The following is a 144,179-nucleotide window of genomic DNA, read 5'->3' on the forward strand; positions in this document are numbered from 1 at the left end:
AACCAGACTGTAGCCAAGTTTGTAGAGCATTTTCTTTTTTCTTTTTTTAAGATTTATTTATTATTATATGTAAGTACACTGTAGAGATTGATTGATTGATTGATTTTATATGAATAACTGTCTTCAGACACACCAGAAGAGGGAGTCAGATCTCAGATGGTTGTAAGTCACCATGTGGTTGCTGGGCTTTGAACTCAGGAGCTTCAGAAGGGTAAGTCAGTGCTCTTAACCGCTGAGTCATCTCTCCAGCCCCCTGTAGAGCATTTTTTTAACCAGTGATTGATAGGTGAAAGCCCAACCCACTGTGGGTTAGACACCCCCTGGGCTGGTATTCTATGAAAAAAACAGACTGAGAAAGCCATAAGGAGCAGGACAGTAAGCAGCAGTCCACCATGGCCTCTGCAGGAGCCTCTGCTCCCAGGCCCCTGCCCTGCTTGACCTCTTTTCTGAGTTCCCTCAGGGATAGACTGGTACTTGGAAACTAAGTGAAACAGACCTGTTACTGCCAAGTTATTTTTCTCCACGATGTTTTATCACAGCCACAATAAACCTAACTAAGACACTCTAACACATCCCCCTCCCAACCTCATCTCCTCTTATTCTTTCTAAAAAACATAACCGACTAACGCCAAAGTAGTACTGCCCATATATGCATGGGTGTGCAGCCAACCACTGGAGCGTGGACAACCAACCAGGAGCCACACACCCAGATAACAATGCATTTTGATACACAACAGCTATCAACTGTCAACAGCTTGTCAGATAGGAGTAGGGATAGACAATTTAGCTGGCTTGATCTTGTAGGTCTTTTGCAGACAATCACATCCACTGTGAGTCCATGCATACAATAGCTATGTCAGAGACAACAGCATCTCACAGCGTTCTTCCAGATCTGACTTTTCTTTCTGCCTCCTCTTCTCCAGTTTCTCTGGAGCCTTGGCAAGGATGGAGGGTGAAGAGGCTCCCATTTAATGCCACACCCTCCCAGGAACGCTCAGCACTTTGACCCACTATGTATCTCAGTGTTAACTGCTGCCCACTGTAAACCTAACTTTAGCCACCAAGCTTGAAGGAGAAGCACAGGTCTGTGGTTATAAATATAATATTTGCATAGCAGTTTGGCACCGTTGTGTTCCCCTCTGCCAGTTCTCCTTTGAATAACCATTTCCACTCTAGCTTTGACCCTGCCTTGGGTGACTTCTTCCCACTTTCTCTTCAGTGAGATGAGGTTTTTGGAATTTGCTTCCTGTTAATTAAGAGACATCTCGTCACCTGCTTCAGCTGCTCCTGAAGAAAGTCAGGGGTGGGGGGTGAGAGAGTTAACTGAAGGTCGAAGAGAGGTCGCTAGGGTTTGGAAGGCATTTTACGCAGTCACTGAAGGCTTGTTTCTTAGGATTTCTTCAGAGGTAAGCCTTCCCCATTTTCCACATTCTTTTGCAAGATGTGTCCCACTTTGTAGGAGAAAACAGACCTTGGTGGAGTTAAAACAGCTTAAGCATCCATCTTCTAGAGGAGAGCCAGATCCTAGAAGGACACAGAACCTTCAGGAATGCCAGGTCGTGCCTACCAGGAGGATTATGGACAGAGCTCAGAGGGAAGCCAGGCCAAGCCGGCAGCACCAAAGCAAGCATGAGAGCCAAGTGGGAAGCTGGGGTATCACCGTGGGCCAGAGGCCAGAGGGCAGCTCTATCAAGATGCCAGGAATGGAGCTTAAACAAGTGGAAAGCAGGAAGGACAAAATGGAAGTAGGGCAGAGAAAGTATGTCTGGGGGAGTGAAATGGGGTTTATTAAGATGAAACTGGCAGACTGCCATAGTCCTTCTATGCACATTTAGCACACTCCCTTAATATCCCGAAGCAAGGCCTTGAAGTGTCGGCTTCTCACCGGACTGCAGTGCGTGGCCCAGAGTATGCTGGGAAGACTCGTGAGAAGGCTTTACCCAAGCCAGGAGCAAGGCTGGGGCAGAAGTGCAATGCAAAGGCAATGAGAGAGCAAGGCCAAGGAAAGGCGTAGTCGGTGTAGCCGCGTCAGAGCTATCAAAGTCTCAGAGAAGCAGAAAGGGATCATGTCAGTGGCTTCCGGCAAAGACCAGGCACAGGGCAACTGGAGTTTCAAAAGTTTAAAAGCTAAATGTCTTGGAAGTGATATAGGAAGTAGAAATGAGCAATGCCAGCGTAGGCCCTTGAGGTGGAGCGTCCACAAGTGATGCGGGGAAAGCACATATCACCTTGATAGAAGAATATAATGTGCGACTACCCAGAGTAAGCTCATGAGCCCAAAAGAAGCAAGAGAAGGACTGTATGATGTATATACTTAGTTAGTTAGTTAGTTAGTTAGTTAGTTAGTTAGTTAGTATTTCCTCTAGGCCCTGCCCATCAGTTACCTAGCAACAGTCAGGTACAAGCCTGGCTCACTTATAAAAGGAGTCTCCATCTTCTCTCTTTCTCTCTCTCCCTCTCCCTCTCCTTCTTCCCCCCTCTCTCTCCCTCTTCCCCCTCTCTCTTCCCCTCTTTCCTCCTCTCTCCCCTCTCTCCCTCCCCCTTCTTCCCCCCTCCATTTTCTTCCTCTCTCCCCATGTGTTCGTGACCAGCCTCTTCCCTTCTTTCTCTCTCCTCTCTTTCTGCCCTTCTCTGTATCCTTTCTTTCTCTGCCTCTACTACCTTCCCCAGACCCTCTTCCCATATCCCAAATAATCTTCATTTTATACTAGACCTGTCGCAAGGCTGATCCCTCAGGGATGGGGTGGGGTATGTGGGATGCCTCAGCATGGGCCCGCTAAGGCCCCACCTCCCACTGCATCACACTGCCGCTTTATAAAACATATCATATAGTACAAATGTAGAACAATTCCAATTTTGTAGAGAAATTAAAAATATCCACAAAGGAAGTAATATAAGTCCTAAAGTAACCATAGTAACACATTAATAATCACTATCTTAAGTAGCAATGTGATGGGTTATTTTAGAATGCTCACCAATTTTCTAAGACAAGTCCCTATAATTTTAAACAGAAAATATAAGCATACTGGGCAACTACCCAAGGGGAAATAGAGAAGGGGTGGCATTCATTACACAAAGAGTTCTGCCTCCTTTGGGGATGCTTCATAGTCATATAGGGGGTGCACGTAAGGTCTACATGGTTTTCAATGCCTTTGGAACACAGTTGTTCCTGATCTTAGGAACTAGCCAGGCACATAGAACACAGAATTATACTTCTAAGTTTCTGAATTCTTCCTTCACTCTTGTCTTAATCATGTTGGTGTAGCAGTGTGTATATATTGTACACATGGCACAGTAAAGCCAAATACACACATGTAAGTATATGTTACTTCACCATGTTCAAGTATAGAAGTGAATTTATAGTAAACGTGATTGGTGCCATGGTGCGTTGACAAAGGAGCCTGGCAGAGCTTCTGCAGCGGCCCGCAAAACTTGTGTGAGTGTGGCAGAGGGTTGTAAAAGGAATGGGCAAGAGTCACTGCTTAACCACATGGATGCTTGGGATCACTGGAATGGTGGCAAAAGTGAACCCTGAAGATATTTAGTAGTGAAGGAAGGTAGATTCGTGATCTGGTCTTTCAATAACAGAGACATTCTTGCCTTGGTTAACAGGGCTGTGGATATACATGGGTGGGGATGGAGGACTCATGAGACCCTAAGGAAGTCAGGAAACACTTGACACTGCATTGTTTGCCCTCTCTGAGACATCACATCTTTTGACAACTTTTAGGGTTAGGGTTAGGGTTGGAAGCAGTGTGCATGATGGATGGAGTCTTTGAGTCACAACTGACAAGACTTCAGATCCTGGCTCTGCCAGTTACTAGGTGGCCTGGTCCAGACTGGCCCCAGTTTCCTCATGAGAACAATAGAATAGTAGAAACCTTTTACAACCTAGGCTTGCTAAAACCGTGATGCGTATAGAATGAATCTATTACCCTGGATGTTCCTTTCATCGTCATAGGAACCCAAACCACTTGTTTCAGGCTATTGTTCCCCAGACTCTTGCTTTTATCATCCCTAGAACCTCTAAGAGACACAGGCTCTCGTCTATGGTTGTACATCAAAAGCTTTTTCATATGGGCTACATGGCATCTATGTTCTCTAAGCAGGAAAATCGAAGAACGTTCTAGAATCTAACATCTCTGATCCATGCTTCTATTACTTCCCCCCTTCTCTAAGAAGAAAAGGGGTGCGGAATAAGTTATCACATCAATTCTGGGGTTCCCTCAGGTTCCCTCAGTTGTCATCAGGCATCTGATAAAATTCACAGCAGTACAGTGTGACATGCAATGTCATTAGTAATCCACCATCACTCGTGGTTTGTTTATTCATCCTCTCTAGATGTGTATCACAAGACTATGTCACATATGTCATAACTACAGTTGGAGACATTGTAAGGCTTGTTAAATGCCTTATGAATCATGAAAGGATGGGTTTCAGAGGAATGCAAACTGAGACTCTGAAAATTCCCAATTTTCAGGAGTATCCTCCACTCACTGAGTAGATTGTGTTCCAAAAGGTTGCTCAAAATCACGAGCTATCTAAAGATCAGTACTATTAAATATGTTATTAGGTACTGGTTAAGTGAAAATTGCATTTATGGAAAAGAAAATCCGTGTTAACCACTCACCCTCAAGGAATTCTGAACCCAGAGCTGGGATGAGGATATGATGGGGATGTATTTATGAAGAGATTCTAGAGTGTTCTCCTATGCCTATTTATATATGCAAAATATTTGTTCATGTATTTTTTCTAGAATGGATATATTAATGCTTGTTTGCACTTAGAGTATTTGGTAAATACCAAAATGTCATCGTGTAATTGAAGTGGGCCATTTCAAGTTTATAGAGTAAAATAGAACTAACAATATAGGGTATATTGGAAAAGCCCCATGGAAAAAGACAGGTAGCCTTGTCTAGAACAATAATCTATGCTATTAACTTGTACAACTTTGAGTAAGTAACTCATTCTTGTTGAGATAGGTTTCTTTTATATTGAATAAAGATGGTAACAATAGCTGATATTTCATGAGCTTCTTTGAAGATTAACTGAGATAATGTATGTTGTAAGACTTTGTACCCTAGAGTAAAAAAAAAAAAAAAAAAAAAACTAATACTTGTTGAATTTTATTGGGAACCAAATACTGTGATAGAATTTCTATCTTGGCTATTATAACATTTCTATTAACCAGCCACATACCCATTTCAGTGTCAGCAATACTATCCTCTGAGGAAGAAGTTATCACATCTCCCTCTGTTGCATACAAATTAAGAGTCTAGGACACCTCTTCAAGTTTAAGTGGAAACACATCAACTCCCTCCCCCTACAGAATACCAAAACCTACAGAGTGCCAGGTTTGTAAACTTCCTGCCTTCTGATTGATACGAACGTAGCAGGCGCTGTGTCCTGGCCCACACCCCAGAGTAGGAGGGCCCACACCCTGGCCCACTCACTGTGGCTCGTATTAGACAGAGGACATGCCCCATTTCCAGGGTTGGATCATGGCAACATCAAGCACAACTGGACTTAATGTCTCTACAAGGTAGGGAAGGGTGTTTCCAGGTAGACAGACACCTCAGATGCTTGTATTGTTAAAGTCCTAAAACTGACATTGTACTGCTCACGTTGACATGATAATGTACCCTAGCCTGAGCTGTTTAAACACAGAAACATGTCTTCTCATGACTCTGGAGGCTGGAAGTCTAAGATCCAGCTGGCATGGTTGCTTTCTTCTGAGGGTCCCAGATGGCTGCCTTCTCTGCTCGTTCTCTGGGGCCGCTCTCTCTGTGTCATGAGTTCTAATGTCCCTCTCTTATGGCAGCTGTTGAATTAAGACTGCACAAAGACCCCATTTTCACTAAAGTACTCTTAAAAGCCCTTCCTCCAGATAGACTATCATAGCATCCTGGGGTCCTCGAGGGTGAGATGGGATAGAACTTCAGCATATGACTTTTGGAGGGGTACAGCTCAGCTCATCGCACTTTCTTCATAAATAAGTGGTTACCCTCAAGTCCCCAAGCCCCTTGGCACCTTGAGCTCTGATTCATGAGTAAAACACCACTGTTGGCATCAATAACTTATTATGCCGACTTTTGGTGTTCAAGACATGTCTGTGGATGTTGAGACACCAGTCCCCTGTGAAACTCCTTTAGAGGGTCCTTTTAGAATACAGTGTCCTTTGACCCACATCTATACTTTTTTTTTGTTTTTAAGTCTTTAAGCACTTATCAGTCCACTCATTTTCTTAGATCTGGTTTCTTGGTAGATTTATCCTTTAGTTACTTTTCCTGAATGGAGAAGCCCCCTCTCCACTGTTTTTGTTTTTTAGTCACTACTCACAAGGAACTTAGTAAAAACCAATGTGACTTTTCTGTTCTAAACCAGATGAACTCCCAGGAGAGATCTTTAGATTCAAAGGCCCATGATATCTTGATGTCTGATTCAGGGCACCTCCTGCATGAGGCAGCTTGCTGTCTAGATGCTTGCTTTGCTATTCCATCTGCTCCCCACCCTGCATATGCCTGGCAGACGGTTTCAGTGAAGTTACCCAACAGCTGTTTCATCAGGCCTTTGGCTGGTAGGATGTCTAGTTATGTCTCTGACCTCATAGACTCATGTACTATGCAGCCCCAGACAAAACTCAGCACTGGGTCAAACATTCCACACTAAATACAGCACCAAGGACCACGAAGTTAAGGATGTCAGTCTGCCAGGGGGAAACCAGTCAGTTGTTTGCTTACCTTGAAATAAGAACCTCAGAATTTTAGTGTCTTTGAAATAGAAATTTTAAAATTATTAACTCATAATACTGTTCTCCCCCACTCCCCACCTCACTCCAGCCCTCAAAGTAGAATCTGACTATATCCTAGAATCGACTGCAGCTTTCCATGTGGCCTAGGCTAGCTTTGACCTCGGGATTCTCTTGCCTCCGACTCTAGAGACCTGGCATCACAGGTATGTGGCACCCTGCTCAACTCCTACATTTTCTTGTAACTTAAGTCCCACATTGCCAGCTGTGGAGATAACTTCAGAACAAAACGATCTAAACCCAGGCACCTTCACGGTAGAGTAATAATTGTGCTAAATAATTCTTCTATGTGATCAAATGTAATGTTCTCTTGCATTAACTCAAAAGCATTTTTGTAAATCAAACATTTTTCAACGTTTACGGGCAGTTACTTCCCAATCCTCTGGCAAGCAGAGAACAGGCTGTCACCCCTACATAAATATAAAGTTAGGAAGATAAACACTCATTAAAATCACTGGTAGCAGCATTGTTTCTCAGAAGGCTCAGCAATATTTGCTCAGTGAGGAGATAAAGAGATTGGCAATGTTTTCACTGGGCTTTACCTTTTCCTGCAGCTAGCCAGCCTGCCCTTAGATGGTGGGTAGTATGTGTGTGTGTGTGTGTGTGTGTGTGTGTGTGTGTGTGTGTGTGTGTGTTCCAGAATGCTGTAGGGGAACTTTCTGATCTATCAGCAAACCAAGCTTCTCATTGGTTTTGTGCTAAGCCACCCATTTCTAAGATTTTTTTTTTTTTGGTACTACTTAAAAAAAAAAATCTTTACTAATAGTTTCCTTCTAGGGAGTCTCACTGGGGAACAAACTACTCTTAAGGGTAGGCTCTGTGCCCAGTAGTAGATGCCAACAGAAAATGAACTCGATGGGGTCTTTGGAGGTTCCTTGTCTCATGATGTTGTGGCAGGGCTTCTCCTCCTCCTCTGTCTCTTTCTTCTTCTTTCTTTCTTTGGTTGTTGTTGGGTTTTGTTTTGCTTTGTTTTGCTTTGCTTTGCTTTGCTTTGTTTTGTTTTGTTTTGCTTTGTTTTGTTTTGTTTTGTTTTGTTTTGTTTTGAGACAGGGCTTCTCTTTGAAGCTCTGGTTGTCCTGGGACTCATTATATAGTCCAGGATGGCCTCAAACTCAGAGATGTGCCTCCCTCTGATTTCTAAGTGCTCTTTAAAAAAATATTGTTTTTCATTTTTATTTTATTACATATTCCCTCTCCCTCCTCCTCCTTTTCTCCCCCTCCCCCTTCCTTCTCCTCCACCTCCTTCTTTCCTCCTCCTTCTTCTCTCTTGTTACCCTGCATGTCCTTTGTATATCTATTATAACTTCCAGTTTGTTTTGTCTAATTCTGATGTGTTAAGTTTTGTTTTTATCTTATTTTATTATATCATTCCATAGAAGACTGTTTGTTTTCTAATAAGAGATGGAGAGAGGGTCGATCCAGATGGACTGTAGGTGGGGAGGAGCTGGTGGAAGGAGAGGGAGTGGGAAACTCTAATCTGGACAAAAATATATGAGAAAAAAGTCCATTTTCAATAGAAAGAAAAAATAAGCATTGTAATTTAAAAACTCATTTCTAACAAAGAAAAAAAAACATACGCTAAAATTAAGCAGACCCCAAGTCCATACAACATAATGAACTTACATACAGTTAGAATTAAATGCTAAGTCAGATATCCAAGTTACTAGGAATCAACTTGCGGAACAAGTTTTATCTTTAAGCATGTCACTATAGCCTACACATGTACATGTTAAACTATGAATGATTCAGGTGGGTGCTCTGTGATTGTATAATAGACTTACAGAGATGTTAAAGCCAGATCCAGTCAGTCGGTATTGAAGGCGCCCCGGTCTTGGTTGCAATCAACTTACTCCAGTTACTAACCTGTGATCTCTGCAGAACGGGGGCTTTCTTATAAAGTAATTGGAGGTGGAACATATGCAGTCTCATGGCCTCTGAGTCAGAAAACTGTGACATTCTGTTGTGGAAAAACAGGTGCCGTTTGACTGTCTTCCAAAGGATTTGTGAATAGATATCCAGGGTAGGGGTAGTTTGCTTTCTGAGCTGGCTAACATTTAGTGGAGTAGGTGAAAGGGAGACAATAGCTAGACAGTTTCACCTTTCTGCTTTAAGGAAGAAGGAAATCATTTCAGATTCTGGAGTTATTTATGGCTCTCTCAGATGGACTTGGCATGTGTTATTACACTGATGACTCCAGCCAGCATGAAAATATCAGCTATCACAGCAATATGATTCTCTTACCTGACTAAAATTGATCCTTCCCAAAGGAAAAACACTATTTTCTACAAAACATCTCACTGATTGGTTAATTCCAAGTCTTATTCCAGGATCCAGGGACACAGCAATGATCAGAGCAGGCAGAGATGCTTCTATCATGGAACAGAAGTTCCCAAACACACATCCTCGCATAATAGACGTGATGTATCAATTTTCCTCATCAGGCAGAAATTCCTTTGTAATCTTTTTTAAAAAAATTATTTCATGTGCATTGGTGTTTTGCCTGCATGTGTATCTGTGCAAGTGCTGAACCCCTGGAACTGGAGTTAGACAATTGTGAGCTGCTGTGTGGGCGAACTGAACCCCGGGCCCTCTGGATAAGAAGCCAGTGCTCTTAACTGAGGAGCCAACTCTGCAGCCCCAGAGATCCTTTCTTTATGGAGGAATTAATACTCAGCTGTAGAGTTCTCTCCTGGCATGAACAAGGTCTTAAGTTTGAGTCCTAGCAACACAAAAGAAATAAAACAAAAAAATTAAGCATCTGTTATTTGCTTTAGTTTTTTTATTCCTAAAATTGACTAATAATTGTATAAAGATTGTGACAACCGTAATTCACTAAATGGGAAGCAAAATTTATTTAGTGTCTAGCACAGCGCAAGGATGTTTGGTTAAAGGGATGACTGCAAAGGCTACAAAACTGCCTTTTTGTTTGTTTGTTTCTTTTGTTTTTATTTTTGTTTTAGGAGACAGGGTTTCTCTGTGTAGCTTTGGCCGTTCTGGAACTCACTCTGTAGACCAGGCTAGCCTGAACTCAGAGATCTGCCCGCTTCTACATTCTGAGCGCTGGGATTAAAGACGTGTACCACCACTCTGCCTTTTTTTGGTGGTACACACTCACACACACACACACACACACACACACACACACTGATGATTGGCTTTAACTCCTCATTGTCTGTCTCTGTCTCCCAAGCCCTAGGATTATGGCAGTACACCATTATAAATGGAATTAGACTTAAGCAAGAGCATAGATATTTATGTTACTGAAAGTTCTACAAAAAGAGCTGGAGAGATGGTTCAGAGGTTAAGAGCACTTCTTAATATACAAAGACCTAAGTTAGGTTCCCAGCACCCCTGGGTAGCAGCTCATAATTTATTGCTCCAGCTTCCAGGGGAATCTGATCCCCCCCCCCACACACACACACATGCACACCCTCACACGGACACACACACACACACACACACATAATTTAAATGTTTAAAAATCCCTAAGTTAGCCAGGCGGTGGTGGCGCACGCCTTTAATCCCAGTACTCAGGAGGCAGAGGCAGGTGGATTTCTGAGTTCGAGGCCAGCCTGGTCTACAAAGTGAGTTCCAGGACAGCCAGGGCTATACAGAGAAACCCAGTCTTGAAAAAAGAAAAAAAAAAAAAGTCTCTAAGTTTTACAAGAATGTGTATAACAGAAAAATAATGCTATAATCTAATTATAATGCTAATACCTTAGTCTATTCTAAAGTGAGTATATCTGAATCCTCTTAAAGTTTTTTTTTTTTTAATTTTATCACTCTTAGTCCGTTTCCTCTCCCCATGATGGCGCAGCATCTGTGAATGTTTGCAATGTCTTTCACATTCATTTCCAGCACGTGAGCTTGATTGATTCCTTGTTTCTCAGTTACAACCATCATGGAATCAAGATTAATAACCTGTTTGGTGAGTTTTGTCCACTTTGGAATCTGAAGCCTTTGTGTGCCCTGTGGCCTGTCAGGTTTTCTTCGTTCTTTCTAAATGCTCAAGTAGCGAGGCAGCAGCAGAATAGGGTGCCTGCTGGTTGGCTCACCCCTGCCTGCTTCTGTGATTTCTTCCTCTCTTCCAAGCATTTAATCATGGTTGAGGGGAAACCGGAAGTGGAGTTAAGGTTCCCTAATATCCCTGCCGTGCTTAGAGCAATGCCTGATGTATTATAAGTATTGGATAAATACTGGAGGAAAGAATAGAACCTAGATAGTCCTAGAAGAATTTTTATTTCTGCATCCTCTGATCATTTTTTCAACACTTCTCCAGAGACTACTTAGTGGGGACCCACAGTGCATCTACTTAATACAAGCACTTCTAAATAAATGTGACCACAAACCAAAACGAAGAGCCCATGTTCTTATCTCTGTCTTCCTTAATGCCAGGCTGACCTTGGCTTGTAATCCTACAGCCTCCACATCTCCAGCCTCTCTAGTGCTGGGACGTCAGGAAAACAACATCACAGCAGTAAGTAACTTGGCTTTAAGGTGGAGACAAGGAAGATTTCAGAGTGGAGTTGCTCTCCTTTATCACAAAAGAAACGAAGAGCAGATCAATGAGCAGAGTTATCCATATATACGCTGAAATTATAAATAGCAATCTGAGGGTCAATCTGATTTTTGTCTGTTTGTTTGCTTGCTTGCTTGTTTATTCCTGGCCTTCAAAGCCACGATCATGCATCACTTTAACCAGCAAACATTTATGTATTTTTACAGTATGAGTCAGGGCATCTTCTGGGACATTTTGGAGAATGTAATGCAGATATTGACCTTTACTGTTTAAGATGCTTTTTAAAACACAGTCACCTTTACAAGACACCAGATTTCTTATGGTCACTTTTTTGTCAGTTAATAATTGGACTTTATGGCCAGGCTGTGGTGGCACATGCCTTTAATCCCAGCACTTGGGAGGCGTAGGCAGGTGGAGTTCAAGGCCAGCCTGGTCTACAGAGTGAGTTACAGGACAACTAGAGCTACACAGAGAAACTCTGTCTGAAAGAAAAACAAGAAAAGCAAAGAGACAAATATATCTATTATGTATTTAGAAAGAAGATTAAAGAGGAACATGAAATTGAGTTTATCGAAGTGCCCTTTTGTGCTCATTATTATCAACATGTCAGGGTCACTATTCTGGAGGCCGTGGGACCTGGGAGAATGGGGTGGATAAATGAGCTGGACTAAAATCTCAGGCAATAGCTAACTTTATCTAGCGCATCAGACAGTTTATACTCTGAGGGTTAAGATGGAGACGCAGAGTAAAGCATACAATCACAAGGGCAAGCCGCATGTGGTAGACAAGACACACGTGGAAAAACATGTTTTCTTTCATAGAGGCATATAAACAATAAACAATAAACAATAGCCAGTTGCGATGAGTAATCTGAAGTGAACTCACTTCTATTCCATGCACTTAGGAGGAGAAAGAAGGCCTAATTCAAGAACAGTTCTGTTCTTTTTCATTGGTTGGTTTGGTTTTTGAAGATGGTGCTTCTCTATGTATCCCTGGTTGTCCTGGAATTCTCTACGTAGACCAGGCTGGCTTTGAACTCACAGAGATCTGCCTGCCTCTCCCTCCTGAGTGCTGGGATTAAAGGAGTGTACTACCAACACAGGATTCAACTCTTGTGTTTTTATAGAAACTGAGGTCATAAGACTCTCATCTTGGTTTCTTGGGAATTTTCTCAAAAGCATTCAATTCACCTTATATGACTCCATTCTTGGAGACTGTGTTCCTACAGACAGGAATTAGAGTCAACCGTACGATAAACCTCTGCGTGTACCTGTGGGACGTTATCTTGATTATGCTGACCGAAGTGGGGCAGCTTGCCCACTGTGGGTGGCCCTATTCCCTGGGCAAGGCATCACGGACTGTCTAAGAGTGGGGAAAGTGAGTTGAGGAGCCGCATCCATTCTCTGTTCCCCTCTTCTGACTGTGACTGTAAGTGACAAGCTGTTTCAAGTTCCTGCTGCTTTGCATTTTCTGAATTGTGAGCTAAATAAAGTAAACTTTCCTTAAGTTGCTTTGATCAGGGTATTTGATCACAGCAACAGGAAAAGCAGAGAAGACACGTTCTGTAAGTTTACCTGTTTGTCAATATCCAGGGAGAACTATGTCTCAGCATCAACAGCAGGAAAGACATTCTTGGTACAGGTAAGTGTAAGTTAAATGAGCAACAGTCTCTAACATTTCCCTCCCATATTTGATATATAACCTAACATCTAGCAACATGCTTTCTTGTTGCGTATCCCCACCAACCACGTTAATGGTCCTATTATCTGGAGCATTTGATGGTAAGAAGTATGTTGTATGATTAGAGGGATGGGTAGTTAATTAATACTTATCTAACACATCTATGTAGCCAGATACTGTGCATAATAGCTGATGTAATTAAGTAATTTCGTTTTCAGAAAATGACAGCTGAAGAAAGAAGAGTAGGAAAGTTTCAAAGTGAGAAAGGATGGAGGAGCAAGAAAGCCAATCAAACAAGCTCAAGACTAAAACCCTGACCGGAAAGTATTCACAGTACCCTCCTGAAAAATGGCAATTAAATCAGGACTGAGGAGTGGATCCCATATGGAGCTAAGAAAGAGTGCCAATTCCCTTGGTGGGTCCGATTGGCAACCAGTACCCTGGGACTTTGGGACCTTGGTCAGGTCAAGGCCCCTCTAAGAGGAATTGAGCACGCCTTGCCCCACCCGCACCTGTTATGGACCCGCCCCTTCAGCGGTGACCCCGCCTCCTAGGGCGCAGGCCAATGGGCTGGGCTCCAGAGGGCGGGCGGAGGAGGGCGTGAAGCGTGAGGCGTGGGGTGCGAGGCAGGGGGCGGGGCGTCGCGTCCGCGGCTGGCGCGGTCGTGGCGGTAGCTGCAGGGGCGGTGGCGGCGGCGGATCCTCGACCGGCGTCCTCAGGCCAGTCGTGGGGGATGGGGGCGGCGAGTTCCAGCCGGCTGACGGGGTGGCGGCCGTGAGCGTTAAGCGTCCGGGACGCGGGATGGAGCCCCACGGTGAGTTGAGGGGTGGCGGTTCGGGCTCCCGCCGTGCCTCGGGGCTGGCAGGCGCTTTGGGGGGTCGGGGGTCCGGGAGGCGCGGGGCGGTGGCGGTTGCGGGCAGGGCCCGGTACTCCGGACTTGAAATTCCCTCCACCCGTGAGAGTCAGGAGGCGACGAAGGGCTCTGAGGCGCGGGGAGGGACGTTGCGGACCCCGGTGCCCGTGCGGGGATCGGCGCCGTCGGTCCGTCCGGCAGCGGCTCGCGGGACTGACCGTCCTCCTCCAAGGTCTCGGCAGCGGGCGACCTGAAGCCCGGGGCCCTTTCCCAGCCACCTCTCCCGCCTGCCTGAGGCACTTGGGCTCCGAGAGCTTCCCCATCGCTTTTTCTTCCTCCGGTCTTCACGTCTGGGTTTCCTGCCGGGATGGCGTTAGGAAGTTTGGTGGGCGTTCTCACAAACTCCACTGTGACAGATGCAGAGGCTGGGGTACCGTGAGGAACTTTTCCGGCCCCGTCCTCACTTTTTCCTCTGGCATTTCTTGACCTGTTTGGCAGACACCCCCCTTCCCTCTGTTGCCCTGCCCCCCTTCCCAGGCGTTTCTGTCACTTTTCCTCCTTGCATTCCTTGGGCTCTGGTCGCCCTTTTTCCAGCTGTGGCCCTAGGGTAAACCGTGCGCTTTGCAGACTAGGAATTGATAAACTGAGAGATTACAGTTACCACCAGGGGAGCCTGTCCCTGAAAGTTTTATTGCTGAAAATGCCGCAGGACTTTGTCTTTGATGGAAACTGTTTCCACAAAACCAAGTTGCTCCAGGCTCCTGGTCTTGGAGCCTTTTTTTTGACAGTACCCCGAGTTTATCTCACTTTTTTTTTTTTTAAACCACTCTACGTCTGTGGCGATCAAGGATTGGGTTTCACACAGTGTTCTTTGGGGTCTTTAACATGTTCTGACACATAACATGTATCTTGAGGGGAGGGGAAATGTTATGCATTTTTCGAAAGTTCAAAGACCACAGTGGAGTTGGATCTGTTTACCTGTTTCTTTTCTCATTTGGGAATTCATGTTGCCGTCTCATTGAATTTGGGCAAAGGGTTACCTCTCTATGAAAAAGAGAATTCAGATTTAGATATGAAGGAATAGTTAAAAGGAATAAAACCCAACACAAGATTTAGGTCATTTTCTTCCGTGATTTCTTTAGGCAGTTTGCCAGAAGTGCCTACTTAGAAATGCTTCAAGTACTGTGCAAGTAAGGAGCCCTGACACTTAAGCCTCAATACCCATACAGAGCTTGTAGCTCTGGTCTCATGATTGGAGAAGCTTGAGAGTGAATGCCAGTAAGCTAGGCCCAGATAGAAAAGGTTTCAATCCCCAAATTAGCAGAAAGTGGAACTTCTGCTGAGAAGAAAACACTGGCACATATATATTGGCTGTTTAGTTCCATTTCTCTTAAAATAGAGCACAGATACCAGCATCTCTCCATTGTAAAGGCTGCTTTTACACAGAAAGCTTTGTGGAAGGGTTTTTTTTTTTTTTAAATCTTGTGACACTGAGAAAATACTCAGCATTCACTGAGAAAATTCAACGACATTCCATCATGCTAGATAGAGCCCTGTAGAACTTTTTCATTTATTGAGTAACAATAGACAATATGAAATAGAGCCCAAGGCATAAAGTTATGGATGCATTGAAAGAAAGAAGTATGTTGAATGTCCTATGGGAAAGTAGAGGGATGGTTAATTTTAGTGGAAAGAATGAACAGATTTCTTAGAAGAAGTATTTTCTGTGAGTTTGAAGACCCGGAGATTTGAGTTTTCAGTACATACAAAGTATTAGGACCCTTCTGGGCAGAATTGAAGGTTATCTCCACTACATACCAGGATGCCGCCGATCCAGTTCTGCTTTGGAGCATTCAGCGCTGTTTCCTTTGCTTGAGTAGGTTGTTGGTTTGTTTTTTCAATTTCCCACTCACCTCCTGTGTGATCACGAGTCACAAATATTTGTGGATAAAGAAACAAGGCCAGTCAGCAGATCATTCTGTTATAATAAAGATTTCAGTGGAGTATTAAGATTTTATTGTTTCTGTTTATTACTGGGATGATAAGGAAATGAGCCTGTTCCGAGTAGACATCGGGTGCAGCTACCTCCTTAGGTAATAAATAACCTTTCTCTTAAGACATGTCAGTGTGTCTTCTTGAGAAAGTTTTTAAATACCAGCCTCCCTTTTTGAGAGATAACGGACACTTAACATACTTTTGGGATGTTTATTTTATGTATATGTATGTGCCTGAGTGTGTGTTTGTGCACCACATGTGTGTGTGTGCAGGAGTCTGTGAAGGTTAAACAAGGTAACATATCGCCTGGAAGTGGAGTTACAGATGTGTGTGAGCCGCCATCTGGGACGCTGGGAACCAAACCCTGGTCCTCTTCAAGGGCAGTAAGTGCTCTTAACTGTTGAACCATCTCTTCAGCCCACTTAAAAGTACTAGGAAAAGGGTAAGCAGAGTTCCAGGAACTTTCAGACACACCATTATATAGGTTTGTTTACAGTTCACCTCTCAGGTTTTTGCTTAATGTGCTTGGTCCTGTGCATACCAGCTGGCTTCCAAAGGGAAACTGGGAAGCAGAGAATGAAAGGAAATATCAGAGTCAGACTGGTAGGGAGACTCATGAGATCCCCAAAATACCTGGTATAAACCAAAACAAAATAATTTTTAATATGGAAAATTTTCAAGCATGTATGAAAATAGACCAAATAATATAAAAAATTCCTCCATACCCAGCCTTAGCCTCCCAGTATATTGATTTATGACCATCCTTTCCTCCCAGTACCAGCGGTAGAACCTAGGACCTCAGGCATACTGGGCATGCTTTACTACTGAGCACTTCTAAGGTATATCTTTGATTTTGCTGAATTGCTAAATTGCTGAATTTATTATCCTGCAACTGAACTATCTAGGATTGTAGGCATGTATCACAAAGCCTGACCAGTCTTCTATTTTTTACCCCTCTTCATTCAATCCTTCATATTATTTGGACATAAACCATAGACATCATGTTATTTTATCCATAAATATTTAGCATATACTTTCAAAAAGAAAGATTATTAAATATAACGTCAACATTTTTCATAATTCAGTTTAGTGTTTAGTCAAATTATAGGTCATTTTTTAATAGCTTGAATCAAGGTACAGATAAGGTTTATATACTGTAATTGATACATACACTGATATGCATATATAATTAATTGACATATAATTTACATAAAATGGAATTTATGTTTCATATGTCAAAACTTTGAGTTTTGACAAATGATTTGTGCCCATGCTTCCATCATTCTAAAATGTATTTATGGTTATGCTAATCCTCAAGTTCTCAGGCAACCAGTTACACTGCTTTTTGCCACTAAATTCCAGCTTTCGTATCTCCAAAGTTTCATATAAATGTAATTACGTTAATATAACTAAATAGTTTTTCTGTATTTTTGACCCGGCTTTTTTGATTTGGTATGCTGCTTTAATTGTTTTTAGCTTCCTTTTTATGTGTGTGAGTGCCTTACCCGAGTATGTGCTTGTGTAGCACGGGCAGGCCTGGTGCCTGTAAAGGCCAGAAGAGGGTGCCAGAGTCCCTGGAACTGGAGGGATGATAGTTGAAAGCTGCCGTGTGGGGTCTGTGAACCCAACCCCAGAGCCTTACAAGAGCAGCAAGTGCTCTGAACCAAGGCCCTGTCTCCCAGGCCCTAGCATAATGCTTTTAAGATTCATTGAAGAGTTCTTGCTATGTCTCGGACACTTTTGTTAAGTGTAGGATTGCCCTTTAAGACTGTGGCACACTCTTTTGACTTGTCTATTGAGGGATATTGGCTGTTTGCAGTTTCTGAATACTTTGAAAATCCTTGTGAACAAGATTTGGGATGAATGCATGTTTTCATTTCTTTTGGATCTATAAATGGGAAAATTTAACTAAGAAGCTGCCAGATTGTTTCCTCTGATTTGTGTACCGTGTATAGCAGTACTATATTGCAGTTACTGCTGATCTACATGCTGAATAGCATGCAATATTTTGGTTTAGCTGAAATTTGAATTTCTTGTGGTTAGTATCTCGGTCTAGTTTTTTGGTTATCGGTCACTACTCCAAGTGTGTATTCCCACTGGGTGTCACCTTCTATAAAGTATTCCTTCATTAGTTATTGTGAGCTTACTTATTTTGTAAGAGTTCTTGATATAATTTAGATAAAACTCTTTGTTACTCCTCCCTCCCCCCATTTTAGCTTGTACTTTCTATTTTAAAAAGATCTTAGAAGAATATAAGTTAATTTTCATCCAGTTTGCCAAGGTGTTCTTTTCTGGTTCTTGCTTTTTGAGTATGTCTGAGAAATCATTGCCTGGGGTTTTTCCTATAGTTTCAAAAAGCATTTTGGAATTTTGGGGCACAGATGGTGAATATTTTAGGCTTGACAGCTATACTGACTCAACTGCTTAACACTGTTCCCGTGAAAAGAAATTTTATAAATAATACATAAACATGGTTGTAATCCTAAGAATAATCTTCAAAAAATAGACATCTGCTTCTTTTCTCCTAAATTTGAGGAAGTAGTGTTTTAGATTCTATGTTTATTTTGTTTTTTTTTTCTATGTAGGTTGCTATACTGTGGTTTAAGGTTGATACTCTTTTCATTGCATATGGGTATCAAGTACTTATCGAAAGAGCAGCTTTCCTTCTGTGAAAGCTCAGTTACTCCATATGTTTGGTTTTACTTTTGGAGTCTGTCCTGTTGGTATATATATCACTAGGCCAGAAATCACACTGTCTTGATTCTTGTACTTGAACAGTAGTAAATCTTGAGGTAAAACTGTCCTAAGTTCCCCAATTTCTTCTTAAAATTGTTTTGGTTTTTTCATATATTTAGCATTTTAATATAAAGTTTAAGCTCAGGCTGAGTGTAATTCCAGCACTTGTGAGGCAGAGGCAGGTGGAGCTCTGTGAATTTGAAGCCAGCCTGGTCTACATAATGAGTTCCAGGAAACCTAGAGATATTTAGTGAGACTCTGTCTCAAAAAAGGGGGAGGGGTGGTTAAGCTTAGAAATTTCTGCAAAATAGGTAGATAAATTTTTAAAAAAAAGGAGAAAGAAAGATTCACTGATTCTTTGAAACCATATAATTTGAGGTAGGAGAATTGTCATGAGTTCAAGGCCATCGTGGGCTACATAGTGAATGCTAGATTCTCTAGTTTCATTTCTGTTGCTCTAATAACAACCTTGACCAAAAGCAATTTAGGAGAGGAAAGAGTTTATTTGCATAAAATTCCAAGTAATGTCTAACATTGAGGGGAAATCAAGGCAGCTACTGAACACATCACGCCCATAGTCAAGAGCAGGAAAATGAATAGATCCTTGCTTGTTTCTGCCTGCCACTTTACTCTGGCTTTCCTCTGTCCTGGAGAGTACAGGCTTCCCTGCCCAGGGAATGGTGCTGCCTCAAAGAGCAGGGTCTTCCCAGAACAATTAACTGTCAAGACAGCCTTTTATAGAGTCGTCCATAGATGAGCCCCGATGAACCTGATGAAGATTTCTTGAAACTCTCTTCCCAGGTGATTTTAAGCCAATGCAAGTTGATCTTTAAAACTGAACTAGTGATAGACTACAAAAAGAAGGCTTTAAAAAAAAAAAAGATTTTGTCTTAATTCAGAAAGGTGTTATATTGTCATTTTAGCCAATTATTTGATTTCTTTGCAGTAGTGTTTTTGTTTTAAGATTTATTTTTAAGTGATTCATATGTGTGTTGTTTACATATACATGTCTGATGCTTGCAAAGGCCATAGAACATCAGGTCTCCTGGAGGTGGAGTTAGAAGCAGTTGTTAGCCACCGGATGTGGGTGCTAGGAACCAAACTCAGGTGTCTGCCAGAATGCTACTCTGTTTCTTCACAGCTGAGCTATTTCTCCAGCCCTGCTGTACTGTTTGTGGTTTTTAGTTTAGGGCACGTTTTGTTAAGCTTATCCCAGAAACGTCTTGTTTTTTTGATGATATTGTGAATGGAATTGGTTTTAAAATTTTCATTATTCAACTCTTGGCTTATAAAGTTGATTGAGTATATCTATTAACTTATGTTCTGACCTTGTGCTATTAAATGTAGTAGCTATTAAGTTCTTCAGGGTATTTTAACGTATAAAAATTTGTTATCTCTGAGTAAAGGGATTTACTTCTCTTCTAATATGAATGCATTTTTTAATACTTTAAACCTTCATTAACATTATTTTAACCATTAAGTGTGAGGGTAGCTATAGGTTTTTTTTTTTTAATAGAATGCTTTTTATCGGGGTGAAGAAATTCTCTTCTATTTTAACTTTGCTGACCTTATCATGATCATGAATAGGCAAGGAATTTTGTTAGATAATTTTTCTGAATCTTTTGAAATGGTCACAAGTTCTAGTGAGTGTTAAATTTAAATTCCAGGAACAAACTCTTTTTAACTATGATGTTGTTTTATTTTATGTGTAAATACTGCATTTAAGGAATTTGATCTATAATTTTATTGTAACATCATTGTTTGGTTTTAATATTGGGAACACTGCCTCAAAAGATTTTGAAAGATTCTTACTTCCTCTATTTTGTGTGTTTAGTACAAACACACACATTTTCTGATTCAGTGAATTTTTAAACCCACTAGATTTACAGGTTTTGTTCCAGGTAGTTTTTAAATTATGAATTCAATTTTTTAACAATTTTAATACTACTTAGATTTTGTTTCTCTCATTGGGTTTCTTTGGAGTCGTTCATTTAAAGTGACTGTAAAATGCTTTTGTAGTCCTTTAATAACTGTTGGGTCTGTAATGGTGTTCCTTCTGTGACTCAGATGAGTAGTTTGTGTTTATTATTGTCTCTATCGCTTTATTTCTTGGTCAATGTAGCTAGATATTTATCAGTTTAACTAATCTTTTCAAATAACTAGACTTTATCAATATTTTCTACATTATTTTCTTCACTGATTTTGCTATTATAGGGTTTGTTTGTTTGTTTGTTTGTTTGTTTTCTAGGCAGGGTTTCTCTGTGTAGCCTAGGCTATCCTAGAACTCACTCTGTAGACCAGGCTGGCCTTGAGCTCAGAAATTCACCTGCCTTTGCTTCCCAAGTGCTGGGATTAAAGGCATGTGCCACCACACCCAGCTCAGGCGAATTTTTGTTCTTATTATTTCCTTTGACTTACTTTGATTTTAATTTACTCTTTCTTTCCTAAGTTCTTAAAATGGAAGCTGGTATGACTGATTTTAGTCTCTTGAAAATAAAGCATCCCCAAAACTGTATATTTCTCTAGCCACAGTTTTTAACATGTTATCTCCATAGCATGTGGAAATTTGGCCTATGGGTTAAAAACGTTTTGTAACTAACAAATATTTGAGATGCCACAGATACCTTTATGCTGTAGATTTCATAGTTAATCTTATCTAGGTCAGAAAACTTACACTACATTATTTCAGTTACTTAATGGGACTAATTGTATAATCCCATACATGGTCTATTTTAGTGATTGTTCCAGGTACATTTGAAAAGAATGTGTATTCTGTCATTTAGGAGTAGAGTTTTCTGTAACAGTCTATCTTGTCAAATTTGTTAATATTGTTTTTTTTCCAGATCTTGATAGTCCTAATAGTTTTTTGGTTTTATTGTGTTGATACTGAGAGAAGAGTGCTGAAATTTTAATTAACAATGCTATCCGGATTTGTCTCATGTATCCTAGACTTTATTGTAGTTACATACTCTTTTAGGATTGTTATAGCTTTATGATGAAATTGCCTTTTATAATTATTTAATTATTTAATACAACATTTTATGTTTGGTAGAACTTCTTGTCTGGTGTCATAGAACCACTAATGCTTTCTTGTGATAAATATTTAGATGTTGTATCTTTTTTGTCATTTTTCTTTCAATATATATATCTTTATATTTCAGATCTGTTATTGTTGGCGTTAGATCTTGTTATTTTACTTAATTTGAGAATCTAGCTCACCTCTCCCAGCTATTTTAGTTTGAATCCTCTAGGGTCTCATGCATGGAAGACAACTGTTTTGGTAGTAAGCTATACTTCTAGCCCACATCTTGCTTTTTCTGGGATATATAAAGTATATTTAATGTTACTGATTGCTGCTTTTTATTTGTCCCACTTGTTAATGGTTTCTTTTTCTTATCTTTATTTTGGATTAATTTTGAAACTGCTGTTTTTGATAGCTATTAGCTTATTAGTTACACTTCCAGAGATTTTTTTTTTACACATGGGAATTTCATGAATGTTTTATTGGACAAACTATATATAATATGATGTAAAAGAAAAGAACAGTAGTTTCATTTAATTTGTAGAACCACAGTTGAATACATTGTGTCCTGAATTTCTCAGTGTCTTGTATACAGGGACCAATATACTATTATCAAACCTTAGGTTTTTTCCCCTGCAGAAACAAAAGTGGTGACTAGAGACTAATATGCGTGCTTGCTTTCTTTCAGACAATGGTCAGAAAACATATACACTATATTTCCCTCTGCACGTTCATTATAAGAAATCTTTGTGCCCAGTCCACTGCAAACTATAATCATTGTCTTGTATCTGATGCCCCGGTTTAATTCTCTCTCTCTCTCTCTCTCTCTCTCTCTCATTTATTTATTTAATTAGATATTTTCTTCATTTACATTTCAAATGCTATCTCAAAAGTCCCCTATACCCGCCCTGCTCCCCTACCCACCCACTCCTACTTCTTGGCCCTGGCTTTCCCCTGTACTGGGGCATTTAAAGTTTGCTAGACCAAGGGGCCTCTCTTCCCAGTGATGGGCGACTAGGCCATCTACTTCCAGAGATTTTAATACACATTTTTTTTACTTATACCTTCAAGTAAACTTTACTTCACACATAATGACTCATTGGAAAATTTCATTTCCCTTCTTTACATTACCATTTATGTCCATTTATGTTGTTACTTCTTCTTCTTTTTCTTCTTCTACTTCTTCTTCTTCTACTTCTTCTTCTTCTTCTTCTTCTTCTTCTTCTTCTTCTTCTTCTTCTTCTTCTTCTTCTTCTTCTTCTTCTTTCTTCTTTTTTTTCGAGACAGGGTTTCTCTGTGTAGTCTTGGCTATCCTGGAACTCACTTTGTAGACCAGGCTAGCCTCAAACTCAGAAATCTACCTGCCTCTGCCTCCCAAGTGCTGGGATTAAAGGTGTGTGCCACCACGCCCGGCTATTTCTTCATTTATTGTAAATGCTACAACACAATAAGTTTTAAGCATTAGTTTTTTAAAAATGTGCTTGTTGTGGCATTTCTATTAGGGTTAAATCATATGGGCTACAGGGCATGGCCTTCCAGGATAACCCCTTGAGTGTTCAGTTTGTCATTCTCTTCTCCAGGCATTGAGAAAACCCAGATCTCCAACTCTCCTGAAATTCTTTGAACCGTTTCTGAAGTTTTGCCCTGAGTGTACATCTTCAGAGACAATTAAGGGATTCCCATGCAGGCTCAAGAGTAACCTTTCCATATTTTCTTCACCCAGCCTATCCTACAAAGGTCTGTGCACCATGGAACTAGGATTTCTTTTTTTCCTCAGTTCAGCAAAAGGGTTTATTTTGTTTGTTTTTGGAGACAGGGTTTCTCTGCATAGCCTTGCTGTCCTGGAACTCACTCTGTAGACCAGGCTGGCCTGGAACTCAGAAACCCGCCTACCTCTGCCTTCTAAGTGCTGGGATTAAAGGCATGTGCCACCACTGCCTGACTTCAGCAAGAGTTCTATATCTTGCCTAGCTTCTCTCTTCCTTTCCTATGGTCTAGAAAGTGCCATTAGGCAAAAGCTGGGATACTGTAGAGTTATTAGGAGATGGGTGGGTGGGGCTGGCACAGGCCTTTAACCCTAGTGTAGAAGCAGGCAGATTTTCCTGGGTTTGAAGCCAACCTGTTCTACCAATCAGTTCCAGGAAAGCTAAGGCTACACAGAGAAACCGTATCTTACAAAAAATGAGGGCTGGTGAGATGGCTCAGTGGGTAAGAGCACCCGACTGCTCTTCCAAAGGTCCCGAGTTCAAATCCCAGCAACCACATGGTGGCTCACAACCATCCATAACGAGATCTGACTCCCTCTTCTGGAGTGTCTGAAGACAGCTACAGTGTACTTACATATAATTAATAAATAAATAAATCTTTTAAAAAAAAGAATGTTAAAAAATGAATACATAAAATAAATAAAAATAATTTAGGAGATAATAGAGTTTTATTTCATTGAAAGTTCAGATATTGCAGTTTATTTCATTGGCTTGAGATTCCATGTTTCAAATACTACTATCCCTTGCTTTGTGAAAACTATCTATCTAACTCCCCTCCCCACTACCACACACACTTCTCTAGTTTTTTTTACTACAATGAATGGGCAAATCTGTTGTTATTTATTCCTCCACTTTATCTTTTAAGGATTTCTTTTCTATTGAAATAGTGCCTCACTTGGCAAACCAGGCTGGTCTCGCATGGGTGTAACTGCATGCACCACTACCCTCTTTTAAGATTTAAATCTAGACATTAAAAAATATTTGTTCTCCTGCAACTTTTTAAGAGATTTGTTTATTTTGTTTATATGAATAACTGTCTTCAGACACACCAGAAGAAGGCATCAGATCCCATTACAGATGGTTGTGAGCCACCATGTGGTTACTGGAAATTGAACTCAGGACCTCTAGAATAGCAGTCAGTGCTCTTAACCTCTGAGTCATCTCTCCAGCCCCTCATGCAACTTTTTTGTTTAAAAAAAATGTGTTGTCGCAATCCAGGTTTTGTTGATGGCATACTGATATATAATTTGATGTATTTTGTCTTACAGCTTATGAAATATAAGTATAAAGTAGTTGAATCCAGAGTAAGGTGTCTTGACCTTTCAAGGCTGGCTAATTCCTAAGAGTGGGCAGTCTTCTGCATGAAGGCATTTAGCATGTCCATGGCCTTTACCCACTAGGTGTCAGTAGAACCCCTTCCTCAACTGTGACAACCAAAAATTAGCCAGATGTCAAATGCTTTTAGGACCATGTTCTGCTGTGAAAAATACAGGCTGCCTAAACCACACAGCCTGCTTCAGGGATATGAAAACATCTGCTTAAAAAAAAAATAGCACCACTACACATAATATAATTATTCAGCCTGGTACCATAGACATTTTGAGGAGAATGTATTAAAAAATTTTTTAGAAGTTTGTAAATTGATGGTTCATAGGATAAATGACTTACAGGTAACATAAAATAAGTGCAAATTACCATTTTAAAGGAGAAATTAATCCGGGCAGTGGTGGCGCACACCTTTAATCCCAGCACTTGGGAGGCAGAGGCAGGTGGATTTCTGAGTTCGAGGCCAACTTGGTCTACAGAATAAATTCCAGGACAGCCAGAGCTATACAGGGAAATCCTGTCTCAAAAAAACAAGAGAGAGAGAGAGAGAAAGAGAGAGACAGAGATGGGGGGAAGAGAGGGGAGAGAGAGAGAGAGAGAGAGAGAGAGAGAGAGGAGGGAGAGGGAGGAGGGAGAGAGAGAGAGAGAGAGAGAGAGAGAATAGACACAATCACAACAGAAAATAGTAGAAAGACATTGTTTTGTTTTTCAAGGCATGGTTTCTCTGTATAGTCCTGGCTGTCCTGTAGTTCACTCTGTAGACCACACTGGCTTAGAACTCACAGACATCTGCCTGCCTCTGCCGCCTGCCTCTGCCTCCTGCCTCCCATATGCTGGGATTAAAGATGTGCGCTGCTGCCAGCTACCCCTACCCCGACCTTCGGCTGGTAATTTCTTTTCAATTATAGGTTGCTTCCAGAAATGTTTCTCTGCAGCTTGTTAAACAATTTGAGATGTTGCATTTCTACAGTAGATCTAAAGATGATTTTTACTTTTGAGGGGAGGGCTTTATAATTTTACTATAAACTAATAATTTTAAGTACAAAGATTATTTCAGTATTGTACTTTTCATAGTTATGTTTATTTGTACCATATAAACTTACTTTAAAATACAGATCAGGAGATATTTATAAGAGTCTTTTTAATTTAAAAATGAACTTATTTTTGTGAATATTTGCAAATATCATCTTTTGTATGAAGAATGGTAGCTATTATGTTTTTAGACAATTGAAGGATTAAGATCGTAAGACCAAAATTTCCCATAAACAGCCCTACTAGACTTCAAGCATCTCATATTCATGGATCTATTCTGTGTCAGGTTCCATGGACAGTAGTTGGCTGTTTGGATATGGGTGGGATGGTTAAAGTCGGATCTGCTGGAGAAAATGTTAAGAACCACGTGGAGCCAGGCATGGTGGTGCACGCCTTTAATCCCAGCACTCGGGAGGCAGTGGCAGGAGGATTTCTGAGTTCGAGGCCAGCCTGGTCTACAGAGTGAGTTCCAGGACAGCCAGGGCTACACAGAGAAACCCTGTCTCAAAAAACCAAAAAAAAAAAAAAAAAAAAAAACCAAAGCAAAAACAAAACACGTGGTCAGATGGAGCCAAATACTTTGTTCTCTTGATGTCCCTTCTTGACCCTCAGAATCCTTTCTTCTCCTGAGTGTGCCCTTCAGTTTTTAGTAACAGTGGTTTCATGGGCTATTCATGGTGCATTATTGTCTTGTAGTGTCTTTATGAGTGCATTTTAAACAACTAAATCTGAAAAAACAATGTGGAGCTAAGTGACCAAGGAGCCTCTGTTGTCAACGTATCTTTGCTTAGAGGCCAATTGGCTTCACTTCCCCCAGAACTTTTTACCTCGAGGTGTCCTCCACTTTTCCCTTAGCTGTAAGTAGTCTTCCTACTGTAGCTTTTTATCTCCGATTCCTTCTCAGCTTTCATTATCTGTCTCTGTCCTTCCCTCACCCTCCTCTCCATAATTGTCTTTGTCCTTACACTTTTCTTTGTCTCTCTCCCAGCTCCTCATGCCCCTTTCTCTCTATCAGTTACTTGTTCATCTTATTTGTTAAGTGACATAATCAGATCCATTTTAATCAGAACACAATCTTCTTTTATATTAGTTGGATGGGAGTGATCGGTGGTGGCTGGGAGCTCAGTGAGATAGACTCTTGTGTAGCCTTAGGCTGGCCTGGAACTCATTGGGTAGCTGAGACTGGCTTTGGAATCTTGATCCATCTGCCTCTATCTCCTAAATTGTAGGACTACAGAAATGTGCCACCAACTTCAACTCAGTTTTCTTTATTAAATGGAATGGCAGATGTATAAAAAGAGAATTGACATATTTTTAAATAACTTAATGGGGGTGTGAGCAGCTAAGAACCACTTGAAGCAGCCACTTCTTACCATTTCCCCCCAAATGTGTGTTTCTAACTGTAGTCGTACTCTCACCCCCTTTATTCTTGAGGATGCCTTTCCTCTTAGTAGCTTGCTTTAAAAGTTCAAACATCAGTTTCCATGCTAAAAGTCTTTGCTACTTTTTTTCCCCGAATGCAATTAAAAGTAGTCTGGTTTTGAGAGGTTCCTGAATATTTGGAGCGCAAATTTGGTATTTTGTGTTTGAGGGCAGAAGGGATATATTTGTATGAATCTTAAAAATCCACTGTAGAGCTAAAGTAACCAAGCAATTCCATATTTATCCTTTCAAGTTACACTAAGGGGGCTGTTTTTCTGGTAATAATTGGAAAATTTAAGTGTCTGTTTTTCAGAAATTTCTCCTGATTCAATGCCTCACTTGTTGGGCCTACAGTATTTCTGTCTTATTTTCTGGTCTCCTTGGGTCCTACTCTCTTCTTTCTTTGCTTGTTTCTCTCTTGGGGTTTGCTGCCCGTTCTTTCACCTCCCCTCACACTGCCCTGGATCCTTTTCCTCCCACAGGTGGCCATTTTTCTGTCTCTATACTGTTCCCACAGGCACCCTCCCCATGTTTTTCTCTAGCTTAGCTTTCTGTGTTGAATTCAAGAGTCCTTGTATTTCGAGGGACCTGCTGCTTTTTAAACCATTCCTTCATATATCCTGAGGTGAGTTTGAAAAGGCAGTTGACCAAACACGGGCCTTGGTGGAAAATTCTGCCCTTTATAAGGGGCTGAATGGTTGTCTGGTTTCGATGTAGTTAATTCTTTTGGAATTAGGGCTAGGTAGGCCTTGTTGCATGTTACCTGAGTGGAGCCTTCGTCTTCAGCTCGTATCATTTCGGGATTTGGTGACAGAAGATGAAAGTGGTCCAGGAAATACACCACCCAAGAATGCCTATTAGCAAATCCAGTTCTAAGGTGACTTTTCCTAAGCAATGTCTTCTGTGAGGAGACCCTGTCAGACCAGAAGCTGCTGACAGACTACCACACCCCGGGCTCCTCTACCTTCTCTGCGCTCTGTCCCCGCCCCTGCGAGTTTGAGCCAATGGGCTGAGCCCCAGGGGGTGGGCTGGGGCGGGGCAGAGGTGGGGCCAGGGCGGAGCACCTCTGCCCCAGCTGCCTCACAGCAGTGCTGGCTCGGCCCGGCATGGAGGATGGAGGCAGCAAGTTTGAGCCCTAGGCGGCACGAGCCGCCGCCGCCAGGCTGTGGGCGTTCATCTGAAGTCGGCACGGGGGATACAGGATGGAGCCCCACGGTGAGTGAGGGGCGGTGGTGCTCGTTTCCACCGAGGCTGCTGAGTTGGGGTTCCCCTGAGTTGCTATCGAGTCTGGGTCCGAATGTGCGGCTAGTTCTCGGTGCTCTTAGTCCTCGCTAAGCTTAGGAACTGGACTGTGAGTTAAGGACCTGCAGGGGTGAGCAGATGGTATTCTAAGTAAAGCTGCCAGTTAGCTCGTATTTACCTACCGAGTACTGAAACTTCCCAATTTGTAACTCCTTTAATTCTCAGGACAGCTCCATGACCCTTGAACTCATTTCTCAAACAGGGAAGCTGAGGTGAAAAATCTGCCCAAAGTAGTAATTGACAGTATCAAGGCTTAATCCTATGCGCCCTTGCCCCAGAATCCGTGCTTTTTGCTCTGGAGCAGTGTGCTCCCGCCAACCCCGCCAGCAATTCTCGCTCCAGATGGGGTGCTCAGTCCCAAAGTATTTTAGGAGTCCCATCGTGCATATTGTTGTCTTCTATGTTTTGTGTTTAGAGAATATTTTTGTTTGAGCACACTCTCAGTGTCTTGGTGTGTTCTCATTTTGTTTTGAATATGTTTGGAGGTTTGATGGTTTTAATTTTAAAACATTTATGGATGCATGTGCTCAAGACCTGGAATTTTGAAGGTAGAATTCTAGTGGCCGATGACAGTCTCTCCTTATCGGTTTTTCACCTTTGAGAGATAACACACCAAACAAATTTTTGGAGACAGGATTGTTACCTGTTAAGGCCTCTGTGACTATCTCTTGTTAGTTGAGTCTTTTGTCTGACACTATCGATGTTGGCTGGCCTTTTTCGTTTCTCTCCTTTCCTCTGTATGCATGAAGTCAGGCATAGGGAACGTGCGCTTTGGCATTGGGTGGTTTTGGCTGATCAGAGGCGAGCCCTCCTTGCCAGGAATGCTAGACATTCTGGAGGCGTGGGGGGCAGGGCAGCTTTTTCTCCCTCTTTTTCCTTTTCCTTTTTCTTTCTTTTTTAGTTATCCTGCTGGGTTCAGACTGCACAGGAATGAAATGTGTGTTGTATATCTTACTTTAGACGTTGTTAAGGATAAAGCTGTTCCCGACATGCTCCCGTTCTGTTTTTGTAGAGTGTTTTTTAAAAGTGTAGTTAAAGACCTTTACACTTGATTCCTGTGTGAGCTTTTTTTCCCAGTGTCTTTTAATAGATTCTCACAAACTCAGAAATTATGCTGAAATAACAGATTTCTGAAATCATGCAATTTTGAACTATAAGAAAGAACTAAAGTGCAGATATTTTGGGAAGTTTTACATCCCAGTTAGCTCTCTGCTTCTGTCATATACATTATGGACTGTGTGAGGGGACATTTGATTGACACAAACTGCTGAAGTCTTGGAAAAGTCCCCATCTGAGAGTTTAGGAAATCTATATGAATGTTTTGGGTTTTTTCTCTCCTGCTGGTCGGTTGGCCCGAGGGCCTCTTGCCGGCCTTTTAGCACTTTCCCACTGAGCTCTGAGTCCACATTTGTAAAGCACATATAATTTAGAGGTTAGAGTTGCTTTTGTATATTCATTTTCTACTTTCTATAAAATTCTTTAAGAAATAGATAATACAGTTCTTAATATTTATGGCTTGGAGTTGGAAGAGATGAGAATTAGTTTCCCAAATATTTCACTCAGCAGCCTGTTTGCACAGTTCAAACTTCACTTGGAAGCATATTCGGGTTTCCATGAAATTAGTTAAGCTTCTGGAACTGGTTCCAGCCCTATATTTCTTGTTTACAATCTGCAGACTTATGAAGCCACAGCTTGTTTATTATTTAAATCTGCTTAAAAACAATTTCCCACAATCAAGTGCCTTAGTAATAATAGCTCACAATGACTGAGTCTTCATGCCAGGCACTGTGCTAAGTACTTTCCATGCATCACTATCTAATTTAATTAAATTACCAGTTTCAATCTGTTATTAACTATACTTTATATTACCACTAAGCAGAGAATACTTATTTTGGCGCATGGGAAAGTCATATACAGGACCTTGCAAAGTGCATGTTGTCCAGACTTTCTCATTGTCATAGTTCAATTAGAAAAGTGTGATTTTAATTTTAAACACCTTTCAATTGTAGTGTTGCTCCTTTAAAAGTTTTAAATGAGAAAAATTGTAAAGATGTTCTAAAAATTAATGCATTTATCATAGTGCAGCTTTCCCCTCTGTGTTCATTGGTATGCTAACAGGTTTTCTAAGTCTTGTCTAAAAATTAGAAGTATTTTTGAAGCAGGGTTTACAACTTTGAATTGCTAATTTGACACGAATTATTCAGTTCTTTTTACTCATGAATTGACTTTAAACTTGTTAATCTTTTAATTTTTGAAATCATCTTTATCAGTGACTCTGACTAAGTGTCTAGTTTACTAAATTTAAAGGTACCATTAACAACAGAAAGACTTTATTATGTATACTGCAAAGGTGATAGAGTTTGATAGGCTAATTAGTAGCCTTCTCAGTGATATGTAAAAGATCTGCCCAAACAAGGTACTTGAGTATTTTATTTACTTTTCTTAGTTGAAGGGGTACTTTACTATTAATGACCAAAAATTGTCCTGTTTACTTTGGAAATTACAAGGAATAATTTGAAGTTGTAAGCTAGTTTAAGTATAAAAAGTATATTCTTAAATAATTTGAAATAGACAAAAAGACACTGAGTAAATGAATCTTTGAAACTATTAAATGGTAATGAGGCATCATGTTTACATAATCATAAGTAATGATAGAAATAACTTCCAGGCCCCGCTGGTGGCACACTCCTTTAACCCCAGCGCTCAGAGGCAGAGGCAGGCAGATCTCAGAGTTTGAGGAGTTTGAGGCCAGAGTTGAGTTCTAGGACAGCCAGGGTTATACAGAGAAATCCTGTCTTGAAAAAACAAAACAAAATAAAAGAAATATAACTTTGATTTTCATTTTATGTAATCTCATGCCTTTACATAATTTCATATGCTTATTTTTGAGAATATTTTAGAGATAGATTTTTAAGCAATTTTCTCTACAAAATATTACATCCTAGAGTTATTTTTGTATTTCTATAAAAGTTGTTAGAATAAACTTATTAAGCCCATTCATTATTAATCATTCATTTTGCAGATAGTTTCAAGTAGGCTATCCCTTACATACTTACTGTGATATAAGCAAAAAATATGAAGGTTAGTAAATGGTTGTGGTCTTGATGTCAAGACTGTAGTCTGGACATGGATTCATCTATTTGAACTATAGTAAATACAGAGTGAAAATTTTAAGATACTGTAAGAGGACTGTTGGAGATTCTGCTGCCAGTGATACAGGGATCTCTCTCTCTCTCTCTCTCTCTCTCTGAGACAAGGTTTCTCTGCATAGCCTTGGCTGTTTTAGAACTTGCTCTGTAGATACAGCTGGACTAGAACTCAGAGATCTGCCTGTCTTTACCTCCTGAGTGCTAGGATTAAAGGTGTACATCATGATCACTGTCCTGCCAGAAACATTTCTTTAAGAAAGAGATTTTTGAGCTGACAGAGTAAGTAAATCAAGGAGGAAGGAGTATTCCAAGCACATGAAACCTCACGTAGTGGCCAGGACCATCAACTAAGCAATCTTTTCAAGGTGTAGAGCCATATGTAAAGCCAATTTAGTGAGTTGCAACTAGCATTTTAAAAGATGAACTAGGGGCTAGAGAGATAACTTAGGGCTAAGAACACACACTGCTCTTGTAGAAACTAAGTTTGGTTTCTAGTACTCAGCCCAGACAACTTACAACTGCCTATAACTCCTGCTCCATGGAGATCCAAGCCAGCTTCTCTGGCCTCCTGGGGCATCTGCATTCACATGTGTATACATACACATACACATAGATACACACATAATTGAAAGTAAATACCAAATATAAATAAAACAAATGAGATAGAATAATGAAACATATATCACAGATCCTTAGATTATGTGTTTTATGAAACCCAAATGCATTTGTACATGCACTATACACAAAAATGGCATACTACTGTGTATATTAGTTATAGTACATAATTCATGCTGTGGGTTGCAGAAAAGAAAGAAAGAAGGAAAAAAGAAAGGTCTGGAAATGAAAAAGGTATGTGTGGGGAAGTGAGTCATGTCTCGCTGTAGAGGCAGGTGTAGGAACACCACTATCATTTTGAACTTCACCGACCTTCACATTTACCTCAGTCCTTTTGAAAAGTACTGAGCAAAGAAGGAGTACTAGGATATACACGTTAGAGGTTCATGACACATAAATGGAAGTAGCTAAATCCTTAAGAAATTAATATTAATAGAAGCTTAAGAAAAGTAATGGTTGTTCATTAGATGGTAGCAGTAAAAGTAAGAATAGATATATTAGAGAATTGCTATTGGGAACAAAAATCTATTATGCCATGCGTGGTATGAGTAAACAATGTCTCTTACATATAACAAAGATATTATTACAAGAAGCTTCCTATTATTGATTTCATGGACATCCTTGGTTGTTCTATCATTATGAAATTATCCAAATACTCATAGCATATTTGGGAAAGGTTTAATGATGTTTGAGCTAATTCTCCACCACCCTGAACCCCTTCTTTTGTTTTTTCCAGTCAGGGTTTCTCTCTGTAACTCTGGCTGTTTTGGATCTCACTCTGTAAACCAAGCTGACCTCGAACTTAGAGATCACCTGCCTCTGCCCCAGAGTGCTGGGATTAAAGGCATGTGCCACCATTGTCCTGCTATTGTTTGTTTGCTTGCTTGCTTGTTTTTTAATGAAACAAGGTCTTTCTACATAGTCCAGGCTATCCTGGAACTTGATATGTGGTCCAGGCTGGCCTTGAACCCTTGAGACCTTCCTGACTCTGTCTGGGATGTGATAGGATATGCCTGGCCCTACTTTGTTGTTTCTTTTCTGATTTCAAGAGGCACAACCAAAATAAGGACTTTCAATTTTAGAATAGTTAAATAAAGATAAAAAGACAAAAATTTGAGTTCTAGTACATTGGAATTAGATGTCTTAACAGAAGACCCTTTTTATTTTGTGATCTCTTTTAATCTTCAGATGAGCCTGTAAATTAGTTGAATCGATTGCACATTTGGAAAATATTAGAGCTGAGATTAAAATACAAGTTTTTCTTATGTCAAGTATTGCCCTTTTACTATATCATCCTGAAATTACTCTTTTAGTCAGATTATTTATTTATCCAGTTGAGGTATGTGAGATTACTAGACATTCTTAGAACTTCTTTCAACAAAGAAATATTCTTGACAAGTTTGGATAAGCTAGATACATATGCATGTATATGCATTCTCTGAAAATTACTCTAATTGAACTAATGTGCTGAATGGACACTTCTGTATCATTGCCACATCTGACTCTGACGGTAATCTCTGGTGTAGGTGTTGTCAGTATGTTTTCCTTGAATGAGCATATCACAGTGAAGAGATGAATTAACAGCTTGTGAGGTCACACAGTAAGTGGTAGGAGAAGATTTTCTCTCAATCTATCTCACCTTTAGTTTTGAAGACAATTCTGCAAAGGGAAAACATGACTGTCTACTAAGTGATGCTTTAGAACTGTCCTTACAATAAAAAAAGGAAAGTTCTCTATTGTAAGAATTAAAGTAGTTATGAGCACAAATGTTAGCACTAAGGTTTATCTATGTTTGAACTTGATAACAGTAGGGAATCTATAGGCATTTTAGCCCGGAAAGCTCAGGCTCTTTGCATTGTGAAATGAAAAGAATGGTAGGAGCTTGCATCCCAGGGTTTGCTTATCATGGAGTTGTCAGACACTCGGTGGCAGCTGCTGTCATTGGGCTCAGTGTTTCCTTCTCTAGAACTAGAACGCTGAGGTGGGCTGGGGGCTGTTTGTGAAACCTAGTATGATATCTCTTGGCTGATATGCTATTTTCCCCTCTCTTTTGTTTCTTGTCCCCTTAAGGATTTCAGTTTTTCTGACTGTTAAATGAGAGGATGATTGCTCACAAACAGAAAAAGGCAAAGAAAAAGCGTGTTTGGGCATCAGGCCAACCTTCTGCTGCTATTACAACTTCTGAAATGGGGCTCAAGTCCGTAAGTTCCAGCTCCAGTTTTGATCCGGAGTACATCAAGGAGCTGGTGAATGATGTCAGGAAGTTCTCCCATATGTTGCTATATTTGAAAGAAGCTATTCTTTCAGGTTTGTCAACTTTTCTCAGTATTCTTACTCGTAGTTTGTAAAACTTAAGCGCCTGCCTAATAATGCATCAATGTGTGTCCCATGACAAGAGCAGGCCATTCTTCACTACTTAGTTTATGACTTTTTCCCAAAATTAACGTTAAATGCTTACAATGTAAATGTTTTTCTAACCAGATAACAGTACAATACATAATAAAAGCCTTGTTAAGTGCGAGAGAACAAGCGCACAAACGAAAAACTAGTTTTGGATTTTGAGCAGAGTTGAGTGTATTTTACATTGGCTTACTTGAGAACACTGAAATCTAAACACTCCTGGTACTGATCTGTGAGAAGCAGACTTTGTAATTTACCCTGCTGGCACTTCAGTCTAAAATATATTTTTCATATTCTTGCCAAAATTTAATCCAAAATGTACATCTCTGACTTGACTGGAGAACCTGTCTTTCAGCTATTAGTGCCACTTTCCTATCCACATTTGATGTCAATGACAGGGAGTGCTTCAGAGACCTCTTCCTCTTTAGTAATAAACACCAGCTCACTGTGTCATTGCTAGACATAAGGAATGAAGATCTCTGGTGTTTATATGAGGCCTCTTGGGCCTTTATAGACATTTATCAGATTCCAACAAATATATTTGAGCATATAACTAAGATGTTTGTTTCCCAAAACCATATCTTATGTTTATACTAATTTTCTCAAACCTAACTATAATTTTCAAGTTGAAATTCCCAAAATAATTGGACTGAAATGGAAGGTTCAAAATTTTAGTAAAGTTTTTATCATATATTGTTCTTTTGAGATTGTATACATGTTAAAGAAGTTACTCACAGTCCTGTTTATTTTAATAGCTCCATCTTGAAGTCTAGCTATGGATGATTGGATGGCAGCTAGCTAGAAAGATACCCTAAACACATTATTATACTCATAACACATCTCAACAAAACAACAAACCTGCCATTTATTCAAAGATGTATGGCTTCATAATAAAGCCTTGCTTTTTTACTTTTAAGTTGTTGTTTTTGTTCTTTTTGATGTATAGTCCATTATACTGGTTGATTTTTTTTAAAAGGCTATTAAAATAATATTTTAGGTAATAAAGTATTTACCTCACTTTATAGTAGAGTATAATTTAATGTTTCCATTTAAGTTTTAGTTAATATAAATAAGAATTGTATTAGAATTTCTATTGTTATTTTTGGGGAGAATTTTATATTCTTTCAAATCCACATCTTATATAGTTATCCTTTGTTTTACAAATTTAAAATGATATTTTAAAACAAGTTGTATCATCTTTTATCTTTAAAAAAATGTATGAGTTTCAATATATATGTAGACAATCCAGAGCCTAAGAAGATTCTCACTGGTCCTCAGTGGGAAAAGAGAAAGGTGGTTATAACATACAGTAGGAGACTACTCTTTGACATAGAAGGTTCATGTAGCCCAGCAGGAGTGGCACACTCTTTTCGTTCCAGCACTCAGGCAGAGGTAAGCAGATCTCTGCGTTCAAGGCCAGCCTGGACTACAGAGTGAGTTGCAGAACAGCTAGGGCTACACAGAGAAACCCTGTCACAATAATAATAATAATAACAATAACAACAACAACAACAATAATAATACCTAAAAAACAAAACGAACAAAAATGTATGAGAATTAGAGTTGGATGCTCAGAATCTATATAGAATAGAAGCCAAGCAAGCTCAGAGGCCCCCAATAATTCCTTCCAGTAAAGACAGGATATTAGGGACAAGCTGGCAGGCTGGACTAACCGCAACTGGTAAGCTATGTTCACTAAGATACTGTCAAAGTGGAAAGAACTCAAAGAAGATACCCGAGTTCAACTTGAGGCCTCCACACACAGCATACATGTGCATGTATACACCCAGAGAGAGAGAGAGAGAGAGAGAGATTGAAGCTGAACATAGTTCAGTGTATTTATCTTCAAGTTTTGTGATGAATTTTTACAGAGTATTCCCTCTTTCCCCAAGACTGATTTTTTTTGTGAGTTTTATGACAAATTCTGCATTGAAGTTTCCTAGTAGAACTATGAAACCAATTTTAGTAGTTGAAGAACTAGTGATTATCAAAGACCTCTATTTCTAACAGGAAATACAGTTTTATTCATGTGTTCTCTTTCCTCCCCCTCCCCTTACACACACACAGACACACACACACTGATGCAGGTGTTCTAGCTGACTCAATTTAGGAATAAATGAACTCCTTAAAGAGAGAGATTTGAGGCCTGAATCCTTACTGGCCTCAGGCAAGTGATAGTTTGGTGTCTTCTTCCAGAGCTCATCACCAAGGTGAGGTTCCCCTGCACTCTTACACAAGCAGCAGGTGTGAAATGTTAAGTGTGAGATTCCTATCTACTATCATTAAGGTGCATTACTAATAATTATAGGAAGAAATTATGCATATTACATTAAGGGGCTAAAGATACTCACTTTAATTTCTATGTTTAATTGTGGATTAGAATATATGTAATGTAAGGCCAACTCAGGTTTATGGTTGCCCCCCCCCCAGGAATACTATTATGCTTTCCAAATAACAGATTCACAAATGTTCTCCTAGTTTATGAAGTATTTTTTAAAATAAAAGACTAATTTTGTTTGTGTAAGTTGTTTTGCTTGTGTAACGCATGTATCAAGTGCGCACAGAGGCCAGAGAGGGGTATAGGATGCTCCTAGATCTGGAGTAACAGTTTTGATGGAGGTGCTGGGAACCAAGCCCAAGTGTTCTTAACTGCCAAGCCATCTCCAGTGTTTCATGAAGGAATTTTAAAGTATGCTTTTGTAACATACCTCTGGAATCCGAGAATTTAAAACCTTTTAGTTACATAGAAGGAACACACACAGCACAATATTCCTAGTTTTTCTGCTACTTCATGTTTGAAAGTATAAAATGATATTATAAAGTATATTTGGAAGAGCAGATTGTGAGTTGTGAATATTCTTGTAACTTTTATTTATATAACACAATTTTAAATGGATTTTAATCAGAGCTTACAATTACTTTGTTCTTCTAGTTGTTTTTGGTTTTGTTTTGTCAGGTTGTGCTGTTTTGTTTGAGAGTCTTCCTATGAAGCTCAGATCGGCCTTGAACCAGTGTCTCCTCTCGGCCTTTAGTACTGGAGATGACAAGGAGCCATCCCCCTTTCACTTGCTCTCCTCTCCTCTACCCTTACCTTTTTTGCTTTTTATTTTAAATAGACAAAGATGAAAGATGCAAGTTTATTATATAAATCACATATTGTAAACTATCATTATTCTGTAACTCCTTTAACCTCATGACAGTTTATTATAGAGATTCAGAACCTAGACTTGGGTCTGTAATCTCAGGACTTGAGGGGCTGAGGCAGGAGGATGGCTAATTCAAGGTTATTATGTAATAAGAGCTAGCACACACACAGCAGCCCTCATTCCACTTCTTGCTGGTTGTCTGTAATCCTGAACCAAGGAGGTGCTAGCACATCCATCAGTGGATTTTGTTTATTAAATGAGTTCTTACATATAAAACTCTCATTAGTGCTTTAAGTCAGCTGTTACTAGTTTTACAGTTACCAGGTAGCTAGCTAGTTAAAAAAAAAAAGCTGCTGTACTCAAGGTCCACAGTTGTCCTGTAAATTCAGAAGTCATCACAGCGAAAGTAGAGGTTTGCTGCTTATAAGTTCTGCGCTTTTTCCTTTGTTGTTTTGAGCAAGCTGAATTAACAAAACCATTTTTTTTTTAAATTGGTCAGTTTTTCTTTTTTTAATCAAGGAAAACACCATGATTTTTTTTTCATGTATTCACTCAAGCGTTTCCATGAAGTGTTTGCAGTATAAACACTGTGGTATTGTGTTAATGGCTGAGAAACAAAAAGTAGAGCGGGCTAATCTGTTTTCACTTGATAAGATGAATGTAGCAGAAAATGAACGGGTGAAACTAAGTGGGTAAACAATACAGTAAAGTGCAGGGTGCCACATTGACAGGGAAACACCCAAACACTGGGTGGGATACTGTTTTGCTGTTGTAGAAATCTAGTTAAATTTCTTTATATTTCCATCTGCAATACCTTTGTAGTATAAATCAAAGGCAGGCATTGTGTGGTGGCTGTGTTTAAAATTGTTTTGTACTTAGGTGTAGTACAGAATGATAATAAATGTAACTTGACAAATACAGAAATGTTTTAATACAATGTACTCTTATTTGATTTCCAAGTTATATACTAATATTGATTTTATGATAGAGTGAAATTTAAATTTCACTTTTTTATTAATCAAGATATTGTGGGGCAAGGCTATAAGTATTTCTTTTACTAAATCTCTGTTAAGTGTATCTCTTTTCAGATACATTTTGTGTGAATCTTATAGATTTCCTTGTAAGGCTCTCATTTGTAAGCATTAAGACAAAGGCAGTTTCATGTTTATTAGTTGCTATTCACAGCAGCCTTATGAGGAAAGGAAAGGAGATACTCTTATCGATTCACAATCCCAGCCTTTCATTTAAAAACGTGGCAGCCTGGGTTGGTTTTCCTAGTCCAAGCCTGTAGGTTTGTTTCTACCACATGAAGTCTCAGCCTCTTGCTTTTACTAACTGTGCCACTGTTCTTTTGTTTGTTTTAGCTTAGTTTGGTTCTTTGAAGGGGAGATAACGTGGTGTAGCTTAAAGGAACCATTTAAACTCCTGGAAGTTTTGAAAAGTTGCCAGTTGCGTGGTAGGATAGGGGAGCTTTTCTTCATAAAATTAACTGGAGGTCGCTTTACTATAAGGGAAAGAACGTTTGGTGTAAGTGAAACTTGTTTTCTTTGAACAATTCCAGTACAGATAGTTGAAGGCCTGCTAATTTGTGAAGTTCCTGGATAAATTAATTACTAGACTATGCTAATGTCCTGTTATGAACCTTTGTGATTAGTCTTCCCTTTAGATTTTTTGTTGATTTATAGACTTTCAGGAGTGTATATTAAATCATGGGGAACTGGAAGTAGTTAGAGTACAATTTGAGGTTTGAATGAAATGTATTTTTAGTAACTCAGTTACTACTTTCTACTGAAGTTGGTTGGGAACAACCTCAGCATATGTAAAGGCTTCTTGTGTAAGAGTAAAGGACGTTCAAGTTGGTAAGCCCTGTATGCTGACAGTTACTGCATGTTCTACAGTATTTAAACAAAACAAAGCAAAACAAAAAAACTCTCTAAAAGGGAATACACTGCAGGTAATTCTATAAGAGAAGAGTGAATTTTGACTCACAGTGGATGATCAGTTAGCCCCCAAGGCTCTGCAGTGTGAAGCAGCACAGGATGATGGGAGTGTATGGTGAAGAGAAATTGCTCACTGCATCACATCACAAGCTCCAGAGCAGAGAAGAAAGGTCTGGGGTCTCACACCTGTCTTCACGGCACTCGGCACTCCCTTGGTGTCCTGTAATTGTCCACCAGGCCTCTCCTCCTAAGCAGTAGTTACCAACCTTTCTAATGCTGCCACCCCTTAGTACAGTTCCTCATGCTGTGGTGACCCCCGACCATAAAATGATTCTCCTTGCTGCTTCATAACTGTAATGTTGCTGCTGTTATGCAAATATCTGTGGGTTTTGATGGTATAAGGTGAGCCCAGGGAAGGGATCATTAGACTTCCAAAGGGGTTGTGACCCACAGCTTAAGAGCTGCTGTCCTAAGTCTCTATTCTCTCCTAGTGCCATCCTGGGAGCCCCCTTTAACAGAGCCCTCTCATCCTCTCATTTCTTTCTTGATAGGGATATTAGTAAGGGAATAGTTAATGTGATGGGAGAATATTTTTGTTTCTTTATCCTAAAGATAGTTTTTTTTTATGGTTATTATCTTTCATTGTTTATAAAAAATTGATGAAATTATGAAATAACTGTACAATTTTTGTTATTTTTAAAGCTATGTCAATAGAGACAAACAGAGTATGAATTCTGGAATTATATACTCTGGGTTCAAATTTTGGCTCCACAGTACAATAAACCTGATAAATTTGTTGTGTTTCAGTATTCTCATCTATATAATGGTTTTTTTTAAATAACTCTGTCTAATAAAATTGTGGACCATGAAATTGGACAGTATTAAATATTTTGAAACAGTATTTTTCTTTAAATTGTTTTGTTTTGTTTTGTTTTGTAGGGGCAGGGCATTGTTTCTCTGTGTAACTCTGACTGTTCTGGAACTCTTTAGACCAGGCTGGCCTCAAATTCAGTGATCTATTCCCCTCTGCCTCCTGAGTGCTGGGATTAAAGACCTGTGCCACCCTCCCTTTCTACAATAAAAAGCATTTTCAAATATTCAGATGATAAGTTACAAAGCTACACAGGTGGTAGGTAGTCTGATCTGCACATTCTAGCCAGAAGTGGACTGGGCCCAGAAAGAACACTGCTAAGAATATTAGAACTGCTGCAACTTTTGCAGGAGTAGGTAGAAGTGTTGGTTTCTTTACTCTTCAGCAATTTTTCATCATTAACAACTAATTGAATTTTTGTAATAAGCAAAAAATTCACTATCTTTTTTTTTTTTTTTTTTTTTGGTTTTTGGAGACAGGGTTTCTCTGTATAGCCCTGGCTGTCCTGGAATTCACTCTGTAGACCAGGCTGACCTCGAACTCAGAAATCCACCTGCCTCTGCCTCCCGAGTGCTGGGATTAAAGGCGTGCGCCACCACCGCCCGGCCAGATCTGTATATCTTATAAGTAAAATTTCCCCAGTTTTTAAAATGTGTAGATCCAATGATCCTTACACATGTGCATGTGGGTTACTGGTTTCTAATAACTAATAATTAATGCAGAGTATCAATTCTAATGTGGAAACGTAACTTTTTTAGGGATTTTGAGTGTGTTGCCATGTATATTAAGAGACATGAGATGGGAATGACACTATTTAGTTGCCTGGAGAAGTCTGAGGAATATGTTTATACTGGAAAAAATGAAAAAGTACCACATTGTAATAGCCTTGAAATCCTGAGGTGGTGCTGCTGCTGCTGCTGCTGCTGCTGCTGGTGACTGTGCATTTGTTTCATGGAACCTGTGTGGAGCACAGCTTTGGGGAGTTGATTCTCTCTATGTAGGCTCCAGAGATTGAGTTAAGTTGCCAGGCTCTCAGAGCAAACACTTTTACCCATAGATACATCCCACTAGTCTGGTTGTGGGTTTTGATTTTGTTTTATTTTGTTTGTTTTGATTTTTGTTGTTGTTTGTGTTTTGGAATTTCAAGACAGGGTTTTTCTCCATGTAGTCCTGGATGTCCTAGAACTCACATTAGAGACCAGGCTGACCTTGAACTAAAGAGATCTGCCTGCTTCTGCCTCCCAAGTGCTAGGATTAAAGGTGTTCATCACCACTGCTTGGCTTAGTTCTGTTAACCCTCTTAACAGGGTCACATGTAACTCGTGCTGGCCTCAGACTCCCTGCATAGCTGAGGATGGACTTGGAACTTCTACCTCTACCTCCCAAGTCCTTAGATTACAGGCTTGCCACCACCACGTGGGATCCTGAAATCCTTAATGAATTAAGTGACAAACGGCTTTCCGAAAGTGCTAAAAATGGTTTATAATTGTAGTAATTAAAAATAGACCTGAAAAGAATATGTGCTGGGGCAGAAATCATGGAACCAGTGCTTTCTACTCTAAGTAGCTTTGTGATGTCTTCTGTAGCTTAGATTTCTAGAATTTTGTGCTGGAAATTAATTTTTAATTTTTCTTGTTTTTCTTTTAAAGACTGTTTTAAAGAAGTCATTCATATCCGTCTGGATGAGCTTCTCCGTGTTTTAAAGTCGATATTGAGCAAGCATCAGAACCTCAGCTCCGTAGATCTTCAGAGCGCTGCAGAGGTGCTCACTGCAAAAGTGAAAGGTAAGGGGGCTTCCTTAAGGGTGCGCCACTGAGGGCCAGAGGGACCCAGTGACACCTTCATGTGTCAGGCCACATCTCCTCGGGGTGGCACATTAAGCTCCCAGCTATGATGGAGGACAGACTTACCAGAAGAAAAGGTTACCTACCGTTCCGAAGTTTGACAGCTTGGGTGTGGGCATTAACTGAGCTGTCACGGGTGAGGCTGCAGTGTAGTGGGCTACTGTATGAGACCTGGACACGCAAAGCCTGAAGAGAGTGGTGAGATGCTCATATTCAGAAAGGACAAGGAGAAGGCATTGTCAGGGTGAGGCAGAAAGGAAATAAAGGCTTTGCAATAAAAATGTAGCCTATATCCTGCCCTTCCCCCCCCCCCACTCCCAGCCCCCACACATCTCTTTCTGACTTAAGACTTTTCCTGTTTGTGTGGTTTCCTTTTTTCTATTTGAAGCATTGAGAGGGAAAAGGTGCTGTAGACAATTTTAAGAGGGAAACAGGGGTGGCTTGTTCTGTGACTCTTAAAAATAAGCTTAGTAACCAGATTTGTTTTTAAGTAGATTGTTTACAGGTACCATTTAACTTTACTTAGATAGGGAAATTTGTGTCTATAGATAGTAAAATTTCCATGCTTGGAAATAGCGACTTAGCTCAATTGTTGTCGGTGACTATTGTGTGCAGTCAGGATGTCCTGGGGAAGGAGCACACCAGCATGTGGCTGGTGTCCACATTCCAGAGACAGCCCTCAAGAGTGTGGGCTCTAGCTGCCTCGAGATCCTTTTAACCTTGAGGTAAAGCAATCTTTTAAATAATATTATTTCACACGATTGTCATTATGCTACTTTGGTGTTGGATGGAATTGGAAAGAGGAAGATAGGATTGATTTGTTGGTGGGAAACTGTTTCTGTAGGATTCCATGGAAACCAGAAAATGTTACAAGGGGTTTTTTGCTTTTGTTCTTGAGACCCTCCAAAAATGAGTGACCTGCATAGTTGAGGCTAAATCAGAGTTTATTTAATAGCAACTTAATTTTCAAAACCTAAGAAGGCAAGAAATTGGTAGAAATCATTTTTGAATGCAGGAGCCAAGCAGCCTAAATGTGTTGGTGCTTCCATCTTTGAGGCAGGGAGTTCCTGTCTTCTTCATTTTGGGGAAAAACTTCAAGAAAAACAATTGTATAGGATCAGCGAGCTATAGGAACGGAGTAGTAATCTAGATGGTTCTTACAGTCCTAGCCCCTAATTACATCTTTAAAAACAGCAGTGATCTGAGCAGCTATCTTTTTTGGATGTATTAACTGCTAGATGCAGTTTGCAAAATTGCCAAACTGTTCAAAACAAAATTAAAATGAAACCAAACACGTAATACAGAGTAACTTCAGGGCTGTATAGTCTTGGTTGTGTTGCCACAATACATTTAGTTTTTATACATAAAACAGAATCTTTCTGTTGCTTTTAAAAAAGCCTGTAAACATGGAGTCTACCTTGTAATAACTTTAAAGGAAAGATTCTTAGCTTTTTCCCATTCATCTGGCAGTGATTTGTAGTTCCTGTGTCTCTTTCAATTTCCAAACAGGAAGTTCAGTTGACAAAATATTTGCAATATGGTAAGAGAGATACAGCCTATTTTTGAAGCAGATAAAGACATCTTCATATGTCAGTAATTTATGATGTTCTTAATATTTTCAACTGTTTAGGTCAATTTTATTTGTAATATAAATGAAAAATGTTTTTAATATCTACATATTTCCCTGTATTCATAAATTGGCAAATAGAAAAAGACAAACAAGCCTCAATCAGACACACAGCATTGTTAAACCCTCATCTTTCTTTCTGTTCTGCAAACCTGACTTTTCAACATGGAGCCATTCATTCTGGTCCTGGATAAACAGTGACTGTCACTGATTTCTTTTGAATCTTTCCAGAAATACACCAAACACAGACAAGCAAGCACAAGTACAATCTCCTTGCTATATAAATGATAGTATCCTACTTCTTGCTATACAAATGATAGTACCTTACTTCTTGCTCATTTATCTGCACATAAAGCGTTTCTCAGGTCTTTGGCTTTTCTTTGATGTTTTTCAAAGCTGTTTGGAGATACATAATGTTGATGTGCTATAATCTAACCAGTTCATTCCCAGTACATATTTAAATTATTACCTGCTGATGCTTCTATGCATAGTCAGGCAAATTCCTAGTAACTTGGGTATTGAGAGAACTTGTGCTTTTTTATATTGTCATATCCTCCCTCAAGCCATGCCCTCTGATAGTGTGAAGGGAGATGGTTTACCACCCCCCTCCCATCAGCAGTGCTAGCTATCAAGATTTGTTACCCAGGCATGTAGCAAAAAACCATTGTCTTGGGGGAGTTTGAGCTGCATTCTCTCCAGTTTGAAGGCAGTTGAGTATGTTTCAGGGTCATTTGTACATCCTTTTATTTGAGTTGGCTTATTACCTGGTTTTCTCTTGGTGTTTAATATTCTTAAAATATAATTTATTTATTGAAACTTCGTATTTCTAACATTAGCTCTTCAATATAGTTTATAATTTTACTCTTTATTTATTTTTACACTTTAACATATCAGTCCTTTTTGTGTGTTTTGAGTCTGAATTATTAGGATGGCCTTCCATACTCTGAAGTTTCACCATTCTCTCCATCTTTTTTCCTAAAGTTTTTATGGAATCATTTTTAGGTTTAAGTCTAAAATTTAGAGAAGCAAAATGTGTTCTTTTAAGGGGGTCACAACCCCTTTGGGAGCTGCATATCAGATATCCTTCATATCAGGTATTTACCGTATGATTCATAACAGTAGCAAAATTATGTTTGGGAGTCACCACAGCATGAGAAACTTTAGTAAAGGGTCACAGTAATAGGAAGGCTGAGAGCCATTGGGTTAGAGAAGGCCAGTAGTTGTAGGAATGAAAAGAAAGAAAACATTTTAGAAGCAAAACTCTGAGCTAAACAATGTATAGGAAACAGCAAGTGGAAAGTAGAAGAAACATCCGAAGGAAGCTCTTGTAAAGTTGCTCTGTAGCGAGCGGACAGCACCTGGACAAGTAGTTCCTTGGCAGTATAGAAGTGATGAAGTTCTGTGGGGTTAGGAAGGTATAGAGGGAGTAGCCTAGGATGAGATCTACACAAGGTAAAACTGTCTAAAGAAAGGTACAGAACTGAGGCACTGCACATAGATACGGAATTCCAGCCACTAGATCCTAGAGACTTAATTCCATCCTTGATATGCTACTTGATATTGCATGTCTAAGAAGTGAATTTAGATTGTGTCAGCACTAGAAGTAGTCAAGGTCAAACTTGAACCCACGTTTGGCATTTCAAAGCTTTATCTCTTCCATGTATTATAACAAATAACTTTTAAAAGAGTAGAGTATGTCATGATGGAAGGAAGTGGTCTGTAATGATACTTATAGCTGATATTATTTAGGATTGATGCTGCTGCTTGGCAGACATTGTTAGACTCTTCACAGGGATGCCCTCCTGTAATCATCCCAGTTCCAAGATGAATAAACCTGTGAGATCAGCTTCCTCTTAGTAAATGAGGAAGCTGAAGTAGGAGGTTTGTCCAAAGTTGTATTCATATTAAGTGGTAGAAGAGTTGAACATTGAGGTAAGTCAAGGAGATTGAAGACTAAGGTAGAGAAACCCTCGGTTTTCACTGATGGAAGCTGGTGCTTTGATTGACAGTGGTCTTGCATTGTTTAATTCCCACAACTGTTGAGTTTATAATTGTCCCACTTAATAAATGAGGAAACTGACTAGAGACTTTAATGTTTATGTATAGTCAGAGACAGAGCTGAGACTCAGCCCATGCAGGCTGTTTGTAGACCCTGTCATCATACCCAGGAGTCGGCAGCGAGAGCTCGAGGGCTGAATGGAGTTATGGGAACACAAGTATTTTACTCTTTTCTGGGTGGCCTGTAGCTTCCTTCAGTACCTCTACTGAAGGGTTAGGTTAAACCAAACATGTCCTGGAAATTATAGGCGAGGACTACCTGGCTCTTTATAGAAAAAGTTATCATTGAACTGGGTAAAAAAGCCCAATCTTGGTGAAGTCAAGATAATTCATAGTGAAAGGAAAACAGTCATTACATCCCATAGAGATTTGGTAGAGAAAAATGGAAATTAGATTGGATAGTACCTTAAGAAGAAACATGGTAAAACAAAATTTTTCTTTCACATGGCAAGGATATTGAACCTTTTTTAGGAAAAATGTTAATTGGATGAGATCTAGTGAAAGAAGGAAGGAGGAAGGAACAGTGTTGGTTCAGGGTTTTGAATATGTTGTTGGTACAAAAGAATGAACCACATTAGGAACAAGAGCTGCCCTGAAGGGGACGGAAAGGCACTTACAGTGTCTCATTAGGTGACCAAGACTCTGGTCTCTGGTGGAGTAGGAATGAAGACAAGAAAGATGGCTCAAAAGAGTTACCTTTCTATTACTTACAGTCATTATAACAATTATTTGTGTCTCCTAATTGTGTTTAGTGTCATGAAAAGATATACCTATAGGAAAAAAAATAATTATAAAAATTGAGACAGTATTATAGAGTACTTTTCAATGAACAATTAAAAATGGTTTTATTGTGGTCTAATTGATAGACATCAAGCTCCTCTCAGTTATTTTTTATAAATGTTGCTACATCCCATTCTTGTGAAACTGTCTGTCGTTAGCATTGCCTGTGTCTTCCTCCCTTTTCAGATTCTGACGTTTCATATGTTTATTTCCATTCTGTTCAGAGTACTTCTAATTTCATTCTTTGTATTTGACCCATAGGTTATATAGCAGTATGCTATTTAATTTCCAAGTTTTCAAGAACTTTTTACAATTTTTTTCTGTTAATTCTACTCTAATTCCATGAAATCAGAGAATATATTTTGAATAATTTGAATAGTTATGCTTATTGAGAGGTAGTTTATGTCCCATAATATAGTTGTGTTTCTAAGTATTGACTTGAAAAGAACTTGTGTCTTGTGCATTTTGCTTCTGGGTAGAGTTGTACAAAATATCTGTCTTGTCAGGTTAGTTAATGCGTATCATTTGGAATTCACTATCCTGCCTTATTTTATGTTTTCTATCACTTATTGAGAGTATATCCATTTCTCAGTGTGGTTGTGTCAGTTTTTGCTTTGTGAATTTTTCAGTTCTATATATTTATAAATGTATGTACACAAATGTATAAATTTGTTATGTTCTCCTGCTTAACTGGTTCTTCAGTATTGACATTTTTTTAAATACCTCTGGACATATCCTTGGTTTGGGAATCTACTCTGTATATTAATTAGGCAATAAACTCGGGCAATTGTAAACTATGGTTAGTTTCATGTTGGTCAAAAATTACTGCCTTTGTTTGTTTGTTTGTTTTTATTTCAGGCAGAAGTAGAATCTGTTCAATTTGACGAGAGCAAAGGTCTAGAAATATTCTTAAAATTACTTGTATTGACTGGTTCTTAAGTTTCTTCTTATTATAAGGGACATTTAGAAAATTTTGATGATAGGTAGGGATCTAAGTGTCACTACCCCATAGTCTACAGAGGCATATTCATATACATACAGTTCTGGTTATAGTTCAGGGGTTCTTGCTTTCTAACCATATTTGCATATTTGAGTCAACTTCTAAAAAAGCCCAGGCCTATGAAGTCTTTGGTGATGCAGCTATTTTTCGAACTTTAGCCAAGATACAAAGCGAGGGTAGCTTTCTAGCTTCACCATCTTCTTTTGTAAATACATTGGTGCTGGAAGGGACAGCTGCTTCTTACAGAGTAACATGGCTTGCTTAACAGAAAGACCAATTCCAACTTCATATTTTGCCTTAGTAAATTATGTCTTGGGTTTTAACAACAGTTCACAGAAAGAAACCAAATAACCTTTTCAGGTTGTATTTCATAATATTCATTAACAAAATGCAAAATGTCAAAATATCCCTACTATAAACAAAAAGTTATGTCAGTTAGCATGTACTTCAGATCCCAAGGGCCTGTTGATAGGAAATAAAGCTATGTGTAACTAGGACTTTAACTTTTCTAAAGTACTGGGTTTTTAATGTGATGCTATATCATATAATTTATGATATGCAAATGCATCTAGGCTCCAGTTGTTGATAGTTTATATTAACCTTGTACTTCATATCGACTTCAATGGACCGGTATCTTTAGTTCTTTTTTAAAATTCCAGAGAACAGTAAGTGAGGAAAAAAACGAACAAACAACCCAGGACACTCCATAGAGGCCAGGTACAGCATGGACTCTGACTCCAAGGCTGATTTCTCACGGAGTCACCTTTTAGATGTGTTGGATTGTGTCATGCATGTATACTGGACTTGCAATCCCAGCTACTTCTTTGCAAACTGATGCTCTTCATGATTCCCTTAATGAAGAACGGAAATGTTCTGTTTGCTTGTATAGTAGATTTTAAGTCTCTACCTCTTTGTGCTTTGAAGCAATGGTGATTAAAAGAAGTAAATGACTTGGTATAAATCTGGTGTTAAATGTGTTTTCCTCCACTTACTGCAACTGATCTTTGCTTATAGCTGTGAACTTTACAGAAGTTAATGAAGAAAACAAAAACGATATATTCCGAGAAGTCTTTTCCTCCATTGAAACATTGGCATTTACCTTTGGAAACATGTAAGTGAAGACTCTCGTTGAAGTTAGTGCTCCTGAATGCCTTAGTGAGGATGTACGGTACATGAATCTGCGGGATAAATGGAAAATAAACTGTTAGGTAGTATCACATGCCATCACAGCTCGACAAGAGCTACCTTCTGTGTTGCTCTATTGACTGTATCGCAAGTATTTATAGAGCTCTTAGGAGCTGTGCCTGTGGTTTGTGTAATGGGATTCTTACGTGTTTCTTAAAACAATTTATTATAGACGATAGATTGACGGTAAGAGACCAAGAAGTATAATAATTTCTTTTTATTTCTGTGCTTTTTTTTAACCTCTCTGGATAGCCTCACAAACTTCCTTATGGGAGACGTAGGCAGTGACTCGATACTACGTCTACCTATTTCTCGAGAAAGTAAGGTAGGTCAAAAAAAAATTTTTTAAACTTGCTATCACAAACCGTTTCCTGATGTTGATCTTAGTATTATTCTGATTACAGATTACCTCATCTTTTGAGGCCAAACAAAGCAGATTAGTTAATTTTATATATGATAAAACAATCAGTTTCTGGAGCAATAATTTGGTTATACTTTTCTAAGTGATACTGTATTAAGAAAATAGCCTAATTCTTCATGAGTCTATGTTATGTGGTCCAGAACTTTAGTGAAGTTTTTTTTTTTTTTTTTTTTTTTTTTTTTTTTTTTTGCTGAGGGTGCGGGGAGGTGGATATATGGGTTTGGGTACATGTCCTGTGTTTGAGCAGGTGGAGGCCAGGCATGGACACAGAAAATAGCATTCTATCCCCTTTTCTAGAGAAGGGCAAACTAAGGTTAAGGTAACCCTAAATGTACAGTCCAGTACACCTAATAGAGCTGAAAGGTGGTTTTCCATTTTGATTGAATCTATAACCTCTGTATTGCCCAACCACGTAGATCAGATTTGTTTAAGTATTTAGCCACATGCTTTAGTCCCAGCACTTGGGAGGTAAGGCAGACAGATCTCTGAGACCACCCTGGTCTACATAGTGAGTTACAAGCCAGCCAGAGCTTCATAGTCAGAGCTTGTCTTCAAAGAAACCAGGAAACAAAGCAAAAAAACAAAAACAAAAACAAAAAACAAACAAACAAAATTTATGTAACAATGAAGATAGATGGTATTTTTAAATACTGTCTAAAAGATGTAGCCATTACTTAATGTTCTTTAAATTTAAATTAATAAGTAAAATTAAAAGTTTATTTTCTAGTTGATTGGCCATATTCCAAATGTTCAAGTTAGCTACATTTAGCTGGCATCTGTTATATATAACAATACGTATGGCATTTCTATTATCACAGGAAATTTTGTCTTAAGCTGTCAAAAAAAACTTGAAAAGGCATGTGTGATAGAATAGTAAAAGATGGTTGGGCATTCTCATAAGCTTGCAGACTCTTAAGTTTGTAACTGCTTCCTTAACTTCTGAACCTTTTTAGATTTGTGGAATTTGAAGTTTAACATGGATTCATTGGTTTTTGTTTTTGTTTGTGTTTTTACCTAATCAAAGAGTTTCTTTATTGTTCAGTCTTGAGAACTATAATTCTTTCAGTGTTGTGATATTTAAGTAGACTTTTTAGGCCTCTGAGTTTTAAAAAGTTTTAGAAATTTTTGAATAGGAATTATGTTAGAGTAATAAAATCAGAACAGAATTTTGGACGAAGTGATTTGTTTTCTGCTCTAATCTTGGATTTGTTTTCTTCTATGTGTTAAGTCTTTTGAAAACATTTCTGTGGACTCAGTGGACTTACCCCATGAAAAAGGTAAGTGTTTAAGATTTTATTGAACATTCTGTGATTTCTTTCATTAAATATTTTGATACACTTAATCTCTTTGTACTTTGTAATGTAGTATATTCATTCTTAATACATATAAAACATACAACTTGCTTGAGTAGATGATGTGATAAAGCAAACTGATCATAATTGCATGCAGATTATAGCTCAACAAATAATAGAAATATGTATTAAGATTAAAAACCCATGGGCTGGAGATCGTGTTTCAGTCAGTGCCTGAGAGCCCTCACTACTCTTGTAGAGGACCCGGACTGGGTTCCCAGCACCCATACGGCAATTCACAACCATCCACAACTCTAGTGTCATGTGATCTCACTCTTGCTTCTGGCTCTGTGGGCACCAGGCATGAATGTGATACACAGACATACAAATACAAGCAAAACATACATGCAACATAAACATAAAAATGAATACATTTGTAAGTATAAACATACAATATAATTTGAAGCATAAACACTGGTGTGTTATAAACGTATCCTGTGAATTTTTAACCAGTTGTTATTGATGAATTCCTAAGGATCCAAGTACTTCTTTTCTTAAGAATCACTGTGTGTTCATATTTAACATATACTTATACTGGTGTTTTATCTTCAGGAAATTTTTCTCCTATAGAACTAGACAACTTGCTGTTAAAGAACACTGACTCTATAGAGCTGGCTTTGTCCTATGCTAAAACATGGTCAAAATATACCAAGAATATAGTGTCGTGGGTTGAAAAAAAGCTCAACTTGGGTGAGTTCTCTGTTAGAGCATCTGATTAATTTCTAAACATTAAATTGTTTGTGAATCATTTTTCTACAGCATAGGCTTTATGATTTATATGTAGTGTATTTCATTTTAATAAATAGAATTAGTTTTTTCATGACCTAGGCTTTCTTACACTAGATACACAAACTAGACATTTTCTGTTGACCGCTAGATGTAGGCACACAACAACAGACAGCACTCTCTGCTGTTAAAGAAGCCCTACTGTGACGGGTCGGAAGGTGTAAATAGGTAGTGTGGTGGGTGGAGAGAAGAGCGCAGTGGGTGCATAAGCAGAGAGAAAGACTGCTGAGTGGCTGTGTGAGCAGTGTTCTCAGCTGAGAAGGTGCTTTCCTGTTGGTTGTCTTACCTAGGCCTCTGATAGTTGGAGAGTAAGCAAGACAGGATTGGTGCCCATTTTCCTCAAGGGCACATCAGATTTGTGTCTGAACATGAGACATGTTCAGAGGGAAGTAGGAGTCACCAGGGGGTGTGCTCAGACTGCCCTGGCTTAGGTCTTGTTCTAACAGCTGAGAGTCATGCACGTATGCCTGGAAAGTTCCCCAGTTGGTTCCGAGGAGCAGTTAGATTTAAAGTCACTTCCTTATAACAGCACGATGCATTCTGATATGTGTGATCACTTCTTAGTTGAAGAAGCACAGATAATTTTAGAGTGTATATGTAGAGAAAAATGCTAATTTTGTCTTTTTTTTTTTAACCTTTTCAGAATTGGAGTCCACTAGAAATATTGTAAAATTGGCAGAGGCAACTAGATCTAGCATTGGTATACAAGTGAGTATTCCGTGAGCTCCCTGGGCTCTGAAATAAGAGACTACTTAGTGGACTTCCCAGTCCATTCACAGGAAAGAACATAATTGTTGACCTTTGTATTGGAAAAAAAATTTTAATGGTTATTCCTTAGGAATAAAACTAGAGCATTTAAGGTTTATACAAATACCTATTTTAATACTAGTTTTGCTAACTAGTTCATAATTTCAATGTTTGTGTCATATAAACCCAAATCATTTACCTAGAGAAAAGCATCAAAAGTTGTATTTTGAAAAACAGGGATGTATCTAGAACTCTAGCAAGAGTTTTTTTTCTAATGTCAGTGTTAGGGGTTGAGCCACACACAGCATATTAGACATGTGCCTCTAACCCTGCTCTTATAAACCTTACCTTTCACCTGTATGTTCTAGGAGTTTATGCCACTGCAGTCTCTATTTACCAACGCTCTTCTCAGTGACATCCACAGCAGCCACCTTCTACAACAGACAATTGCAGCCCTCCAAGCCAATAAATTTGTGCAGGTAAAATTAATAAATATAGCATATGGTTGTTTGTTTTTTAAACACCAACATGCGTTTATAAAGCGACTTCTTTTTAATCTCTTTAAAGCCTCTACTTGGGAGGAAGAATGAGATGGAGAAGCAAAGGAAAGAAATAAAAGACCTTTGGAAGCAGCAACAGAATAAATTGGTTAGCATTGAACCGGAGCGCCACTGGCCTGTTTATCCAAAATTGCCTGCGATATATAAACCACCTGTCTTATTCTGGGTTCCCTAAAATGTTGTCTAATAGTCTGTTTAATGTTCTTTTCTGGGTAGCTCGAAACAGAGACAGCTCTCAAAAAAGCAAAATTGTTGTGCATGCAGCGGCAAGATGAATACGAAAAGGCAAAATCGTCCATGTTTCGTGCAGAAGAAGAGCAGCTAAGTTCAAGTGTTGGTTTGGCAAAAAATCTCAACAAACAACTGGAAAAAAGGCGGAGGTTGGAAGAAGAGGCTCTTCAAAAAGTAATATTTTTGTTATTTGAAACTTGAACTAGTAATACTCTGCTAAGGATCTGACTCTCAAACTTTATTAGGAGTCAGGATCGCCAGGAAAGCATATTTAGGTTGTTGGCCCTTGCCCACTGAGTTTCTTCTGTAGTTGGTCAGACAGGACTCTGACATCACTTCTATCAAGTCCCAGGTGGCAGCAGCGGTTAAAATCCACACTTGAAGAACCACTGTTTTGGCAAGCGGAGGAGTTTGTTAGAGTTATCTTAGGAGAGTGCTTTCTCATTTTTGAATTGGTTATTTATAAAGTCTACTTTTTAGGCAAGTCTCTGTGTTATATACCTGTTGAACCATAATAAGCTTTGTATCATTTATGAAATATAATTTGACAAATTCTGTTAAAAATGGAGACTACTACTTATGCAGACACTATAGTATTTGTAAATAGCCCCCATCAATTACAATCTGGTATTCTTAAATTGCTAACTAAACTGCTGTTTATCTTTAAATTATTTTACTTAATGCATTTCATAGTATTGTATTGAAAATTAAAATATTTCAGATTTTTTTCATAGGTTTCCCATTTTTTGAAACATTGCTTTAATTACAGTAAGTTTTAAGTATAAATTTAGTGATTAGTGTTATTTCTGTGGTGTCCTTGAAGGTAGAAGAAGCAAACGAACACTACAAAGTCTGTGTAACAAATGTTGAAGAAAGACGGAATGATCTAGAAAATACAAAGAGGGAAATTTTAACACAGCTTCGGACACTTGTTTTCCAGTGTGACCTTACACTTAAAGCTGTAAGTACTTTCTTCATAGTTAAAGGCACAGGAGAAAGTCTTGAGATCTGATTAGTTAGATGGTTGAGACTTTGAAACTCTGAGACACAAAGAACATATGGATGGACTCTAAGTTTCTAATAGTGATCCATAATTTGAGCTATCTTTTTTTCTATTTCTTTCTTCCCTCCCTTCCCTTCTTTCTTTACTTTTCCTTTCTCCTCCCTTTCCCCTCTGTCCTTCCCTCCATCCACCCTCCCCCTCGTTTCAAGACAAGATCTGCTGTGAAGGCTAGGCTGGCTTTCAGCTCATAACTCTTCTGTCCTAACTTCTGAGTGTTGGGATTACATGCATGCTAAAGTAACTTTTATTTACCTGATATATTATGCCTCTGTCTTCTAGCCTAGGCCTAGGCCTGGAAGCTTCTAGCCCCATACAATCTTATCTAGACCTAGAATGTTCTCAGCTTCTGAGACTTGCTGCTGAATAAGCTCACCCTTTCTGGTTCTTTCTGAAGTCTAGCTGGCTGGTTCTGCTCAGCTGTTCTGACTCAAACTCCTCTCCAAGCTATCAATCTGGTTCTCTTTCAGATTCTGCTTGGCCTCATACTAACTTTGGCAATATGTTCTAATCTTCTGGCTCCTTCTCATTCTCTGGCTTGTTCTGTCTTTGCCTATGTCTAGCTTGTTTTCTCTGTATAACCTCTTTCTGTACAACTGCCCTGGTAAAACTGCCCCTCCCTTGTTCTTTCTCTGCTCTCTTCTATAGATCCTCCTGTCTGTTCTCATGAGAGTTGGGCATGTCCTATTCTGTCAAATCTTTCTCTGATTCGTCATTTTTTCTGCCACTCAATTAGACATCACTTTCAAACATGACTGCATCCCTGTACAAACTAACTTTACCTTCATTGATTGGGATTAAAGGTGTGTACAAAGGGTGTGTCCGTATCTGGCCAGAGGGATTAAAGGTCTGTGTTAAGGCTGAGCCACACCACAACTAGAAATCGGTTTTTTTGAGTAAATAACACAGTCTCAGGATTCACAATGTGATCAAATATCCTGCAACGTGTTTGTATCACTATGCCTTGTTTTGTTGTTGTTGTTGTTGGGTTTTTTGGGTTTTTTTTTTTTTTTAGTTACTTTTGTTCTTTCTCTTCACTGTATACCCTGAGTTGATGATTTATTTGGCTAAAATTTAAATGTGAGCATTGGTAATTGATTACCTTTCTTGCCTTAGTTGGTAAAGCTGATTTAAACCCCAAACATCTGACATTGCTGTGAGATAGTTTTTTGGAATTTAAGTTTTAAAAAAGATGGTAAAATTGAACTGAGTGATTTATGAAAAAATAAGACATCCCGTGTCCCATTTTCATTCGTGTCTTTAAGAATTCTGTAGAGTTTATATTCAACAGGCCCTTTTGGCATGCAACTAACAATTTAAAAAGTAGATATCAATCCCTGTAACTGCTGCACCTTTGGGAGTCAAGAAATCTAATCTGTGTTGCCCTTCTGTTGTCAGTCGCCAGTGGTCTCTGTCCTGTTAATTAGCTGTAGAGATGCTAACATACGCGTTTCTGATGTAAATGTTCCCTCCTTTTCCAAAGTGACTCATAATGGACTCATAGCACACAGCCTTTTGAGACAGGCTGCTTTAACCCCTAATTCCTTTGAGATTCATCAGTGTGGTGCCTGTGTCCGTAGCTCCATTCTCTGTCTTGGTAGATGACAGCCCACTGTGCTAGTGTGTCAGTGTTTGTCCATTCACCAGGTGGACACAGTGTTATTCATAGTTTGGGTCATTATGAATGAAGCTGCAAGAGGAGCTGTTGACAGGTTTTGTTGAACATAGATTTCATATTTATAGGAACATATGGGAGTGTGCATGTCAGATGCATCTTTAGCTCAGTAAGAAACTATAAGAGTTCTCCAGAGTTGCTCTGATCAGCGTGAGAGCTCTAGCTCAGTGTCCTTTCATTATGACACGCTTAGCTTCTCTAATAGATGTGTGGTAAAGATCTAATTATGGTTTTCATTTGTTTTCCAGAATAAGGGGAGAGGGGAGTGATGTAATTACATTTCAATTAGAACTTTAAAAATAACATTGAAAATAGTTTCAAGGGCTTATTTACAATTTGACTATTTTAAATTTTTCATTGTGTGGTTTGTTTTTGTTTTGTTTTTGTTTTCTTATGATTGAATTTGCTTGTATTCTGTCTCATTTCAGAATTTTTCTTCTATACTTTAGCAATGTCTTGTAGGGGAAAGTTCAGGTCTATCGTACTCTCGTTTTGGTCATGCTCTTGATGTTATGTCTGTAAGAGTTTCACTGAACCCGAGGTCATAGAGTTTTCCCCTTTGTTTTGTGCTAAATTGTATAGTTTGACACTTGCGTATGTGGTCTGTATTGAGTTCATTTTTGTGTAAGGTGTGGATTGAAGCTGGGGTTTGTATTTTGCTTTGTTTTGTTTTGCATATGGATACCAAGTACCAGCACAAAGAGCCGTGCCAGAGAATTCATTACTTAACATTTCCCAATAGATTATACAAGGAAATGATAGCTTTGGCAGGCAGAAAACACGAGTGATCAGATTAACTAAGTATAAGAGTCTTTATTAGAAATTGTAGTGGGACACACCTGTAATTCTAGCATTTGGGCGATCAAAATTCAAGGCTATCCATGGCAATATAGCAAGTTTGAGGCCAGGCCTGGACGATTTGGGACTCTTAAGAAAGGCAAAGTGAGCAGGGACTATAGACCATTAGGGTTGGCTACTTTGCACAGTGAGCTTTGGGAATGAGGACATGTGTCTTTCAGCCTTATTCTTGGTTTATTTGGGGCAGGGGACATTGGCCTACTGTAGGAGATACATTGGCTTGGGCTATAAAGCTGAGACGTGGTAGTTTTGTGTATGAAGATGCCATGCTCTCCAGGCTCATGTCTTATCAAGGGCAGTTTCTCCCTGGCTAGCTTTTTAAAAATACCGTTAAAAAAGAAACGGGACTAAAAAGATGTCTCTGGTTAAGAGCACTGGCAGCTCTTCCAAAGGTTCTGAGTTCTACTCCCAGCAACAGCATGATAACCATCTGTAAACCATCGGTAATGGGTTTTGATTCCCTCTTCTGGTGTGCATGAAGACAGAAAACACACTCACACACCTTTTTAAAAAATAAAAAGCCGGGCGGTGGTGGCGCACACCTTTAATCCCAGCACTTGGGAGGCAGAGGCAGGCAGATTTCTGAGTTCGAGGCCAGCCTGGTCTACAAAGTGAGTTTCAGGTCAGCCAGGGCTACACAGAGATACCCTGTCTCGAAAAACCAAAACAAAACAAAACAAAAAGAATCATAGTCAATTTTTGCATGAACTTTTATTTTGGAGTCTTGGTAAATCTGTAGATTTCTCCCGGTTCTCATTGTAGAAAATTAAGCTATTTTTGCACTAAGGGCAGTTGTGTGTCTTTTTCCTTTTACAGTTCTTTTGCTTATATTTTATATATCTTCATAGTTTCCTATAAGGCTGTCAGTTAAATAAAATTCATGAGAGAAAATTCCCACATCAGGCTCTGTCTTGAAAGCATTGAGTCCTTTATTGTTTAAGTGGGGACGGAGCTGTGAAGGCTTTGCAGGTGCCCTGCATTTATTTAAGACATTGCCTCCCTGTGTTTGCTGAGCGCTTTGTCTGTGATTCTATATCATGGACTTTATTTTCCAGTTCCCCTTCCTTCCTCTCTTCTCCCTTCCCTCCCTCCTTCCCTGTCTACTGTCTTTTGTTTGGGTTAGGGTCATCTGCTTTCATAAAATGAGGTGAGAAAGTATTTTGTCGGGGAGGGGTTTATCAGATTTGTGTTATTTCTTCCTATCTAGCAGCATGTGTGGTAACCAGGGTTGAGATTTTTGGAAGAGTTTTTTTTTACTACACAGTCATTTCTTTTGGTATATTCAAATTAATTATTTCTTAGGTAAAGTAGTTTATGGCTTGCATGGAATTGATCCCTTTCAACTTGATGAACAAACACACATGCATGCATACATGCATACACACATACATACATACATGGTGGCTGTAGCTTACCTTTGTCTAAGTGGGTAAAGTGATGTTTCCTCTTTCATTCTTAATGTTAATTAATAATCAGTGCATACACTCCGTCAGTCTTGCAAGCAGCTTATACATTTCATTGATCTTTCAGGGACGAAAGTTTTCAGCTGATTTTTCCCACAGTTCTATTAGTTTCAGCTTGCTTTCTGTTTACCTTTTTTTTTTTTTTAAGCTTTCATGATCATTCATTGAGACCTGCCTCCATCACTAGTATAAAGTTTTTAAAGCTTCAGATTGCCTCCTAAAGATTACCTACCTACAGCCCACAGATTTTGAAATGTGTTTTCATTTTTCTTTAGTTCAAAACATTTTCTAATTTCCATAGAGACTTTCTCTTTGAATGATGGATAATGTAAAAGCCTGTTTATTTTTTCGAGCATTTTAAATATTTTCCAGAATTATTTTTATTATAATGACTTCTAGTTTAATTCTTTTGTAGAAAGAAAAATTAGTTGTATGATTCCAGACTTAAATTTGTTACATTTTTTGATTGACTCAGTATAAAGTTTTTTTTTTTAAAAGAAGTTGATAAAATTGAAAAGATAAAGAAAAACAATGAGATTAAAAGGCATTTCTTTGGAAAGATCAATTGTGAATGCACCATGAGTGTATTTTAGAGTGTATATTCTTTCACTGTTGGCTAGTCTTTTGTTCTTATCAGTTCCTTAGTCTAAGCTGTAACTCTGTTCTTCTGTTTTCTTGGTTAGTTATATTTAACTGTGTCTCTACTGAGGTGAGTTTAGAAGTCTTCAACATACCATATGTCTAGTTCCTTCAGCTTTTGGTTTATGTATTTTGAAATCTGTTATTAGTTGGTTCTACATTAACAAATGTTACACCATCATAGCAAACCGATGTTTCATTTTTGAGATATCTTTTTCCTAGTTTGTTTTTCTGTTGCTCGGATAAAGCAGTGACTGAGATGAACAGAGGGAGGAAAGACTTATTGGTTCAGAGGTTGTGGGTCAACATCAAGGGAAGCCAGGGCAGGAATCTGCAGGAAGGAACTGAAGCAGAGACCACAGAATAGCTCTATGCTGGCTTGCTTTCTTTCCATGGCTTGTTTTGCTTGATTTTTTTTTTTAAGCTAGGACCACCTCCCTGGTGGTGACATCAACCACCGTGGGCTGAACCCTCCCACATCAATCAGTAATCAAGAATGTGTCCCCCACAGGCCAGTATGATGAAAACAATTCCCCAAATGAGGTTTCCCTTTCCCAGATGACTCAGTTTGTGCCACACTGACAACTAACCAACAGTCTCTTTTTAGCTGGTAATTTTCCTTGTGTTTTTAGTCTACTTAATTAGTAGATATATATGCTATGCATGCTGATATGATATGACATGATATAATATTGATATGATATGGCTGTTTCAGCTTACTTTTAGTTTTGAACAATGGTTTTATTAGAATATTATATTTTCCACTTAGGATGAGTTTATTGATAGTTCCATAGTAAGCCTCGAAGTATTATCTTGTCCTGTCTTTTTGCTTCAAGTTCACTGCCTCTCTGTTGTTTTTCTTTTCCAGTATAGTCGTTTGGTAACTTTGTTTTTGGAAATTTGCTTTTTCACTACTAAAATTTCCCTTTCTGTGTGTCTTCGGTTTATCTTTCCATGTTCCAAACTATTTTCCCCTTTTGTATGTATAGATTTGTGTAAGCGTGCCCGTGGGTACACATGGAAGCTCAGAGTAGCATCATTCCTCAGGAACCATCCATCCACTTTTTCTTTTGAGACAGGGTTTCTCAGCAAATAGGCTAGGCTGGCTGACCATAGACCCTGGAGATCCTTGTCTCCCTCCCCAGTACTGGGATGGATATGAGCACACCCCACCATAGCTGGCCTTTAGGATGGATATGAGCACACCCCATCATAGCTGGCCTTTTTTCAATTTAGGGGGAAAAAAAAGTGTGAGGCTCAATCTCAGATTCTCACTCATGCAAGTCAAATACGTCCGAGTCTCCCCAGCCTTTCCCTTCATTCTTCAGCCCACTGTAATAACTGCTATAGAGGCTTCATCCTAGTGTGAGATCTCAATGTTAATATCTGTCTTTTGTGAGTGGTGAAGAGTTTCCTGATATTTCACATGACAAGTAGTTTTGCTGGGAAGACATCATCGGCAAATATTCACTCACCAGAGAGTACCAGTAACTGCCAAAGAATCGATTACACCGGAGTCTAGTTTAGTGAACCAATCAGTTTAACTGGGGTTGCTTTATAGGAGCTGAGCATCCCTAGAAGCTAATTACAAAGGAATAGTCTCTCTTCCCAGCAGCTGTTAACTGCTTACAGGTCCTAAGGGTAGGGCCTGGTGGTGCCCCACCCCCACTCCCAGCAACTGTTAACTGCCTGTGTATTCTTGAGGAGGGGAGGGGAGTCCCAGCCACAGGGAGGTCAAGAAGGCTGTGTCATGCCTGGAGGCCAGCATTCCACAACACATTTTGAATGCTATCCTAGGTATTTTTGACATTGTTTTGTGGGACTCTAGGTCCTAATATTGTTTTAAAGTGGGGATGGGGGACATTTGATGTAGGTATGTTCTCTCCCCTCGCTTTGTGTCGGTCACCTTGGTCTGAGTGGGAAGCTGAAGTGTGGTGCTGGCTCCTCTTCTGCTCTCCACAGATGTCTCCAGCTAAAGACAGCACTCCTTACTCATTAAGTAGAGGGGCTGGGTGAGCGATGCAGGAATACAGAAAAAAATAAAGCTACAGGAGTTTCATGAGTTCACCACCATTTGAACACAGCTCCTGATCATAAGGGAGGATTCACTTCAGAGTTTGAGATCTGTTCAGTTCTGTAACTGCCATCACTGTTATAGGCCCCTCGGGAAGCTGTCTCTCTTCATGTCCAGTGTTACATTTGTGGGAATCAGCCTAGGCTGGAAAATACGATGAGAGTGGGAAAAGCAAGAATGTATCCAAAATTGTCATATATTTCCACAGTCTGCCTACTTCCGTTTACTCTGGAGAGTCTTGAGATAAATGGCACTAATACATGGCTCTGAGCAGGACTTTTCAGTGGATTCAGATGGAGGAAAAGATTCCATCTCAGTGAGGAACAATTCAAATGTTTTGAGCCCTTAAAGTTGTAAATCACTTATCAATGTTTGATTGTTATCAGATTTATGAAATCTCCCTTACCTCAAACTATAGCTGATAAAAGCTAAGATTGAGTGTGTATCTGTGCATGTAAGAGATCTGTCTATATGAACTTACTTAGTTCTCAGAGGGTCCTACTATGTAAACATATATTTAGCTCCGTTTTACTAGTGCAGAAACAGAAGTTTAGAAAACCTTTCTTCCCAGTGTATGCTCTTTGGACAGATCACCTTGTCGCTTGCTACTCAGGTAGCATGTAAGTGATGAAGAGGTTTGGGTTTTTTCGTTTAAACAGGATCTCTCAGATGACTCAGTGAACTTTTTCAAATTTCTGATACAAAGAAATCATAAATAACTTGATTAGTGTTGCTCACCCATGGAAGTGACCCTTTAGATCAAGCAGGTTCAACTTGCCACAGGATTACCCAAATATGCTAGCCAGTCATTAAACTGTATCAAATAAAGGCTAAATGTCCTTTGTTAATTGAAGGATGAAGACACAAACTGTTCTTTTGGGCATACATTTCAAATAGTGCTATGTTCACTGACTTGTCCTTAGAGAAAGGTGTTATCCACCTGGACTCTGGTTAACTAAGAGTTGATCCTACCATCTGATAAGACGTGACTGATGAAGAGACGACATAGTCTTTTTTCCATACTGCTTTCCTTACCTCCATCCCCCACACAGGTCCCAAGCGGCGTGTTAAGGAATAGATGGGACCGTGCTTTACTTAGTCTTTAGCTGGCTTCCTTTTCACTCCACCTCCAGTGACCTTTCTTGACCTGAGTCAAGCAGATGTTCTGCTTCCTTGTGTGTGCTTTGGCCCTTCTGTGTGCTTCAGGAGCACACGCACTGTCCACGTCTGCACCACCTCTGCCTTCTGTTTGAATCAGCCTTCTCTCTGCAGCTGTTTCCTGGCTCTTTCTCACGTGGCTCTTTCTCTCATATTTCAAATGTCAGCTCTTTGGCCTTCCCTAACCTATCATGTTAAAAATACCCTTCCAGAAACACAAGCATGGTGATAAAGCAGGGGATAGGATAGCATTATCATCTTTTAATTATATATGGGGGTTGTGTGTATGTATGATGGGAGACACACATGCCATAGCATGGGAGAGTGAGGAGAGAGAACAACTTTCTGGAGTCAGGTTCTCTCCTCCAGCTTTACCTAAACTCAAGTCCTCAGACTTGTGTAGGCAAGTGCCTCCACCAGCTGAGCCATCTCACTGCCCAAGTTGACATTCTTACAAAGTGTTTATAGCAGTTTTCAGTACCACAAAATAATTTAGGAACCACCCTTAAGATAATATAGTTGGATGGGGATTTCGCCATGATACACTGAAGTTAGTATGTGTCTAAAATTTGTTACTAGAAAACTCACATATTGTATGAACTCTGGCATGTTACATTTTAAAATCACTGTTGGAGTCACGTGTTAAATAGTAGGAGTGATAGTTTTTTTAGACAGTTGTCGACCGTTAGCTGTTAGATTAAGTTATTTCCAATCTAAGCTGTGCATAGCATGCTGATGGTAATATCAGTGTTGTGTATGTCAAATGTGTGGTCTTTTATTAGTGTGCTTGTTGACATAAATGTACATAGCATTTTATAGCTCATGAGTTATGTCTGTCTTTTGTCTTTGTGACTGTAGGTAACAGTTAACCTCTTTCATATGCAGCAGCTACAGGCTGCATCCCTTGCCAACAGTTTACAGTCCCTCTGTGACAGTGCCAAACTCTATGATCCAGGTCAGGAGTACAGTGAATTCGTGAAGGCTACAAGCTCAAGTGAATTAGAAGAAAAGGTTGATGGGTAAGAATTAATGCATAGGAGAAATTATTTCAAACGGGAAAACATTTGCTGAGTTCCTGTCTATGTTTTTATAAGGAAATGTCTTTTCTTACACTGAAATACTAGCTTTAATTTTTTTCAATATTTTCCTATTATTTTGTGAGTTTAAGGAATAGATGAAATATACTTGAGGATGATGCTTTCTATTTTCACACGCTTCTTTGAGTCTTAAAAACTCTTTGGAAGTAGCAAATGATAACCTACATATTTTGAGTATACCAAAAACTTGATCTATACTTTTTACTAATGTTAGATTAGAAAAGTTTAATCATGATATAAATATTAAATATTCTATTGTTATACCTTTTCCATATTCAGCTGTTATAAATACACATTGTCTAAATGCTATATTTCTTTAAAAGAAGTTGAACTATATAACAAAGTTATTAATATTAATGAAGCTTATTCTACATTTATTAAATTAAGAAGTTTACAAGACTGTTAGTGCTGAGTATTTTATCCCATAGGAATGTAAATAAACAAATGACCAACAGTCCGCAGACATCTGGCTATGAACCTGCTGACTCCTTAGAGGATGTTGCCCGCCTTCCTGACAGCTGTCATAAGCTTGAAGAGGACAGGTGCTCCAACAGTGCAGACATGACAGGTACATTCCTGCAGAGCAGACACAGCTCTATGAAACAGCAGGGCTCTCAGACGGGATTACTTAATGAACTGTTCTAGATCATTTATAGTTCTGACCTCCATGCCTATCTCAAAAGTCTGTATATTAGTCATTGTTACAGAAATTTGAATCATTTCCTTTTACATAATGTCAGTATTTCACCCTATGAAATCTACCTGTAGGCAAGGGTTTTTTTCTTCAATAATATGTTTTTTTTTTTTAATTTACTTGGCATCCCAGTCATAGTCCTCCCTCCCTCCTCTCCTTCCAGTCCCACTCTTACAAGTCCCTCCCCCTTTATTCCCTCCACTTCTCCTTAGAGAAGGGGAGCACCCTTGGGTCCCACCCCTCCCTGAGACATCTAGTCTCAGCAGGTCTAGTAGGCACGTCATCTCCCACCGAGGCCCAGCCAGGCAGTCCAGGTAGGGGAAGGGGGGATCCAATGGCAGGCAACAGAGTCAGAGCCGCTGTTCCAGTTGTTAGGGGACACATGAAGACCAAGCTATTCATCTGCTACAAATGTGTAGGGGGGCCTAGGTCCATCCATGCATGATTTTTGAGTTGTTAGACCAGTCTCTGTGATCCTTTCTGGGCCACCACTTCTGTGGTGTCCTTGACCCCTCTGGCTTGCTCAATTCTATCCCCTACTCTTCCACAAGACTCCCTCTTCCCGATGTTTGGCCATGGGTCTCTGCATGTGTTTCCATCCACTGTTGAATGAAGCTTCTAAGGAGACAGTTATGCTAGACTTCTGTCCTCAAGCATAGCAGAGTATCATTAATAGGGTCAGAGGTTTGCTCTCTCACATGGGATGGTTCTCAAGTTGGGGTAGTCAATGGGTTAGTGTAGGCAAGTTTTTAATTACTCTTTTTTTAAAGGTCCTTCTTTCGTAAGATCATGGAAGTTCGGAATGTTTAGTGACTCAGAGAGCACTGGAGGAAGCAGTGAGTCTAGATCTCTGGATTCAGAGTCTATAAGTCCAGGTACAATAACTAAATATTAAGTCTAACTGAACATTCAGTGAGAGATTGAAATGATGTTTGAACTATCTCAGACATAAGCGAATATACATGCATATGTGTACTTTAAAGAAAAACAATGACACCTTAATATGCTTGATAACTCAACAGGCAGAACATGGGTAGTACATGAGAAGCCCCTTTATATACATATATAAGTAACACACATGCACATGTGTGTGCACACACATATATAAAGATATCACGGGCTGGTGAGATGGCTTAGTGGGTAAGAGCACCCGACTGCTCTTCTGAAGGTCCAGAGTTCAAGTCCTAGCAACCACATGGTGGCTCACAACCATCCGTAACAAGATCTGACTCCCTCTTCTGGTGTGTCTGAAGACAGCTACAATGTACTTACATATAATAATAAATAAATATTAAAAAAAAAAAAGATATCACCTCCTAACCCACCAGAATGAATCATTTTATAACTGTTTTAAATGTTTTTAGTAGTATATTTCATGGACTTTACCCTCTACTGCTATAAAAATAGAACCGTTTTCTTACTTTTGATTTGGCACTGGGAATTGAATTCAGGGTCTTTTGCATGTTAGGCAGCTCTCAAGCACTGAGCTCTACCCTGAGCCCAGGTGGCGGGGGTGGGGGGTGGGGGGGTTGGTTTGGTTTATTGATTGATTGACTGGCTATAAGTTAACCAAGTGGGCCTGAGCTCACTCTGTAGCCGAGACAAGCTTTGAATTTTGTGTTCTCCCTCAGTAGGCCTGGCAAAACCAAAGGATTCATTTTTGACTTCCTTCATCCAATTGATGCAAATAGCTACCTGTGTTCATATTGTATAATAACTTAGTAATGAAAATATCATTTGGGTTGTGTGTGTATGTGTGTTTTAGTTAATTGCTATGTTAGGCCATACCACTGCCAATATTTACTGTTATATTAGTTACTCTGTCATACATTAGATATAGAAGATGCTGTATATCTTTGTAAAGCCTGTAACCTCAAGTGCTTACTGCCAGAAATGAATAGTAAAGTCTCATAAGAATATAAATATAAATATATTGTTGAATATATAAGAATATAAATATATTATTTATATAAATATATAAAATAAATATATATTAATAACAATAGATATATTGTTCAGATGGATATCTGAGTCCCCTGTTACCTAGCTTTTGAGAATAAAAGAAAATTTTAACAATAAGAGAATAATACAAATTGTGTAACTCCAAGAATGTTATCACTGCCTATTTTCACTGTTCTTCAATGTTTAGTCAGGTAAAGGTATCCACAATTTCATTTTAGGAGACTTTCATCGGAAACTTCCACGGACTCCATCCAGTGGAACCATGTCTTCTGCTGATGATCTCGATGAGAGAGAGCCACCGTCCCCTTCAGAAGCTGGTACTGCACTCTCCTCAGTTAGGACCCACTAAACTAGTTGGAATAGTGGCAGTGCATAATGCTAGGTCATTAGTTTGTTATATGGATCTGCTTGTTTATGCATACATATGGATTGATGATGAACTGATCAAATGATCAAAATATATCTACAAGAATAAGAAATAAAGTTACTAGATCTAAAATTACTGGCAGTGTGTGAACAGCAATCCGTATAGTGTTCTTTCATAATTCCAATACAGTGACTTTCTGTAAAAAGCATGGCACTGCCTACATTCTGGAAAAGCTCATTCTTAGTAGTGCAGGAACTATGGGCACTGAGAAAACCTCAGTGGTAAAACTCTTCATTACTGTGCACGAAGCCCTGCCTTTGCCCAAGTACTGCAAAACAACAATTACACTAACGAGGAAACCGTAAGAAGCAAGGCAGGAGAGCAGATAAATGTTCTCTCAAGGACGGGGAAAGTGTGGATGTTTAGGATACAAAAATCATTTACCTTCGTGACTTGAATTGAACTGATAGAAATTTGTTTTTGTTTCTTTGGTATACTATTCTTTTGGCAGAATTTCACAAATTAAAAAGTATCTTACTTCCACTATGATTAAGAATATAACTAGTAACTAATCTATAATTTTATAAGACTAGTAAGTACTGTCTTTAATGCACATATTGCTCCCATACAAGCTTCATGTAACTCACTCTTTTCAAGTAGTGACTGAGTTTTCTTAGAAATATAATGCCACTCATAAACACACTGCTCTTAACAGGAATATTAATAAAAGCATAAATTTGTTTATCTTGGGGATACTGTGTCTTGGCATCTTAGAATTAGCTTACTTACTGGTTTGGTGATGAGTATTAAAGCATTTGAAGTGTGGAATTATATCTATAAGTTGTTTTTGATGTTAGGAACCCCAGGCAATAGTTTTTTGTAATATGTAGATGACTGAAAAGTATAAGGATTGCTTATAATACATAAAGATTTTCTCATCTTTCCATTCTCGTGTACTGTTTCTGTTACAAGGACCCAATTCCCTCGGAGCATTTAAGAAAACTTTGATGTCAAAGGCAGCTCTCACTCACAAGTTTCGCAAGTTGAGATCCCCGACAAAGTGCAGGGATTGTGACGGCATCGTAATGTTCCCAGGCGTCGAGTGTGAAGAGGTGAGATCTGTTTGGACGTGCATCAACCCTCTCACTTGTTTGTTGGCTGATTTCTACGTATTTACCAGTTGGTTTTTTTTACTAGGATATAAAACGATAGGTTGAATTGGGCATCTTCATATGTATGTGTCATTAAATAGTAGGGTTTTTTTTTTTCACTAAATAAACTTTATTTTGGTTAGGATTTTACTTACTAGGCTCTTTTATAAATATCTTTTTTGCTTTATTTTATGTATATTGATGGTTTTCCTGCATGAATTTCTATGCATCAACTGTTTGTGATGACTTTGGAGGCCAGAGCAGGATGTCATAACCCCTGGGTCTGGAGTTAGAAAAGGTTGTGAGCCGTCCTGTGGGTGCTGTGAGTTGAAAGCCAGTCCTCTCTGGAGGAGCGGCCAGTACTTTTAACTGCTAAACCATTCTTCCACCCTACAGATAGGTTTTTAATAAGTTGTACCACGGTGTCTCTTTTATTGTTTTGTATTCTGTTCTCTTGTTAGGTCATAGGACCTTACAAATAATGCACTATAAACTTGGTTTTGATTATGTTATCATCGATCTGTCATGGTTTGCTCAGTTGTGAATAGATCTAAAGGGTACTGATGAGTTTTAATGTCATTTTCTGTAGTGTCTCCTTGTTTGTCATCGGAAGTGTCTGGAGAATTTAGTCATTATTTGTGGTCATCAAAAACTTCAGGGAAAAATGCACATATTTGGAGCAGAATTCATACAAGTTGCAAAAAAGGAACCAGATGGCATCCCTTTTGTACTGAAAATATGTGCCTCAGAAATTGAAAATAGAGCCTTGTGTCTCCAGGTACCTAAGTGTATGTCATTTGTTATAGTGAAAAGTGAATTTGTACTGCTAGTTTGTAATAGCTGGAATAGTTTTATTCCAATTTAAAAAAAAAATGTTATTTGCCCCAACTATGTTTTTTCTGCAATACTAAAAATAAGTGAAGTGGACACATCTGGTGTGTTTAGTTTAGGTTTCTGCAGTGCCTTTGAACTAAAGCAGAATTTGTTTCTCTATTCAAGGGAATTTATCGTGTTTGTGGAAACAAAATAAAAACTGAAAAACTGTGCCAAGCTTTGGAAAATGGGATGCACTTAGTAGACATTTCAGAATTCAGTTCACATGACATCTGTGATGTCTTGAAATTATACCTGCGACAGGTAAAGTTTTTATTTTTGTAATTGATCATCATATTTGATACAGTAAAAATGTGATTTTTATTTTGTTTTTTTCAGTTTATAACCTTTGTACATATACATTTTCATTGATATAGACCATACTGATATCTTATGTATAGGTCAAATTACAAATAAGTTAGACATGCAGTTAAAAACATAAAATAATAATAATAAAAACACTGACTTCTCATTTCACAGTAATATTTATAGAATATTCATGAAGTGTTTGAATTAAACTTAACTTGAAAGTGTAGCTTAGCTTTTTAAGGAGAGGCCAGTGTTGAACCCCCCACAAGCAGAGTGTTGTTTGGATCAGTTTGGTTTTGTCTTCCCTGATATTTCAAAATAACAATTTTAGATGGTCAATGGGGAAAAACTTGAGGTGCACGTTTGGGACAATAAGCAGAGCTGTCCTGAAGCTGGGTGTACTAGAACACTGACAGGAATATGGTCAGGAAGTAGGCCATCCTCGATTGTCTCTTTCTTTGCGTAGTTTTGGATCAGTAGTTTGCATTAACATGTTCAAACACCTCTATCTATGGGGTAAAGTGAGTGGCCTCAAGCAGAGGCTGATGGCTAGGGAATAAGAATTTAGTGCAGTGTTGTGAGTCAGGTATAAAAGCTACTTGGGTTGTGTCCAAATGGCGTTCTATTCTTGGGTGAAATTGAGGAGATAGTAGCCAAGAGAGTAGCGCTGGAAGTCCTGAACAGGTCAGTTTCTGCAGTTCCATTGTTCCGTTCTAGATCCCTTTATCTGTTTATATAGCTGTTGTCTTGGGGTTTCTTTTTTACTGGAAGAAAGTATTTCTTCTATCTTTGTTTCTGTCTTTTTCTGTTTTGTTCATGTCTAATCCTTGAACAAAGTGGACCTTACTCATCTGTAAATGTTTTTATTTCCTTCTCTCAATAGAAGACCATAGACAGTAAGTGCCTGTAATGTTGCTTTGAGTGCTTCGCAGCCTGGGCCGGCTCTGTAGTCTCCTCCCCTTTCTCTGCTCATTCTCCTGCTTCTCCTGCTTCTCCTGCTTCTCCTGCAGTACTTTCCAGGAGATTCACTCAGTCTTTTCTCTTCCCACTGCTGGAAACTTCAATATCCTTAGGGCCACTCTCTTTAATTTCTGCAAACTCTGGTGGTCTGCTCCTGCTAGTTTATCTGACGTCATCTGCATTAGTGCATATGTTTTCAATGGTGCTAACATTGGGATTGTAATGAATAGAACTATAAACATAGATGAGCATTTTAAAATCTCTTGTGGAACTTTTAGGTTTAGAGTTTTATTTATTGTCTGTGAGTTTATTGTCTTAATTTATAACACTGACTTCAGATTAACTTAATAGGTGATGCCTATAGCAAACATATACATCTAACCTCATATATATATATATATGTGGATGGATGGTTGCCTGCATGTATATCTGTACCACATGCATGCGTGGTGCCCAGGGAGGCCAGAATCTTACAAATCTTCTAGAACTGGAGTTCCAGACAGTTGTGATCAGCCGTGTGGGTGCTGGGAATGGAACCTGGGTCCTCTAGAAAAGCAGCCAGTGCTCTTAACCACTGAGCCATCTCTCCAGTTCCAATCATACATAGTTAAAGACCTGCTTTAAGTCTTGTTGACCTAGAAGGCATGGTGAATTACTGAGTAGCTGTGAATAACAGTTAACATTAGCAGGGGAAAAGAACATATTCATAATGTAATTTTATTTCTTTAGCTTCCAGAACCATTTATTTTATTCAGATTGTACAAGGAATTTATAGACCTTGCAAAAGAGATACAACATGTAAATGAAGAACAAGAGGCAAAAAAAGATAGCCCTGAAGACAAGAAACACCCACATGTGAGCATAGAAGTCAACCGCATCCTTCTGAAGAGCAAAGACCTGCTGAGACAGCTGCCAGCGTCACATTTCAACAGCCTCCATTACCTCATAGCACATCTGAGGCGGTAAGGGTTCTTTATAAATAGAGCCTCTTTTGGTGGGTGAGTCGGTTTTTATTATATAAAATCAAGCACTTTTACCGTTTTTAGTGTGTTTTACCATTTTTTGTGTAATAGTGTTAAGTACATTCATGTATTTCTTTTAAATGGATTTCATTTTTCATAAGGTTAGAGAAAAGAGAGCAATTGCATGTTTGGGCAGCCAACCTCATCCTCAGATATGTCCTGTGAGCCTGGCTCTAGTTGGAGAAACAGGGTGTCTGCCATCTGTGGGCTCACAGACTGCGCACATACATAGTACAGCATTATTTCGTTCAGTAGGTTTTATAGCATATGAAGGAAGAGGGGTAAGTCAGCGAAAGCAGCCTCAAGTCAGCCTCGAAGAACTCAGTAGTGACTTCGTAGTTCAAGAATGCTCAGAAGAGCATTCCAGGCAGGGGATAGCAAGCACATATGGGTAGGAGCAGTTCACATTCAGGAAATAAGGTAATGTGGTTAGGCTACACTACAGCACACACAGAGTGGGACCTGATACAATCTTGCATACTTGTCAGCTGAGTTTACCATCTTGCTTCTATACCCACTAAAGATTTTTGAGCCAGGAATCTAACATGCTCAGATTTGCCTCTTACATCTTTCTGGCAAAGACAAGGACAGTGGGCTGGAGGGGAGGTCTTTTCTAAAGTTCTTGTCTCCATGAGTAGTCATAGAAACAAAAAGTGATAAGAGCTGGAAGTGAACAGGGTGGGAGAACAGCAGTGTAGACGGAGGCCAGGGGCTCACCTGGGCCTGAGCAGTAGCCTGGTTAGAGGAGACTTGACAGTTATATTCCGTTATAAAGACCTAGAAATCTATAAGAAGTAATCTTTAAGGGTCTGTTCTTTGTTTCTGCTGGGGAAAAAATGTCAGTAATTCCTTCTACTTGGTTTTTATCCTAACATAAAAATATGACTAAATCAAACTTTGGTATGTGGTCAAAAGGCCTCTCTCACAACTTGACCCTTGACTATTTCATAGACTTTTGTACCCTGAGTGTGTTCAGGCAGCCAACATGGTACCTTAGGTGCCTCCTGTGTGCCAGGCTCTAGCAGGAAAAATTGGATGGAAATATGCAGCTACTCTTCCCAGCCCATAATAAACTACACTGAAGAACTTCAACAGCCAAGGCTCATAAAGCTTATGTGTTTTGCCCTGCAGAGTGGTGGATCATGCAGAAGAGAACAAGATGAATTCTAAGAACTTGGGGGTGATATTTGGACCAACTCTCATTAGGCCAAGGCCTACAACGGCTCCTGTCACCATCTCGTCCCTTGCTGAATATTCCAATCAGGCACGATTAGTAGAGTTCCTTATTACTTACTCACAGAAGATCTTCGATGGGTCCCTCCAGCCTCAAGCTGTTGTTATATCTAACACAGGTGCTGTGGCACCTCAGGTTGATCAAGGCTATCTTCCAAAACCTCTGTTATCACCAGATGAGAGAGACACAGATCATTCTATGAAACCACTCTTTTTTTCTTCAAAGGAAGTAAGTTGTTTGTTGTTAATTTGTATGTGTATATGTGTATGTGCGTGCATGCACACAAATGACAAGACAGGCTTGTATTTGCCATGGCACTTGGGTAGAAGTCATTGGACAACTTTAGGGAGTTGATTTTCACCTCCACCATGTTGAGTCAGGGTCTGTCTTGTTTCTGCCACTGTGCAGTGTGGTCCAGGCTAGCTAGTTCAGAAACTTCTGAGAAATTCCAAGGTATATGCCTCACTGGATATACATAGGATTACAGATGCATGCTACTACATCTGTCTGTCTGTTTTACGTAGGCTCTGGGAATCATACTTGGGTTGTCAGTCTTTGTGAACAGCACCTTTAACTGTTGAGCAAAGTTTGGCTGGTACAGAGTTGGGTCAGAACTGTATGATGTTTATGTCAGTAATTTAATGGTCTTGCAACTCCTTCTTTTGAAATGTACTTTGTGTATACAAGTGTGATAATTCTCTCCCGTTAACAGGATATCCGTAGTTCAGATTGTGAGAGCAAAAGTTTTGAATTAACTACATCTTTTGAAGAATCAGAACGCAGACAAAATGCATTGGGGAAATGTGACGCTCCTCTCCTCGGTGAGTAGCCCTGTGAAGTAACACTTGACAAGTAAACGGTGGTTAAAGGCCAAGTGTGTGCACTGAGTTCAATCCCTAGTCCTGCAACAGTCTGAGAGAGAAATAGTACCAAAAACTATTCACATAGGGTTTGAATCTAGTTCTGTCTGGTTTGTAAATGTAACCTATCTTTTGATTTTCACTACCTCATAAAATTAGGTTCCTAATTAGAAATAGTAATAAACATAAATAATTTGAAGATACTTTTTAGTATGTACTATATCTTAGATAGTTCTGAAAACTTTTTTTGTTAGGACATTTAGACCAACAACTCAGATCCATGTATTCTTATGTGACAGGTGAAGGCAGGTAGGGACAGTGCAGGGCCTATCCAGTGCAGATCAGGGTCAGGAACTGACTAGGACCCGCCCAGGCAGCTGGCTGCAGAGCCCACACTGTCTTGTGCTATGCTAGTGACTTCTTGCAGCACTGAAGGATGAAGGTGTGTCCTTTGGTTCTTCAGGCCAACTGCAGTGAGTCAGGCCCCTTAAGAGTACTCTGGGAATGTGGGAAGAACACAGGGAAGTAGATTACAGGAACATTTTTTGGAGCCCAGGGGAGAAAGGTCATCTGCTAACTGGAGAGATGGCTCATTGTTTAAGAGTGCTTGCTGAATTGACCTGAATTTAGTTCTGAATGCCACTCACAGCTGCCTATGGCTTCAACTCAAGCTGCAAAGGGATTCAGTGCCTCCGGTCTCTGAGAGCACCTGTGCCCATATTCACAGAGACACACTTAGTAAGCAGGTTAGCGGTGCAAGGCGAATGAGGGTCAGATGAGATGACAAGTGACGCTCGTGGTCACCTGTATACACACACGCCATACCCAGGAATAGGGGAGAAGATAAGACCTCCGAGCAAACACTTCCAGCTGCTATTCAGAACCAGAACAGTATCAGGGTGCCAAGTCATTTGATGTTTCTCAATACCAAGGAGCTAGGGCTCAAGGGCAGGACCTTTCTTTGCAGGAATTGGAATTTCTTGAGTAGATAGAGCCAAAAGAAGAAGAGGGGGTCAGGCTGATGGAGAAAGAGGAAAGGAAATCTGGGAGCCCCAGCACCTGGACATGGCAGTGTCTTTACTTAAAGCAGTCCTTCAGCCTTAGCTTGACCCAGGAGATACAAGTTTATTAGCAGAGCAGCTGTGGTGGTGAGCACCCCCTCACTGTGGGCTGAATGTGGCTAAAAACCAGATCCTAAGTTCTTGGTGTTTAGGGCAAGCTTGCATTTAGTTTGCTGGAGGTGGTGTAATTTTTCTGAGTTAACTGTTCACTTTTTTTATTATTATTCACTTCATATTCTGATCACTGCCCCTCCTGACTCCCCACCCATATTCCTTCCCCCATCCTTTTCCCCTTCTCTGAGAGAGTGGAGCCCCCCCACTGGGTTTCCCCCTAGTTGGCACATCAAGAAGGACTAGGCACTTCTGTCACTGAAGCCAGACAAGAAGACAGCCAAGTTAGGAGAGCAGATTCCACAGATAGGCATCAGCTTTTGGGATAGCCCCTGTACCCATTGTTCACGACCCACATGAAGACCAAGCTGCACATCTGCTACATAAGAGCAGGGAAGGGGGGCGGGTGACCTTTTTGACCTAGAAAACATTTGTTCATGGGGAACATATTTTTAAAAACATTATTAGACAAGCAGGTTTTGTATTTTGTTTTTAACTCATTTGTAAAATATTTGTGGTTGAGGTTTCTTTTGCATAGATTTATGCAAAAATTAAATGAACTTTTAAATTCCAACTGTATCTTTAAAGAACAGCTAGATCTTCTGCATAGACAGTACTGTGTTGGGGACATTTATAGTATTCCTCCTGTTGTCCAGTGTCTGTCTGTCTGTCTTGTTCAGATTCTAGTGTTTATCGTGTGCAATTTTCCTTTTCAGACAACAAAGTACATTTGCTTTTTGACCAAGAGCATGAGTCAGCGTCCCAAAAGATGGAAGATGTCTGTAAAAGCCCCAAGCTGCTGCTGCTGAAATCCAATAGGGCAGCAAACAGTGTGCAGAGACATACTCCAAGGACCAAGATGAGACCTGTAAGCTTGCCTGTAGACCGGCTGCTTCTTCTTGCCAGTTCTCCTACTGAGAGAAGCAGCAGGGATGTAGGAAACGTAGACTCAGACAAGTTTGGCAAGAACCCTGCCTTTGAAGGACTCCATAGAAAGGACAACTCAAATACTACTCGCTCCAAAGTTAATGGCTTTGACCAGCAAAATGTACAGAAATCCTGGGACACACAATATGTACGGAACAATTTTACTGCCAAGACTACGATGATTGTTCCCAGTGCCTACCCTGAGAAGGGATTGACAGTAAACACTGGGAATAACAGGGACCATCCCGGCAGTAAAGCACATGCAGAGCCAGCCAGGGCTGCAGGAGATGTGTCAGAGCGCAGGTCCTCTGACTCCTGCCCCGCCACTGCTGTCAGAGCACCCAGAACACTGCAGCCCCAACACTGGACAACATTTTACAAACCACCTAATCCCACCTTCAGTGTCAGGGGGACTGAGGAGAAAACAGCATTACCCTCAATAGCTGTACCTCCTGTCCTGGTGCATGCTCCCCAGATCCATGTGACAAAATCAGACCCAGACTCAGAGGCCACATTGGCCTGTCCTGTGCAGACAAGTGGTCAACCTAAAGAGAGCTCTGAGGAGCCTGCCCTGCCTGAGGGGACTCCAACTTGCCAGAGACCACGACTAAAACGAATGCAGCAATTTGAAGACCTTGAAGATGAAATCCCACAGTTTGTGTAGGATTGTCAAAATTTAGATTTTTCTGTTTTATTTTGTTCTGTGGTGTCATTTTGTGAGAGAATGTTTGGACAGGGCCCTTTTGTATAGGATTGCCAAAGCTGTTTGTCAGTGTGGTGTTTGTTGCTCATGTGGGATGGGAGAGTGTCCTGACAAGGCTCCGTTTAGCCTCACTGGAATGATCTTTGAAGCTGTAAAGAAAAATGGGTGTTTTTGTGTTTTTTAGAGTTGATTTTTTCCTGAAGAATGATCCATTTAAATGCATCACTGATACATGATACAATTTTTAGCAGTAGGTGCAATTGGGGAAAATCAGCTTTAGTGTGGAGAGTGAGCCCAAGTGCATATTTATAAAGTATTTCTGAACACAAGTGGTGTTCATGTGCTGTGGTTCCTCACAGTTTCATAGGACATCTTTGACCATTTGTGCTTCTGTAATTGTAAGTCAGCTTCTATTTTTCAATTGGAAATTCACCTTTTAATATTTACATAATGGCCAAAGGGTTTACCAGTCTGTATTTAATTATAATTGCCAATTTTTACATATGGCAGTTAAATTGTACCCCCCAAAATGCACTTAAACCTGAACTGTGTAGTTCAGTTACCTCTTATTTGACTTTAGATGGATTTAATACATTTGGTAGGGGCTGGGGGGTTTGTTTTGTTTTTGTTTTATCCCTTAGCCTCGTGTGTATAAACTCTCATTTCCAACAGTTCTGAACACATTTATACAGTGGTCCAGGAAAGATGCTGTTTTTCAGAAGTTTTTAAATTTGATACATTTCCTCTTTTTACTACCTGGGTTTGTTTAAACTGTTCTTTTATAAGAAATGTTTTGACTTACAGATCATTTTATATTCTTTTTCTACCTGACTTTCAACCATTGAAAATGTGTAGTTCTTTCAAATGGAGTGAAGATTTATTTAAGTTAATCCTAAGGGTACACGTCGTGTTTAGAAATGTGAGAAGGCGTAGATGAGCAGATCAGTTTTGTTTAAAGAGCAAACTAACAACCTAGTTTTCAGAACTTGTGCACTCCTGTTCCTCTCTGCATCATTGTTTGTCTGAATGGGATGTAAAAGGGACAGCACACACAGTAGCCTTCCGTACGTGTGAATTATGTTATGCTTTTGTATGACCTTGTTATATTTGATAAATATATGTATATATCCACTTCTTAAATTATTTCAGGTTCTTATGGCTTATCTGACAATATTGCCTCTTAAGATGTGATCTCCAGTGTAATTAACCATTAACGTAGGGGTCAGCTCTTAGGGTCATGCATCCCTTAACTATTGCATGGAGTGTTTTATGACAAGTTGTGTCGGAGTCTCTGTGCCATAAGAACTAGGAAGAGATTACTCAGCCTTTTCATAATGAAGCTTATAAGCACTCTATTGCTGTGAGAACCTAAAATGAAATCAGCCAATATTTATTGAGCCCCTTCTGTATGATACAAACTTAACAAAGTTTCTACCTATACTTTCATAGCAACCTGTAGTGGGCTAGTGGGCTACTGTTATTCCCCTGCTATTGACAGAGGAGAGACTTCTGTTACATACTTCCAAGTTCCACAGAATTAATATAAAATGCAGGGCTCTCTGATTTTGATGGTTGGTGTTTGTAGTGACTCTGTGATAGTACTAAGTATCATCAAAGAGTACTTAGTAACCAGTGCCCTCTAAAGATTCTTTCTGTGAAGTAAGTTCCCTGTGTAAATTATTTCTGCATGTGTGGTTCGGGAACAGTAAGTATATTCGCATTGTTATCCGGGTGTGCATAACCCACCATCTCCACTACTTCCTCACCATCCCATAGTCAGACTTGTGGTTTTAACTCCAGCTTGAGTATGCAGAGACAGCCCAGCTCATGAATATATCGTGGCATAAAGTTCCCTCTCTTCCCCAATTACCAAGTGACAGTTCCACTTGGAGACCTTTCTATCTTTAGGGTTTCCTGGCTTTTTCCCAGCCTATGGATGCCCTCTTTTCCTGGGAGTTGTAAGCGAGCCTCTCAGAAGGAGTTGCATTTCTAGAGTACCCACAGTGTCCACTGTGCCTGCTACCCAGTAACAGTGGCGGCCACCCACGGGCACTTAGGGACTCCCCATTGACTTGAAACTGATGTGAGCAAGGGAAAAGGGCAGAAGCTAGGAGACCATCAGGAAGCTTTATGGAAATTTCCGGCAAGCGTTATGAAAAGCTGTCATAATAGTGATATCTAGCCAATAGACCAAATTCAAATTTTATTGGTTTTCATTAATGTGCCTGAGCATGCCAACAGCCCAACACCAGACCAAGGGATTTCGTTTCTTTGGTCTCCTTCAATCTGGAACAGGTTTTTTGGCATTTGACCGCATGACCTTGACACTTAAGGACCAAAGACCAATTTATGTCGTATCAGTTTTGGTTCATGTGATGCTTCCTCACAGGTAGAGTCAGGACCACAAGTGCCACTCACATAGTGGTCCTCTGACCCTCTACCCTATGCCATGACTTGCAAATGAATGCCTACATTCAACAGGTACTCGTCACGTGCAGTGAAAAATGAAAACTTTAAGTACCATAGGTGCTCTCTAAGTTTTATTTCTTATTGCACTCTTTAAAAAACAAACACACTTTGTAGTTATTTAATAGTTTTGAGACAGGCTTAACTGCCTTTACACACAAGCAAATCCACAACAATTGGCTTGCTAAAGTTTGTATAGCTAGCAAAAAGTAAACTCAAGTGTCTTTGGTATAAATTGTCTCATTTCTAAAACTTCATCTTTTAAAGCAAAGGCAGCTACCATACTTGAAGATGATTTTTCTTTCTGGTTGCTAGGACACTGAGATTAGGGTCTGTCCCAACTCCGAGCCCTCTTTTGGTGTACATATAAAAAAAATATTGCAAATTTTCATCTAAAATATCTATGTGTTTCTGAGTCACAGTGAGTTGGGCAGGCTATACTCAACCAACAAACAAATGACAGACTTAATAAGCCATCCCTTCCATTCTCTCCCCAAAGAATAGTTTGGGAATCAGGGCTAATAGGCTTTAAGAGATTTAAGCATAGAGGGAACAAGATGCCAAAAGGGTGTTTAGCTTTTGCTCACAAGAAAGGGGTCAGCAATCCAAGCGACAAAAACAGCCCTAAGTAAGCCACTGTCTTTGGGATAAGTGATGTAAATTAGTTTATTTTTAGGAACACAACAGGAATTAGTGACCCATTGTGAATGTAAAACTAGGTGGGCTAGAGGAAAGAAGGCTTGTCCTGGAAGCTGGAATGCAGTAGCTCTCTTCAAGTGCTATAAATGATGCCTGGTGCAGCTGTACTTGCCTGTAATCCCAGCTAGTCACCAGCCTAAAACTGGAGGGTCTCATCAGTGGAAATATTCAAGGCCAGATGCCAGCCATGTAGCAAGAACTCCACTTGGGAAAAAGAAGTGAAAGCAAAAGATTAAAATTGAAGGGTTTTAAGGAAAATAATTCTAGGCAGAAATACAGAAAAGTAGGAAAGAATGAAGACTTTTCTAGGAAAACATAAATGCAATAAACATTGGAATTTGATGTTGAATTCTAGCACACTACAACGGTGGTGGTTTGAATAGGTGTGGCCCCATAGAGTCATGTGATTGAATGCTTGGCCCATAGGGAGTGGCACAATGAGGAGGTGTGGTCTTGGAGGAAGTGTGCCACTATGTGGGTGTGCTCTGAGGTCTCAAAAGCTCAAACTAGTTCACTTCACGCTACCTGCTAATCAAGATGGAGAAGTTTCAGCTCCGCTTGCACACTATCGCGCTTTTCACCATGACGGTAATGGACTAAACCTCTGAAACTGTAAGCCAGCTCCAATGAAACGTTTTAGAGTTGCCACGGTCATGGTGTCTCTTCACAGCAAGAGAAACCCAAACTAAGAAATTGGTACCAGGGATGGATATGATTGTGGTAGGGCCTGACCATGCCTGTGTTTGTAGGAATGTGGACTATGGGGCTTTGGATCAGTTGAATGTTCTAAATGGGGCTTAATGGGCCATCTTATTAGGAACAAGGAAGACAATAGTGCTGAAGGAGATGTGAAGTATGGGGGCCTGCTTCCAGAGATTTCAGAGGAGAATTTTAGCATGTGGCCTAGAGACTGTTCTTGTGATATTTTGGTGAAGAACGTGGTTGCTTTTTGTCCCTGTCTGAAAGTCTGCCTGACGCTGAAGGGAAGAGTTTTGGGTTAATTCCATTGGCAGAAAGAAGTCTCAAAAACAGCCTTGTATCGCTTGTCCTGTGGTTATTAAAGTTCACTCTCGTGAAGATTTATAATGAAAAGAGGAAAGCTGAGCAAGCAAAATGTCCAGAGTGAGGAGAAAGGCACCAGGAAGTGGAATGTCATAAATGGTGCCAGACGCAGTGGCCCTTGCAAGTGTTCCCAGCTAGCCATGAGCCTGACCTGGAGGTTACGGTCAGTGGAAGAATTCAAGGCTGGCGGAATACCTTAGCCAGAGCTTAGTCCTGTGTTCAAGGAGATAAACAGATTAAAGAGAAGCATGATAGTAAATGGAATAACAGGAGTGGTAACCTCAGGGCAAGACCTCACCCTAACAGTAGCTTCCACCTTGTGAAAAGGAATTGAAGAACAGTTCCTTTTTATGTATGATACATTCCTTTAATCCCAGCACTCAGAAGGTAGAGGCTGGCAGATCTCTAAGTTCAAGGCCAGCCTGGTCTACAGAGATAGTTCCAGGACAGGCAAGATTAGGCAGTGAAGGAAACCATAAAAAACAGAAAGCTGGAAGAAGGTGTACTTCAACGAGAGGGCCATGTTCCAGCCCAGGAGGCAGAACTCTGTGCCATCAACCACATGATTCTGGCTTTACAGTCAAGGTTAGAAGAAAGGGGTTGTGGAAAAGACCCAGACAGAATCAATAGCGATGAATTAGGAAAATGTAGGAAGATGGCTCGTTGGCTAAGAGCTTCAATACCTGAGTTTGGATCCCCTGTACTCATGTATAAACCAGACATCAGGGATGGAGACTGGACATCCTGATAGCTCATTGGCCGGCCAGCCTAACCCTGAGTGAAGTTTCCAATTCCGTGAGAAACTGTCTCAGGGCAGTACGGTAGAAAGCAATAGGGGACCACGTCTGTGTCCTGCTCTGGACTCTGCGTGTGTGCGCACAGGCGCCCGCACCTACACACTTGCTCCAACACAACACAAGTAATTTTAAAACTGGAAAATCTGCAGAGCCCTTGTTTATTAGTAAAACTTGAGTCTGCTATTGTAAAAGCTTTAAAGATACTCTGTAAGTACGGGGCCAGCCCGGTCTACAAGGCAAGTTCCAGGACAGCCAGGGCTGTTGCACAAAGAAACACGGTCCCAAAACAAATAAAACAAAGTTATAGACAAATTTTTCCAGGAGACCAAGGAGAATAGTTCCAAATCTCCTGAACGAGTCCTTACCTCAATATCAAACATCATCATAAAAATAAAACAAACAAACAAAAAAAACCCACCACTACTAACTGGAAAAGAAACCCGAAAAGTAGAGGGGAGACAGAATAGTTTGTGACTATCCACTGAGATAAGAACTCATTTGAATTCTCATTGGCTTAGTTCAATTTATCATAGATTTTTGGAAAAAACAAAAACAAAACTGTTCCATGTAACTGCCCACATATCTTAGAAGGAGAAAAATATTGTTACTTTATACAGACAAATTATAAAAAGAGTTTGGCCGGGCAGTGGTGGCGCACACTTTTAATCCCAGCACTCAGGAGGCGGAGGCAGGCAGATTTCTGATTTCGAGGCCAGCCTGGTCTACAGAGTGAGTTCCAGGGCTATACAGAGAAACCAATAAATAAATAAATTAATTAATTAATTAATTAATTAAATTAAAAAGAGTTTGAGGCCTGGGAAGATACAGAGTGAGTTCCAGGGCTATACAGAGAAACCAATAAATAAATAAATAAATAAATAAATAAATAAATAAATAAATAAAACTAAATTAAAAAGAGTTTGAGGGTTTGAGGCCTGGGAAGATTGTTCATTCCAGAGGATGCTTGACACACAATCATGAGGACCTACCTATCACCCATGTAAAAAGCCAGGCAGAGTCGTCCATCTCTAATCCCAGTGCCAGGGAATAAGAATCCCTGGAGCTCACCGACCAGCTGGCCCAACCTAATAAGGAGCTCCAGGCTTGTGAGAAAACATGTCTTGTGAGAAAACAAAACCGGCATGAAGGGACCCGAAAGACTGCTCAGTGGTTAAGAGCACTGACTGAGGACTCCCTGGGGCTCTACCCCCCACCCTCCACCCCCGCCCCTCACCAGGGCAATGGACGCCTCTTCTTCCAGCACCTTCTCTCAAGCACAGAAAACACAAGAAAGAGAACAAAGACTCATTCTTGGCTCCTGAGGACCCAGAAGGAACACGGCCAGGTCTGCCTATCAGGCTGTTGGCCAGGAGCTGAGGCCTCAGCCTAAAGATGTGTTTCAAGTCCCTTGTCATGGACCACCTATACATTGGCAAGCAATGGCTCCACTCTACGGTCTCTAAGCTCTGCTGTATTTGAAGTGTGTTTGACTAAAGTTGTCAGCAAATAGATGTAAATTGTTCATGGACAAAAAGAAAAGAACTTCCTGTTCTTGTAGAGGACCTAAGTCATTCCAAGCATCCACCTGTCAGTTCACAAACTCCAGGACCAGGAGATCCAATGCCCTTCTCCGGCGTCTGTAGGCATCTGGTTCACATGAAGGCAAAACATTAATATACGTTAAGAAAAAAATTTAAGAGGAAAGAGTTGACCCAATATTGACCCCTGACATGGGTACGCGTGCGCGCGCGCGCGCGCGCACACACACACACACACACTCACACACACACATTCACACTGGTTTGATTAAATACAACAGTCATTTGTGATTTTTTTTGTTTGTTTGTTTTTGTTTTTTCGTTTTTCAAGACAGTTTCTCTGTGTAGTACTGGCTGTCCTGGAACTCACTCTGTAGACCAGGCTGGCCTCGAACTCAAAAATCCGCATCTGCCTCTGCCTCCCAAGTGCTGGGATTAAAGGTGTGCGTCACCACACCCGGCCATTTGTGATTTTAAAAAATAGCAAACTTTGGGGCTGGTGAGATGGCTCAGCGGGTAAGAGCACTGACTGCTCTTCCGAAGGTCCGGAGTTCAAATCCCAGCAACCACATGGTGGCTCACAACCATCCGTAATGAGCTCTGACACCCTCTTCTGGTGTGTCTGAAGAAAGCTACAGTGTATTTACATATAATAAATAAATAAATCTTTTAAAAAAATAGCAAACCTCTCTCAGATGGAGGTGCACACACACCATTTTAATCCCAACCCTCTGGAGGTAGAGGCAGGTAAGTCTGGTCTACAGAGTGAGTTCCAGGGACAGTCAGGGATACATGGGGAAACCCTGTCTCAAAGCAAAGCGAAAGTAAAATAGCAAACTCTTGAATAGAACCACTCTAAATTTATAGAGTTTTGAACAGAGTCTTGGTGGTAAAGGTTGAAAGTTTCACCCTGTTGCCAGGAATTACACGTGGGTTTCTGTGATCACAACTTGTATTCAGCATTATGCAATACAAGAGTCTTTAGCCAAACAAGGAAGTGAAGAAAGTGAGAAAAAGAAATGAGAGCAACAAAGATAAAAAGAAGAGGAAGAGGAAAGAAGAGGAGGAGGAGGAGGAGGATCTAGAAAGGTAGCAGTTAGGAGAGTGCTCGCCTGACATGAGCAAAGCCACAGGTTCTATGACTAGTCCCATGTAAACTTGGTATAGAGGTACACACAGTGATCCCAGCACATGGGAGGTAGGGATCAGAAGTTCAAAGTTTGGCCATCTTTGGCTATTCAGTAAGTCTGAGATGGGTCTGTGCTACATGACCCCTTGTCTAGGGGAAAAAAAGCCTTGGGAAAAAAGAAAAGAAAAGAATCATTTATTTATAGAAGATATGTAGCTTTGGACATAGAAAATTCCCAAACTTGTGAGCTATTAAAAATTAATAAAATTAGCAAAAGACAAAACTGCTTGAAAATTAGCATTGAGAAAAATAATATTTAAACATCCCAATAGAAAATGGAGTGTCTTAGGTGGTGCCATTTGGTATTTCTTTGCTGTTCTTTCTATAGAATTTAACTCACTTCAAACTGAAAGAAGCAGCCCCACCCCCCACCCCACCCCCATATTACACATTGCCAAGATTTTATTCAATTAAACAAATCTCTTGAATTTAAAGTTAGAAAAACTTTTACACACAACTCTGGGTTCAAGTAGACTGATCATCGACTGGCTCTTTGTCCCCTCTTTAAAAACTATGACCGATCAAAGAACACAAAATGTGAGTCTAATTGTTCTTTAAGAAAAGAGGCCGGGCGTGGTGGCGCACGCCTTTAATCCCAGCACTGGGGAGGCAGAGGCAGGCGGATTTCTGAGTTCGAGGCCAGCTTGGTCTACAAAGTGAGTGCCAGGACAGCCAGGGCTATACAGAGAAACCCTGTCTCAAAAAACCAAAAAAAAAAAAAAAAAAAAGAAAGAAAAGAGATGCTCTCGGGCAGTGGTGGCCCATGCCTTTAATCCCAGTGCTTGGAAGGCAGAGGCAGGCGGATTTCTGAGTTCAAGGCCAGCCTGGTCTACAGAGTGAGTTCCAGGACAGCCAGGGCTATACAGAGAAACCCTGTCTCAAAAACAAAAACAAACAAAAAAAACAAGCAAACAAACAAACATAAAAAGAGATGCTCTCAGCAGCCCGCCTCAGCCTCCCAGATGTGAGCATGTCAGGTGTGCACTACTGAACCTGGTTTGAGCATAAATATACGGCAGTTCATTCTAATTTTCTCCCCAAGGCAAAGTTCAATCCTGAGAAAGTCCTGGACTATTTGGAATCCTGTAAGACTCCATGTGGTAGGTAACCACACTTTAGGCCATAAATGATGTGTGTATTGTATTAGCTATAAATTTTGGTAATACACCAAATATATCTTCTTTCCCTGCTGATCCTGTAATGTTTGTTTGTTTCTGGCCTAGCATTCACTCTGTAGGCCAGGCTAGTCTTAGACTCAGAGATATGGCTACCACTACCTCTCAAGCCCTGGGATTAAAGGCATGCACCACCAAACCCTAAACATCTCCACCATACTGTTTTAGACTACATTTGATGTTAAAATTGTCTTTAGCTGAGTTTTATTTATATATTACTTGCAATGCTGGGTATTGAACCCAGGGCCTCATGTAGTCTAGGTTAGTGCTCTACCACCCAACTATAGCCTCATCTCGTTTGGACTGAACCATAACCTGATAAGACTCATTAAATAATGCATCCAATTCTCTTCAGGTTTTCTCCAATGTTTACCAGATTCCTTCAGAATGATGCTAAAGTTACTCTTGGTCAAAATTACATTTGGAGTATAATTGTAACGTTTAAACATATAATTTCAGGAGAATAGGGACACACCTGTAGGCAGTGTTGACAGATTTATTTAGGATTTGATTTATTTAGTAAATGCTGAGCACGGTGATAGAAAAGGCCTTCGTGACCTATTGTGACTGCAGGAGAGGGAGGCCACAGTGCCAGAAGAAGGTAAATCCGAGTAAGTAGCCTGAGGGCAAATGGCAGTGCTCTACTTAAAACACAGTCTGACCTAGGGGATGTTACAGTTTCTTAAATGAACAGTTGTGGCAAGCACCCCTCTCACTGTGGGCTGAATGTAACTTTCAAAACAAAAACACAAACAAAACAAAAAAACCAACAAGCAAGATCAACAACAGCAGCAACAACACACCGGGACAAACAAGGTGTCTGAGTTCTGAGGATTCAGGACACGCCTGTGTTTGCTGGATGGGGGGTGGTACAATTTTTCTGAGCTAACTCCCCAATGTCTGCCTTTGGAAATGAAGACAGTCTTTCACTCATCGATTTCACATTGATGGATTTATCTTATAGAAACCCTTCTTCAAGTTTTCATCAAAGAATTTCATAGAAGTAAGCCATTTGTCGAAAACAGTAAATTTTGCAGCTGCTTATCCATTTAATCTGCATAGAAACATGTACACAGTCTTGTGTTGTATAATGTTACTTGGATCAATGGTCAAAGATGGCCGTTCCATATGATTATGACACCTAGTGACACCAGAGTCATCTTGTATTGTGCAAGCATACTCTATGATGTTCACACAATGACCAAATTATGGACCTATTTCTCAAACCAAATCCCTGTCATTAAGGGACATGCTTGTATATTTTTTTCCAGCATTTCATTTGAAATATTCTCCATCTGTTGGCCAGACTGGGTTCAAACTCTAGGGCTCAAGTGATCATCCTGTCTCAATCTCACAGGTGCTGGGACTATAGGTACATGTCTTTGTGTGAATTAATAAAACGATAGAGATTGGAGTTCTACGGAGGAGCTAACAGTTACTGCTCGGCAGGAAGGAAATAGTCATTAATTCTTTTGTATCTTCTTTTTAAAAAAACATATATTTTTATCTTTGCAAGTGAGTCCATTAACTTAGGCTTTCTTTCTTCCTTTCTTCCTTCCTTCCTTCCTTCCTTTCTTTCTTTCTTTCTTTCTTTCTTTCTTTCTTTCTTTCTTTCTTTCTTTCTTTCTTTCTTTCTTTCTTTCGTCTTTCTCTTTTATTTTTATTATTTATTTGTTTGTTTGTTTGTTTGTTTGTTTGTTTGAGACGGGATCTCTATAGCTCTGGCTAGCCTGGAACTCATTATGTAGGCCAGGCTGACCTTGATCTGCCTGTTTCTCCTGCAGGTTCAGATGCTACAGCACTTGATCTGGGCTTTTTTATATACACAAGTCTTGGAACACAGAATGGGTCAGAACAAATGAGAAATCAGTAAGCTGCCATTGAGTACAGAGAGATCCTAAATCAATGAACAGCACCTAACAGTTACCTGGAACTGTTGTTACTAAGTGTCTGGCGACACATAACCACTCAAGTAATTGTCTTGTAATTGTGTGTGTGTGTGTGTGTGTGTGTGTGTGAGCGCGTGCTCCAGTCACACTCTCACAGAGTGTCTGATCCCCTGGAGCTAGAGTTAAGAGGTCGGTTGTGAGCTGCCCAACTCAGTGCTGGGAACTGAACTCTGGTCTTCTGGAAAAGCAGCAAGCCCTCTTTGGTTCGTTTGTTTGGTTTGGTTTGGTTCGGTTCGGTTCGGTTCGGTTCGGTTGGTTTGGTTTGGTTTGGTTTGGTTTGGTTGGTTTGGTTTGGTTTGGTTTGGTTTGGTTTGGTTTTTCGAGAAAGGGTTTCTCTGTGTAGCCCTGGCTGTCCTGAAACTCTCTCTGTACACCAGGCTGGCCTCGAATTCAGAAATCTGCCTATCTCTACCTCCCAAGTGCTGGGATTAAAGGCATGCGCCACCACTGCCCGGCGCAGCAAGCCCTCTTAACTGGTGAGCCATCTCTCCAGCCCCATCTTCTCTGTTTTAAAACATATTCATTCTTTCAACTCTAAAAGTCTCAAGACCAGACCCTCAAATCGTCCATCAGGAATTTTCTGAACTGATACAAGGACTATAGCAAGCTAGTTAAGCACCTTTCCTAAGCAATCTATTAAGAAAAAAAATTCCTCAGTGGAATTTTTAGCATGTTTTCCATTTAAGGGACCACACAGTTTGTCCCTTCCCCTACAACAGAGGTGTTTGTGGCTTTTCAAAAGCATGTAAGCTGGGTTTTCTGAGCACCAACAAAGAAAAAGTAACTTCCAAAGAAAGGTGGTTATAACTGTTTCAGTCATAACCGAGCATGTGTCTCCTGAATAATACTTGAAATTAGACCGCTCTGACCCAGTTACAGGCAAGGATTAAAGAAATCTGCTTAAAATTGAATTGTGTCCACTAGAGCAACAGCCAAGAGAAGTGCATTCCACAGTGTGTCCTTCAGAGAACCTCTGGCAAGCCTCGCTGCAAACCTTTGATTTCTTTTCTACTTTTAAACTCTGGATGGATGTAAATATAACCCACACCCATTCCCAGCCGTTAGTTTAGGCTTTCATTTTTGCTGGACAGCGTGAGCAGTCATGCAGGACTTCATTAGCTGTATCTATATCTCAAAGTAAAAGTTACATGTTGTGTAGTTTATTATACAGTGTTTGCACACTAATTTCCACTTATTCATTCATTTGTATGTGTGCTGTGTGGGGATTTGTGTTGGGGAGGAGGGAGGAAAGGAGGCAGGGAGGGAGGGAGGGAGGGAGGGAGGGAGAGAGAGAGAGAGAGAGAAAGAGAGAGAGAGAGAGAGAAGGAAGGAGGGAGAGAGCAAGCAGGCGGGGGTTGGGCAGGGCTGGGGGCAGGGGATTGGGGGTTGGGGGTTGGCACATGCCACAGCACACCACAAGACCTCAACCTGCTTTTTTTTTTTGGTTTGGTTTGGGGAGACAGGGTTTCTCTATGTAGCCCCAGCTTTGCTGGAACTCTTCTGGTAGAACAAGCTGGCCTTGAACTCAGAGATCCATCTGCCTCTGTCTCTTGCATGGTGCTTGGATTAAAGGCGTGCACCACCACACCCTGTTCATTCTCCTTTAAAAAAAAAAAAAAAGACACATTACAGTCTTGCAAGTTGAACCTCATACTAATTTGCACGTCCTGTTAGTTGATGTGCAAACTACAGACTAGGGGAGATCATTTCATCAGTGTCCAGAAGTTGGGTAAAAAATAGATTTGTACGTTATCAGCTGAACTGTTTACTTGGGATTTCTCTTTAGAACGTAGAAAGACTGGTAAAGGGAAGGGCAAACCTCGCAGAGGATTCACAGAGGAGTGCCAACCTAGAAGGAAGACCAAGGAAGCTGGAAGCAGAGCGTAGGGGCTACTTTTACACCGGAACCTGAAACTCTCTTAGGAAAGCTCTTGGGAAGCGGTAGGGAACGTTCTCATGACGCTCACCGTTTGTCTGAATGGGATAAGATATAGACTTCACCAAGGTCAAAAGTGACTTCTAATCCAACAGGGAGATACTAAGTAACCCGTAAGGATAACAGTTCCATGCAGCTAAGAGATGCGGGTGGACAATGGCCAAACTTGGCCAGACAGGAGAGGCAGAAAGCAATGGTCCAAAATGTTACCAGGCTTATCAGCACTCAGACTTTCCAGCTGGGTGGAGGAAGAGAAGAGCCTGCAGCCATCCTTCTAACCTTTACCTTTGGCCTGTGAAACTCTCTGGGTATTTTTCCCTTTTAGTTCCTTCTTCTTCATCCCCGTCTCACCCCCTACCCTTTTCTTTCTTTTACTTTTTTTTTTTTTTTTTTCTCAAAAGTGTCAGTGATTAATCCCAGCACTTGGGAGGCAGAGGCAGGTGGATTTCTGAGTTCGAGGCCAGCCTGGTCTACAAAGTGAGTTCCAGGACAGCCAGAGCTATACAGAGGAATCCTGTCTCGAAAAACAAACAAACAAAAAAGTATCAGTGATGTCCACAGCATGGATGCCTTCCTTTGAATGTAGTTATCTGACCTTTTACAAAGATCACGAGGGAACCAGATGTATCCAGATGTATCGGCATGTGTCTATAATTCCAGCTCTTGGAAGGTGAGGCAGAACAATTAGGAGTTTGAGGCTAGCATCAGCTACATTGTGAATTTGAGGCCAGCCTGGGCTATCTGACACTTTTTTTTTCTTTTTAAGACTTATTTATTTATTTTATGTATGTGAGTATGCCCAATCCCATTACAGATGACTGTGAGCCACCATGTGATTGCTGGGAATTGAACTCAGGCCCTCTGAAAGAGCAGTTGTTGCTCTTAACCACTGAGTCATCTCTCCAGCACCTTGACACTGTTTTAAACAAGCAAGCAAACAAACAGAACAAAAATAAAACAGCAAAAAATTAAATAAGTAATCACAGTGGGAGATACACTGGGAAAAGATCTGCAGTTCAAAGCTCCCATCTTCTGAATCCAAAGAGCATGAAGAACAACCACTCGTAAAACTTTCCCAATCTTTTTTTTTTTTTTCCTGTTTGAATGCTCATAGTGGTAACCAAAGTCCATTGTGACAACGTCTGTACTGGTAAGACGTAGGAAATTAGGTCTCCTGGAACTGGATTAAAACCACAGACAAGCTGCCAATGAGAGCATGTCACAAAAAGGTCTAGTGTGAGGAGCCGCCCTCACATTTGCCATTATAAGATGGCGCTGACAGCTGTGTTCTAAGTGGTAAACATAATCTGCACACGTGCAGGGGCAGTTTTCCCGCCATGTGTTCTACCTTTCTCGTGATGACAACTGGGCCGATGGGCTGCAGCCAATCAGGGAGTAATACGTCCTAGGCAGAGGATAATTCTCCTTAAAAGGGACGGGGTTTTGCCATTCTCTCTCTTGCTTTCTTGTTCTTGTTCTTTTTCTTGCTTTCTTTCTCTCTCTTGCTCTTGCTTTCTTGCTCTTGTTCTTTCTCTCTCTCTTGCTCTCTTGCTCTCTGGCTCCTGAAGATGTAAGCAATAAAGCTTTGCCGCAGAAGATTCCGGTTTGTTGCGTTCTTCCTGGCCGGTCGCGAGAACGCGTGTAAGAGTCTAGAGCGGTGGGCCGCCTTTCATCATAGAGGAGGTTAGAATGGAAACCACTGAAAAACAAATGACTCAGATCTCCCATCCCAGCTGACTGCTTCTTGTGTGTGTGTGTGTGAGTGTGTGTGTGTGTGTACATATATAATGTGTGTGTATATACATAATACACACACACACATATATATACATACATATATATATATATATATATATATATATATATATATATACATACACACACACACACACACACACACACACACATATAGCAGGACTGGTGGCCAGGGATGTGTTCTCAGTCACTGAGACACTGTCTTCCGAAGCTCATGACATGATGCACCAGGAAGGGGAGACTTGAGACAGAGGACGATTCAGCCGAGTCTTTATTTCCTGCGTTGGCCAGACTCATGCGGTGGGAAAGGATGAGAGAGTTTATGCTTCCCTATCTGGCATTCTATTTATGTTCTGTGTGACCTCGTAGGTCATCCAACCTTGTTGGAATGTGTTTCCTCATCTGTGAAATGCAAATAATTTCTTCACTGCAGGGCATTGTGAAGGGCAGGTAGGGTAGAATATCTGAATTAATGCATGCTTTAAGACCTATAAAAATGTGGGTGAGGGGGCCCGGGAAGATGGTTCAGTAGATAAAGGTGTGCTATCCAACACAAGGACCATGGATCCCCAGAACTTGTGTAAACCGGGGTCACAGTATCCTGTGTCCGTTGTCCCAGGAAGGTCATGAGCCAACTAGCCTGGCCTATGTAACAACTGACCTGTATCAAAGAAAGCAAGGACCAACAACCTCAAGGGTTTCCTACTTCCACACGTACACCCTGATCTCCTGTTCCATATTCACACATATAAATACACCACACACACACAGACACACACACACACACACACAATGTGAAGTATTTTTGCTGCTGTGAAGTAATTGGAGGAACAGCAGTGGCTACTGAGTCACAGAAATGAGTCAAGATACGAGTACGTTCTTGCACTTTGATAGGAAATAGTAAGGATCTGAATGGACCTTTCTGGTCTCCTGGGTGTATTTTCATATGTAAAAAGATGGACAAGCATTTGAAGACCAATTATATCACCATTGATTTTAGGACATTAGGTAGTAAAGATGTCCACAATACAGGAGAAGAGAAACATCCTTTCGAGACTTAACCTTAACCTCCGTGTCACCGCGAGAAGAATCTTCCCAAGCAGGCCACACGTGCTGGTAGAACGAGAGATAAGAGTACGTGCAAGAGCCAGGCGGTGGTGGCGCACGGCTTTAATCCCAGCACTTGGGAGGCAGAGGCAGGCGGATTTCTTTTTTTTTTTTTTTTTTTTTTTTGGTTTTTTGAGACAGGGTTTCTCTGTGTAGTCCTGGCTGTCCTGGAACTTGCTCTGTAGACCAGGCTGGCCTCGAACTCAGAAATCCGCCTGCCTCTGCCTCCCAAGTGCTGGGATTAAAGGTGTGCGCCACCACGCCCGGCTTTTTTTTTGTTGTTGTTTTTGTTTCAGGCGGATTTCTGAGTTTGAGGCCAGCCTGGTCTACAAAGTGAGTTCCAGGACAGCCAGGGCTACACACAACCTGGGCATGGTGACCCACGCCTTTCATCTCAGCACAAGGGAGGCGAAGCAGGTAAATCTATGAGCTTTAGGCTGGTCTGGTCTACAGAGTTTCAGGACAGCCAGAGCTACACAGAGAAATCCTGTTTCAGAATGGGGTAGGGACTACATTTCAATAGTTCAGTGCTCTAATGGATGTAGGTGTGTCGGGGAGGGGAGAGACCCATAAAGCCACTATTTCTCAGAGTGTTGTTGAGGATTCAGCTAAACACAGAAGTGAGAGAACCTGAGCTAGGCATGGCGGTACACATCTGTGGTCCCAGCTCTTGGGAGGCTGGGTTGAAGGGTTACTGCAAGTTCAAGGCCAGTGGAGGACTACACAGAAAGGCCTTAATAAAAATGAGTCAGCTTCAAGTCACTGTAAAGTTAGGTGTTTGATAGAGCAGAGAAAGTCAATGTGGAAAGCCAGTGACACTAGAAGCATGGTCAGAGCAGACTGCAGACACAGGGTCCTCAAAGCTGCCTCTGACCGTTCTCTACTGAGCCCCTTACTTCTCTATAACAGCAGGGGTGGCCTAAGGCCTATGGACATCTCCCCCAGGTCCATACCCTGCAGTCCTATCCCGCACTCTAGTCGATGAACCAACCAACAAGGAAAGCAATTTGAACCACATCTTCGATTTTTGTATTTTACTCTGCGTCAAGGAGAGAAGTCTGCCAAGCTACCCTGTTCCCCAAGGGCCCCAGTTTCACTTTGAAATGTCAAAGTTTGCCTTGAAAATCCCTGACCTCCTATCCTACAGAAGAAGTGCAGAGGGCTCCGAGAATGGTTTGTGACAGCTTTACCGTCTATCTAGTCCTCACGTTGGCCCCTTTGTTTTCACTGGTAGCTTCTTGGCTGCTGAAGTGAGGTTTGTTGTTGTAGTGGCTGTTGGGTTTTTGTTTTTTTGTTTTTTGTTTTTTGGTTTTTTTTGGTTGTTTGAGACAGAGTTTCTCTGTATAGCCCTGGCTGTCCTGGAACTCACTCTGTAGACCAGGCTGGCCAAGAACTCAGAAGTCCGCCTGCCTCTGCCTCCTGAGTGCTGGGATTAAAGGCGTGCACCACCACGCCCGGCTAGCTATTGGTTTTTATAGCTTGGGTTTTGGTCTTCCATGGTCTTCACTTCAGGCCTCTTAGGATGTTGCTGGGAACTTGCTGGGGCCTTCTCTGGCTGTGAAAGCGGTGTAGCCTTTTACTCTGGTAGACTGTAGACATGCCCAATCTTTCTCCACACAGATTTCAGCAACTTCAACAGCACTTCAGAGAAAAAATGAGCATCTTTGATTAGGATAGGATCCTTCTCCAGCTTTCTTGAGGAGTTTCTGGTTCACCAGAGACAGCTCCCTCCTCGTTTTAGTAGAAACAACCAGTAGTATCAAGAATAAGACTTTTCAGTAGGGCAGTGATGGCACACATTTTTAATCCCATCTCTCAGGAATCAGAGCCAGACAGATCTCCGAGTTTAAGGTTAGCCTGGTCTACAGAGAGTGTTCCAAAACAGACAGAGCTGCACAGAGAAAGAAACCCTGTCTCAAACAAACAAACAAACAAAAACAAAAAAAAAAACCCCACTCTTTTGTTTTAAGGACTGGGTTTTATCTATACTAAGCTGGCTGGAACTATGCAGCTGCAGATGACCTTGAATTTTGACCCTCCTGCGCTTTCCTCCTGAGTGTTGGGATTAAAGCTGTGTACTACTGTGCGTTACAGCTACACCCCAGCCCCAAGAATAGCACTTTTATATAAGTTAGGGTTTTTTCCCCCCTAAGTTTTATTTATTATTTCTTAAGTACACCGTAGCTGACTCCAGACACTCCATAAAATGGCATCAGGTATCATTATGGAGGGTTGTGAGCCACCATGTGGTTGCTGGGATTTGAACTCGGGACCTTCGGAAGAGCAGTCAGTGCGCTTAACCGCTGAGCCATCTCTCCAGCCCCATAAGTTAGTTTTAAGAAAGGAACAGAGAAGCTTCTCATATGTTACTCGTGGGGGCTCCTGGGATAAGGGCTGGAACGGGGGTCTACCTGAACGTCCATTTGCTAAAATAACCATGTGACGTTTTCAGTGGGGCAGAGTCGGGGAGGAGTCCATGGTGGGGCCAAGGCTGACACACAACTTGCAGCTCCGCTTCTCAATCTCTTCTCTCTTCTGCTTCCGGGCCTCAAGGAATAATCGAGAAAGAGACAGGATCAGGGCCAGTGAGTCACTAAGGAAGAAGGGGGGAAGGCTGCGTGGAAATCAAGTTCTCTCTAGAGAGCCAGTTTCTCCCTCTTGACACATTTAATGGAAGGAATCTGAAAACAAATCACACTCTTTCTTTGTCAGGCTGAGCAGGCAGGAACCACAGACATAGTTTCCCACACCGTCTGCTCTGGCTCACAGAAAGCTGCCTCGGGACTTTCCGGTTCCCTTCTGTTGTCCCAAGCTCAAGGTCAGATGGTTGCTGAAAAGCAGACAGCCCTTGTGGTCTCTGGTCGTCATTAGTGGGAAAGCCGTGGAGAAGTCACTGTTGATATCTGTTAGTGAAAGTCAGGCGGGCACCTGCAAGTCCTGAGTCTATGGAAATGTCACTTTCCAACTTCCGGAACATAAATTCCCCAGGGCAGAGGCTGCCATTTGCCTGTAAGGGTTTTTTTTTTTTTTTTCTTTGCCTGCCTTTGTCTCCCAAGATTAGCTTGTTTATCTCATTCATGTTAAGAGGATCATTAAAAAGAAATTGTTCTGAATTTGTCTGGTGCTCTGATTCTCACAAATTATTTCCTGGCACTAGAATGGCTTTCTGTGTTCATTGTGTCGTTTGCTGGTGTTGCTAGCTTCTAGCCAGAGCCTTTTAGAATGTACGACCCTTGGTGCCCAACTACAGCTGAGTTTAGGGACTCCCACACTTGCCTACAGCCCCATCCCCACCACATTTCCCACCCCTCTGATGCCCATTCAGGGCTCTTCTGACCCTAGAAGAGTGGTGCTTAGGGTTTCCAGGCTATGCTTAGTGATAACAGCCCAGACCAATGCTCTTCTTCGAACCACCCCTCCTCCACAGGCCCTTAAAATGCTTATCTGGCAACTTCTCCGTTATGTGTGTAATACCCAGAAAATGTAAGACCTTTGGGCTCTTCGTCTTTTCTGAATGTCAAGCTAGCAAAACTAAATAGTTTTGGAATGAACAAATAACATGCTCTGGGGGATATCAAGCCGCCCCCTCGTTTGTGATAACGCCTTGGTTTAGCTTTACCCTGCCAGCCAAAGAGGAGTTCCTCACCCTGGGAAATACATCTCCTCTAAGGTGCTACCTCCTGAAACCCAGGAAGAGTTTTCCAAAGGTAGCTGACATTTCTGGTTTCTTTCCAGCTGGATTGTTTTCCTCGGGTTAGTGTGATCTGAGAGCCAGCCTGTTTCTACTGACACAAAATTCCAGAGAAATAACTGGGTCTGTACGAAAATGGCCAAAGTGCACAGGGAGCCTTTGGGGGGCTGGCAACAGGCAACAGAGGGGAATAGTCTGACCTATCACTAGGCCTCACCTCCCAAGGGCCAGCAGCTCTCTGCAAAGGTTCAGTTATCCTGGACCAGAAAGAATGGCAAATGGGCCGGGCAGTGGTGGCGGACACCTTTAATCCTAGCACTTGGGAGGCAGAGGCAGGTGGATTTCTGAGTTCGAAGCCAGCCTGGTCTAAAGAGTGAGTTCCAGGACAGCCAGGGCTACACAGAGAAACCTTGTCTTGAAAACCAAAGAAAGAAAGAAAGAAAGAAAGAAAGAAAGAAAGAAAGAAAGAAAAGAGAATGGCAATGGGAGACGACCAGAGTAGTTGGTTCTGATTATCGGTTAAATGATCAAGATGAACTGAATAGCCACCATCTTTCTCTGTGATTTTACTACAAATGACAGGGCTGGAGCGTTGGGGAAGAAGAGTGGTAGACTGAAGAATTTGCCCCTTGGACCACACTGTAGACAGACGGTTCTTTATTAGAGATGTCTGAACGAACATCTTAGCTGAGAAGAAAAATCAAGGAAGTCAAAAGAATGATGCACTAGTTTCTCACTTTTGTGACCACACAGGATTTCCACAGCATCTCCCTTAATGTCTCTATTCACCTCCCGCTGAAGGCAAGGGCTGCAGAGCTAGCTTTGTCAGGTCCTGCCCTGGCTCCCTTTGTGAAGCTGCACCTGAGCCCCGTGGCCTCCTTTCCCACAGTGTCCATGGAATGTAAGATCCCCTTCCCCTGCCCAAGGCTAATTCCTGCTGCTGCCATCCTTGGGACCTATCAATCACTCAGCAGTAATGTTAACATCTCTCATTCAGCCGGCTTCCCCATATATTAAAAAGGTCTCTCTCTCCTGTCCTAAGGGAAATGAAGACCTCCCTGACCTGCTGTGATCCCTAGGTATTTACTGCATCTCTGACTCTTCTTCTCAATCAAATTGTATGAAAGAGCAGCTACAGAGTCGGGTGCTTGTGGCCCATTCTGCGATCCTCTGCTGTCTGGTTTCTGCCTTTTGCCTCCTGTTAAAACTATTCTCTTCATGGTCAGCTGTGAGATCCGATGGGCAGTTTTCAGCCTTTATCCTTCTTGACTCTTTTTTGAGTCACTTGGTATGGTGGACTACTTCCTCCTCCTTCCCCTCCCCCTCCCCCTCCTCCTCCTTGACGCATTTCTCCTTCAGTGGTGTCCAGAGAAATTCCTCCTTTCAGACTTTCTCACCCCCCACAGTCTCTCGATCCCCCTGCTCAGCAGCCTTTAGTGGGTTTTCCTCCTCTTCCTGTAGTTTAAACAGCCTGTTGAAACATCACATACATGCACATGAGTGCTCAAGTTAAATTTGTAAGCTGAGCATGCCCATGTGGCAAGTACCCAGGACAGACGGGAGAGGGTGCCTAGCACCCCTAGAAACACACCAGGCACCCTTTCTAGCCACTGTCCATCCTCTAAAAGGCACCACTATGCCTCCTTCCAGCACCACAGATAAGTTCTGCCTGTGTTTAAACTTTATGTGAGTCCAGGCTGTAAGAGAGCTACCTCATGCTCTGTTGGCTTGGTGTGCAGGAAGTGCCCGGTTTTTTTTTTTTTTTTTTTAGAGTTCTAGCTTGTTCTCATTGTTCTAAGAGAGTTGACAGAAAGAACATAACTCTTAGGGCTGACAAGATGGTTTGGCAGATAAAGGCCCTTGCTGCCAGGACTGATGACTTGAATTTGATTCCTGGGACCCACCTGGTGGAAGAAGAGAATTGATTCATGTGAATTATTCTCTGAGCTCTCTCATGTGCTGTGGCACATGAGACATGCCCATATATATGTATATATGTGCAACTTTATTTTTTTCAAAGCCTATTTTCAATGATGGTTCTTAAATGCTTTAACCTCCCTTCTAACCTGCCACCCACCAGAGGTAGTGAAAAAGAAAGGATACAGGGGTAGTGGACCTGTTTAGAAATTGTTCTTTGGAACAATTCCATCTGGGCTGTCAGGAAATCAGCATTTTAGTTCACAGGTCAGCAGTGGCAGCTCCATCCATTTGCAAACCCTTCACGGATACACCAGCAGTCCAGTTAGGTAGTGTTGGGATCACAGCAGCAGTAGAATGACCTAACAGGAATGGCCCGGCCTCAGCTGAATTGACAGGAGTCAGCAGGAGGGACCAGGGCCAACAGGAGCACCAGAAGTTCTCAGCTGTGCCTCTCTCAGCAAAGCAAAGATCAGCTAAGACAAAAGACTAACAAGCATTGCACAGCTAGCTGTACCAGCAAGCCAGGCCGAGGCTCCATCACAGTCTGTTGAGTTCTATTTGTAGTCCCTCCAAACACCACATGTCCTCCATAGGTCTTGCCTTAGCATGTGAGTCTGACTTAGCAAAACTCCATGTTAGTCTATATCAGCTGACATCATTCTGCCAATTGGCATAAGTCCAAGGAAGCATCAAAAAGTTGCCGGCATACCACCAGAAGAGTTTTGGTGTGTTTCTCTCTATGGAGTCCCAAATGGAGCTCAACTATGCAATGTAAGGCAGACTAATATCTGTGTGCTGTGTTAGTGAAGAATCCTTCATCATGTGTCCTTTCAAGTGCTTGCTTTAGCAAGACATCCTTTCACCTGTGCCTGCTTCAGCAAAACGCTCCTTCTCATGTTTGCCCCAGCAAAACACCATCCAACACAACTGACTTCCCAAAGAACCCTTAAGTGTCCACTACATGTATGCATATGCATAGGTAGTATATGTATATATATATATTATACATGTGCATGTGTATGCACACATACACCCAACAGCAACAACAATAGAATACACTATAGTTTGTTTGTTCATCCATACTTCTGTGATGGACATTTGTAAAATTTCTGGATTTTGCTTTTAAAAAGAGGTAAAGAGGTGAAGAAATGTAGAAATGTGTGCTTTTTTTTTTTTTTTTTTTTTTTTTTTTTTTTTTTTAGAAGGCCGGCTCCTTCCATCTCCTGAGATACTGAGATATCCCCTGTGAAATTGCCCAGAGAAGTCTGGAAATTTGGAGGATGAGGTGGCCGAAGACTGTTTAGATGTAAAAACAGTAAATATTTCTTCTCTCTTGATAAGAAAGAAGCTCATGGAATGTTCAGGTGTGGTTTTTTTTTTCCCCTCAAACACAGTTTTTATAAACTAAAGTTTTCTATCTGCATTTTTAACCCAACAAAAACCTGAAAGTCCATCCAGAATCTTCTCAGGCAAGATTAAATTATTTTCACCTGGTGTACAAAATTCTTACAGCAGTGATTCATTTAGTAAAAACCTCTTTCTTTTCTTCCTGCTGATAGAACCAATAATTTTGTACAGTGACTAGAGTCCTTAAACTCTCAGTTTGATCATTAATTTCTTGTGTGTATGTGTGTGTATGCACATGGACACATGTTTGTAAGTGGATACACATATGTGTGCATCCTGGTGGGAGTTGAAGAAAAGTTCAGGTGTCATTTCTCAGCATTGTCCACTTTTTTTTTTTAACGATCTTGTTTCTATGAACCTGAAACTCACCACATAGGATCTGCTGGCTAACCAACAAACCCCAGCGGTCTGTCTCTCTTCCCTTCCCCGGAACTGGGATTATACCCATATAACATCTTAAACGTTTATTCTGGGGACTAAACAGATCCTAATGCTCACATAGTAAAGCCCTGATCATTCATTTTCTTGTTTCATAACAATTAGTAATTGTGCCTGGACCTTGTCAATAACACTGTGAATGTGCTTAGCAAGACTAAGTAGAAAACGAACCTGCCATTCTTGTTTCAATGATGAGCCAAATCAAAGCAATCCAAAATGGCTCTAAGCTCCAAGGCTCAATATAAACACAGCCCAACCAGTGAGGTCAAGTCAGTGAGAGACCCTGTCTCAAAAAGTAAGGTAGGGGGTCATTTAGGAAAACACTCGATACGCCCCTTGTACATGAGCGTGTATGTGAGTACTCTCACACACATGTACACACGTATATAAACACATTCATGCAACACACAACACCACAGGCAAAACCAAAGACCATGTGAGGTAAGAGAACAGACAAGGCTGATTAAACAATGAAACAGGGCTACACAGATACAGGTTACTGTTGCATTCTGGGATTGCATTTGCATGACATCCCTAGAGAACAGTTTGCATGTCCTGCCCTTCCTGCACTTGACAATACAGGGATTACTTTAATTTAGTATAATTGTCCTAAGAAAAATTATATGTTTAATTTAATAATATAGCTAGAAAACCATAGTGATGCATGCTATGCTGTTCTGAAGAAATAAAAGCAATACCCACTTTTTTTTTCTCCAAAGACACTCTTTCTTGTGGGACTTTTAGAGATTTTTTGTTGTTCTTTTTTAAATCCTCTGCTCTCTGCCAGTTCTGAAGCATTCGTCACTTCTCTCTGGTGATAAACTATGTGGTATTGCTTCTACTTCTAAACACGAAGGGAAAGTGTGTTTATATTTTCACTCTGAGGCTCATGCAAGGAATTCTGTTAGCACTCAGTGACTGATAAGTACATCTTAAACAAAATCCAAAGTTGGAAACAAATACTGCACTTGCTTGATTCATCAGCTTCCAAAGCACTGAGTTACTTACTATAATTAAATTTTTAAAAATTTTATTATTAGTGGTGTGTGTGTGTGTGTGTGTGTGTATGGTGTGTGTTAAATGTGTGTGTGTTGTGTGTGAGTGTAATATGAGTGTGTATATGTCTGTATGAGTATTTGTATGTCTGTGTGAGTATGTATGTGTGCTGTGTGTGTGTGTAAGTATGAGTGTGAGTGTGTGTGTGTGAGTTAGTATGTGCATGAATGTATGTGGTGTGTGTGAGTGTAAATATGAGTATATGTATGTTTGTGTGTACATGTATGTATGTATGTTTGAGTGTGTACGTGTGGTGTGTGTGAGTGTAAGTATGTGAGTATGAGTGTGTGTGTGTGTGTAGTGAGTGTATGTGTCGAGGTCGCAGGACAATGATGGAATCAGCTCTCTCCTTCCACTGTGGGATACAGAAATCAAACACAGGCCAGCACACTTGCATGAGAAGTGCTCTCTCCTCCTTGGTGGTCTCACCACACCTCAATTAATATAATCCTTAAGTTTTGATGGTCTATGAATGTGTTTCGGTCCTGGATCATAATGTGTGGTGACTGACAAGGACCGTGAGCTTGCCACACATTGCTTTATTTATTGTACTGTCAATTGACTTAACTAGTTTGTCAGCCTTGTCTTGTTATGTGCAGGGATTGATAATATGGACTATTTGAGAGTTCTAGTTCCTTTTTTAAAATTTAAAATTAATTTACCTTTACATTTTTCCAAATTAGTATAAGAACATAAACATCTGATGTGTGTATGCAGACCCTTGCCATCTTTCTATATATGTATACACCATGGAATGTTTAAGTCACATTAAGTACATCTGCATATCCGTCTTCTTAAGTCTTTACCATTTCTCCAACCACTACCTCTCCTCCTCCTCCTTCTTTTTCTTCTTGATAGCATTTCATGTAGCCAAGGCTGGCCTTTTAGCCAAGGTTGGCCTTAAACTATAGCTATAGATGACCTTGAACATCTGCTCTTCCGTCCTCTCGCTCGTCAGTGTTGGATTACAGCAGTGATCTGCCACACTCAGCTTTATGCTGTGCTGAGGGTCAAAGCCAAGGCAGGCAGGCAGTCACCCCACAGACTAAGCAACTCTCTCAGTCCCTTCTGGCTTTTTGAAATGTACAGTTCATCTTTGCTATTTGTGGTCACCGACTGAGTATTAAGTAGCACTGGAACTTGCTCCTAACTGAAACTTAGCACCCATGGGTTTCTTCATGTCATGTATGTCAACAATATACATGACAGACATTGAGGCTTTTCTCTTTAACACTTTTTAGAACTCAATAGAAGTTCCCCTTTACCGTAATACTATGATCATGGACCTATGCAAGAGTACAATCCGAAAGTGTATGTGTGCATGCGCGTAATCTATGTGGAAGAATGTATGTTATTCGTGGTTAATATAACTTACATTGGTCAAGAATCTTTGTTACAAGTGACAGGAGTCAAATGTGAATGTGTCGAGGCAAAGGGAAGCAGCATTAGCACCAGGCTCTTACAGCTAAACTGCCTGAGACACAGAAGCCCAGCCATGTCTAATGACAGCTGGCCAGGGGCGTGGCTGAGGCTGGGACATGTGTCGTCTTTCTCATCCTCTCTGAGTGTCCTTTAATATCCCCTTGACATCACAGTGTTGTTCTGGGAATGCAGCCTTAGGGTCTGTGCTAGCCTGTGCTACATATCATAATATTTGTAATATAGCAGCACTACTCATAATGGTCAAAATGTAGACAGGTAAGTAAGATGGCATATACATGTAATAAAATACCATTTGGCTTTTAAGGAAAGAAATCTGGACTCACATTCTATGGCTTGAATGTATATGGCCTTTGAAAAATCCACAAATTGCGCCTGGTGTGGTGGCACACACCTTTAATCCCAGCACGCGGGAGGCAGAGGCAGGCAGATTACTGAGTTCAAGGCCAGCCTCGTCTACAAAGTAAATTCCATAACAGCCAGGGCTACACAGAGAAACCCTGTCTCAAAAAACAAAAAAACAAAACAAAACAAAACAAAAGGTCCATAAATTGAATTCTTACCACCTAGTATGATAGTACTAGAAGTCTGAGCTTTTGGGAGGGATTTGTCATGAGAACAGAGGTCTGCTGAGTGGGACCAGCCATCTTATAAAAGGCTAATGAGAGTCCTTTACTTCTTCCCTTGTGTGAGTACACACACAGAAGGCACTGTGTAGGAACCAGGAAGTGGGGCCTCACCAGGCAACGATGAGGGAAAAAAAAATCTATTGTTCATCTGATAGTTATGGTAGTGATTAAGACATATCACAGCATAGATATCCATAGTTAACTCGGTCAAAGGAACATAAAAATAACAAATACCATATGATTCCACAGAAATGAAAGAAATAGGGACAATAGTTTCCATGGTCTGTGGGAAGAGAAGAAGGATGAGTTATTATTTATTGGGCACAGAGTTTTAATATTATAAAAAGTAGTTTATCAAGATGGGTGGTGGTGATGGATAAATAGGGCACATGTTCTTTTTGTTTGGTTGTTTAGTGGGTTGATTGGATGGTTTTTCAGGACAGGATATATATATCTCCTGTCCTCCTGTCCTGATATATATATATATGCCTTAACTGTCTTTGCAACTGGCTCTGTAGACCAGACTGGCCTCAAACTCACAGAGATCCACCTTCCTCTGCCTTTCAGGGTGCTGAGGTTAAATGCATGTGCCACCACCGTCTGGCAGGGGACATGACTTAACAGTGCTGAACGATGTACTGACTGACATGGTAACTTTATGCTATGTATATTTCATAGTGAAAAAGAGAAACAGTTCATTCCAGTCAGCATTTGTTCAGGCAAGAGGATCTCCAGCCAGAGAGGGAGGATGCTGCCTGATTGCTACCCACTGAGTTATAGCAGAGTGAGCGCCATTAGCTAAACACATCCCTCTCTAATTCAGTTAAAAGTAGACTGTTTAAATTATAATAGTGCTGAACAGTGGTGGCGCACACCTTTAATCCCAGCACTTGGGAGACAGAGGCAGGTGGGTTTCTGAGTTCAAGGCCAGCCTGGTCTACAGAGTGAGTTCCAGGACAGCCAAGGCTACACAGAAAACCATGTCTCAAAAAACAAAAACAAACATAAAACAAAATTATAATAGGAGACAATTTACATGCTGATAATCTGATGCCTCTAACTTTTCCCATCTCTGGGTAACTTGAAGAAGATCTAGTCCATCGCCAGCTGTCTCTGGCCCACCATAACCTCGCACGCTTTCCAAATATCTGCCATTGGCAACCCGATCAATCATGCTTAGGACTTAATCATCTGTCTACATGCTGACGAGTCTCAAGTCTCTATCTCCTAACTAAAAGTGTAGACTCCTGACTCCGGACCCAGGTATCCGCTGCCTGCCGGACACCTCAGTGCAGCGATCATCATAGGGACTTCACCTCGAGGAAGCTGGATGGGGTAGCTCAGGCCTGACAACCCAGGACTTGGGAAGTGAAGGCCAGAGAATCAGGAGTTTAAGGACATCCTTAGTTATATATCCAGTTCCAGACCAGCCTAGAACTGTCTCAAAACACTAACTTTAAAAATATCAGAATCAAATGCAAATCTCCTCCTACCCACTTAATTGGCACCCACTGTCATTCCTCCCTCAGAGGGACGAGTCATCCCTCATGTCCAGCCAGTCAGGCTCCAAGCCCCAGTCTTCCTAGTTGCCCTTTCCCTCTTCACCACTGACTTCCAGTCACCTATCTGTCTCTTTGCTTCTGGTCGCTCTCTGAGCTCCCCTTTCCTTCGTGACCTGCTGTCACTCCCTGCTCTCAATCTTCCTGCCCCACACAGCTGCCTTTGGTAGGCACTGAATTAGTGTAATTTTTTTACATATATATCTCTTCCTGGATGATAAAACACACACTCTCTCACATGGAAGAAGCGCTTCATGATTCTGTCCAGAGCTTGCTTCTGTTTGGGGCTGCCCTGCACTTGTGAGACACTTGGAGATCTCGTCATATTTGCTCATTTCATCTATGTTGAGTCTATCATCATCACGAGTTTCTGAGCCTGGTCTCTGTCTCCTTTAACAGCCTCTTCCTCCAGGGTCTCCCGCCCATTGGAGCCGCCCTTCTTCCTTGTGGTTTTCCTGAGCAGGATAAGCTATTTCTATTTCTGCCTCTCTGTCTCTCTCGGGGAATTTTAGTGAGCTGCTTAGTTCAGTAACTCAGGGCTATCGAGAGTAACAACTAGTGGAGTCCTTAATCTCACGAGGTTTCAGATTGCTTCCCTGTAAAACTAAGCAGACAGTTACCTCAGAATGACAGAAACAAGATACTCAAAGGCAGTTTACAGTTATACCACGTCCTAAGTGAACTATGGGTAAAATGCTATTTTACAATGACCAAAGCCTATATTAAATGCCACTACCTCCAAGGAACATTTTAAACACTCAAAGCAGAAATTTACTCGCTCTGTAATTGGACGCTTCACCAAGCACGCCTGTCAGCCCTCATGACTGCCCCGTATATTCTTAGGTTAGCCAACATCCCGACCCATGTTTACAAACAGACCCAGTTAGTATCCATTCCTGGCTCTCGTTCCACCCTATGGAGGTCTTGATGTCTAGGGTTTTTCAAAGAGAAAAACGTTCCTGAGATTTGAGGAGGCTGGGGCAAAACTTTCATGGGGAAGGACCGGGGAGACATGTTTGGAGGTCTTTAGAATCACAGCTGCATTGCCCAGTGGTCGATCTGTCTAGCAACATCTCCACTCCCATCCCTGCTGAGCTAGATCGCTCACAAGTAACGTGCTGAAGCCTGTGGCAGACTTTGCTACTATCCTGCTGAGTTTGGATTATACCAAGCAGCCAGGACCGGTTGATTAGACTTGAAGTTATTATCGGGCAAAACAAAGGGCTGAAAGAGAACGGGTTACTTTAGCTCTCCCTCATTAAGGAGAAGCAATCAAATCAGGATCCTGCCCGGTGTCAGAGCACTGGAAGGCAAACATCCAGCCTCTAGGTATGCAAAGGGAATTGTCCCAAACTTAAAATGCAGAGATATCCAGAGCATCTTCTTCAGAAGCCGCAGGAGCCCCTCTGATGTCCGGTGGAGGAGGGCACCTGAAGCCGCTCCGTTTCCCGTTGAAAGACTCATTTCAGGGCCCTCCGTGCCCGCACTTGTGTATTTAGGGCCTTTCTCCGTCTATAAAGAAACCGAAGCCTGTCTCCTTTCCCTCACAAAAGGGCTTACAGGTAATTAGAGGGGGATTATGCTTGAAGGGGAAACGCGGCCTTTAATCACCAGAAGGACACAGCGGGCTGAGCTGGACGTGGTCCTAGCGGCCTTTGTGTCCGGTGCTTGCCTGAGCCCCAGCTCGGGGTGATTCTCCCGGTGCTGGGGTGGTCCGGCATGGGCTTCCTCAGACAGATACAGCTTTTGCTTTGGAAGAACTGGACTCTGAGGAAAAGGCAGAAGGTAAAAAAGGGAGCGGGGTGGAGGAGGGTTGGGAGGAGGGAGCGGGGAGGAGAGGCGAAGAAGAGAGCTAGTTTGTCCTTTAGTTCGGAGGCCACCTTTAGCTGCTCAGTGACCAGGTGCCCTCCCACAGGATGACACCCTTCTCTTGTCCTTGGCTACATGAAAACTATTCTGTCCCCTGCCCAGCACAGGAATCCACTACCGCTCCCCACCCCTCCAGCTTCGACACCTGCTGGCCCAGCTCCCACCACAGGTTGGAAGCTTCAAGGTCCCTGAAAAACAAACAAACAAACAAACAAACAAACACAAATTTCCTTGACGCTAGAGCGTGGGGTGCTTTTACACGTTCATGTTCCTGGAACTGGGATGTAAATTCCCAGAGAAGTCACAGTTGCGCTGCCCACAATTCTGTTCTGTGGAAAAATAACTTTGCATCTTCCAATTGTGTTATTAACCACAGATTTACCCAAACCTCTTCTGCGATCAGTCATGGCTGGACTGGACTAAGGGTTTAAATGTGTAACGTGCACACTCCCCACCCCACCCCCACCCCCACCCCCAAGCTGGTTTTTCAGCTGGGAAATCCTGAAGTATGTTTTGAGAATCCAGACTAATATAAAGTAATGTAGGCCAAATATCCCAGGAGAAATGCTGATGTGTGCTGTGGGAGATCAGAGCCCCTCCAGAGTTGCTACAAATGGTTCCTCCATTGTTTTTTTTTTCTGTGGAAGGATAAGGAGCAAATTCATATCCATAACGAAATGGGGCTGAGAGTGTGCCTCGGCTGGGAGAGTGCTTGCATCCCCGGTACCACACAAACTGGGCACAGTACCCAGCAAGAGGGTCAGAAATTCAAGGTCATCCTTGGTTATCTAGTGAGTGAGTTCAAAGCCAGTCTGGGATTCATGTGATCCTGTTGAGTGAGAGAGAGAAAGAGAGAGAGGGGGGGGAAGGAGGAGGAGGAGGAAGAGGAGGAGGAGTAGGAGAAGGAGGAGGAGGAGGAGGAGGAGGAGGAGGAGGAGGAGGAGGAGGAGGAGGAAGGGAAGTTAGGAAGGAATGGCTGTCCCAGAGCCCTACAGAGTCCTAAAAACATGAAACAGCTTAAGGAAGATGATGGGAGGGGGGAGGGTTGCTGTGCGAAGCAGAGAGGGCTGAGATTAAATTACGGGGCCCAGGATTGAGGAAGATATCCCTTGTTGAACTGTAGCCTCCGCACACAAATACACCCTAACACACATGTGCACACACATATGCATTCAACACACATAAGCAAGAGAAACGAAAGCTGAACCTCATGAAGAGGACAGGAAGGAGACAGGCTATGGGGAAGAGCATGGTTTGTGGTAGGTTTCTGTTGGTGGACTAGGCCTCTCCTGGGGACCAAAGGGAACGTTAGGAAGAAATGGGACTAGGCGGTGGGGTGGGGTGGGGTCGTGTGAAGACCTGTGGGGTACCTTAGGCAGGTTTGGTCAGAGAGAGATGAAAACGGGGATGTGTCAGCTAAGCACACAACTGGCAGCTGGGAAAGGAGTGGAAAACTAAGGTTATGTGAAGGTGGCCGTGCCACACTCCAGTTTTGAGCTCACCCACAGGGACACCATTGTCCTATGGCTGGCTGCTTGTCCCTGACCAGGCTGGTGTCATTTCAAATTAGCCTTGAAGTTATTTGGGACCCCCAGGGACCAAGTGCTAACAGTAACCAAAGGCTTCCCCTTCCTGAATGAAAACCCTGTCAAAACCCGAGCAAGACTCATTGTTAACTTCATCGCGTTCAGTCATTCATTCGGTCAAGAAATAATAGTCACCAGGCAGTGTGCCAGGGGCTAAGTTCCCAATGATAGATGAGACAATTCAGTTTCTGCTCCCAGGGTGCAAATGCGCTGTAAGATTGCCAGGGAAATTCAATGTGCCCGCCCACCGCCTCCCGTATCTCCTCCTCAGCCCTCCCCTCACACCGGGACTGTGACCAGCGATGCTCCCATTGCTGGTTTCCAGACACAGAACTGACTCGGGGAAACTGAGCCTTTCGCTCGAATTGGCAAGTGGATTCCTGTTGGGGGATGGGAGCCTTCCTGATCACTGTGTGCTCCCCGGGGGATGGGTCATTCATACTGTGAACCCTGTCTCACTTAAGCCTGTGTTTGGTATCACCTTCATGGCCTGGAAACTGAGATCTCCTCGGTACCCCGAGATAGCCAATGTATCCAGGATGTCTGGGTAAGATGAGAACATTTTCCTAAACCCTCAGTTTGGACCTCTATGAGGGAGTCTGCAGCTCCTTTCAAGGCCTTTGGATCTTCTGGAAAGATCTGCATGCAAGAAATGGTGACTGCAGAAAGTGAGGCATGACTGACCCATAAAACAATGAGAATGGACAGATAGCAAGGTGTTCTCTCCATCCTCCTATTTCCTCCCCTCAAGATGCAGGAAGGGCGTCTTCAAGTGCCTGCTTCCCTTCCTTCTTTTCCCGTCTTCTGTTAGCCTTTATCTGATGTTACAAAGTACTTGCCTGGCTTGGTACTAAATTAGTCACATCATTTAGCTCTCATGGTAAGGACTGAGAGGTTTCGGTTAGCCCTGTGGGTACCAATAATGCAGGCTACAGTTGTCCCTGTGGGTACCAATAATGCAGGCTACAGTTGTCCCTGTGGGTACCAATAATGCAGGCTACAGTTGTCCCTGTAGGTACCAATGAAGTGACTTGAGGATCATTCCTCAGGGTTAGCATGGGTTGGACAGGTAATTAACCATGTGTGACTTCCGGATAGCAGACGTGACCATCAAACTCCACCGCCCTGACTAACAGACTAGTCACAGATATCACAAAGAAAGAATGACTGGGTAATTAATTTATCACCGACCAGGGCAGTAAATGTAAAGTAATATTGCATCTATAACCCCAGTGCGTGTCTGACCTGCATGCCTGAGGGAGAACGGAGCATAGCCCTTGCCTGGTGGAATGTGTCAGGCAGAAGGAGGCTGCCACGTGATTCCTGAGCAGAAGTGGAAGTCCTGGTGGACGGAGTGGGTGGAAGCATGGGGTGGGGAGGGGCCGGGAATTCAGAGGCAATGTCTCAGGATCTTAACCCTCACAGCCCTGTCTCCCAAAGGCTCTGTCCAAAATCCTACTTGCCCACTCTGGTAGGCCAGAGTTAGCACAAGTTTTTCTTCCATATCCTAGAATCCTTTGGTGTCCCCAGGTCCCCACTTGCAGAGGACAGGATGTTGGGTGAAGGCCTGAGGACTCATAAAAACAGGGGTTCACAACCAGGTGGTAGTGGTGATGGCCACACCTTTAATCCCAGCACTCAGGAGTCAGAGGCAGACAGCCTGGTTTATAGAGTGAGTCCCAGGACAGGCAGGGCTACACAGTGAAACCCTGTCTAGAAAAAATAAAAATGGGGCTCGTGTCCTAAACTCGGGAGGCGGGTGCCTGGTATTGCTGTGGCCTTTAGTGCTGGCTCAGCATTGGGCGAAAAGAACATAGGGGTACAGGGAGGCTGGCACCAGCTGCAAGTATACTAGGCTCCGGGTGGCATCGGGCCAGGTTTGAGTCGCGTCTGGCTTCTCAGCCCAGAAGGGAGGATCAGTGCTGTTGCTCTCCAGCTCTGCCTACCTCTCTTTTAAATTGAAAACAGAGAGGGAAGGGAGAAAACCCAACTGGCTGTTTTAAAACAACAAGCACAACTCTGCCCTGGCCGGGAACCTTTCCTCCCCCATGTAGGCTGAATGGTAAAGATGTGGGGGGAGAGGAGGCAAGGAAATACCAGGTTAGTTTAAGAAGCATTCCACAGTGGGGGCTTCTGAGCTTGGACTGGGCTTAATTAAAGTTGCAGACATGTTTAAAGTGGGGAGGGGGAACTCTGGAGACATGTTTTTTATTATAATGTGGAATTTCTCCCTAGGGCATGCCTGTGTACACTTGAGCAGCAAGGGTAATGCCCTTCTGGGCTGGTGGTACTGATTCTGGGGGAGAGGAAGAGGCTGCGAGGAGGACCCACCTGCCTCTGCTAGTCGGAGAATGAATGGCAGGTAGTCTTTGTGCGGAGTGGCCTGCGAATGAGGCCGCTCTCGATCCCTGGCAGAGAAAAAACATCAGCTCCTCCTCCCCCTCCCCCACCCACCCCGTGCTTCCTTGAGATTGCCTGCTATGCTGAGATGGGGGAGGGGCTGAGAGGCCGCTGTTAGTTTTCATTGTATTTCCTCCATCATCTGTCTGTAACCTGCTGTCACCCACTGTGCTCCTGTGGCCCTTGCTATGATTCTATGAGACATAAATGGTCTGTGTGCCAGGCTCTGCTTTCTGTGCTGGGCACGATGAACATATTTCATGATTACAACTGCTCTGGGAGACAGGACTTGGTATCACTCCTTTTTGACAGATGCGTCCCTGTGACATGGAGAGGTTCAGAAGTTTCCTCAATGTCATAAACCCCAGTACTTGGCCCCAGAGTAGCCTGTTATTAATTCTCATTGTATACTATAGGACAAAACAACATCCCCATTTCATAGATGAGAAAACTGACAGAAAATGAGCAAGCCCGAGAGTGGTTGAAACCCAAATGCTCACATTCCCAGGTCAGCACGGGTGGCATGTAGCATCCCATACAACTCATAGGCTGACACAATGCATAGGCATGCAAGCTTTGATGGAGAGCCAACCTTACAAGCAGTCGTCTTGGGAGGAGTCACGTGCAAACTCTCTGGACTGGTTGTCTCATCTCCCTGGAGAAGACACTGAGAGCAACTTCCAGTTTCAGCCTTTGCACCTGTCGAGCTGCTATCTTGCCAAACCCGTTCCCCCACCACCCTTACAGGACAATCTGGAATGGGGGAGGGGGAGCAGCTATACGTGCCTTTGTGGGGTGCAGTGTGTTATAAACTCTTCAGACTGTTGATGGCCTGAGTCCTTGTGTCAACTCCAGCTTCCCTGAGAAGCACCCTAGGCCCGTCTTGACTGAGACTTACGCATCCCAGAAAGAGCCGATGGGAACTTCCTGCGACTCCTGCCTTGCGTGGGGTGGGTGCTGGGCTCACAGTGGAGGACAGATATGCCTGAGAGTGTTGGTCTAGGAGCCAGGATAGACCGTAACAGGCAGGGGTTAGGCCAGGGAGGCTCTGCCTGGGATGTGCCCTTCCTGTGGACAATTACCAGCAATCTTAATTGCTAGCAAGTATTCCTGGGGCAGTCTCCTTAAACAGCAGGTGGGAATTGCCTAATATGGGTGTTTTGTAATCCTGTGGAAAAGGCTATGGGAGAACTCCAGAAACTGAGCACCTTAAGAGAAGCCTATTCTGTCTTTTGGCCGTGTTTGTATGCGTGCTTCCTCCAACCCATCCTCCTGAGTTATGTGTTGAGTAAAGTCTTTTTGAAAAGTGACCATGTGGGCTGGTGTGATGGCTCAATGACTGCTCTTCCAAAGGTCCTGAGTTCAAATCCTAGCAACCACATGGCGGCTCACAACCACCCATAATGAGATTTGATGCCCTCTTCTGGTGTGTCTGAAGTCAGCTACAGTGTACTTATGTATAATAACAAAGAAATCTTCGGGCTGGAGCAAGCAGGAACTGAGCGAGCAGAGGTCCTAAAAAAAAAAAAATCAATTCCCAAAAACCATGTGAAGGCTCACAACCATCTGTACAGTTAAAGCATACTCACATACATAATATAAATAAATCTTAAAAAAAGAAAAAGTGACCTCGTACCTGTAACCATTTTTGCTTTCCCTCAACATGTGACCTATTTCCTACCACCAATTTTCAGATATGTTAGAACATCCTGGGTTCTTCGTGTGTCTGTTGTGTTGTTTTAAGCAGCACACCCGTTTGTTAAACATTTATGGAGCCTCTACTTGCTAGCCTCTTATTTCCTAATTCCTTAACTCACGTCTAGTTCCATAATTCAGCTTCTCTCCCTCTTCTTCCTAATTGCTCATCTCTGCCTTCCCGCCGTGCAGGGATGAGAACAGCGCCAATCTCAAGCGCCCGTCTCTTTAGAATTGGGGGAACTCTGACTCTAAACCAAGAGTCTTTCTATACCAGCCTTCTGCGATGCTTGAGACCAGCTGCCTCTTCCGGTTGTGGAAAGGGAGGAGGAACCGCGGCGGGATTTCTGCTTCCCTTAAGCGATAGACCTTATTGAAGGAAAAAAATGTTGAGTTACTGGATTTCTGTTGGTTTCGCTTTGGGGCACAGTATTTCAGAGTCATTTGCTCCCTAGTTCATTCATTAATTCAATGGCCACCTTCAGGCAAGGTCTACCATGCGCCAGAAGGCAAAACGGCGGGAAAGGGCAGAAAGAGTCTGGCCCTGGAGGTAGCAGGCTGGATTGTGCTTCCTGTTGTGACCCTGTGCAAGTCACCTGACCTCTGCAGGTCTCTTCGATTACCCACAGAATGAGAGATCACGAGACATTTACTATCTGAGGTACCAGCTTTACATAAGAGCTTATCAGAATCTGTATCCTTAGCCAGGTGGTGACCAGGGCGCGCGCGCAGAAGCGCACGTCTCCAGTCCCAGCACTCCTGAGGCAGAGGCAGGTGGATCTCTGTGAGTTGGAGGCCAGGCTGGTCTACAGGGAAAGTTCCAGGACAGCCAGGCCTACACAGAGAAACCCTGTCCTGAAAGACCAGAAGAAGGAGAAAGGGGAAAAAAGAATTGGTATCCATTCGCCTAGCGCAATGCTATCTGCCAAGTCCTGAAGCCTGAGGTCTCTCATGGCAGTCTTGTGTCGATGTTATTTTCAGGAGTTGACATGGGCAGAATGCAGATGAACCCAGAATCTGGTTGATGTAGTGAATCAGGGAGGAGGCAGTGTAGGAGAGAGGACTGAAGAAGGAAGTCCTTTAGATAAATAGTCCTTTAGGTAAATACTCTTAGCAATGGGGCATATTCTGGTGAATACCTTATTAGGTCATTTCATTACCCTTTATGGTCAAGTGTACCAACACAAACCTACCTACAGCGCAGCCTCCTACACACCCAGGCAGCATAGCTCTAGGGGCTATGTATCTATTTATGAATAGTGTAGTCTATTGCTCTGAGAGCCATAATAAACACAAGATTAAAACAAGAACAAGACAAAATGATGCAAGGGAGAGACAGTGAACACAAGACTCGAGAGGTGCTGCTGGTTTTACAGTTAACTTCTTAACAGTGAATTTTTGTTTCTGAGACAGTGTAGTCTCAACATTGCTATGTCTTCCGGGCTTCTATGGCCTTGAACTCCTGCTTCAGCCCCCCAAAGCCCTGCCATTACAGATCTGTGCCAACACACTTCTCTTCAAGCTTCTGGTTTCTGTTACTTTGTTATGAGTAGACATTCTCTCCCAATTGATGGTTTAAACACAGTAAATGTGTAAGCCCTGTGAGAGTCACATTATCATTGACTTTGGTTTTCATAATTGTAAGTGCTGTAATTTTTAAAACTTTTTATTGGTTATTTTGTTTACTTACATTTCAAATGTTATCCCCTTTCCTAGTTTCCACTCTGGAAACTCCCTATCCAACCTTCCCTCCTGCTTCTATGAGGGAGCTCACCTACCCACCTACCTCCTGCCTCACTGCCCTAGCATTCCCCTACACTGGGGCATGGAGCCTTCTCAGGACCAAGAGTTTCTCCTCCCATTGATGCCAAACAAGGCCATCCTCTAGTACACACGCAGCTGGAGCCCTGGGTCCCTCCATGTGTGCTCTTTTGGTTGGTAGTTTATTCCCTGGGAGCTGGGGGGGGGGGGTGTCTGGTTGGTTGATATTGTTGTTCTTCCTTTGGGTTACAAAGCCCTTCAGCTCCTTCAGTCCTGCTAACTCCTCCATTGGTGACCCCAAGATCAGTCTAATGGTCAGCTGCAGGCATCTGCCTCTGTATTTGTCAGGCTCTGGCAGAACCTCTCAGGAGACAGCTATATCAGGCTCCTGTTAGCAAGTGCTTCTTGGCATCCACAATAGTGTTTGGCTTTGGTGTCTGTATATGGGATGGATCCCCAGGTGGGGCAGTGTCTGGATGTCCTTTACTTCAGTCTCTGCTCCACTCTTTATCCCTGTGATATGAAGTCACCATAGACACTACAATGTTAAGACAGTAATGGGCCTTTTTCGGATCCATCAGGACTTACTGGGCCACTGTGAGATATGTGATCTGTGGTGAAGTGTTACCTGGGCTATGGTTGTACAACAGCCCAGGCTTGGTGCTCGGATGGTGCACAGGGGAAGGCCTGTCTTCCCTGGTTATATATCTCCTCGCATCTCTTAGCAGTTTTGCTCTTTCTGACTTTATTATTCCTTTTCCAGATTCGCTTTGTAGTGGAACTCGTGTGGCCTTTGTCTTTGTTTTTGGTGTTAATCTGGCTGAGGAATGCCAACCCACTCTATAGTCAGCATGAATGTAAGTATGAACCCAGAAGACCTGGTCATCTTTCCCTTTTGGAAGCTCTTGGTTTGGAGTGGGAATATCACATCTGTTGCCATTTCAGAGGCTGCAATGTATAAACCAGGTTCCCCAGTGCTGTACAAACTCTAGTGTCTTAAAATGTGTGCAGTGTAAGCCAACCCTGGTTGGAGTGTGTGCCATTTGCTTATTCATTTCTTTCATTTGGTGGTTGTGGGAATCAAACCCAGCCCTGTGTATATAGTTATTTTTTGACTGCTTTGTTGTTGTTTGTTTAAACTTACCTATATTACAAATTTCATTCTGTTTTTTACGATGACTGATTTAGGGGATTTGTTTGACATGGTGAGAGGATAGAGGACAGTGAAAAGGGAGCAGCACAGAATCACACTTAATAAATATTATACCCTGGAGCTTCAGGGCACCTGCTAGCCTCATGGGAGCCTGCTTTGTACAGTTGCCTTTCTGGAAGGCTCCCCGTGTCTTCTGGACAGGCTGGTTGGTGTCTTGTCCTTCTAGGCAGCTGACATGGAAGTCTCAAGTGTCTTGAGAGCCTCTGAGTTCCCCCAGCTCTTGTTTCCAACTTCCATTTCTCGGCCCAGCAAACCCTTGTTCCCTTGTCACTCCCAGGAGTGCAGAGCCTCCATCCTTACTGTGCAAAGAACTCGCAGGCCTTTCCTGTGAACCGCCCTGAGCCCACGTCTTTATCCCCCCCCCCCAAAGCTTATCTTCTAGCTTCAGTTTCTCTGCCACGTGTCCACCTAAGCTCCTAGGACAGGACATAGCCTCCCTAATGCTGTGACCCTGTAACACAGCTCCTCGGGTTGTGGTGACAGTCTCCCTCGAACCATAAAATTATTTTCATTCGTACTTCATGATGGTAATTTTGCAACTGTTATAAATCATAATGTAAATATCTGTGTTTTTCAATGGTCTTAAACGGCCCCTGCGAAAAGGTCGTTTGACACCCTCCCCAAAGGGGTCATGACCCACAGGGTGAGAACTACTGCTCGGAGACCATTAGTCTGCGTCCTTATCTGCCACTGAGCCTCAGGACACAGCACAGGGCCTAAACTATATTAGATGATCCTACTTCGTAAACAAGGGGAGAGACAGAGCGTCCGAGAGTCTGTGCTCCTGGTCGGTCTGGCCTCTGTGACTAACTCCGTCTTGTTTTCATTTCCTGTCTTAAGGCCATTTTCCCAACAAGGCGATGCCTTCAGCAGGACTGTTACCGTGGCTCCAGGGGATTTTCTGCAATATGAACAACCCTTGTTTTCAAAACCCCACCCCTGGAGAGTCTCCTGGAACTGTCTCAAACTATAACAACTCCATGTAAGTCCAACCTACAGGGAGGAACTTGTGCCCCCTTCTGTTCCCCTCCCATGTGGGAGTGTGTGTACCTACCCTCTGCAGAATGGGGGCGGGGGATCTAAAGAGTGTGGGGAAGGGGCAGCTTCCTACCTGGAATAATCTACTAACAGCAGGACACCTGGGGAAAACCTTCAAACATAAGCCACATGATTTCTTCATCTTTATGCCCAAGAGGGGACCTAGAATCTAACAGCAGCCCTGGCTGTCAAGTGTCCACTACTTGTGGTCACCCATCTGCTTGGGTGGGAGGACTATGCTCCTTCCTTCCCCCTCCCCCACAGGCCACCTGTAGCTATCTCTGCTTCCTCCAAAGCCTCCTTTAGACATCCAAGGTCTATGAAGAATTTCAAGGACCATTGCAAGGAAATGCAAAGTCAGGCTTGCAATGTGAAGTTTACTTCTTGGAAGAAAATAACGAACCCCAAATCCTCTCCTAAACTGCCATCAGTGACTTGAGAGGTAGAATCTTGGGATATGGCTTACACAGTGCATTTTTTAATCCACAAAGCGGAATATCCAGTTGTCCATCTTCTTTCTCCCCGTCCAATCAGCCTTGATGGGTATACATAGAGAGGATTTCGTGGATGCAGCATGGTGTCAGGTCCCATCTCTAGGAGTGGGTGGTGGAGAGGTCAGAGAATTGTGCGAAGGCTGGAAAAACTCACTGGTAGTAGCTACAAACTGGAAACAACAGACCAGAGAAAATGGGGTTTAAGGTGACCTTGCCCTGCCCCAAATTGAATTCTGAGCTAATTACTCATCATCTCTGTCAGTGTTAGAATCATAAATATCCATCAATTGAGGCTATGCTAAGTCAAGCAACAATTTAAAAATAGCACAAGACTGAAAATGATAGCTATTTGTTTATAAATATTTTTGCTTAAAAGTATAAATATTAAAAATATTTTAAAATTATGAATAGAAATATATTTTTCCTTCCTATAGCTTGGCAAGAGTATATCGAGATTTTCAAGAACTCTTCATGGACACCCCGGAGGTCCAGCACCTTGGCCAGGTTTGGGCCGAGCTCCGCACCTTGTCGCAGTTCATGGACACCCTGAGGACTCACCCTGAGAGATTTGCAGGTAACATGGGTGTCGGCGTTCCCATTCTGTACTTGCCTCTAGCGTCAAGTAAGCCATAAACTGAGATCTAGCGAAGAGTGGGGAGAATCTGTGAGGAAAGATGCCAGAGACACATGCCTGCAATCCCAGCATTCCTGTGGTGAGGCGGGAAGGTGAAACAGGAGACTCCCCAGAAGCTCATAGGCTGGCCAGCCTGTCTCACACACCAGTGAACTAAAAGCAGTTGTCCTTTGACCTTTACATGCATGCTGTCGCATGTGTGCACTTGCAGAAACACATAGACACGGGCATGCACACACGCATGAGTGCTCACCTCACAAACACACACAAAGACACTTTAATGTACGCTTCCAGCAATATTTAGTATCCAGAATGAAGCAAGTGGGTCTGTTGAGAACAGGATGTGAGGCAGAAGGATTGTGGACGCACTACAGCAGATCAAGGAGGCCCTAGTAACAAAAGGCAGAAGTTGTACTGTGTGCATTTTGTCTGGGCTGCATTGAGCTTTTATGAGAAACTATTGACATCCAGGATTAGCTGGGAGCGGGGGCGGGGGGGGTTTGAAATGCATGATCAGTAGCCTCGGTGGCTTCTAGGGTCCTGTTTAACTGATGAGAAAAAGGGTGAGATGGAAGGACTGATGGCTGTATTCAGAGTGCTTGAATTTAGGCTGTCAGGGAGAATCAGGCAGGATGGGTACTACAGAGGTGGATGTAGGGAAATCGAAGGAGAGGGCAGTGTGTGTGAGGAAGAGGTGAAGGAAATGAGGGATCAGCTGTGATCTGACACAGACACAGGATGAGAGAGAGCGAGAATCAGACATCCCAGGGACGGAGAAACAGTTCACTGGTTATGGCTGTTCCTCCAGAGGACCCTGGTTCAATTTCCAACACCTACAAGGCAGCTCACAACTGCTTGTAACTCCAGTTCCAGGGCACCTGGTGCCCTCATACAGACATACATGAAGGCAAAATACCAATGCAAGTTAAACAGACAGACAGACAGACAGACAGACAGACAGACAAGGCTAGGTGATAGTGGCTCACGCCTTTAATCCCAACATTCAGGAGGCAGAAGTAGCCAGATATTGGTGAGTTGTTGGCTTGCCCAGTCTACAAAGAGAATTCAAGGACAGCCAGGGGGCTACACAGAAACCTGTCTGAAAAAATAAATTAATTAATTAAATAAGTAATGAATCAGACATCCAGGTGGGAGAACCACTTAGAATGAGGAACAACAAAGAGGAGGGCCAGAAATGTCTCATAGCCTCAGGGGGAAATTCAGGAGGGGGAAAACAAAAACCAACAGGGGTGGGGTGGGGTGGGGGAGACAAACTAACATCGAAGAAGACAGCACTAGATCTTAAGCCTCCCATGAGCACTGGGTGGGTATGTCAGCTTCACTTAGACACCTGTGGGGACAAGTTGTGGTGTCAGAACCCATTGCCTGAGCATCTGTAATTCAGAGGCTGTGAGAAGCTAAAGCTCCAGGAGTCGCCTGGGAGTTGTCATAGGCCTGTGGGTATATGGTGTCTTTCAAGAAATGCCCGCTAGTGGATGAGGACACTTCCAACAATAGAGTTCAGAGGCAGCAGCTGGTGCTGTAGAAAGATGTGTGTTCCTGAGACAGGGTGGTGACTGTAAAGATTGCCCTCAGAGGATGACAGAGACAAGGAAAGGACTACCAGGGGAAGCCAAAGGGCGAGAGCGGCCAGACAGAGCAGCTTTTATCCGAGTTACAAACAGTACAGTTAGGGTGGTGTGACCAGCCAGCCCTCCTCTCCTGAGCTTGTGGTACATACAACTCCTTTACCCTCAGCACACACTTGCAGCCTGGGACAGGAGTACATTCAGATCGCTGTGTTACATTCGAGTTACTTCCAAAGCAGTAGAGGAGATGGTGCTGGCCATCATTTACACAGCCTAGATTATAAATATCTACAATAGTCTTTACTCTTCTGAAAAAGGACATATTTCAGTTATCTCAAGTATGAAGGACTCTAGAAGGTAGAAACCGACAGCATTTTCTTCCTTCCTTCCTTCCTTCCTTCCTTCCTTCCTTCCTTCCTTCCTTCCCCTCTCTCTCTCTCTCCCCCCTTCCTTCCTTCCTTCCTTCCTTCCTTCCTTCCTTCCTTCCTTTCTTTCTTTCTTTCTTTCTTTCTTTCTTTCTTTCTTTCTTTCTTTCTTTCTTTCTTTCTTTCTTTTTCTTTCTTCTTCTTTCCTTCCTTCCTATCTATCTATCTATCTATCTATCTATCTATCTATCTATCTATCTATCTAATTTCTGAGATAGGTCCATACTTAGCTTAGACAGCCTCAAACTTGTGTAGCTCAGACTAGACTAGAACTCATGGCAGTCCTTCTGTCCCAGTCTCCAAAGTGCTGGAGTGATAAGCATGAGCCAACTTGCCTAGTTCATATTTGCCTTTTAATAGTAAGAAAACACAGGGGCGAATGTGCCAACCACGAAGATGTTTTGTCCAAGGCTAAGCAAGCAGATAAGATAGGCAGCCACCGTCTTGATCTCAGGGTGACTTTCCTCCCTTCATCCAGAAGGGTCTTCCATCAAGTGAACTTAGCACTGAAGTGTCTGACTGAAATTGAGTCTGGCTGCAGGGAGTGGAAGAGAACCCATTCCAAGCAGAAGTTTTCTGTGGTTGCTGCAATTTCTAGGAGAACCCAAATCACTACTTTCTAAGCCAAAACAAAAACAAAAACAAAAACAAAAAAACAGGACTTGAGGATGACTGGGCAGGCAAGTGGATCTTTCTGCAGGCTCTCCAGCTGTGGGGGAATCTCCTAAAGGGAGCATGGCTGGGCATCAGGATAGCCTTCCAAGGTTTTCTCAGAAGCTGGGGACAGAAACTAACAGGGGTCCAGGGACCATAGCTAAGTAAAGGATATGGTCTCGGGAGGAAATTTGGGCCAGGCACTGATGTCTAGTCGAGATGGCAGAAGGAGTAGGTTCTAGGATGTTTGTTGCTGAAGGTGAACGTTGGAGTCTGAAGTTACCATGAGGGTTTCAGTCTCGGAGTTGGGTGGACAGCTGCAGCCACCTCGGCTTTTGCCTGTGGGGTTCCCAGTCTCCTGGGAAAGTATGTCTGTGCTGACCCAGACAGCACTCTCCTCTCACAGCAAACCTGTAGGGCTGCATTCTCCACAGGGGAGGGTTAATGGGGAGCCACCAGCTGCAGATAGACATAGCCCCCTATCCCCAGCCAGCTCTGTGGTCTCATCTTTAAGCCCCTCTTCCGGAAGCCTCACCCCGCAGCTACCCTCCACCCCCTACCCTCAGCCTCCAACGTTCCCAGGGAGGAGAACAAGTAGAACCACATTTTAAATGAAAATGTAATTTTCTTTCCCCAGCAACCCTCTCTCCACCCCCTCCCTGCTTCACACTTCTCCCTCAGGAATCTAATGAAGGGCTTGTCTGGTATCACCCTGTCACTCAGACCCTGGGCCCCACACTCTGCTGGCAGGGTAGCCCCAACACCCTCCTCAGGTGTGTGCTTCTCTGAGTCCCTGCCCTTCTCCTCCCACCCCGCCCCTGACCCAGCCAGGCCACAGTTGTATGATACTCAGGCAAAATGACTCTCTGTCTTGCCCCTTCTCCCAAGGCATTTGTATGCAGCGGCAGCTGAGTGTGTTAAAGAATAACTAAAAAATAAACAGCCGAATGGGGTTTCACTCTCAGGATAAGAGCACAGGTATTTATTGAGTGCCTGGAGTCATTCAGCAGACATTTATTGAGGCCTTGATACTATGTCAGGCCTTAAAGCTGGGTGAAAGAGATAAAAAATAAGAGAGAAAGAGAGAGAGAGGAGAGAGAGAATAAATATGACCTTGAGGTCTTACTCCTGTATATTCAATATGGCTTGGTAAAACAAGGGATGTTAAAAACAAACAAAAAAAAACCACCCATGCACGCCTGTATGCACATGTTTGTGTGTGCACATGCATGCACTCTACGGTGTGTAGAATACTACAGCGAGGGTCTGTAAGTCTGTATCTAAAGGAATAACTATAAGAGAACAGTTGAGATGACACCCCAGCGGTAGGAGAACAGGGCGCTGCTTGGAAAAAAGACAGGATCTGTGTTACCCAAAGGAAAGGAACACAAAGATTGAACACAGTACCTTCTCCTAGGTTCTGCTATTCCAGGGGGACCCCTACCTTCAGGTTCTTCTTACAAAGTCTTTGGAAGTTTCCTGTGCAAAGGAGAGTGATAGTGGGCTACTCCCTGGCCCAGCTCTCAAAGACATCCAACCTGACAAGAGGCTGCTGTATGGAACCATCAGGGACAGTTGCTCCCACCCTGGACAGTGGCAGATGGATAGGCTTGACCCCTGCGCTGCAAGAGGAAATTATCCTTCGCAGTGTGGATCTAGTCATGCTGCCCTACAGGAACATCACAACCCTGAAACAGCGATGGAGGTTGTCAGGCACTTGCCTGGAGAGGGAAAGGTTTGGGTGGGAGGTGTAGCTCGCTATGAAGCTGGAGTCAGAAGGAGAAAGGGTGTTGGAAGAGCATGGCCCTTGGAGAAATACTCACAGCTTAGCAGGGTGGCAAACACATGGAAGACTTGGACCATAATGACCTTACATATCTCTGGTCAATATCTCATAAACTGTAGCGGTAGCCAGTTTGATTCTGATACCTGCCCAGGAAGCAACAGAAGAAGTGGGTGCTGGCATGAGTCCTCCAGGAGGGGTGGGGATGATATTAACACTGTCAGAATAAGCATTTATTGAGTATTAACTAATATCAGGCAGGCCTGGGAATTAAGTGCTTCAGATTCCTTTATCTCTTGTTGCTCCTACAACACCTAGTCTACATGGTGACCATGGTCACATGGAGAGAGGCTGATCACTTGCCCAGGGACACCTTCACAGTAAAGGGTCCTTTATGCTTCCTTGAGAAAGAATTTTTGCTTCTAAAAGGTTCTAAGTGAAGCTGGAGGGAATGTGGCTAAGGCTGACCAGGACAAGCCGTGGGGAACAGGCCTGAAACACCCCCTGATATGAAGTTGTTCTTGTCCTTCATTGCCCTGTTCATGCTAATACCCAAAGCTTTAACCCTGAGTTGAGCTAACAGGAACCACAGAAGGGTTCTCATCCATCAAAACTGCAGTGAGAACAGATTGGACATCTCCTATCCAGATACAGGAATTTTTTCCTTTGCTTAAAACAATTCTTTTTTTTTTTTTTTTTTTTTGAGGCAGGCGTTGGTGGCACACACCTTTAATCCCAGAATTCTGGAGGCAGAGGCAGACAGCTCTCTGAATTCCAGCCCAGCCTGGTCTACACAGAGAGTTCCAGGACAGCCATGGTTATATAGAAACTCTGTCACAAACAAACAAAACAACAAAGAAACCCCTTAGGCTGTCAGCTTGATGGCAGGCACTTTTACCCATTGAGCCATCTTGCCAACCAAGGTGTTGAGCACTTCTGCACGCAGCTACTGATCACCTGTTCTTCCTCTTGCTGTCGGTTTGTGCTAGCTGCCCACTTACTGATTGGATTATGTGGGGTCGATGTTTAGTTATTTGAATTCTTTAAATCGTCCAGATATTAATATTCTACTAGACATATAGCAGGCAGAGATTTCTTCCCATCTATAGGCTGCCCTCTGCCCCGCTGCAGTTAACCATTTCCTTCGTTGTGTAGAAGATTTGTAATTTCATGAAATTCCATTTATCAATTTTCGGAATTGACTTTTGGAAAGTCCTTGCTTGTGCCTATGAATTGGAACAAATAATTTCAGAGATTCAGGTCTTTGCTAAGGCCTTTGTCTCATTTAAAATCGACTTTTGTACAGAGTAAGAGATAGGGATCCAGTTCATTATTCTGTCCAGTTTTTCTAGTACTATTTGCTGAAGAAACTGTTTTTTCCTCCAGTGTATGCATTTGCCATTTTTGCCCAAGAAGGAGGTGGCTGTACCGTGTGGGTGTGGTTCCGGATTCTCATCCCATTGGCTACCGTCTGGCTTGTGCTGGTGCTATTCTGGCTTTGTTGCTATGGCTCAATTGTATTCTCTGAATTCTTCATCCACAGCATCACCTTGGCTATTTGAGGTCCTTTTGCTTACATATGAAAGCAAAGGGGTTATTGGGTATTTTTTCTAATTATGTGAAGAATGTAGCTGGAATTTCTATGGGAGTGACATTGAACTTATAGACTTCTCTGGGTGCTACAGCCATGTTCACCACATGAATTCTGCAACTCAGGATCATAGGAGATCTTCCCATCTTCTAGCATCTTCTTCAGTTTTCTGACCTCTGTCCCAATATGTTATCTGGATATGGAAAAGGCACTGATTTTTATTAACTTTTTTAAAAAAGATTTATTTGTTTATTTATTTATTTATTATATGTAAGTACACTGTAGCTGTCTTCAGACACGCCAGAAGAGGGCGTCAGAGCTCATTTTGGATGGTTGTGAGCCACCATGTGGTTGCTGGGATTTGAACTCAGGACCTTCTGGAGAGCAGTCAGTGCTCTTAACCGCTGAGCCATCTCTCCAGCCTGATTTTTAGTAACTTTTAACTGATGTTTTTGTCCTCCTATTTCATAGGAAGTTTTCAAAACTGAATTTTCTGGTAGGGTATATAGGTAGAGTGGGGCTTCCCAGCCTTAGCACCCCTGACATTTGTGGGGGAGAGAAACTCTTTGGGGAGTCACCTGACCACTGCATTGTTCTGCCCACTATGAATGTTTAGCAATGCTACTGGTCTCTCTCCACTGCCCAAAGATGTCTCTAAATATTGCCAAATATTCCTCAAGAGACAAAATTCCCCTGCCGTTGTAGTTCCTTACCCTTCACTCTCTTGAAAGCCATTGTCTCAGTCCAGGCCTGAACATCAGGCAGCACCCAACCTACTTAGGTTAACTTTTCCTACCTTCTGTGCCTTCGCACTGTATGGTGCCAGGGCTCTTCAGTGAGACAGTCCAGGTGGCAGATACTAGCAATGGCCTCAACCTCCCAGAGTTCCCAAGGAAACCAAGAACACAGCCTTCTTCTAAGAGCCAAGCAGAAACGATTCTAGTCAGTTCTAGCTGCTGTTCTTTTTTTGACCCATCTCCCTTCAACAGTCTGTTCTTTCATTCACATGCAGGAAGAGGATTACAAATCCGAGACATCCTAAAAGATGAAGAGGCGCTGACCCTATTTCTCATGAGAAACATTGGCCTGTCTGACTCGGTTGCCCATCTTCTGGTCAACTCCCAAGTTCGTGTGGAGCAGGTAGGTAAGGCCCTTTGAAGAGGGAGAAACACCGAGCCTGAGAAAGATAAAGAGTATTTGGTTTCTGTTCTCTTTTGCTTCCATGTTCAGAATTTATGACTCATGCGCCATATTCAGGGGCACACCTGAGGGTTTTTGAGTCAACAAGCATCCCCTCACAGGACTCGGAAGCAGCACTGGTACCCGTAAGACTCCCCTGTCTTTTGAAACGTGAAGGAAGCAGAGCAATCACGAGGCTTAGCCTACCCTGGAGAGTATGGGACTTTCACCATTTACTTACTACTAATCAAATCGTGAAGGCCAGCTATAAGTACTGGAGCAGTGTGGGCCAGACAGGCAAAGCCTATGACTCAGGACACTGACATCCACAGGAGGGTCAACATAAATAGAGGCTCTCTTGTGTCTCCTGGCTGTTAGGAGTCACTATGTTAGGGCAAGAGTTCCTTACTAAGGAGAAAGTCAGCCTGCAAGCACTTAAGGGAGGAGCTCCAGCCAAGAACTTCTCTCTCTCTCTCTCTCTCTCTCTCTCTCTCTCTCTCTCTCTCTCTCTCTCTCTGTGTGTGTGTGTGTGTGTGTGTGTGTGTGTATGTGTGTAGCCTCCAGTATTTGAATGCTTAGTCACCAGCTTGTGAAAGTATTTAAAAGGATTAGAAGGTTTAGGTATGGCCTTGTGGGAGGAAATGTGTCACTGTGGGTGGGCTCTGAGGTTTCAAAAGCACTCACCAAGGCCCAGTCTCTCTCTTCCTGCCTGCAAATCAGAATGTAGTTTTCGGCTACTGCTCCAGTCCGATGAGTGAGTATCCATCCCATCTTTCCCACCATAATAATAAACGACTAACCTCTGAAACTTTAAATAATGATGCCTCAATTAAATTCTTTCTTTTATAGCAGTTGCCTTGGCCCTGAGTCTCTTCAGCATACAGAGTGGCTATATAGAACAAGGCTAAGATGGGACCCAAGTGTGGTTTCCAGCACCCCTGTCAGTTGGCTTACAACCTCCTGTAAGTCCAGCTTCTGGGGGCTCCCACATTCCTGGCCTCTTTGTGTACCTGCATTCATGTGAGCACGTCTCTACACAGAGAGATACACACAGAGACATATAATTAAAATAACTCTTAAAAAAAGAGAACATGGTGGATAGAGGGTGACTCTAACATTTATCACATCTGACAAGGGCAGAAGGACCACCTCTGTATTCCTGGGCCACTTGTTTTCTAGCTCATGCTAGACATTTCTGACCCCTCCATAAATTTATTTCATTCATTTTAATAATTTCCTGCTATTGTTATTATTGTATATTATAATCATTATTATTACATTAATAATTACACAAATACATGACTTTAACATTGATTTGCTGCTTTGTCCCTTACAGTAATCCTGAAATGGGACAAAAACATGGGGGAAACTGAGGCATCTAGTGGTAAAGTTATTCTGCACACAGTTCAACAACTAAAAGTGCCAGAGCCCAAGTGCTTCCCATGCCTGGTCCCACAACTCCAACATAATAAACTGAGCTGGCTCTCACAGCCCAGTGTCCATTAGGGTCAGTGGCATAGGAGTACCTGTTAGAAATGCAAGTTCCCCAGCCCTATCAACTCAGTTGAGTCCAAACTTTTGGGTATAGGGCTATTTGTGTTAGCAAGCTCTCTGGGAGACGAACAAGCGAATGCCGGAGGACCATTGCTCTTGTGGACAGGACAGCCGCCTGACTCCAGGGGAGACCAGAACATAAGTCGGGAGTTTCAGAGCATGAATCAGACTTGAAATGAAGGTCTACACAAGATGCTGCTATCTGAGTCCGGATGAGGGAGGAGACCCATCCCGCCTGGTGGGAACAGCTGATGAAGGGGTTTTTAGCTGGTTCCTCACACCTCGATGAAGGATCCCATGCCTGCTTTCTGATCATCCAGACTCTATGGTTATCCCTAGAAATAGACAGGCAAAGTAGAGTCAGTTCCTGATGAGGCCGAGCAGCTGGGCTGGCTGCCTGGCACGGCCTGCCTTCTGTCTTCATCACAGGGAGTTGTCATCAGCACTGACGGGCCAGTTTTCCCGTTTGCTTTTTCTTCAGCTCGTAAAACTTCAGTCCTGGCAATGCCTGTGACAGTTTCCAGTTGGTAATAAAAGGGAGGCCGAGATAAGGGTTGGAATTTAGGGGAAATTTCCTTCAAGAGTGTTCAGCCATGGCCTTTAGAGTTCAAGTGACTGCTGCCCTCTTGGCTCCAGGACTGAGGCTCTTTATGGCAAGGACAGGGGCCAGGTCACCAGGTTGTGCTACCAGCTCCTGATCAGTGTAGCCAATGCAATCAGATCAGCAAGTTCTACCACTTCCCTGTCATGCCTGAGAGGCCACTCACTGCCCCCACCTGGCTCCCTTTGTATCTCCCAGGCCACCTTGCTTCTCAGCTGGTCACCCACCCTTCCACTCTCATCTTGACTTCCACTCCATCTGAGCTCTGTGACCTTTACCCAACATGGCCACTAGAACTTGCAGGCACAATGTCGACATGCCTTTTCAGCGGCCCCGGTGGAAGCTGTGATTCATCATCTTTACTAAGCAGGGACTCTTTGTTCATTGCCATCAGTAGTTTCCCTCCGGGTCCTTTCTTCCTGGCACAGCTCGGGGGTGGAGGGTGGGACATCCCAATACTGCTTTCTTCTAAGAAATCATTGAATGAGAAGAGTCCAAAGTGTCCAGTTCTGTCTCGGTCCCATCTGTCCAGCCTTGAAGACTTCTACGGAAGCTTCAGGCCCCTGTCCAACTGATGCATCATCTTCAAAGATGCTCATAAGCCTCCTTTCCTTGGCCAATCCTCACTCCTCCTTACTCTCTAGTTAGCAAGCACTGGTGAGTCTCTAGGAGTCAGATCTCCCAAGAATGCACCACTCTATGCCTGTTCCCTCACTACGAAAATGCCTACCGTACATGGTGGTTATAAGGAGAGATTGAAAAAAAAATTAGAATATGTGAACCACTTAGAATGTTGCTAGACATACTTAATAAGCACCAAATATTTTGTCACCATTATTTTTGAGACAGGCTGTCATGTAGCCCAGGCTGGCTTCAAATTCACTGTTAGCTGAGGATGGCCTTGAACCTCTGACCTTCCTGCCTCTACCACCTGAGTGCTGGGATTATAGGCCAGCCCTGTAACTGCCATGGCTGGTAAATTCTAGGAACTTTGACTAGCTATTCTCTTGCTGTCTCTTCCCTCCCCTTCTCTCTCCCGCCAACTCTTCCTCTCGACCTCTCTTCTATGGTAGGTGTGACACCCAGAGTGTCACACATAGTAGGTAGGTATTCTGCCAGCGCGCTTATCTCAGCCATGACCGAACTTACTGATTCTTCCCCTTTCAGGGTCTAGTATTGATCTATTTGATCTTACACTCATACTGTCTAACTGTCCGTATATGCACCTAGTTAGAGAGCTCTTCAGAGAACAGGGAGCCTATGTTATCCACCTCTAGATCCTCAGACACTATTCTGATCCCTGAACAATAGTTCAGTGAATAACACTGAAAGAGTAATCGATTGGATAAGTGGAGATTTGTCAATCGGGTTTTTGTTCGTTTGTTTGTTTGTTTGTCAGTTTGGCACAAGCTAGAGTTCTGTGAGAAAAGGGAAACTCAATTAAGAAAACGCCTCCATAAGATCAGATTGTAGCTGAGCCTGTAGAGCATTTTCTTAATTAGTGACTGATGAAGAGGACTCTCAGCACATGGTGGGTGGAGCCATCCTGGGTTCTAAAAGAGAGCCGGCTGAGCAAGCCATGATGAACAAGCCAGTCAGCAGCACTCCTCCATGGCCTCTGCATCCGCTCCTGCCTGCAGGTCCCTGCCCTGTTTGCGTCCCTGTCCCGACTTCCCTCAGTGATACACAGTGAAGATGAAGCATACTCCTGATAAACCCTTTCTTCCTCAAGTGGCTTTGGTCATGGTGTTTCATCACAGCAACAGTAACCTTAGTGAAGACAGTCTCCATCATATTGGCATGTAAGCAAGCCTGTGGGGCATCTTCTTAATTGCTGATTGATGTGGAAGGGCCCAGCCCACTGTAGGCAATAGCATCCTTGAGATTGCCAGGTGGGCCTGGGGTATAAAAGAAAGTTGTGGAGCAAGCTATGGAGAGCAAGCTCGTAAGCAGCACTCTTCCATGGCGCCTGTTCCAGTTCCTACCTCCAACTTCCTGCCTTGAGCTCCTGTCCTGACTTCCCCTCATGATGGACTGTGAACTATGAGATGGAATAAACCTTTTCCTCCTCAAGTTGCTTTTGGTCATGGAGTTTCATCCCAGCAGTGGAGAGAAAGCTAGGACATTAGCTAATAATCCCTATGTATGGGTGCTGTGGCCTGGTTCCCTTTCATCAGCTCCTTCCTCTGCAGTATGAGAGGACCAGACAAAGTGAGCTTATGAAAACGGTTTCACCTTCTGGCTAAAAAGAAGATGGGGTTTTGCTCAGAGATACAAAATGAGGAGGGGGCAAAGGCGGAATGATCTGTGGGAACACCCCCACTACAGACCCCCAGACTAATCATCAACAGCTGATCTGCCATCAGCCTGTGCCTCATGGAGGGACCAGTGTGTTCTCCATGTTTCTGTGAGGGTGACAGAGCCTGGGCCTGCTCTGTTTTCCAGTGTGGAGGTCTGTGTGATTAGGAGTTAAACGGTGTCTTCGGGGCCTAGTCTTATGAATTTGTTCCATGGTACAGAATCTGGAACGATGGGTGCAGGCAACACTCCAGGTGACTAAGAAGCCTTGATCAGGGTTGGGACGTCTTCCTTTCCATCTTAGTTGTGTGTGTGGGGGGGTGGGGGGGGGGCGCCATAGTCGTGGTGCTCCAAGTCACTGGCTGTGAGCTTCTAAAGGGGGTGTGGGATGTGTGCTATCTAGGCCAAGCATTGTGGATAAAATACAAGTTATATATTTGATGCTAAATTTCAGAGAATCACAAAAAAAATTAGGCATAATTATGCTCCCTTTGGAATTTATTTGAGACATACTAAAAGTTATTTGTTGTGTAGCTGAAATTCACATTTAACTGTGTCAGGTATGGTGGCTTGCTCCTGTAACGTCAGGAGACTGAGACAGGAAAATGACCTAAGCTACGGAATAAATTCCAGGTCAGCCTGGGCTAGCGTGAGACCCTGCCTCAAATAATCAAGCAAAAATAACAATAACAAAATAAAAGCCAAATTGATCTGGCCATCTTATATGTTTATGTAGTAATTCTAGTGAGAAGAAGTTGGTCAATGTCACTGTAGATGTTTTCCCTACTCCTCCACTTCAGCCACTGGGAGAAGGCTTTGATGGCACATTAGCATCCTCTTCCAAGGAGAGCTCAAAATCGCCACAGAGTTTTCTGATAAAGTAAGGTTTGAGGTAGGGTTTGCATTTTTATTATTGCTGTAACAGACGACACACTCCAGGCGACCAAGAACCTGGAGGTTTAAGGCAACACAGGTTTATTCTCTTATGACTCTCCAGATCAGAAGTCTGAAAGTCATGGGCTGGAGAGATGGCTCAGAGGTTAAGAGCACTGACTGCTCTTCCAGAGGGCCTGAGTTCAGTTCCCAGCAACCACATGGTGGCTCACAACCATCTGTAATGGGGTCTGATGCACTCTTCTGGTGTATGTCTGAAGATAGGTATAGTGTACTCATATAAATAAAAATAAATGAATCTTTAAAAAAAAAGTCTGAAAGTCAAGGTGCCATTAAGTCACATTCTTCACTGGGATGTCTAAAGGAAAACCTATTTTCTCATCTTAGCCACCTCTAGCAGACTGTACACACTCCTTGGATGGAGGTTCCCTCCATGTGCAAGACAAGCAATGGCCTGCCAAGCCTTTCTTTCTCACAGCACAGTACCCGCACAGCTTTTCTTCTGCCTCCTCCCAACGTCACGTACCCTTATATGACATTAAACCCACCCAGATGACCTAAGTTAATCTGTTGTTTTGAAGTTTTGTTTGTTTTTATTTTTTTTCTGTGTGTAGCACTGGTTGTCCTGGAACTTCCTTTGTAGACCAGGGTGGCCTCTAATTCACAGGTCTGCCTGCCTCTGGGATCAAAGGCATGCACTACTATCACCACCCAGCTAATCTGTGTGTGTTAAACCAACTAGTTAGCAGACATGCTCGTCTGCTCTGTCCATCCCCTTTGCTGTGGGATGTGGTCTGTTCGGCAGGATGTGGTAATGTTCAGGAGAGTGGTAATGTCTTCCAACATGGAGTTCTCCAGCATCTTTTCTCCTCCCTGCAGTTTGCTTATGGAGTCCCAGACTTGGAACTGACAGACATTGCCTGCAGCGAGGCCCTCCTGCAGCGCTTCATCATCTTCAGCCAGCGTCGGGGGGCACAGACGGTACGCGATGCCCTGTGTCCCCTCTCCCAGGTCACCCTACAGTGGATAGAAGACACTCTGTATGCCGATGTGGACTTCTTCAAACTCTTCCATGTGGTAAGGAAAGGGTTCCTTGCATCTTGCTTGGGAGGCGACTCCTGGGAACAGGCAGGCCATTGAAGAATTGACATTAAGGCAGGTGTGTGCTTGATGCTCATGGCAAGCCTTGAGGATACTCCAGAACCCCAGTTCTTCTAGAAAGAGCAGCAAGGGAAAGGAGTTAGTTTACCCCTGAGCATGTGATAGGGTAGGTGTACATCCACACCAAACGTGAAAAGAATGCTCTCCATCCTCTGCAGACTAGTGAGTTCCCCGCTCGTGGTTACAGGCAAGGCATTGACTCTGTCCTGGTCCCAGTGTTCATCTAGACAACAAGTATGATACTTCCTGGGTGCCCAACTTTTTGACGCTGTAACATGACATCGTCATCTACAGGTGTATTGGGATTCCTACATAGCTATCTTGGAATCTGCAGCCTGTGGGCCATAGGTTGGACATACCTGTGTATAAAATAGTAGGAAAAGGTAGAGAGAGAGGAAAAAAAACTGTACAAAGCTTTCATACATTTTAACAAATGAGGGAGGGATTCAAATTCTTTCTTATGGAACTGCACTTGACCCCCAAAGGTGCTATTTCTAGATAGAAAAACAAAATAGAAAAGTTCATAATCTCAACATTTGGGAATGCTAAGCCAGCCTTCTGCTCTAGAGCCATCCAGACTCCCAAAATCCATAAATGTCTCCTTTTGCTAGAAGAGTATGGTGGAGCACAGAGGTGTCAAACTTTAAGATGTATGGAATCGTCAGAGGTTGCTGAAACATGCAAGTTCAAGTCCCCAGCCCTGCTGGTGGGGAGCTGCCTCAATCCTTAGGAGATTCTTATGGGGGTCCCTAGAAGCCACACTTTGCAGTATTCATTAGACTCTTTTAGAAAAGATAGACTGTTTCTAGCACCCCCATTGTACGTGTCCTTTTGCCTATATTTTAATTTCTGAACCTGTGCCATGAGGAATGTCACTAAGAAAATCACTAAGATATTAAGCTATTCTAAAGTTATTTGTTGGTTATGGTATTTACATTTTTTGCTGTTTTCATGGCTGTTTTCTCAAATCTCAGAAAATGTACACTCTCCTCTCTCTCTCACTCTCATTCTCTCCCCCTTCCTCTAGCCCTCTCTCTTGCTCTTTAATGCTTCTCTCTCTCTCTCTCTCTCTCTCTCTCTCTCTCTCTCTCTCTCTCTCTCCCTCTCTTTCTCTTTGTGTGTATGTATGTGTAGCCCTGGTTGTCTTGGAACTCCCTCCATAGACCCTTTCTCTAGCCTTCTCTCTTGCTCTCTCTCTCTCTCTCTCTCTCTCTCTCTCTCTCTCTCTCTCTCTCTCAGCTTCTTTAAGCTGGAAACAGGGTTGTTGCTGAGTTGGTAGGAGTGTTTGCCTTCCATGCACAAAGCCAGGATTATCTCCACAGCACATATAACCATCTGTAATCCCAGCATTTAGGAGGTGGAGGCAGGAATGCCAGACTTTAATGATCATCTCCAGCTAACCTAGGACACAGGAGGCCTTGTCTTTTGGGATATAATACATAGAAAAAGAAAGGAGAAGGAAAGAAGCCAGATGAATTCTTTAAAATGAATCAAAATAAAATAGGCCTCTCAGGTTCTGGCAGAGTTTATTTTGAATTTCCTTTGGGAGTTACTCTGCATTTTCCCCAGCTCATTGGGCGGGTCTCCAAAGTAGGTAAAAGGGATCAGGACCCGAGGAGGCCACCACAAAAAGCCTAGGGCCTCAGAGATGGTCTTGATGCTTTCCGTACTGCAGAGAGAACTAACAGCCTGTGACCAGAACATCTCTCTCCTCCAGCAGACTCCAAGAGCAACCCTTGCCTCCTCTGGGGTACCATCTTCAGTTCACGTAGTCCTGGATAGAGACAGATTAGATTGTATCTGGACAAAATTATCCATTAGTGACTAGACCTTGTGTTAGTCAGTCCTGCATTACCATAACACGTGCCCCAATCCGTCGGAGACAGGGCTTCCTTTGGTTCACAGTTTTAGAGATTCCAGTCTGTGATGGATGGGACTCATCATTTTGGGTCCAGTAATGAGGCAGCACATCGTGGCTGAATACACAATGGAACGACCCACTCATTTCTCGGCCAAGAAGCAAAAGAGAACAAGCAGAGGACTTGGAGTTCCCAACATGCCCCTCAATGGCAGACCTTCTGATGGCCCAAAGATCTCCTACTAGGCCCTGTCCCTTACATATCCACCATTTCTACTAGTGTCAAGATGGGCCTTTGTGTGACACTCAAGATACAAACCTAAGCCCCTGCTGGGGCCACTGAGTTGGGTGTTTACTTATTAAACAAGACCAGAAAACCTTCCTAGCTTGGGTTTTGTTGCTGAAGAGACACTATGACCAAGGCAACTCTTTTAAAGGACACCATTTAACTGGGACCCACTTACAGTGTCAGTGTCCTCATTAGCATCATGATGGTACACTTCCATGGCAGTGTCCAGGCAGACCTGGAGCTGAAGAAGGAGCTGAGAGTTGATCCGAAGGCAGCAAAGATGAGACTGGATTCCACACTGGGCACAGCTTGAGCACAGGAGTCCTCAAAGCTAGCTCCCACAGTGACACACTTCCTCCAACAAGGCCACACCTCCTAATAGCGCCATTCCCTATGGCAAAACATTCAAACACACGGGGGCCATTCCTAGTCAATACCTTTCTTCTGCCTTTCATTGGGTTTAGAAATCAGTTTTACTAGTCTCTCTCACTTAGACGTGCCTGCGCTGTTCAGCTGCAGCAGGTACTGGCTGAGACTGAGCAAAGGCCATGGCGCCAACAGTGAGTCTCCTAGTCTCACTCAGCTCACAAACAATCCAACCCAGCCATTCAAAGCTTCCCAGCGGATAGAGCTCAGCACACACTTGTCCCTGAGAGCAACAGCCGTCAGCTTAGCAGAACACAGGATCAGCGGGAAAGCTTCAACAGCTACAGTATGTGGAGATGGGGATACCGTTCAGTTGGAGAGTGCTTGCCTAAAACGCCTACTAGGCCCTGGGTTTGATCTCCAGCACTCAGCACTGTAAACAAACAAACAAACAAACAAACAAAAAACAAAAAAATAACCATGATAGTGTACACCTGTAATTCCAGTGTGTGTGTGTGTGTGGGGGGGGGGGGAGTTAGAGGCACAAGGATAGGAATTTAAGGTCACCCTTGGCTACAGGAGGCATTTAAGGCCAGGCTACACTAAATGAGACCCTATCTCAAAAAGAAAAACAAAACAAAGCAAACAAACAAAAAAACAAGGCACACTTTGAGCCCCAGAGTCCAGAGATCCTGAGTCAGTTAGTACAGTACAGGTTACTTGGGTATTTTCAAGATCTTTGCAGATAATTCCAAATTCCAGCAAGGTCAAAAATTATCAACCTGAACAAAGGTGTTTGACTTTACAAGCTCAGTTTCTATAGATGTAACAGTACTGTGTGTAACCCAAACACCTCTGGGCTTCAAGAACGCAGTGCAGTGCGGAGCTTCTGAAGTGCTCAGCCCACTCTTTCTCTTAAAGAGAGTTAGGGAGGCAAAGGTGGATGGGGCAGAGGAAACCCCCCAGTGGGAGGCAGCAGGTGACCTGCACCATCCTCCTTGCCCGCTGCCCTCTTCAGTCCTGCTTCTGCTTCAATGAGGAAAAAGCTGGTAAAGTAGAACTCGTGAGCTCCTAGCAAACTGTAAACACCCTGTCTAGTAGTCTGGTGCCCTTGAAATGTGCCTTCCCCAGTCCAAACGAACAGGGCAGCTAAACATTAAAAGCAAATAAATAACTAATAAAGAACTTAGAAGAAATAGCAAGCATTAAATGAGATTTTGCTCTCATTGTTTCCTGTTCCCATCCTGGGAGTGGTTTTAGGAAAATGATCCCCAGGCAGGCACAGGGTGGCCAGGGCAGACCCCATGGCCCCCTGGAGGAACATGGCTAGCCTCTGTGGCCTGGCTGTTATTGCAGCTGGTTGGCGCACAGCCACTGTCATTCCGGCCACGGGGGTGGGGATGGGGGGGACGCTCGGCCGGCCCTTCTCCTGGGTTGTTTCTTGTGTACACGTAGCCCTTATATAAATAAGGTTTTATTAAATGCCAAGTCAGTTCTCATTAACAAAGAAAGAGGAAAAAAATCTCAGTAAACCACTGTGACCGGCACCTGCCCTGCTGGGTACAGAGTAAGGGTGGGGGTAGGGTGGGAGCAACCTCCAGACCTGGGAATCTGTGGCTCTGAGGGAACATAGTGGGAGTTAGCACCAACTGGGGCCAGCTGTGTTTTTCCTCTTTCCTTTAGAGATCAGAACTGAATGTTGTCATCTTCAAATAATCCAAAAGCAGTTCTCTGGGCCTTGCTCTACCCAACCCAGTCACATAGTCTCTCTCTGTGGGTGTCTCTGTGTCTCTCTCTGGGTCTCTCACTGTGTGTCTCTCTGTGTATGTGTCTCTCCGTGTCTTTTTGTGTGTCTCTCTCTGTCTCTCTCCCTCCCCTCTCTCTCTGTGTCTCTATCTCTCTCTGTCTCTGTCTCTCTCTCTCTCTCTCTCTCACACACACACACACACACATTTGCATATTGAGTTGGGGAAGCTCAGAACAAATCAGGTGGCTGGATTCTCTCCATGGCTCAGCCTCTCTTGGATTCACCTCCAATAGCCATGGTGTGAAGACGTTCATCTTCACCTGGGACTTTTTCAGGCTAACAGCAGGCAACTTGAAACCCAGAGGTTCGGAGCTGAGCCCTGGGCATCATTACTGCCTGCATACCTAAAATGTTCGCACCTCATTAAAAAAAAAAAAAACACAAAAAACAAAACAAAAATCAAAACAACCGTGTATCCCTTTAGTACTTTAGTCTGTCTGGTGAGGGGTTGGAGGTTTCCCATCTGATTCGCCCAGGTTGCGCAGGCCCCTCTGTCCCTCCTCCATCCCATTTTCTCCTCCACCCCAGCCCTCTGTCCTTCCTGTTTTCTCTCCCACTCTGGTGCACAGCTTTGACATCTTGCTGAGAAGCAAATCTGTCCCTTGTCTGTGGATGTTTATTTGTGGAAACTCAGCCGAGGAGATGAGGCAGACTCGAAGACCTCCATTCTGCTGGGAAATCTTGAGTTTCCAGTCCTTTTCCCCCTTCTCCGTGGCTGTGGATGGAGGAAAGCTGGCTTTTGGGCTCACAGCTTTCTCCTCTGTAAATGTACCTACTGTAGCACAGTTCGGCTTCTTTTTTTCCCCCTCTCCCTCCATCTCTACGCCACTGTGGCTTTTACTTTGCACTCCTGTCCCTGTGACTCTTGGCTAGCCGAACATTGAGTTCCAGAGAAGAAAAGGCCCAGGCTTGGGGGTCCTGACTACACACTGCTGCCCGTGTCCTGCTTCACTCTTGGCTCTGCTCCCTGAATTCCTGAGCCACCGGGAATAAACAGGGGGCGGACGGACTTCGCATTGCCTGGTGAGAGCTGGCCTTGCTTTCTGCTCCCTGGGGTCACTGGCCTGCAGTTTGTTAAATTTCAACTCTGTGTTCCAATTTTTCGAGTGGCTTTTTGCTATGCACAATTCTCTGGGGGAACCCCACATCTCCCGGGTTTAACAATAATGTCACATTAGTGACTTTACCTCCATGATATATTCCCTCCCTCCTTCCCTTCCCCCTCCTTCCTCCCTCCCTCTCTCTCCCCCTCCCTCTCTCTGGATTGCTGTGTGTACCTAACTTTCTCCTACTTTGGGAAGAAAAGAGAAAGAAATCAAATTCTAGTGCAAGCAGCAGTGTACATGTGTTGAAGAGAGGTGGGGGTGGGGGTGGGGGCAGGGTGTATTGGGGGGTCGGTGTGTGTGTGTGTGTGTGTGTGTGTATGTATGTATGGTGTGTGTGGGTACATGGCAGGCAGAAACAAAACTCAGACAGAAACAGAGTTTTAAAAACCATTAAGCCACACTAGAAGTATTTGGCTTATGGCATTTGTAGTCCCTGCCCCCCTACATCAAATCAGTGGTTATTGGGGTTCGGGTCCCCTTGACAAATAGATTTCAATAAAGAAGGAATTAGAAGAGAGGTCTTTACCGTGCCTGGGGCTAATGATCTTATCATTTGCCTGTCTTGATTTCCAGTAGGCTCCAGATAAATACAGTAAGCTAGGGCTTGTTTTCTTGACAGACCAGATGCGACTTTATAGACTGAGGAAGAAAGCATCCCTGATGGTCAGAGCTAAAGTGACTTGCGACAGAAGCCAGTCCCTGGGACAGCTGCTGGTTCAGATGGTGGGGTCTGGCATCTCTGCCTGTGTTCAGTCAGTATAGATCACGTACTTATGCTATGTGATACCCACATGTTAGATAATAGCTTCCCTCCAGCGTAAATTGGCTTTTGGAAGGATTTGGGTTCCTGATGCTTCAGCTCTCCACAGAACAGTAACTCTTGACTTGTTTTTATGGATTAGGATTGTGTTTGAGAATCTGATACCAGCTCTAAGCCTTTCCCTAGGGAATGTAACTCCCCACAGACTCGATGAGGTGGAGACGCACGGGAACCACGGGAGTCAGGCCCCAGGTTAAAAACTCATGCAATGAAATTTCTTCCCTACCTACCACTAATACACAAGTACCCCAGTGGGTCTCATATATAAAATAAGATATTTCTTTTTTGTTTTCAAGAGTTAAACTCACTCTAAAAGTTTAAAGTGGGAACGAGGATGACAGAGCTCTGTCCCCAACCCCAGAAGCACTTACATGAGTGTGTATGTGCACAGAACCTATTATATACAGGCCAAGACCACCCAGGACAGTGACAGGACCACAGAACCTGAACGTGTCACAGCTCTGACAAGGCAGACACTGAGACTGAAGATGCTCTGACTGAAGATGCTGAGAACGTGTCTGTGTTTGGGCACACAAGGGAATTACAGCTAAGACCCTTAAGCTGTACGAGGTAGAAAGCTCACTCCCATATTGCAAAATTAGGAGAGCAGCAGAATTCAGTCATGAGGGAGACCCCATGTCATTGTAACCCAGTATATACTGAGCTACAGAGCTCAGGGCGACAGGTAGAAAATCATAACACAGATGTGACTGCACATCTGGGGTCCAGCACAGTGTCAGCTAACTCCCAGGACTCTGAGCTGCTACTTCAGCCTAGCCTCAGCACTGGCCAGGTATTTCTTCCTTCTGAGGACAGGCAGGTGCAGAAAGCCATGCTGGTTTCTGGTGTTGTCACTGACCTTGGCTCTTTTCATAAACCTCCTCAGCACTGGCTCTTGAGTGTGAGACCAGTGGTAGAGGCCGAGTCCTGGGCCACCTGCTGACACACACAGGCATCCCCTAGTGACCCAGACACTGCTTTCTGGCTACTGTCTAACAATTTGGGGTTGTTTCTAGGGACCATTCCTTCCACGTTTGTGAAATTGACAGTAAGACCCATGTGACACCTGTCATGGGATTGCAGTGGCATTTGTATTAGAGAAAAGATGGGAAACACACTTTGAAACCAAAGATGTTTTGCTTATTCCAAAGTGAAAGGGTGGGCTGGGGTGGGTAGTTCAGTCAGTGTCTTAGTCAGTAAAGTAGTTGGCCTACACATACAAGGGTTTGTGTTCAATACTTAGAACCTATGTGGAAAAGCCAGATGTGGTAGAGCATGCTTATAGATCCCTGCACTAGGGAGGCAAAGGAAAGTGTATTCCTAGGCCTCACTGGCCAGCCAGCCTAGCATACTTAGTAAGCTCTGTGCCAGTTAGAGACCATGTCTCAAAGTTCAAAATTGAATAAATTCACTCATTCATTCATTAAAGGTTGAATGGTGCCTGAGAAATGGCCCCTGAAGTTGTCCTCTGGCCTGTACATATGTACACACACACATACACATGTCACACATACACACATACACTACAGACACACATACACATACCACAAACATACATATACTATGGACACACATACACATACCACACACACACACAGACATATACACAAATACATACACCACATACACCACACACACACACACCATGCACACAGAGACATGCATACATATACCTTCCACATATATACATCACACACAGAGACACACATATACACACACCACACATACATACATATACTACAGATACACATACACATATATACAACAAACACAACCATATATACGTACACCACACAGCACACACACACACACACACCTACCATATGCACATACACACAGCACACACCACACACATACACACCACACACACAGACACATATGTACACATACATAAATTATATACACCCACATACACAAAAAGAGATACATACACATACCATATACACATCATATACACAAACACACACACAGACACATGCATACCACACACACACACGTATACATCACACACGCATACATATACCACATACAGAGACACACATATACCATATACACATACAAACACACAGCACACACACATACACACAGCACACACACATACACATAGCAAACACACATGCATATAGCACACACACAGACACACAGCACACACACAGACACACATACATATATCACACACAAAGACACACATATACCATATATACGTACAAACACACAGCACACACACACACATACAGAGGAAGAGGGGGTGACAGGTGATGGGGGAGAATACACTATGCTTTGCAGCGGCCCCTCTCTCCTTCCTCAGACCCCAGCATTGGAGGAAGGTCTATCTCACAGAATAACCTTTCCCTGCTGCCCGCTCTGGATTCCAAGCTCAGTTTTGCTTTCATCAGAAACAGACAGCCGGGCGTGGTGGTGCACGCCTTTAATCCCAGCACTTGGGAGGCAGAGGCAGGTGGATTTCTGAGTTCGAGGCCAGCCTGGTCTACAAAGTGAGTTTCAGGACAGCCAGGGCTGAACAGAGAAACCCTGTCTCGAAAAACCAATAAAAAAAAAGAAGAAGAAACAGACACTGGGGCAGAAGTTGTCAGGAGGGAAGGAGGCCTAGTTTCTGTCGCACTAAGGAAAGTCCCGTAACTTGACTGTTCACATAATCCAGAGCCCACCCTCTGCCTTAGACCTTCAGACACTGTTCCTCCCAGTGTAGGCAGACAGCACGTCTGGATGACCTCTCCCAGTGGAAACAGTTGGCATGTCCCTCACCCCTCATGTAACTGAGTCTGAATTCTCCACTCATGACGCATTTCCTAGCACGCAGGGCGCCTCTCCTGGTTGCCCCCTCAGCACCAAAGCAGTTTCCTCTCTTTTTATCCAATGCTTAACAACTGTCAGGCTGCAACAAACATGCTTTAAATCCACAGTCATCCAGTTGCCTAGCAACAACTTCCCTCCCGGATAAACCTGGGCTTCCTGTAGCAGCTCCTGGGAAAGGAACCTAGCACGCAGGGCTGCCTGCCCAGTGTCCACAGCCTCACTGGCTCTTAACTTCTGTTCTAGATGCTTTCGAGACAAGTTACGCATCCCCGAGTCCAGAATCTTCCACTGTCTCCCAGAGGCCATGTTATCCTCACGAAGACACTTTAACCTGATCCTACCTAACTACCCACTCATTGGGTATATGTTCAGCTTAGAAATGAATATTGTTTCCAGATCAGCTCCTTTGAGTTAGAGGGGGAAAAAAAAACTATTAATCATAGGCAAATCCTTTCCTGTGCTGATGAAGTGATAGCCACTGAATCAGTGACTATCATCGAGATGTTTAAGGAGCTGGTACACTTCATTTCACACTGGAAAACAGAAAGCAGATCCAAGGGGAAGGAATAGACTTTGTCTTTCAAGAATCTTAACAGAGGTCTTTAGGAGCCCCAAGTGAGGTCCTTACATCACTTTCTTAAGTAGAGCTTCACTGCCCAGGAACCACTCAGACCAACCACAATTAATAGAGATAGCAACCCTATCTGTAGATCCAGTAGTCCGTAAGAAGTCTAATTAGACCTTGATCTCAAGTTATCAGTGCCAACCCCAATGATGACACAGAGTTATTTGTCATTTGAAATATTAAGAGAACTTGCATATATAGGTGTCTGGGACATATGTAATAGTAGTATTTGCCACTTTGGTCCTTGACCCCTTTTCTGGAAGTGTTTCCATTCAAGTAAAGTTACAGCCTGGTTCTTTTGGCAGGAGCAGGTCTTATGAATTGGAATTGATAACGGGGAGAGAATTCAAGGAAGAGTGAGCCCTGAGGAAGTTATCTTGTAATTTATAGCCACATGGTTAAGAAGCTGGTGGGTGGATTCAGAGGGAGGCTTGCTGGGAGCCAGCTCGTTCTGAGATGTAAATGGCTTCTCCAAAACATGTGTGCCTTAGCATTTATCGTCCCGTGGAAAATAACTAGGAAGGAGAATGCAGGCGGGCCACTAAGCACACACCAGACCATTGCTTCTCAACCTTCCTAATGCTGTGACCCTTTAATATGGTTCCTCACGCTGTGGTGACCCCAACCATAAAATTATTTCATTGCTCCTTCATAACTGTAATCTTTCTACTGTGATGAATCGCAATGTAAATATCTGATATTCAGGGTGTCTGATCTGTGACCCCTGTGAACCTCCCCTTTGGAGGTCAAATGACACGTGCTTAGCAAATGTATGATTGGTGGATTATTATCCAAATGATTAGCAAGATTAAGAAAAGAAAGTGTTGACCAGACACAAAAATGCATCTCACGCCCTGGCCCCAGGCTCCTGCTCCTCCAGATCCTAATCTCGTTTTTACCAGGTTCTCTATCCAGGCTGATCGATGTCTGGCTTCCCATTCCTCTCTCCACCTGGTTGCAGAGTCCCCAACCCATTCTGTGCACAAGATACTGCCCTCAACTCATCCTTACAATCATCTCAGACCCTTGTCAACTCAAGGGTCACCTTCCCAATAGGAGTAGAACAGTCTACTGCCTCCCTGGCAGAGATACTGCTCACAGGACCCAAAATCTCAGGAGATCCTATCTCTTCTCTACAACACGCATTCATGGTTTTTCCCTTCCTCTGGGAGTCTTGTCTGGTGTCACTGAACCAGCAATCAGAATTACTCTGCTGTATTTTCTGTTACCATGAGTCTGTCTGTTATTGACTGGCTCAGCAGGGAAACTTGGAATAGGAGCCTTTGATTTTTCTGGATCAGGTTAAAGAATTTTGTTTCCGAAAGTGACATTATAGAACTACAGTTGTAGAGGAAAGTGTAGCTTGCGAACATGTACAAAATCAGATAGTACTTGTGTGTATGTGTGTGTGTCTCTGTGTGTATATATGTGTGTATATGTGAGTGTGTGTGCATGTGTGTATGTATATGTGTGTCTGTGTGTGTATGTATGTGTTTATATGTGAGTGTGTGTGTCTGTGTGTGTATATATGTGTGTATATGTGTGTGCGTGTGTATGTATATGTGTGCCTGTATGTGTGTGTGTATGTGTATGTAGAACATATTTTTGTGTAGATGTTTGTGTGTGTACACCTGTATGGATATGTCTGTGTGCACATACACGTACAGCTGGAAACGGACATTAGGTGTCTTTCTTAGTTGCTCTTCATCTTGTTTTTTGAGACAGACCTCTCTCTCTCTGGTCTAGAGAACACTGGATTTATCTAGACTGGATGGACAGCAGGTCCTGAGGATCCCCCTGTCACTACCTTCCCAGCACTGGGATTACATGTTTGTGCCATCAAACAGGATTTTATATGGGTGCCAGGGACCAAATCATGTCCCCATGCTTATCGGGCAAGCACTTCACTGACTTAGCCATCTCCCTAGGCCTGTAACTACAGTTAAAAACATGTTTTTTCCTGTTGATTCCAGCTCCCCACACTCCTGGACAGCAGTTCTCAAGGAATCAACTTGAGATTTTGGGGAGGAATATTATCTGATCTGTCACCAAGAATGCAAAAGGTAAGAGGCCCAGTGTCATTAACCACTGTTTTGTTATGTCATCAGACCATTTTTAATATATTCATTATATCAACTAATTCCACTGTACCTCTTGCCTGTTAAGGAGAAATTCATCGGCTCTTCTTATCCAGTAGTCTAACAGCGTTAGCTCATGTCCTACACCATCTGTCCTCCTAGGTAGGAGGGGAAAAGAAAAAAACCCATTCTTGTGATGCTCCATCAAGACATAAGCACCAGTGGAACCCACAACTTGTCTGCAGTAGCTTGACTCTTCATGGACTTGCAAGTGTAGCTAAGGCTTTCTCGGACTGAGTGGTGGAGCAGTGAGCCACGTGCCGCCCACAACAATAGCAAATGCTTACACAGTGCCTCATTATTGTGCTTATGGCTACAGTCTTTAGTACTTTACCCTCATGGATACACTTCCTCCCTCCAGGGTGACTGTTTCGTGTTGTTTTTATGACATACGTATACAACGTAATTCATATCTGATTCCATAAGACTTCTCAAATGTTGAAATTGGTTCCTCCACTTAGGAGTTGATTGTTGTATGAGCCATGAAGAGACTACACAAATACAGTCACAAGCCTTATTGGATACACAGACAAGGAGGAAGAGAAGGCATCTCTTTATGTGTGATGAGTATAAGGCAAGGAGAAGTGAAATGGAAAACCTTTTGTTGTTTTTTCTCCCCCCAGACTTTTCCCCTTTGGTTTTCCCAGCTGCCTTGGCTCAGCCAACTTGGGAAAGAACATGCTTGGAATCTGTGTTTATAAAATTAAACTCAATCATGGCAAAGCAGAAGCTCTGCCTGGCAGGGAGAGGGAGAGTGAATACTGCTGGCCACCTGCTGCCGTGGGAGCCTCTAACATTTTCTTTTCTCCTTCTAGCACTTAAAAAACTCAGCTCTGCCGGGCGTGGTGGCGCACGCCTTTAATCCCAGCACTCGGGAGGCAGAGGCAGGCGGATTTCTAAGTTCGAGGCCAGCCTGGTCTACAAAGTGAGTTCCAGGACAGCTAGGGCTATACAGAGAAACCCTGTCTCGAAAAAACCAAAACCAAACCAAACCAACAAAACAAAACACCCCCCAAAAAACCAACCAAACAAAACCCCAAAAAAACTCAGCTCTGTGTACTAATGGTGAAGTGGGTAGAGCATGTGAATAGCTTCCCAAAGCCCATCAACACTTCATTCTGTGTGTGGGTGCTCCGGAAGATTTCCTTGCCTGTTTAGATAAGACGTCTCAGCGTTTGAGAACCAGGTTAAAGCAGATAGCCCAGTGTGTATTAATTGATATCAGAACATTTGACCCCGCTACAGCCCTTCATTTCTGAGAACTTTGATTAACTAAGCAGCATAATAATGATAATAGCCCCTTCTGGTCATAAGACCCACTGTTGTTGAAGCAACCTGAGAATCTGACTTTCTTACTGAGGCGTAGACTGTGATTATAAAAGTGACTCACTGTGTGGATTCCACACGGCGCTCATCAGTTTCGGAAAGCAAGTGTTGGCATGTGTACAAAGAGAGAGACCACAGGTAAACATCGCTGAGAGAGAAGTGGGAGAATGTTTTCCGTCACGCCTGGTTGGATCCTAATGGTTTTTTTTTTTTTTTTTTTTTTAATTTCCAAGTTCCTTAGAATGTGACTAGTAAGGTGTGGTTAGGGAATAAACACAGCATTGTTTTTATTTGATATTTTCCCTAAAATGAAGCCAAGTGGCCTGATAGGAACCAGGACACTGGTGCCACTTGCCAGTGTCCCCCAGATTTCTCAGCATCACAGATCTACTTTTCAAAGATGAAGCCACGGGTACCATGACACCCACCATGAGGAGAGAGATGAGAAGAATACCAGGTTCCTCTTAGTGGACATAGAATTTGAGATTTTTCATCCAATAAGTGAGACATCTGTTCTTTGCTTGAATCTTAAAACATACACACACACACACACACACACACATACACACACTCTCTTGAGCTCAAATGGGGGTGGGGTGGGAGGGAGAGAGAACAAACCACACGTTTCAGTTGAATGGAAGCACTCACATGGGATAAAATGAAGTTAATAAGATATTTTGAGGAGCCAGAGAGGCAGCTCAGCGATTAAGAGTGCTTGCTGTTCTTGAAGAGAAACAGCGATCTGCTCCAAGCATCCACAAAGCAGCTCCCTGTAAATGTGTAATCCCAGTTCTGGAAGAATCAACAGCCCCTTCTAACATCTGCAGTCATCTGCATGCACATATGCACATACAGACACAGACAGAAGACACACAAGTGCACATAAATAAAAGGAAAGCTTACAAAGGATAATTTTCCAAATATAGAACACCACATTCTAAAGTTTTCAGTCGTAGAAATTTGCCATGGCTTTGCACTTCTGGAACAGGAGAACGATTACCTTATGGTGATAGAGTCTCTGCGTTTTTCCAAGGACACAATCCCAAGGAACCCGAACAAAGGAAAACAGACCGTTGTTAGCGTCTTTTGTGTTCTTGCTTATTTATCTTCAGGTAGATGACAGCAGGTTTTTTTTCTTCTTCTGCAGATGAATTAAGAATTGCTGAGAAAACTTATGTTTCCCTTTGAGTAAGGAAAACGGCCTTCATTCTGTCTGCTTTTAGATTCTTCCGAGCCATGCTGCAATGGCAGCTCGGTTGTTAAGAGCACTGGCTGAGTTTCCAGAGGACCCAGGTTCCATTCCCAGTACCCCCCAGGTCACAGACATCTGTAACTTCAGTTCTAGGGGATCTAACACCCTCATA

General features: G+C 42.3%; 2 protein-coding genes across 11 annotated transcripts in view, besides 1 other annotated feature; both read left to right on the forward strand.

The window, feature by feature from the left end:
- The first annotated feature begins 13,529 nt into the window (after positions 1–13,529).
- Positions 13,530–77,094, forward strand: Arhgap29 (Rho GTPase activating protein 29). Of its 4 annotated transcripts, none has more exons than NM_172525.3 (23): positions 13,646–13,821; positions 34,296–34,532; positions 42,232–42,366; positions 48,906–49,002; positions 49,329–49,401; positions 50,726–50,774; positions 51,402–51,539; positions 52,279–52,343; positions 52,751–52,861; positions 52,950–53,030; positions 53,159–53,347; positions 53,997–54,134; positions 62,959–63,119; positions 63,626–63,765; positions 64,662–64,766; positions 66,072–66,170; positions 67,193–67,332; positions 67,961–68,149; positions 68,371–68,508; positions 70,243–70,475; positions 71,667–71,997; positions 72,482–72,590; positions 74,518–77,094. In NM_172525.3, exons 2-23 carry the CDS (start codon positions 34,328–34,330, stop codon positions 75,390–75,392), a joined length of 3,801 nt encoding a protein of 1,266 aa, NP_766113.1. In that variant the 5' UTR covers positions 13,646–13,821; positions 34,296–34,327; the 3' UTR covers positions 75,393–77,094. The 4 variants fall into 4 exon arrangements, with proteins under 4 accessions (XP_006501353.1, NP_766113.1, NP_001343453.1 ...); NM_001356524.1 differs by lacking the exon at positions 13,646–13,821 and adding an exon at positions 28,223–28,374; XM_006501290.2 differs by lacking the exon at positions 34,296–34,532 and having other exon boundaries at positions 13,530–13,821; positions 74,518–76,574.
- Positions 77,095–104,307: 27,213 nt separating this feature from the next.
- The window catches only part of Abca4 (ATP-binding cassette, sub-family A (ABC1), member 4), a 136,180-nt gene continuing 96,308 nt past the window's right edge, over positions 104,308–144,179 (forward strand). For 4 of the 7 annotated variants that reach the window (XR_375477.3, XR_003954273.1, XR_375478.3 and 1 more), the window contains exons 1-7: positions 104,834–105,029; positions 113,319–113,412; positions 114,609–114,750; positions 115,735–115,874; positions 122,989–123,116; positions 129,382–129,579; positions 141,325–141,414. Coding sequence is in view for 4 of the 7 variants with exons in the window: in XM_006500912.3 (XP_006500975.1) it covers positions 104,964–105,029; positions 113,319–113,412; positions 114,609–114,750; positions 115,735–115,874; positions 122,989–123,116; positions 129,382–129,579; positions 141,325–141,414 (858 nt within the window). In the remaining 3 variants the exon portion in view is untranslated. Of the gene's footprint in view, positions 104,807–104,833; positions 105,030–113,318; positions 113,413–114,608; positions 114,751–115,734; positions 115,875–122,988; positions 123,117–129,381; positions 129,580–134,523; positions 135,007–141,324; positions 141,415–144,179 lie in introns of those variants that run through there. The other 3 variants (XM_017319439.1, NM_007378.1, XM_006500911.3) reach the window with 3 other exon arrangements.
- Positions 107,888–109,664: an enhancer, noted in NCBI's record as "VISTA enhancer mm435". NCBI's record gives its function as "enhancer in: forebrain[14/14] | nose[14/14] | facial mesenchyme[14/14]" and the evidence as "EXISTENCE:transgenic organism evidence [ECO:0001131][PMID:17130149]".

The sequence above is a fragment of the Mus musculus genome, chromosome 3 (genome assembly GCF_000001635.26).
Source record: "Mus musculus strain C57BL/6J chromosome 3, GRCm38.p6 C57BL/6J".
NCBI classification, from domain to species: Eukaryota; Metazoa; Chordata; class Mammalia; order Rodentia; family Muridae; genus Mus; species Mus musculus.

What these genes read in the sequence shown, in the direction of transcription:
- Arhgap29 (NM_172525.3), top strand. Translation starts at nt 34,328, where the DNA reads ATGATTGCTCACAAACAGAAAAAGGCAAAGAAAAAGCGTGTTTGGGCA. An exon ending in GATCTAGCATTGGTATACAA is followed by an intron (nt 52,344 to 52,750) that starts GTGAGTATTCCG and finishes TGTATGTTCTAG; the next exon opens with GAGTTTATGCCACTGCAGTC. An exon ending in ACCGTCCCCTTCAGAAGCTG is followed by an intron (nt 66,171 to 67,192) that starts GTACTGCACTCT and finishes TTCTGTTACAAG; the next exon opens with GACCCAATTCCCTCGGAGCA.